At 38.3% G+C, this 144,179-nt stretch overlaps 2 protein-coding genes and 1 non-coding gene across 4 annotated transcripts; 2 read left to right on the top strand and 1 right to left on the bottom strand.

The window, feature by feature from the left end:
* Nucleotides 1-28,673: 28,673 nt before the first annotated feature.
* On the top strand, nt 28,674-110,523 carry ABCD3 (ATP binding cassette subfamily D member 3). The gene is made up of 23 exons (XM_029229259.1): nt 28,674-28,845; nt 52,887-52,923; nt 59,195-59,293; nt 63,159-63,247; nt 71,045-71,114; nt 72,511-72,608; nt 72,966-73,089; nt 75,280-75,336; nt 77,294-77,436; nt 80,119-80,188; nt 82,457-82,526; nt 82,611-82,708; nt 82,821-82,912; nt 84,494-84,585; nt 84,677-84,740; nt 84,869-84,932; nt 97,438-97,515; nt 97,621-97,686; nt 97,788-97,877; nt 98,356-98,475; nt 105,007-105,111; nt 108,071-108,127; nt 110,217-110,523. Exons 1-23 carry the CDS (start codon nt 28,736-28,738, stop codon nt 110,292-110,294), a joined length of 1,971 nt encoding a protein of 656 aa, XP_029085092.1. The 5' UTR covers nt 28,674-28,735; the 3' UTR covers nt 110,295-110,523.
* On the top strand, nt 56,779-56,885 carry LOC114900206. Its single transcript, XR_003794809.1, has one exon. It is a non-coding gene; the product is annotated as a U6 spliceosomal RNA (small nuclear RNA).
* A 14,060-nt stretch (nt 110,524-124,583) lies between the features above and the next one.
* On the bottom strand, nt 124,584-136,565 carry F3 (coagulation factor III, tissue factor). 2 transcript variants are annotated; one of them, XM_029231215.1, is made up of 8 exons: nt 136,416-136,565; nt 136,150-136,305; nt 135,710-135,904; nt 134,526-134,637; nt 130,445-130,635; nt 128,465-128,643; nt 127,441-127,600; nt 124,584-126,106 (listed from the first exon to the last, which is right to left on the bottom strand). In XM_029231215.1, the coding sequence occupies exons 3-8, from the start codon at nt 135,807-135,809 to the stop codon at nt 125,970-125,972; spliced, it is 879 nt and encodes a 292-aa protein (XP_029087048.1). In that variant the 5' UTR covers nt 135,810-135,904; nt 136,150-136,305; nt 136,416-136,565; the 3' UTR covers nt 124,584-125,969. The 2 variants fall into 2 exon arrangements, with proteins under 2 accessions (XP_029087048.1, XP_029087047.1); XM_029231214.1 differs by lacking the exons at nt 136,150-136,305; nt 136,416-136,565 and having other exon boundaries at nt 125,109-126,106; nt 135,710-135,950.
* Nucleotides 136,566-144,179: the final 7,614 nt, after the last annotated feature.

Below are 144,179 nucleotides of genomic sequence, written 5' to 3'. Positions count from 1 at the left end.
AATTACCTTAAATGTAAATGGATTAAATGTCCAACCAAAAGACATAGACTGGTTGAAGGGATACAAAAACAAGGCCCATTTATATGCTGTCTACAGGAGACCCACTTCAGACCTAGGGACACATACAGACTGAAAGTGAGGGGATGAAAAAAAGATATTCCATGCAAATGGAAATCAAAAGAAAGCTGCAGTAGCAATTCTCATATCAGACAAAATGGATTTTAAAGTAAAGATTATTACAAGAGACAAAGAAGGACACTACATAGTGATCAAGGGATGAATCCAAGAGGAAGATATAACAATTGTAAATATTTATGCACCCTACATAGGAGCACCTCAATACATAAGGCAAATGCCAACAGCCATAAAAGGGGAAATCGACAGTAACACAATAAGAGTAGGGGACTTTAACACCCCACTTCCACCAAAGGACAGATCAACCAAAATGAAAATAAATAAGGAAACACAAGATTTAAATGATACATTAAACAGATGGATATAATTGATATTTACAGGACGTTCCATCCAAAAACAACAGAATACAGTTTCTTCTCAAGTGCTCATGGAACATTCTCCAGGATAGATCGTATCTTGGGTCACAAATAAAGCCTTGGTAAATTTAAGAAAATTGAAAGCATACCAATTATCTTTTCTGACCACAACAGTATGAGACTACATATCAATTACAGGAAAAAAACTGTAAAAAATACAAACACATGGAGGCTAAACAATGCGCTACTATATAACCAAGAGATCACTGAAGAACTCAAAGAGGAAATCCAAAAATACCTAGAAAAATATCACAATGAAAACATGACAACCCAAAATCTATGGGATGCAGCAAAAGCAGTTCTAAAAGGGAAGTTTATAGCAATACAATCCTACCTCAAGAAACAAGAAAAATCTCAAATAAACCTAACCTAACACCTAAAGCAATTAGAGAAAGAAGACAAAAAAACCCAAAGTTAGCAGAAGGAAAGAAACCATAAAGATCAGATCAGAAATAAATGAAAAAGAAATAAAGGAAACAATAGCAAAGATCAATAAAACTAAAAGCTGGTTTTTTGAGAAGATAAACAAAATTGATAAACCATTAGCCAGACTCATCCAGAAAAAAAGGGAGAAGACTCAAATCAACAGAATTAGAAGTGAAAAAGGAGAAGTAACAACTGACACTGCAGAAATACAAAGGATCATGAGAGATTACTACAAGCAACTCTATGCCAATAAAGTGGACAACCTGGAAGAAATGGACAAATTCTTAGAGAAGCACAACCTTCTGAGACTGAATCAGGAATAAATAGGAAATATAAACAGACCAATCACAAGCACTGAAATGGAAACTGGGGTTAAAAATCTTCCAACAAACAAAAGCCCAGGACCAGATGGCTTCACAGGTCAATTCTATCAAACATTTACAGAAGAACTAACACTTATCCTTCTGAAACTCTTACAAAATATAGCAGAGGGAGGAACACTCCCAAACTCATTCTCTGAGGCCACCATCATCCTGATACCAAAACCAGACAAAGATGTCACAAATAAAGAAAACTACAGGCCAACATCACTGATGAATATAGATGCAAAAATCCTCAACAAAATACTAGCAAACAGAATCCAACAGCACATTAAAAGGATCATACACAATGATCAAGTGGGGTTTATCTCAGGAAGGCAAAGATTCTTCAATATAGGCAAATCAATCAATGTGATATACCATATTAACAAATTGAAGGAGAAAAACCATATGATCAGCTCAACAGACGCAGAAAAAGCTTGTGACAAAATTCGACACCTATTTATGAAAAAAACTCTCCAGAAAGCAGGCATAGAGGGAACATACCTCAACATAATAAAGGCCATATATGACAAACCCACAGCCAACATTGTTCTCAGTGGTGAAAAACTGAAACCATTTCCTCTAAGATCAGGAACAAGACAACGTTGTGCACTCTCACCACTATTAGTCAACATAGTTTTGGAAGTTTTAGCCACAGCAATCAGAGAAGAAAAAGAAATAAAAGGAATCCAAATCAGAAAAGAAGAAGTAAAGCTGTCACTGTTTGCAGATGACATGATACTATACACAGAGAAACCTAAAGATGTTACCAATAAACTACTAGAGCTAATCAATGAATTTTGTAAAGTAGCGGGATACAAAATTAATGCACAGAAATCTCTGGCATTCCTGTACACTAATGATGAAAAACCTGAAAGAGAAATTAAGGAAACACTCCCATTTACCACTGCAACAAAAAGACTAAAATACCTAGGAATAAACCTACCTAAGGAGACAAAAGAGCTGTATGCAGAAAACTATGACACTGATGAAAGATATTAAAGATAATACAAACAGATGGAGAGAAATACCATGTTCTTGGATTGGAAGGATCAACATTGTGAAAATGACTATACTACCTAAAGCAATCTACAGATTCAGTGCAATCCTTATTAAACTACCAATGTCATTTTTCACAGAACTAGAACAAAATATTTCACAATTTGTATGGAAACACAAAAGACCCCGAAGAGCTAAAGCAATCTTGAGAAAGAGAAACGGAGCTGGAGGAATCCCACTCCCTGACTTCAGACTATACTACAAAGCTACAGTAATGAAGCCAGTATGGTACTGGCACAAAAACAGAAATACAGATCAATGGAACAGGATAGAAAGCCCAGAGATAAACCCATGCACATATGGTCAACTAATCTATGACAAAGGAGGCAAGGATATACAAAGAAGAAAAGAGAGTCTCTTCAATAAGTGGTGCCGGGAAAACTGGACAGCTACATGTAAAAGAATGAAATTAGAACACTACCCATCACCATACACAAAAATAAACTCAAAATGGATTAAAGACCTAAATGTAAGGCCAGACACTATAAAACTCTTAGAGGAAAACCTAGGTAGAACACTCTATGACATAAATCACAGAAAGATCCTTTTTGACCCCCCTCCTAGAGAAATGGAAGTAAAAACAAAAATAAACAAATGCGATCAAATGAAATTTAAAAGCTTTTGCACAGCAAAGGAAACCATAAACAAGACCAAAAGACAACCCTCAGAATGGGAAATAATATTTGAAAATGAAGAAACTGACAAAGGATTCATCTCCAAAACACAGAAGCAGCTCATGCAGCTCAATATCAAAAAAACAAACAACCCAATCCAGAAATGGGCAGAAGGCCTAAATAGACATTTCTCCATATAAGATATACAGACTGCCAACAAACACATGAAAGGATGCTCAACATCACTAATCATTAGAGAAATGCAAATCAAAACTACAATGAGGTATCACTTCACACCAGTCAGAATGGCCATCATCAAAAAATCTACAAACAGTAAATGCTCAAGAGGATGTGGAGAAAAGGGAACCCTCCTACATTGTTGGTGGGAATGTAGATTGATGCAGCCACTATGCAGAACAGTACGGAGGTTCCTTAAAATACTGAAAATAGAACTACCATATGACCCAGCAATCCCACTGTTGGGCATATACTCTGAGAAAACCATAATTCAAAAAGAGTCATGTACCACAATGTTCACTACAGCACTATTTACAGTAGGCAGGACATGGAAGCAACCTAAGTGTCCATCGACAGATGAATGGACAAAGAAGATGTGGCACATATATACAGTGGAATATTACTCAGCCATAAAAAGAAATGAAATTGAGTTATTTGTAGTGAGGTGGATGGACCTTCACTCTCTATCTGTCACTCTGTATGACAGATAGAGAGTGAAGTAAGTCAGAAAGAGAAAAGCAAATACCATATGGTAACACATATATATGGAATCTAAAAAAGAAAATGTTTCTGAACAACCTAGGGGAAAGGCAGGAATAAAGAAGCAGATGTAGAGAATGGACTTAAGGACCAGGGGAGGGGGAAGGGTAAGCAGGGACGAAATGAGAGAGTGGCATGGACATATATACACTACCACATGTAAAATAGATAGCTAGTGGGAAGCAGCTGCATAGCACAGGGAGATCAGCTGAGTGCTTTGTGACCACCTAGAGGGGTGGGATAGGGAGGGAGGGAGGGAGACACAAGAGGGAGGGGATATGGGGATATAAGTACACATATTGCTGATTCACTTTGTTATACAGCAGAAAGTAACACAACAATGTAAAGCAATTATACTTCAATGAAGATGTTAAAAAAAAAGTTTCAGTATTCCTTCTTGACAAGCTTCCCATGTAATTCTGTATATAACATAATATTGATTAGTTTAACATTTTACAGGTGAGAGACAAATTCTTTAAGATTTTTGGCTCTCTGTATGAACCCAAAGTTAGTTCAAGGACAAGAAGACTTCGTTTAGAACCCAGCTTTCGCGAAATTGGTCAAAAACATCAAAAAGTTTTGGACACTTGACCAAACAGGACCATAGATCATTATGAAATGGTACTTAATTTATCTATTTGACGAAAGTAACAACAAAAGATTTCAAAGGCAAACACAAATAGCTTACATAGTTGTAGCAAAACTTAGCTCTTTGAATATTGAGAAGATTCAGTTTCCTTTAGTAATCAAACACCTGATTAAGACCACATGAAGGGTAGGAATTCCCTGGCAGTCCAGTGGTTAGGACTCTGTGCTTTCACTACTCAGGGCTGGGTTTCAATCCCTAGCTGGGGAACTAAGATCCCACAAGCCATAAGGCCCGGACAAAAGAAGAATACCACATGAAGGGCAAGAAATTATTTTCATAAAACACAAATCTTTGTTTTCTAAGCAGATTACTTAATAGGTAAAGAAAAATCCTTCACAATCTGTCATCAGGAGTGGACCAGTATAAAAGTATATTTCCTTCATAGTAAAATTTCCAATGTGGCACCAAAAAACCAATAAACCCAAATACCTTTAATTTCTTTGTAAAGAAAGCCAAAAGTTGATGAATCTATTTTCAGTAACGTTTCAGTATTTTAACTTATTTGGAAATGATCTAGATATTTCCATATATAGAGATCTAGACTACTCATCTAATTTAATCTTAGCAAGACTCCAAAGTTTCAAGTTACCAAAAAGGTTTCAGGAATTTACTTTTCAAGCACATATACCTCAAAACATAATTATTATACCAAAAACTCTTATTCTATTTTCCTCTACCTAAATCATTTGTTTCCAACAATTATGTTTAGATTATTCACAAAAAGTTTCACATGACATTCAAACAGCTAGCCATCTTAAGTTATTTTTCTGGCTGACAAATTTTGTAAAAAAAATAACATGAACTTCTCTGGTCAATACATCCAGATAGAATTAAAATTGTATGCCTGCAATTACTTTCGGATTTGGTAACTCCAAAGACATGCTTGTTTTTAATTAAACCAACAACTAAATTAAGTTTACTTGCCCAGGTGGTCAAAGTTTTTTGTTTGGTTTTTGTTTTTGTAGGCTGTAAGGATCCTTTTAGAGCTGTTTTTTGGAGTCAGTTTGTCTTTCAGAAGCTTCTGCCTAAAAATTAAGAAATAGATTCCATTGTCTCCTCTCTTTTAAGGATGTCCCTTAAGGTAGACTTATTTAAAACAAAGTTTCCCCCTTTTGAAAGGAATGGGTGACTTGCCAAAAGCCTTCAACAAACAGACTGACAGAAACAGAAAGCAAGTTTTCTCCTAGGAGTTTTGGAGTATATTTGCCTATTATAAAAAATCAAGGGTAATTGCTATTTTAATCTTTCCTTCTAGTTGTTTATTTGCTCCAGTTAACTTAGAAACAGAATTAGGGGTTGTGCATTTGGATTCTCAGAGGGTCCGATTTTAAGGTGTCAGGTTTTCACAGAGGAGGAGAGAGGAAGATGGCATGGGGGTAGAGTTTGAGCACAAGATGCCTTCTGGGGAAGACACACAAGATGTCACCTGAGACAAAGAGGTTGGGGAAGGGGATCACAAGAAGCATGAGGCTTTGAACACCATTTTGTTCTTCTCTAGGTTTTTAGATGTTTTGGCCAGTTTAGAAACAGTATCTTGCTGGCAGGTGTGAGAGCAGCAAACCACTTCCAGATACCACTCTGTCTTGGTGAAAGAGTTTCCAGTCACTATCCAACCAGCTTTTTTTTTTTTTTTTGCGGTATGCGGGCCTCTCACTGTTGTGGCCTCTCCCATTGCGAAGCACAGGCTCCGGACGCGCAGTCTCAGCGGCCATGGCTTACGGGCGCAGCCACTCCGTGGCATGTGGGATCTTCCCGGACCGGGGCATGAACCCGTGTCCCCTGCATCGGCAGGCAGACTCTCAACTACTGCGCCACCAGGGAAGCCCCCCAACCAGCTTTGACTCTGCCAAGTTCAAGGCCCTCACAGGATGGAGCCAGATGGAAGGTTGGCCCTAGAAAAGGAGAAAAACTGCTTCTGTAGGTGTGTGTGTGGTTACATGTGGTGGCTCCAATTCCACATCCTCTGTGAGGCTAAGATTTCTCTGTGTGTGTGTGTGTGTGTGTGTGTGTGTGTGTGTGTGTGAGTATGTGTGCGTGTGTATGGGAGAGAGAGAGAGAGAGAGAGAGAGAGAGAGAGAGAAAGGAGCATTTTTACGTCTCTATGTCCACTGACATTTCTTTGTTTGTGCCGGTGATAACCCAGCAACCTGGAAAATCCAGCAGCCATTAGAAGTGAATCTCAGGTATTTGAGGCAAATGCTAAACTCTCTCACATTATTCCTGTCCAGGCTTTCTTTCTGTTCTTTGTTTCTGTGTCTGCTCAGCTATTGACTCCTTTTGTGTTGTGGTTAAGAGCTCCAACTCTGAGGTCACATAAACCTAGGTTCCAGTTCTGGCTTCTCCAGTTACTGTGTGACCTTGGGCAAATTCCTTATTGTCTCCAAGCTTTAGTTTCCCTAAAAATAAATAAAATGAGATATGTTCCTATAAGTGGAGGCTCTAGTAATTACTCAGTCTTTCCCTTTTCACCCCTCAGACCAGACAACAAAATCTTGATAGTGAACTTTAACACTCTTCTTTACCAGGACACCGACTGCAGCTACTCTCAAGGGCTGTTTCACATACACACCTCATCCAACCTCATTCTCTAGGGCACCACAAGAAGTTTAGCCATGAAGTCAGTGCCCATCTTAGGGTAGCAGGCAGCTAATCCTCATCTCCCTTCCTCTCTCCTTTCCTTCTCACTCCATACACTGTTCCTAGTGTGGATAGAAGTTTGTTTGGTCGTTTCTTTCTACATTTATGGAACAATTTTATGTAAACTCTTCTTAATTTTAGATGCACATGAATATAATGTTACACATTTCTATCTCTAAAAAAAAACAACAACTAACAACTAAAATAGCATTAAATTGTTTTGTCCTAATGCTTATGTTTTTCTATGGGTCTATGCGTGTGGATGGGAATGAAACGGTCTCCCAGCCTGGGACTCAATGATCTCCTGAGGTTCTTTTAGAGATATGAAAAGCAAGCTTATGACAAAATAATGAGTTCTAGCCTTACATGATGTGCAAGGTATGTGCCCAGGCTTTGTTGATAAGTCCAAGATGTTGTCGGCTGGTATTCCAAGAAAAAAGAGTGTAGTCGTCTATATTTCTTTACATTTAACATTTTTTTAGGATTTTTTTAATGCTAGTTTCTTTCTTGATTTCTGGGTTCAACAGTAAGGCTCCTGATTAGACACATATATTTTGTATATCAACACTGAATGCATTTTATCATGACATTTTTCTGAACTTTAATTTTGAAACAATTTAGATTTACAAATGTTACAAAGATAACTTACATAGTGCAGAGATTAAGTTACAAAGATAGTACAGAGAATTCTTGCATATGTTTCACCCAGCTTCCCTTAATGTTATTACATTGCGTATTCTATTTATCAAAGCCTAATAAATCAACCTTGGTACAGCATTATTAACAAAATCACAAACTTCATTTGAATTTCACCAGTTTCCCCACTTCTGCTTTTTCCGCTCCAGGATTGAGTGGGATTCTATACTGCATTTAGTCATCATATCTCCTTAGTCTCCTCTAATCTCTGATGGGTTCTCAGTCTTTCCTTGTGTTTCATGAACTTGACGCTTTTGAAGAACACTGGCCAGATATTTTCCAGAATGTCCCTCAATTTGAGTTTGTCTAATGTTTTCTCATGATCCGACTGGGGTTGTGGAGTTTTTAGAATACCACAGAGATGAAGTGTCCTTCTCATTGCATCATATCAAGGATACGTGATATCACCATGTACTAATCAACTTATTACTGGTGATCACTTGGTTACAGTGGTGTCTGCCAGGTTTCTACACTGTAAAATTACTAATTTTTTTTCCATTTCCATACTGTATTCATTAGAAGTGACTTTCTAAGTCCAGTCAACACTCAAGATCTGGGGAAATAAATGACACCTTCTGGAGGGAGGAGTATTAAAGAATTTGTGGACATATGTTAAAACCACTAAAGCATTTAGTAAATATTTGGGGGGAGATACATTGAGGCTGTGCAACTATGCTGTTTCTCCTTAAAGTTTCACCCACTAATTTTAGCACACATCCTTGAATCTTGCCCACAGTAGTTATTACTCTGGTGTTCAAATAGTGATTTTTCTATTGCCCTCATTCCTTCTATATTTATTATTTGGAATTTTGGAATTTTTCTGTAAGGAAGAGTTTTCCCTTCTCCATTTATTTATTCAATGATTTATTTATATCAATATGAATTAATAGATACTTATTTTATTCTTTGAGTTATAATCCAATACTATTGTTATTAATTTTATTATTCCTCCAAGAATTTTAAATTCCTCCAAGTTTGGTCAATGAAGCTCTTTTTATTTCTGTATCATTTCTTTCTATCTATCTATCTATCTATCTATCTAACAACTATGCGAGTTTATGCTGATATCTTTGACTCATTCAACTCCACAGGGTTCATTCTAGCCTTTCCTCCTTTACTTATTTGTAATTTACTTTCTCTGACAATGAGAAACATGATTTCCATTATCTACGATTTACTTACTTTTGTTCAACCCTAGTACACTTGTAATGCAGTATCGGAATTGCGAAACTGTGCTCTTGTGTGACACGCATCTACCAAGTAAAATACATCAGTGTTTTCATCAGTTCTTTTTGTCTTTAGTCTTACAGTTTCCAGTAGAAACACTCTTCTCCCAGATGGGTCAGCTCTTCTCCCACCCGCATGCAGTTGTGTCATTTATTTTTCATACATTCTTTCCCCTGCTCTAACACCTTCTGGTAAAATAATAAACATTTTTAAGCAATAAAGAATATTAGGAATCAACTTGTCCAAACTTTTTCTATTTTATAATTTTTTTTGCATTTTTAAAATTTATAAAATACACACACATTTTTGTTTAATGGTAGAGAAAGGTATAATGTGAAAACAACTTTCCCTCGGTTGTTTGTGTGTGTGAATATGTAAGGGTTTGACTATTTCTGTAGTTCTTTTTATCTCCATTGGTATGTCCGTATCTGGCCTAGTAGTTAATAATGGTTCCAAGCCCCATTCTCAGAGTTAACTGGTATTGACTCTTTTATTTCACATATCAGAGATTAAGGTCACACAAGTTTTGTTATGACAAACCGAGCTGGATCTCAGACTCAAGACTACCAGATCATTGTTCTTTCTACTTCCTGGTGTTTTTATTCAAAGGCATGTATACTCAGATCAATCTGCAACCCAAATATAGATGAGTGTGAAATGGACAACTTGTAAAACACCCATGAGGTGGTAAGTAGACCGTTTTGACCTCAGCTGCGGTAGCTGTGGATAAAGGGGCAGTCATGTGTTGGGGGAGTATGATTTGTATCTTCCGTGTTATGTCATGCAGGTCTATAAAAAACCTTTCCACTCTGGCCACAGCAGGGGTTTAGTAGGGATTCATAGAGCAGCTCACAGACAGAAGGCACCAGCAAGGATTTTCTCGTGGAAGTCCCTGTTTTGCAAAGATTGGAGCAGTAGCAATTAGAAGCACAATATTCTAGAACGATAAAAGAACTATTGATAAAATCTGTGCCCTTGAAGCTGAACTTTGATGAACTGAAGAGATTGGGAAACTTCAGAATTTGTATCCTAGCTGTGATAATAGGAAATGAGCCCCTAGCTGCACCAGTGTGGCATTCTGGAACAAAAGAGGTCAAGGAGAGAAATCTCAGAGCCAGCCTGACCAAAGATGCAGAGCTGCCACAGGACTGGAATAGAGCATCACCCTAGTGCCTCTTGGATGAAGCCTACACCAGCATCTAGAGGAGAGGCGCTGCTGCAACTCTAAAGCTATGCTATGATTATAGCTGTGAGTACTTGAAATACGGCACAGATATTTAAACTAGCATTATTTCCATTGCACAATTTAGTTTTTGTGGACTAATCCTTTTATCATTTGAATAAAATGAACTCCTTCATGTACTGCTAAAGATAGATGCCTGAACTGGGTGGAACTCAGGTAACACATGTAGTTGCAGCCCTGGTTTGGGCCCAGTGTGAGCAAATCAGGAGAACATTCCCAGCACAGAATGGTGCCCAAACAGGCCCCAATTCTATAAAGACATGCCACTCCTTACATGTAAGAGAGAAAATAAAAAACTGTAGCAGCAAAATCTGGGCATCCTCACAAGCGTAGCAATATATGCATCTTTTGGGGTTAACAAACTGGTTAGTTATGTTTTGAAATTAACCATACATCCCACAGGACATTCTTAAATATTCTAAAGGTTGTTTGAGGGATGGTTAAGGTAAATTATTTCCCTTCCATGTTTTCAGATACCCTAGGTCTTCTTAAGATAAATTATTTCCCTTTGCTATTTTTAGAAACTCCAGATCTTTCTCAGGACATAATGGTCTTAACACTGGAACAAATTCCAGGGATGTTAACTTCTCTTTGAACCTGAATTTACCTTAAGTTATTGCCCTTAAAAAAGAATTAGCTTGTTTGTTTGTTTATTCATTCATTCATTTAGTTGGAGTTATAATTTGTAGACCATAAAAGACACAGATCTTAAGTGTTCAGTTTGATGTTTTGACATTTGTAAACACCCCTAAAACCCTGACCCCAAACAAAATATAGAACACTTTCATCACCCCGGAAAGTTCTGGTCGATTTTACCCCACTTCCAAATGCAACCATTTTCTGACTTCTATGATACGTTTATAGTATTTTGCCTGTTCTTGCACTTCATATTCATTGAATCAAGTAGCGTGTGTGTGCGTGTGTGCACATGTGCGTGTGCATGTATCTTCTTTCAGTTTCTGAGATTCATCCATGTTGCTGTATTTGTCAGTAGTTCTTCATTTTTGTTGTTGAGTAGTGTTTCATTGTATGGCTATATCACAGACTGTTTACTCATTCTCTTGTTGATGGACACGAGGGTTTCCAGTTTTAGGCTGTTATGAATAAGGCTGCTACGGATGTTCTTGAATGTCTTTAAATTTTCTCTCTCTCTTTTTTTTTTTTTTGCGGTACGCGGGCCTCTCACTGTTGTGGCCTCTCCCGTTGCGGAGCACAGGCTCCGGACGCGCAGGCTCAGCGGCCATGGCTCACGGGCCCAGCCGCTCCGCGGCATGTGGGATCTTCCCGGACCGGGGCACGAACCTGTGTCCCCCGCATCGGCAGGCGGACTCTCAACCACTGTGCCACCAGGGAAGCCCTAAATTTTCTCTTTTTAAAAAACTTCTTTTTAAAAAATAATTTCAAACTTACCAAAAGTAGGAAAAATTGAAGTTGCACAAAACACTCATATACCCTTTATCCAGATTTATCCATTGTAACTATTTAAACTTTGCTTTATCATTTGTGTGTGTGTGTTTTCCCTGAACAATTTGAAGGTCCTTTGCTCCAAAATTATGGCCTTTTACTCCTAAAAAGTTCGGTCTATACTTCCTTAGAATGTGCATATTCTCTAATATAGTCACAGTATAGTTACCAATTTCAGTGACTTTAACATCAGTGTAATACTCTAATCTATCAATTGTATTCCAGTTTTGTCAATTATTGACCCAATAATGTCCTTAACAAAGTCCCCTACTCTCCCCCAATAAAAAATCCAGTTTAGGATCAGCTATTGCTTTTAACTGTCACCTCTCTTTAGTCTCCTTTAATCTGGAATATTTCTAAAGCCTTTTTTTGTCTTTATAACATTACATTTTTGACAAATTGGTACCCCCCTCTCTTTAAAAAAAAAGTGTTACTCATTTCAGGTTGTTCTGATGTTTCCTCAGAATTAGATTTATATTATGCAGTCTAGACCAGAATACTGCATGGGAGATGCTCTTTCTCAGGGTAGCACAGTTAGAGGCATGAACTGTCCATCTGTCCCCCATTGGTGATGTTAATTTGGATTGCCCTGTCAAGATGCTGTCTAATTTATTCAGTGTAAAATTACTATTTTCCTCTCTGTTGTAAATCATAGGTGGACTATGCAGAGATAATTTAGAACTGAGAAAATATCCTATTCCTTATGAAAATTTCCTCCTAGATTTAGCATCATTGGTGATTCTTACCTGATACAATCTTTACTGTGATTGTTGCAAAATGATCATTTTCCAACTTGCTTACTCTTCCACATTTACCAGTTGGCCCTCAACATTCAACTGTAATCAAGAGCTCTTTCCTCTGCACTATTATTTATTTATTTATTATAGGTACGAACTCATTAATTTCTATTTTTTCAATGGCTTACAATTCATTACTCTATATATTTTGACACACAAATTATCCCAGATTTGGCTAAGAGAAGTCTCTTCAAGATGGCTGTTGTCTTCTTGTGACATTCTTTCCCCCATGATTTTTTAAATCACTTCCTTATTTTCTAGAATAACTAGATGTTTCAGGTTCATCTAACACCTGCTTTGCTCCATCCCTGGTATTAGCCATTTCTTTGAGGAGCCCTGGTTCGTCTTAGTGAAGAATGGTATTAAAGACCAAGATCTAAGTACTAGGTATGATCTTTGCTGCCAGTATCTTTGCTTCTTGGTCCTTTCAGTGGACAGAATTAAATACCTATACCTACATACTTACACACATGCACTGATATAGGCACACACACCCCATATGCATATTTTAGAAATCATAAATTCATACCTGAGATCTTCAGTTCCATTCCATGCCCTCAGGGTTCTTTTCTGTCTTCTTCTATTCCATATTTGTATGTCCTTTCTTCCTCTGTGAGATCTCCAGCTCCCAGGAACATCAATACATTTGTTCAATCCTGTAATATATTCTAAAATAGCTTCAGTATTTTCCCGTACTACTACAATAAACAAATCTCTAAAATGAGCTCAGGATTCACTTGTAATTCTTTCCTAGCCCTCACCCTGTCCAAGACTCAGGGTGTGTAGTCAAATATTTGTTCATAAGTGTCTAGGCTTCCTTCTTTCCTGGGCTCTTTCCTTCCTTTTTCTTCCCTCAGTGTGGTTATGGTATTCATTTGAAGTACAATTAGATTCATTTGTTTTATTTTGCTTTAAGTTTTTGATTTTCTCCCCATTCTTAGTGGTTGGATTTAATTTTTGAATATGTAGAACATAAACATGCTTTCAAGTATCAAAATTATGCAAATAGGTATCCTCAGAGAAGCGATACTCTCTTCACATTCCTTCCACCCTATTTCCTCCTATCCTTGTATGCCACCACTTTCACTGTTACCTAGTTTCTCCTTCTGTGTTTCTTTTTGTAAAGATAAGCAAAAATGGGCTTCCCTGGTGGCGCAGTGGTTGAGAATCTGCCTGCCAATGCAGGGGACACGGGTTCAATCCCTGGTCCGGGAAGATCTCACATGCCACGGAGCAACTAAGCCCCTGCGCCACAACTACTGAGCCCGCGTGCCACAACTACTGAAGCCCGCGCACCTAGAGCCCGTGCTCCGCAACAAGAGAAGCCACCGCAATGAGAAGCCTGCACACTACAACAAAGAGTAGCCCCCGCTCACCGCAGCTAGAGAAAGCCCGTGCACAGCAACGAAGACCCAACGCGGCCAAAAATAAATAAGTTAAATAAATAAATAAATTTAAGAAAAAAAAAGGTAAGCAAAAAAAGTATGTATCCTTGTTTTTCCTTTTTTTGTACATAAAAGATAATATCCTATGTAAGCCCTTCTGCTTTTTCTAAACTTAGTGGTACCTCTTAAAATTACTCCATTTCAATTCACAGAGATCTTCTCTATTATTATTTTTTTTAAGCTGCATAGAATTTCTTTGTGTACCTCTACCAAAGATTCTTCAATCAATGTCCTATGCCTGAATCCTCGGCTGGTTTCCATTATTTTGCAATTTCAAATAATGCTGCAAGAGAGAATTTTGTGCGCATGGATTTTTGTATTTCTGGAAGTGGATCCACTTCCTTGGGCATTTAAATTCCTAGAAGTAGGATTTCTGGGCAAGGGGTAAATGCATGTATAATTTTGTGCTTGTATTTCCCAACTTCCCTCTTTTTTTTTTTTCCATTCTCACGGTGATGTATGAGGGTGTCTGTTTTCCTCATATTATTGCCAGAGGGTAACTTGCTATTGGTAAGAAATTTACTTCCATTAATTTCTCTTATTAGACATCTTTCAATATGTTTAAAGGCCATTTTTTATATCTCTTTTTGTAAATTGTCTGTGTTTTGTCATTTGCCCATTTTTCTATAGGCTTTTTTTCTTACAGGTTTTGTACGTTATTTATAAATTAGGGATATTATCTCATTAACTGGAATGTAGGTTGCAAATACTTTCTTCTAGTTTATCATCTGTCTTTTGACTTTGCTTATGCTGTTTTTTGGACATATCAAAGTTTTAAAATTTTTAGTCCTTATATTTATCAATCTTTTTCTTTTACTGCATCTGGATTTTTAACTATAGTTAGAAAGACTTTTCTGATATCTGTGTTATAGAGGAATTCACTCATGTTTTCTTGCAGTACTTGTGTAATTTATTTTTTACATTTAGATATCTGATCCATTTGGAGTTTATTCTGGTGTATGGTGTGAGAAATGGACTTACATTTATCTTTTTTCAAATGGTTATCCAGTTGTCTCAACACCATTTATTAAAAAAAATAATTATATTTGCCCAGTGATGAGAGATACCACATTTATCATATGCTAGACTGTTATATGCAGTTGGCTTCATTTCTGGATTTTCTATACTATTCCATTGGTCTATCTATTCATGTATCAATACCACACTTTGAATTATAGAGGCATTATAGTATATTTTAATATCTGAAAGGGTTAAATGCTTTCTTGTCAGCTATTCTTGCATGTTTATTTTCCCATATGAACTTTGGGATTAACTTATCTACTTCCAAACAAAGCTCATTGGGATTTTTCTTGAAATTGCAGTGTTTACTAAGGGAGAACTCACATACCGATGATGTTGAAACATCCTAACCAAGAACGGGGATGTCTTTCTATTTGTTCAAAACTACTATTGTGTCTTTTGGGAATGTTTTATAATTTTCTTCATATTGGTTTCGAACATTTATTATTAGGTTTATTCTGAAATATTTTTTCTTTTTTGTTGCTATTGTAAACGGGGTTTTCTCATCCATTATATCTTCTAACTGGTTGTTATTTGTATATATGAATGTTATTGATTCTTGCATGGTAAATTTATATCTTGCTACCTTTTGTAATTCTTTCATTGTTTGAGGTAATTTTACCATTGATTCTCTAGGGCAGAAGTCAGCAAACATTTTATGTAAAGGACCAGAGAGTAAATATGTTAGACCTGATGGTCTAAAGGTCTCTGATGCAACTACTCAACCCTGCCATTGTAGTGCAAAAGCAGCCATAGACAAGTCAGAAATGAGTAGACATAGCTGTGTTCCACTAAAACTTTATTTAAAAAACAGATGAGGGGCTGAATTTCACCTGTGGTCCATAATTTGCTGACCCTTATTCTAGGGTTTTCCAGGTATATCACCATCTTATCTGCAAATAGATAGATTTACTTCTTATTTTCTTCTGCCTCATTGTTTCCAGTAGTCTAATTACACTGGGTAGTAACTCCAGAGAATGTTAAATAATAGTGGAGATAGCAGGCATCTGTTGTTCCTGACTTTAGTGAGAATGCTGCTAGAGTTTCCTCGTTTCGGAGCTGACTTTAGGAGTAAGTTTCATATATTTTGTCATGATGAAAAAATATCCATTCATTCTTTTTTTTTTTTTTGCTGTACACGGGCCTCTCGCTGTTGTGGCCTCTCCCGTTGCGGAGCACAGGCTCCGGACGCACAGGCTCAGCGGCCATGGCTCACGAGCCCAGCCGCTCCGCGACACGTGGGATCTTCCCGGACCGGGGCACGAACCCGTGTCTCCTGCATCGGCAGGCGGACTCTCAACCACTGCCACCAGGGAAGCCCTCCATTCATTCTTGTAGCACAAATGAAACTATGAACAAAGCTGCTCCAAGGTGCTATCAGGGATATTAGGGAGCAATTAATTGAGACCAAGAGAATAGAATAAATAGATCATAAGATGAAAATAAACAAAAAATTTAAACAAAACAATCAAAACCTTCTTAATGGTTACGGATTGGTAATCGAGACAACTTTCCTATGTACAGCTTTCTTTAAAAAGTTATATTTAATTGGCAATTTCTTAATTTGTTTAATGAATCTCATTATTTATTTTCTAATAATCCTGCTTTGATTATTAAAACCTCAAGTTAACAACTTTAAACAGAAATATTTGAATTCAAGTGGGTACCAACATTTATACACTACTCTGAATGGGTCTGTCTTCCTGTAACTATATTACAGAGGAAGGAACTGGGAAGAATATAGAAACAAAAAACAGAATAGGGAAGATTATACTGATTTTGTCACTAATTAGTCACAGAACATTGGCCAAGTCACTTCACCTCTCCTTAACTCAGTTTCTTCATCTGTAAATAAGGCCATGGGTCTAGATGTAAAGATCCATTTATCTGTCGATGGACATTTAGTTTGCTTCCATGTCTTGCTATTGTAAATAGTGATGCAGTGAACATTGGCGTGCTTTTTGAATTATGGTGTTCTCCGGATATATGCCCAGGAGTGGGATTGCTGGGTCATACGGTAGCTCTACTTTTAGTTTTTTAAAAACTAAATGCCCATTGACAGAGGAATGGATAAAGAAGATGTGGTATATATACACAATGGAATATTACTCAGCCATAAAAAGAATGAAATTATATAATTTGCAGCAACATGGATGGACCTAGAGATTATCATACTAGGTGAAGTAAGACAGACAGAGAAAGACAAATATCATATGATATCATTTATATGTGGACTCTAAAAGAAAGTTATACAAATGAACTTATATACAGAACAAATAGACCCACAGACATAGAAAACAAACTTATGGTTACCAAAGGGGAAAGAAAGGAGAGGGATAAATTAGGAGTTTGGGATTAACATACACATGCTAGTATATATAAAATAGGTAATCCACAAGGACCTACTGTATAGCACATGGAACTCTACTCAATATTCTGTAATAACCTATAAGGGAAAAGATTCTGAAAAAGAATAGATATAGATACATGTATAACTGAATCACTTGCTATACACCTGAAACTAGCACAAAATTGTAAATCAGCTATACTTCAATTTTAAAAAAGCATTAGCATCAAAAAAAAGGTCCATTGTAGCTTTACAATCTTCTGCTCATGCTTACCTTTTTATAGCTTTCCCCCTCGTAGTTATCATTATGATTTAAATAATCATCTTCTTGAACCTGTTTCACAAAGTAGGGCCCAAGTAAATATAGGAATAGACACGAAGGCATAAAGTAAATAAAGTAAACTAAGTCAGTTGAATAAAGTAAAATACCTACATGTTGGTGGTATTTTTCTTTTTAATCAGTGCTAATTTTTAGGCTTTAAAAATTGTTCCACACGATCAAGGATCATGAACACACAATCAAGGGTTATTAGACATCCAAGGAAAATCTCCTATGTGGAAGATAAAGGCATGATAGAAATAACAACTTAGGGACTTCCCTGGTGGCACAGTGGTTAAGAATCCGCCTGCCAAAGCAGGGGACATGGGTTCAAGCCCTGGCCCAGGAAGATCCCACGTGCCACGGAGCAACTAAGCCTGTGCGTCACAACTACTGAGCCTGCACTCTAGAGCCCGCGAGCCACAACTACTGTGCCTGCGTACCACAACTACTGAAGCCCACGTGCCTAGAGCCTGTGCTCCACAACAAGAGAAGCCACTGCAATGAGAACCCCGCACACCACAACGAAGAGTAGCCACTGCTTGCCACAACTAGAGAAAAGCCTGCACGAGCAACAAAGACCCCACGCAGCCAAAAATAAATAAATTAAATAAAAAAATTTTTTTAAAAAAGAAATAATAACTTGGAGAAAACAGAGTGTGCAGAGAGAAGACAACTTAAAAATAACTATCATTCATAGTCTCAGAGAGATAAGAAATGATACCACAACCATCATGTAAGAATAAGAGTCTATAAAAGGAACATTCAGAGAACAGAGAACTTTTCACCATGCTAATTCCATTCATATTATTCTGCTCCTTTTGGAAACTTCTAAGGCATTTTTGCCTATGCTCATTTTTACATTAAATAAGTCACCTTATAGTTTTAAATGTTTTATGTTTCAGTCCTTTTTCCCTAAAGATCCCTGATAGATCTTTGAAACATCGTATGAATAGGCAATTGAGACAACATAGGATGAATTAATTTAGATCTGCAATTTAATTATAAGCCAATTTACATTTTTCTTATCTCACAATTTATCACTACAATATACAGCCACACTGTTGACCGTTGAGCAATGTGGGAGTTAGGGGCACTGACCCCGCTGCCCAGCTGAAAATCAATGCTGCTTTCTCTGCCTCAAAAACAAAGGAATTGATCAATGACTCACCTGAGATGAAAGGTGAAACAGTTTGGATAGAATCAGGACTCAAACCCTACTTCTTCTGATTCCATATATTGTGACCCCTTATCGAAGACAAACTTTCCTCCAAACTTGTTAATTTAAAGACCTGCGAAATGAAAACACAGGTACTATATTTACCGAGAAAAATTTGTATGAAAGTGGACCCACTCAGTTCAAACCCATGTTGCTCAAGGGTCAACTATACTGGTAAAACAGTATGCATTTTCAGTTTTTTAAAAATTATATAAATGAAAATAGTAAAGACTTCATTGGCCTTTTTATAGCTTTTTAATTTCATATCTTTCTGGCTTTATTGTGGTTTTCCTGACACACCAAATTCTAGCAGCCTTTTAAATTTCCATTCTGGTGGATAGCACAGAGTGGTAGAGAATCCAGGAATCAGACAATGGCCAATAGTTATATAAAGGGACTGGGGAGCAGGACCCTAGGCTGGCCATGGAATTGTGCAAAGTTCTATTTCTGTGAAGGAGGCCTGAGAAGACTCAGCATAGCGTCCAGTCCCAGCCAGGGTCAGGGCAGCACAATAGTTCTAAAAGAGAGATGGTGGTATTCAGCTGAATAATGAATCAAACTTTGCTTTACGGAGGCCCAGGAGCTACGTCTGGTTGACTGGATCCCACATACAAGTGGATGACTGAGAATTTAGCCTGTCAGATAGGGCATCAATACTGTAACTACTATTTGAATCAGGATTTGCTTAAAAATGATTGGAACTGAGCATGCAAATGTGGGGCACAGTGGACCAGACAGAGAACTGAAGTGAATGTAAATGTAAAAGTAAATACAGAAATAAATGTTATCAGAAACTTGGCGCCTTATAACTCCCTAGCCTGTGTTTGTCCTTACATTGTTAATTTCAAGAGGGCGGGGACTATCTTCTTTGCTTTCAAATTTCTTGTAAGTAGGCTCCCAATACATGGGTAGCAGCATAATATCAGTTTATGTTTTCTCCCTATCGTTTCCCCTTTCCCTTTCCCATTCATGGAGCAAGCTCTATGCTTCATTGTTTCAGCTGGGCTTGGTAGGATGGCTTTATGACTTTTGATTGTCAAAGCTTAAACTGAGACTGGGGTTTGAAGAGAATAAAAAGATCTTGCCCGAGACAGGAGGAGAGAGGGGTTCTTTAGCTGCAGAGTATACCAGGTCAGCTAAATGCTAGGTTGGAAGATCCTAGCCTCATCCAAAATCTCCTGGCATGGAAGGAACTGTGCAGGCTGAGACAATGACGCTTCAGTCACAGATAGTACAGACAGAGAACTGATAAATGAAGGGGCCTCTACAATTCCTTAGTTATGTATGAGACCCCAAAACTTCTACACCCCCCAAAAGGAGGAAAGCCTGAAAAGACTAAGTTTATTTTTTTTATACTTAAATTTCATTTAAAAAATATAATAGGTTCAAAAATAGTTCTGGGATAACTGGATATCCACACAAAAAAGAAGAAAATTAGACAACTTCATACCATATGCAAAAATTAACTAAAAATGGATCAAAGGTCTAAATATAAGAGCTAAAACAATAAAACACTTAGAAGAAGATATAACAGATAAATCTTCATGACCTTGGATTTGGCAATAGATTCTTAGATATGTCACCGAAAGCATAAGCAACAAAAGAAAAAACGGATAAACTGGACTTGGTCAAAATTAAAAACTAATGTGCATTAAGGGACATGATCAAGAAAGTGAAAAGACAACCTAAAGAATGAGAGAAAGTACTTTCAAATCATATATCTGATAAAGATCTAGTATCCAGAATATATAAAGAACTCTTACAACTCAACAACGAAAACAATCCAATTTTAAAAAGGACAAAGGACTTAAACAGACATTTCTCCAAAGAGGATACACAAGGGCCAACAAGCACATGAATATGTACTCACCATCATTAGTCGCTAGGAAAATACAAATCATTACCACAATGAGTATTCAGACACACTAGGATGGCTATGATCAAAAACCCAAACAATAACAGGTGTTGGTGAGAATGGCAAGGAATTGGAACCCCCATTCATTGCTGGTGGAAACACAAAATGGTTCAGTTGCTGTGAAAAACAGTTTGGCGGCTCCTCAAAAAATTTAAGCATACAATTACTATATGTCTAGCAATTTTACTCCTAGGTGTACACCCAAAGGAATTGAAAACAGGTACTCAAGCAAATACTTGTACATGGATGTTCATAGCAGCACTATTCACAGTAGCCCAAAGGTAGAAAGAATCCAAATGTCCTTAGCTGACGAGTGGATAAATAAAATGTGGTCTATCCATACAATGTAACATTGTTCAGTCATAGAAAGGAAGGCTACAATGTGGATGAACCTGGGAAACATTATGCTATGTAAAGGAAGCCAGAACAAAATGTCACTTATTGTATGATTTCATTTATATGAAATATCCAGAATAGATAAATCCATAGAGAAAGAAGATTGGTGGTTGCCAGAGGCTGAGGGGAGGGGACAGTGGAGAGTAACTGCTTAATGGGTATGGGGTTTTCTTTTGAGGTGATGAAAATATTTTAGATGTAGATACAGGCGGCAGTTGTATAATATTGTGAATGTACTAAATGCCACTGAATTGTTGACTTCAAAATAGTTAATTTTATGTTATGTGAATTTCACCTCATTAAATTTTTTTCTGAAATGTAATAGATGATATATTCACAGGGTGAAAAATATAAAAGGTACAAATTTATTCAGTGCAAATATTTCTTCCTCCCTTTCACCACAATTTTACCCTTCCTGCAACTAGTCAATACGATCAACTTCATGAGTATCCTTCCAAAGATATTACATTCATCTATAAGCAAGTAAGTATATATTGCTCGCCTCTCCACTCCTTTTATGAATGGTTAACACATTTCACATACTATTCTGCTCCTGGTTTTTTTTTTTTCTGCTTAATATTATATTTTGATATCATTCCATAGTAGTACATACAGAATTGCTTCATTATTTTAATGCATGTACACTATTCCATTACATTTATTTAACCAGTTTTTCACTGATAGGAATTAAAGAATATTCCCAATTCCTTTCTTTTACAAAGATGCATTATATCTATGACATTTCACTTATCTGAGAGTACATCTACAGAATCAATTCCCTGAAGTGAATTACTAGGTCACAGGGTATGTGCATTTGTGGCTATTTTAAAGCTTTTGATCAATTATTTTATAGTTTGCTCTAATTTACCTGTCCCTCAGAAATATTAATTAAAAAATTTCATAGTATGTTTTAAAAAATTGGGGATCTTTGCCAATCTGGTAGATGAAAATTGTATTTTAGTGTAGTTTTATTTTGTATCACTTATCATGTGTGACAAAAAGCATCGTTTCGTATTAATTTTAATTTTTTATTCTATGAACTATATTTCATATTATTTACCCATTTTCTATTTAGCTATGGTCTTTTTCTTACTGATTTGATGTACTTTTAGGAAAATGAACCACTAGTCTATGAAATAAAGTGCACTTGTTTCCTACAGTTTTCTTTCTGCTCAGTTTATTGTGTTTTTTGTCATGAAGAAATTATTTTTAGTAGCCAAGCATCAATTATTTTCTTCTACAGTTTCTGGATTTTTTTTTTTTTTTTTTTTTTTTTTTTGCGGTACGCGGGCCTCTCACTGTCGTGGCCTCTCCCGTTGCGGAGCACAGGCTCCAGACGCGCAAGGATCAGCGGCCACGGCTCACAGGCCCAGCCGCTCCGCGGCATGTGGAATCTTCCCGGACCGGGGCACGAACCTGCGTCCCCTGCATCGGCAGGCAGACTGTCAACCACTGCGCCACCAGGGAAGCCCCAGTTTCTGGATTTTAATACTGGTAAAGGTCTTCCTTATGCCAAGGTTATAAGATAATTATTTCATGAAGAATTATTTTATGTTTCCTTCCAATAGTTTTATAGTTTCTTTAAATTTCTTTTTTCTTTTTATTCATTCTTTGATCAATTTGGAAATTATTCTCTTTATTTTGTTTGGAGTATGAGGTATGGATCCAATTCTTTTTATTGAGATGATGCAGGATTAAAGAAAAATAAGACTTGGTTTCTTCCCTTGTAATGGTCACTGCCATTTAAATAAATTAGCATTTTAGGAGCTGTGACAGAAATCAGAACAGTGTGCATTGGGGACACCAAAGAGAGGAAAAGAGAGTCCAGAAAAGGCTTCACAAAGGAATGTATCTCCAGTACTTACTGATCAGAATTAATGCTCCTATATCCTTCTGGAACTCTCTTTTATCTTGACTTCTCCGATTCTCATGTCTCTGCATTCCCATACTACCTTTTAAAGTATTCTCACTGTCCTGGCTCCTTTTCCTTCCTTTATCCTTAAAATGTAGGTGTTTCATGGGATTACACTCCACTTCTCAACTGCCCATTCTTCTTTTTAACTCTTATTCAGTTCCAAGGATTCATCTCTTTTGTATATGGAAGACCTCTAAATCCATGTATATTTTTTCTAAATGTGCTTTTGAAACTCTTATTATATTTGGAATTTTATATTTATTTGATTATTTGCTTAATATCTGTTCACCTATTAGACTGTTCTGGGTTAGGACTATTCTTTTTTTCTCACCTATGGCCTCAGTTCCTGGCACATAGTAAGTCATTAACAAATATTTTCATATGAATAAATGTTTAATACTGATCTTTTTTCCTATGAACTAGATCTTAATTTTCTGATTACGTACTGGGCATTTCCACTTGGCATTCCTCTTAACACTCCAAAATATTTGTTCAGGTTAACAAACATTTGCTGTGTGTCAACAGTATATAGGGCCTAAGGATATATCTATTCTAAAGAAACAAAAAGCACAATTGTGTGTGTGAATGCTTTTAATCAGTATGACCTGCTCCATCAGTTTGGGGTAATAGTCACATATCATTTCATATCATTTATTTTTCCAATTAATTGCTCAATTTAGGTCTTTATTAGGGAAACCTGTGTCTTAAACTTGAGGTTGCCTTTCTCACCTAATTCACCAAAAACCACAGGCAGTAATTTAGCCCAGAGAAGTTAAAAGTTGTCCGTCTCCAGGTAAGAGAGGGAACTACTGCCAAAACTCTTTGGGTACTAGCTGCTGTTGCCATTGCGAGTTGGCTCTCCTCAGCATCCTTGCTCCCCTGTCATGTTGTCCTGGGTGCACAGCTTGTAGAGTGGCTGAAGCATGGACTCCCAAAGTTTTTCTATGCTTGGATACTGTTCCCAAAGAACACGGTATTCCTAGATGGCTGAATTTGGATGGCCTTCATGACTTAGCCAAGTACTGTGCTGGAACCAGTTCTCCTTGTGGCCATAAGGCTGTTTTTGAACTAGTTCACCAGCCCAGGCTTCCTATTTTCCCTGGGGGTTTCTCTTTAGGATCCCGAGCTTATGAGACAGGACTATCTTAGTCTACCAGAAGGTTCTAATAATATGGAACCTCAAAAGGAAAGAGGTTGACATCTCAGTCTTTCTTCCCAGAAGGCAATCCTAGGCAAATTTTCACATTACCAATTTGGGCTAACTAGGGTTATTTGGAGGAATGGTCTTGTCCAGATGTCCTGTTACATACTTTCCCCAACCCAATGGGTACCAAACTCTCCTATAAACGTGTCAGTAAGAAGAGCTTCTCAAGTGCTTCTTTTCTAAGCAAAGATGAACTGTTCCTTGTGACTAGAGGTGTTTACCTTGTCAGAAAAATGATTGGCTGTTTCTCTTTAAAAAAGTTTTAAGATCTGCCTCCCTGACACCCTAGTTCTACATTAATAAAACTACATATGAACATAAGTAGTACAAAGCGGGGAGTAATTAACTTTGCAGGGAGTGGGGGTGGCAGTGGGGGGAAGTGGTCAGAAAACAGTTTGGGGTTGGAGACCATCAAAGCTTCATCTTAAAGGATGTTAGGGCAGAACGGGATTGGTATTTCAGGTAGAAGGAATAGCATACTCGAGGGAAAACCACAGAGGGGAATAGAAGTGTGTCCTGGGGCAGAGGTAGAATATACCTGTTGGAGGGGAAGAGTGCCAAGTTAGGAATTCAGAGAGGTAGGCAGAGCTTATATCATACCTGCCTTTCTGTAAGATGCTAAGGATCTTGGGGTTTATCTTGGTGATGAGGAGCCAGTGAGGAATTTATTCATCTGCACCTCAATATCTTTCCTGACAAGATGTGCCATTTGTGTGCCCCTGCTCTCTGGTAAATATTATCCTCTCAGGCACTCAACCAGGAAATTCTGGAGTTAATAAAAAAGTTTTCTTCCTACTAAGTAATGATCTCACCCATCCCCACCCAATTTGAATCCACAAAGCCCTTTCCTTCCTGTTTGCTCTGTGCTGCACTCTCTCAGATGCCCACAACATTTTACCTGGATTATTTCAAGAGTGTTCAAACTGGTTTCTCTACTTGATGCTTCACTCCTTCAATCTGTCCTACACACTGCCACTAGCATGGTCTTCCTTAAATGATAGCTGAGGTCACTACCCTTCCCCCAAACCTGCAATACTCCCTCTTACATGCAGAATAAAATCCCACCTGGTTAACTTAGTGTTTTAGATCTTCCATTAAACATTTCATCCTTTTCTCTCATTTCACACCCCTTCTTCATTTTTTTTTCTTTTTTTTTTTTTGCTGTACGCGGGCCTCTCACTGTTGTGGCCTCTCCCGTTGCGGAGCACAGGCTCCGGACGCGCAGGCTCAGCGGCCATGGCTCACGGGCCCAGCCGCTCCGCGGCATGTGGGATCTTCCCGGACCGGGGCACGAACCCGTGTCCCCTGCATCGGCAGGCGGACTCTCAACCACTGCGCCGCCAGGGAAGCCCTCACACCCCTTCTTGAACCTCCATCCACACCAGAGTTAATCATCTTCCTGAATCTGCTTTGTACCTGCTTTGTCTCTGTAGCTTTGCTCCTATTATATCTTCTCCTAAAGCCCTTTTCTTCCATCCATTTTTCAAGGCCTGGCCCAAATCACATCAGCTGCATAACATATTGCTCCAAAATTTAGTAGTTGAAAGCAACGACCAGCATTTATTATCTCCTACAGCTTGTGTGAGTCAGGAATTTAGGAGCGTCTTGGTTGAGTGTTCTGGCTTGGGATGGTTCACGAGGCTGCAGTCATCTGAGGCTTGACTGGGGATGGCAGATCTGCTTCCTAAGCTGGGAACCTGGTGCTGGCTCTTGGTAGGAGTCCTCAGTTCTTCCCTAGGGCTATTTGTTCTCTGCACAGCTGGCTTCCCCAGCAGCAGCAATCTGAGAGACCAAGGCGGGAACCACAATGCCTTTTATGATCTGGTTTCAGAAGTCACATACCATCACTTTTGCCATACTCTTTCGGTTACACAGACCAGTCCTAGCATGAGGGAGATTACACAAAGGCATAAATACCAGGAAGCAGGGATCATCTGGGACAGTGTTGGAGGCTGGCTGTCACAACATCTCTTCAAGAGGCTTTCTAGATTCCCTAGCTCCATATGCCCCTCTCCTCCCTATTCCCAATAGTTCAAATTCTTTAAAAATCAGAGCTCCTGAAGATCTCCCAATTAATTCACACTTAAAAAAATCATTTAGTATTATAAAGTATAAATCTGAAAAATTGCTTTGGTTAATTATCAAAGGACACAGTGCTAAGGAACCTTCTCTAAAATCCTAGGTTGACAGAAACTTCATTGTTTGGAACTCATATTAGTGAGAACAGAACATTCCTTTCTTGCCTGAGGGGTGTATACCCTCCAGGTCACTTTGATTTAGAGAATTGGCTTCAGTTTTCAGTGCGGGGGGGGGGGGGGGGTTTGGACACAATACTCTACGTTAATCTTAAATTTATCTTTCAAGAAAATAGAACCACTAGTCTGCTTCTCAAGCCAGGTCTGATATTAACCCCTTTACATACAGATCTGATTTGCTCTGAGCCTATTAAGTACTGTTTTATTTAGAATCTACCTAAATGCTTCCCTTCCCCTGATACCATAATGATCCCCATTTCCTCCCTGTTTTGGAGACACACCCACAATTCCTCTGCTTCCTCTGCTGTGTGGGGTTTCCTTTGCTGCAGTAAGTTAATAAACCTAACTTTGTTGGGTTACAGGTTTGTCCCTGGTGGTCTTTATATGATGGGCTTTATGAACAACTAAAATTATTTGAGCTCACTATTAACTAATTTCATTTTTTAAGAACCACTCATGCTCCTTGAACAAGGGTATCTTTTAGAATATCTTGCCCAATGAGTCATTCTTATCTTTCCTCTGAACTATAGTCTACTTCCTAAATATATCTTTTCTTTGAAATATAATCTATTTACTAATTAGACATGTTTTGGACTAACCTTGCATGCCCTTCCTTCAGTGCTACAAACTCCAAGATGATACAGTCACTTTCTCCCAAGGTCCCTAACACTTTCACAGTACTATGCAATTTATTAGTGAATTAGTAACTTTCCCTCTTGTCTTACTGAGTGACTCTTGTAATCTTTATTAGGCAACTACCAATTTATATTGAGAAAACACCTAGGAAACCACTGTTTTGTGGGCTACTTCAGAGTGGGCTACTTTAATATGTGTATTATGCAAGGTTTTATGTACTTATTTTCTGACTGACACACTTGCTTTTTTCTCGTTTCCTCAACTAAAGACAGGGACTCGCTAGTCACTGTACATACCCGAGTCTAAATGCTAAGGATAAGAAATTCTGTATCATCGGGCCTGACAGAAGAATGCTGTAATCTGTAACGCCCTTCTGATTCTGAGTAAGGCCAGCATTAATACAATGCACTCTTGTTATGTCTGAATGTCCCTCTGCAAAGAACAGTGTCTCTCAAACTTTTTGTTTGATCAGACCCACATTAAGAAATACATTTTTTTTTTTTTTTTTTGCGGTGCGCGGGCCTCTCCCTGTTGTGGCCTCTCCCGTTGCGGAGCACAGGCTCCGGACGCGCAGGCTCAGCGGCCATGGCTCACGGGCCCAGCCGCTCCGCGACCTGTGGGATCTTCCCGGACCGGGGCACGAACCCGTGTCCCCTGCATCGGCAGGCGGACTCTCAACCACTGTGCCACCAGGGAAGCCCAAGAAATACATTTTGTATCACTCCTCAGGACACATAGATATAAAAGACTGGTATAAAAATTTCTCAAAACAACTCCTTTACATGTAATGCACTCTCAGATTGTTCTATTGTGTTCTATTCTTCTAGATTTCATTAAAAAAAAAGAAGTGGTGGTCTCCATCTATCAAACCGATATCACAATCCCCTAGAGACTATAATCTATGGTTTAGAAGACACCGGCTTTGCAAAAGGTTTTTGATTTGTAGTCATTCTTTCCACATTTCCGTACACCTCGGAGAGTTCCCGACAGCTGTTTTCATCTAAAGGATTACTGAGCCCTCAGTTTTGTGTAAATGCTCTGCGACGGGGCCGTTTCCCTTCTTCCTGCCTCCTTTAAGAGGGTGGTAACGGCCCATCCTGGAGGTGGAGTGGCAGGTCCCACGAAGCCCCCGGCGCAGGCCAGGCCCGCTTTTCCAGTTCGTGTGAAAGCCTGCGCGTGTGTGCGCGCGGAGGTGGGGGGTAGGGGTGAGCCAGGGGCGACACACTGACCCAGCAGTAGCCAGGAGCAGCAGAGGGAGGCCCAGGGCCGTCTCCGAGCCCGCGTTCCCAGAGACCCTGCGAGGGTCCACGCGTGCTTAGAGCGCGTCCCGGGACCTTTCCGGCCTCTGTGGCGCCCGCGCGCGCTCCCCACGAGCCAAAGTCCGAGGTGGGCTCCGGCGCGCGGCCGGTGCGGCGGCGCGCGCCAGGGGGCGGTCCTGCGCGGCCGGCACTGCCCGCCCCCAGCGCGCTCCTCTCCTCCCAGTCTCCCCCGCGCTTCCTGCGCTACGGCAGTCGCCGCCGCGTCCCCGTGCCTGTCCCCGTCTCGCTAGCAAAGGCTGTGCCATGGCGGCCTTCAGCAAGTACCTGACCGTGCGAAACTCCTCGCTGGCGGGGGCCGCGTTCCTGCTGCTTTGCCTGCTCCACAAGCGGCGCCGCGCCCTCGGCCTGCACGGGTAAGAAGGCCCGTGGCCGCGCCGCCTTCCCGGGCCCGAACGTGAGCTCCCCGCGCTCTCTTCTTCGCCCGGCGGACGAGTGCCTTTGCCCCGCGGGGTCAAGCGGAGAGGGGGCCGGCTGCGGCCGCTGTCAGGCTCCAATGTCAGGATGTCCGGTGTCCCCGCGGCGCGGGCGTCCCCCGTGCTCCCTGCGCTCCGGCTGCTCACTCTGCCCCCGGGTGTGCGAATCTTTTTCCTGCGCTCGCTAGCAAACCCGTGCCTCTGCCCCGAGGCCGTCGCCCCGATGTCCTCCCCTTTCTTGCATCAGCACCACCACCTCCTTTTTGCATCAACTTTATGGGTGTATTCTTGTTTTGCCATCTCATCTCCTGACAGACCGTGGATTTGCTTTGTGGACGTGTATGTGTGATTTGAGGAAGGGGATTGGACTCACCAGACTGGAGGCTGTTGTCTAAGTCATTGGATGAGTGAGGTTTGGCACCATTCCTTAGCAGTTGCTGTTGAAAGTCGCGAGGATGGTTTGTGTGAACTATCTTGGGTCCATTTGGCAAAGTTGCTTTCTAAAGTGGTGTCCCCTTCGAGTTGGCCAGTGAACGCCCTAGCATTTCATCGGAAAAGCTGAATCGGTTCCGAGGTATTTGGAGGGCAAGGTTCGTTTCCCTGACTCGCAGGTGGAACGTGAAAGTGTGTTCTAGATAAGGGTCCAGATCCCTTTTGATTATATTCCGCTGCTTCTCCCTCGAGAATTTTAATGTTTAAATTTAACTTTGGGAGATTATAAGATTAGAGAAGGAAGAGAGAGAATTGAGTTACTGTTGTGGCGTTACAAGACATAATTTTTTATTTGCTGGGAGTCACTTTCCTTCAGCAAATGAATGAGAAAAGGCTACTTCCAACGCATTCTTGCTACTATTGGATATTTCATATTAAATCTTAGCATAGTGCTTTCATCCATTTTACTTCATTTCTTTGGGCAGGTACTGTTGCCTTCTGTTTTGACTTGCCTAATATATCTTAGTAGTAGTAGATTTTGGACTAAAACACTGACAAGTGGCCTTCCTTCCCATGAAGTTCTTACTAACCTTCCCCTGGCTTCTTTATCTTATTAGTCTGAAGCAGTGGTCTTTCTTTTCCTGCCTAAATCTGCTTAACAAAGTTGAAAATGCTTTGCTTCTTTGTCAGGACGGTACAGTACCTATTCACTTTTCCTCTCTTCAGTTTGCTTTTAAAATGATTTATTCTGGAAGATATAAACAAAATTTTCTGTTAGATTGTGTGCTTTCTGATCTCCCAGTTGCCAATGAATGGAAATTATTTGTTATCTGGGAATATGCCAATAGAAAATGCTGAATGCTATAAAATAACTTTGAATTACATTTTTATAGAGAAGTGTTTTAGTGCATAGAACAGGTGTTTTAGTATGGGAGAGGGGGATTTGAGGACAGCCCTAACAGCTCTGGCTTGCTTTTATGATTTTTTTAATTAAAAACTTTGTTTTATTGGAGTATTACATAGTTGTAGAAAAATAAACGTAAGTGTAGAGCTTGAAGAGTTTTCACAAATAGAACTCACTCATGTAATCATCACCGTCATCTGCACCCAGATAAAAATATTATCAGCAACCCAGAAGCTCTTTTCAAGTCCCTTCCAGTCACAGCTAAAGTAGTTACTGATTAATAAGGCCATAGATTATTGATCGAGGGAAATTTGAAACATAATCTAATGGGAAATAGTAGCAATGATAGCAAGATGGTATAATGCAATCAGTTTTATTAAATAATTTAAGTGTTTATTCATTATTATATAAAATGCTTTACAAACCTCTTCTTGAGAAACTTTGTAAACTTTTTGGGGGATTAAATTATGCAACAGTTAATTTACTGAACAAAAGGTTGTTGTTAATCTTTTGCACTGGCAGTAGTGAGGAAAATCTTTATTTTACACGTCAGTTTGTGGGAGGAGAGTGCAAATTATGAGCAGATAAGCATGATGTTTAAATTACTGAGGTAAAATGGTTGCATTACTATAAAACCATTAAGAATGGTGTCAAATCTATCTTTGTAGATAATATACTTCCATAATCATTTGGATATCTTTCAGTTGCTATCTTTGGCATCATAGTTTGAAGATGAGAAAATTCTAACTTTATATTTTACTGGCTTTTCGGGTGACTGTGGTAACAGGGCGAATTAATTTTACTATCTGGTGCCTAATGAAGGAACCTGTGAGTGCTTGACCTTTATTTGTCTATGCTATTGACAGTAGATTTGTCTTAGAAGATATTCCTTAGAACCAGATAGTTAATCAAGATAATAAAATCACTTTAAAAGTTACAGTGTCATTTTATTCCAGACATTGGGAGAATGAGTAATTTAATGTTCTGAATAATTTTTTAGTTACATATGATTTGACTGGGTCAAATTTACTTTTTATTATGGAAAATTTCACACATATTCAAAGTAAGCAGAATAGTATAATGGACCTCCTATACACTTCACACAAGAAGTACCATTAACATTTTACCATTCTTGTTTCTTATAGCTCCTTGCTCCCCACCCCTGATTTTTACAGATTTTTAGGTAAAATTTATATATATTGAGCTGTACACATCTTGTACATTTTTAAAATAAATGGATACAATAGTATAACACATCCCTTTCATAAATTAGAACATTTTCATCTCCCCAGAGAGTTCTCTTGTATTCATTCTACATGACCACCGTACTAACCTTTTTCAGCCTAGTTTTGCTTAATCATACATCTTATTTTGTTTGTTATTATATGGGGAATAGTGGAATCTTCTTACTCATGGATAAAGGAGACCACATATTTCAGTTCAAAGGAAGTATGTTTCAGAATGTTGTATTACTAGGTGCTATGGGATGGAGAGGTGTGTGTGTGTGTGCGTGTATGTGTTACACATACATTAAAAAAATATATGGCATCTTAAATGTCAATTAGTTAAAAATGTAAGGTGATGACAGTGCAGTGTACAGACAGTCATATATTAAAAATTCTGAGAAAGAAGAGATTAATGTGTTTGGGAAGAGTTAGGGAAGGTTTTATGAAGGATGTGAGCTAAGCCTAGAAAGAGGGTAGGAATGAATAATGAGATAAATTGAATGTCAGTAGCAGCCCTTATCAGATTTTTGTTGCATTTTATGGGAGGAAGAAGCTTGGTGGTACTCTTTCAGTCCAAACACAAATATAATCATGTTATTTCTTCATTAAAATCTTTCAGCTATTCTAAAATACAAAATTCTTAGCATGAGTGAATGATGTTCACGATCTGGTCCTTTGCTACTTCGACTCAGCCAGCCATATGGAACTAACACACTCTGGGTAGGACAGGCTCTGCCCATCCGTTACAGTCTTATTGTAATCACTGTCATCCCCACCACTTCTTCCCACCCTCTGATGTTTATTTTCCTTCAAGACTCAGTTCAGTTAGCACTTTCCTGTCTTTTCGTGATCTCCAAACTGATGTTGTTGTCCTCTGCTCTCAGGCTGCTCTAAGCATTCCCCTACTCTAGTTACCACTCTGTATGGTAGTTTATTTTCTTGGCTTCTACCTGCATCAGACTGTGAGTTTCTGGAGGACATGGACTGAGTCATCTTTAAATTCCTAGTCATAGGATAGACATTCAGTAAGTATTTATAGGGTGGACAAATGATGTAGGATAGTTGAAGAAATTTTTTTTTTTTTTTTTGCTGTACGCGGGCCTCTCACTGTTGTGGCCTCTCCCGTTGCGGAGCACAGGCTCCCAACGCGCAGGCTCAGCGGCCATGGCTCACGGGCCCAGCCGCTCCGCGGCATGTGGGATCTTCCCGGACCGGGGCATGAACCCCTGTCCCCTGCATCGGCAGGCAGACGCTCAACCACTGCGCCACCAGGGAAGCCCATCTGAAGAATTTTTAAGGGTAATTGTCTGACAGGCAGTTGGAGATGGGGTACTAGTTCAAACGTGAGTAAAGGCATTATCTTCAGAGAAGTGATAGTTGTGTACCTGAGATTATATAACAGGAACGGGGGGGTAGGGAGGGGTAGGAAATCAGTGGGCCAGTATTAGAAGGCAGTGAAGAGACCAGTCTACATTGCCAAACTATTTTATGATCTCAATAAAACCAAACAAAGAACAAAAACAGAACAAAGCAGTTTTCTTTCTCTTCCCATGAATGCTTGTCAAAGTTCAGATTTCTCTTCCTGGATTTCAGAACCTTCCTTTATCTGGTCTCACCTTACCTGGCTAATCTTTTATTCCATTGCCTGCCAGTGACTACTCTCTGTTCCAAATAGGCCAGTTTCTGCACTGTTTTCTGAACAGGCCACACTCATTCCTGGCTTTGGAGCCTTATTCATGATATTAGCCATACCTGGAATATCTCTTCCTGTATCCTCTGTTCTTCAACTCTTATCCTTTAAGGGTTACGTCAAGGTCACCTTTTCCATGAAGTAATTTTAAACAACCCCTTTTTAATCTTATGAACCATGTATTTAGGTGCTTTTCTTTTTTCATCTATTAATTGTTTGACTGGGTATGATCTAGTTGTTAGCCATCGGAGTGTAGCCATGTCCACCAGCTTATGGGGTCCTCCTTTGTCGTTTTTCAAATCCCCAATCTATAGATGGTAGGAATAACCAAATATTTTTGGAGAGTTTCAGGGAGCTTGTGTTTCTCTTAGTCATGCCTTACTTCTATGCTTCTGCTCTATTTTAGAACCCACTTGTATGTTGTCTCTTGAGCCTGTCATTTTGGTATCTGCCTTGATTCCTCCAAAGCATCAGTCACAAAGCAGTATTTGTAGTAGAGCTTTACTGAAAATTTGGGAGTAGTGGCAGGGATTATATTGCAACATAGGGGACAGCTTAAAATGGAGAAGTTCTTTTATTTACAAGTTTCTTGTACATTCCCACTGTTGGAAATTTGTTGTCTGTTTTCCCCTGAGCCTCAGCCCTGTGGCCTGTTGCTGGGTCTTTTCTGTACCCCTTGGATGTTTCCATATCTCTAGCTTCTACTCCCTGTACTCTGTCCCCACTAACCTCCCTACAGCTTTCCTGCATACTGAATTCAGCTTTCCTTCTTGAGATCTGCCCCTTTCATATCAAGCTTTAGAAGGGGCTGGCTTCACTTTTCTCAGTTTCACAGGCCCACTGAATGTTCTGCAAAGTACAGGCGTGTGTCAGGTGAGGGGCTGGAGTTGCATGAGACCCTTAGGTTGAACCATGAGTGGATGTTGTAGGGTTCATCGCCATATGGATCCTCAGAATAAAAAGGAGATGCTTAAGCAGCTATAGGTAAAGAAGGCCTTGAAGGATTTGCCAGGAAAAGCAGCTCTGTACAGAAACCAACTGATGCAGGTCATGTTCTCAGAACTGTGCAGCTGTCTGTGGTATGCTGGGGGTAACTGGGTACTGACTTTTTAATTATTATAATTAAACTTCTCAGCTTTGGGCACATTAGCATCATTGGCCAGGCATTCCATTTTAGGGCTTTTGCAGTTGCTATTCCCCTGCCTGGAATTCTCTTTCCCCATACATCCTCACTGTTTTCCCTCCCATTTTTCTTAGAGCTGTGGTTACTGTTTGTTTTAAATAACAATTTTTTTCTTGCTACACATGTAAATGTTGTCTCCTGAAGTATATTATGAGCTCTTTAGGAGCCGGGCCCCTTCTATATGCATGGGTAAAGCAAGTCTTAGAAATTTATAAAAATAGTATCATTATTTTATAACCTGCTTTTGACAGTTAACAATAGAGTAGAAACATTAAAGACAATTTTAAGAAATTAAAAATCATGTACTTTGGTGTACAACAGACACTAACACAGTATTGTGAAGCAGTTATACTCCAATAAAGATCTATTAAAAAATCATGCATAATGTCATCACCATAACACACATATTGTTTTATTTTTATTTCCTTTTATTATTTATATGCATATATTTTTACACAGTTATATACATGGTTTGCTATTTTCATTTAAAGCATAGACATCATTCCTGTGTTTCTACATGAACCTCATTACTATATTTTAAAAGAAATACATAAATACTCCTTTGTGTGACTATATCATAATTTATTTTACCCTTAAATATTTGGTATCTAGATTGCTTCTGTTATTTTTACAGATAATACTGTGTGTGTTTGTGAGTGAACATTTCTGTCTCTGCTGAATTATTTCCTTGGAATAAATTGCCAGAATTAGGATTAATGAATGAAGGTTATAAGCTTTCTTTAGTTTTTGTGGAAAAGGAAAACATAAACGTTCTGGAGCTACACAAATTCCACATATTACTTTTTAAGAATTGTGCCATAGAATGCTATGAATGAGTGCTAATATAATTCTCTAATCATCATTAAGGGATGTTTGAATTTTTTTGGAGGGGGAACTACTTTAGAGATGTAAAATAATGTTTCAGGATTATTTTAATTTCCAAGAATGCATATTTTTATATGCAGAAACCTGTCTTCATTATGGAGGCACTCAGCATAGTATAAAACATGGTCTTTGGTGTTAGATATGGGTTCAGGTTTTTATTCAGCCATCTGCTAGACCTGTGATCTTGGTCAATTTACTCAGCCTCTTTCAGCCTCAGTTTTCTCATCTGTAGAACAGGGATAATAGTATTTACTTAATCAGTAGTTGTGAGGATCAAATGAGAAAATGTCCTAACTCAGTAGCTGGAACAAAGCTCAGTAAATAGAAGATAGCTTTAGCTTTCCCTGTGCTTGCCAAAGGACAGCAAAACATCCCATTGTTATGTACTCAGTAACTATTGAGCCTTCATAAAAATTTCCTCAAATATGCCCACGAAAATCTCCCTAAAGAAACCTTTCAAATTGATAGACTTATTCAGAGTTGGAAAGTATTTAAGTTACTTTTATGTGACATGGTTTCAGTCCTCTGTGTTTTTTCAGTTGTTGCTTCCTGAATATGATACTCTATTTCTCCACCCCTTAAAGGGAGGTCTGAAACTGAATTCATTATTCTAAGTGTGGTCTGACTGACAGAATGGAGTGGGCTGTTACCTGCTTTGTAAATCCAAAACTTTTGTTAAAATAGGTGAGGTTACATTCATTTTTGTGACAGTCAGTATTCTTCACTCATATTTTAGCTTGCACAATTGTTTTCCCTTCCTTTCCCCTTCTTAGCTTGCTGTGTTTGATTTTTTTTTTTTTTTTAAACCTGGGTGTGGGTATTTACAACTTATCTTTGTTTGGGCACATCACTTTCTCCTAAATTTTTTTTCATCATGCACATTAAAAAAACAATTTATTGGAGTATAGTTGCTTTACAGTGTTGTGTTAGTTTCTACTGTATAGCAAAGCGAATCAGCTATACATATACATATATCCCCTCTTTTTTGGGTTTCCTTCCCATTTAGGTCACCTCAGACATTGAGTAGAGTTCCCTGTGCTATACAGTAGATCCTGCACATTTAATTAGTATTCTTTCTATATATTTTGTCAATAAGTTATCGGACAGGACTAAGTATAGAGCAATGTATTTAGGTCACTATAACCTTTCTTTTAAATGATACCTTTTGGGGGTTGTATTGGTTCTCATCTTTAACTTACCTGGTACCTTTTCACACCTTTCCTTCTGGTGATATTTGGCACTCTGACGGTAGGGCTAGGCATTTGATCCATACTGGGCCAGTCAGAATCCTTCCTCCTCTGTGATGTTTCTGCTGTGGAGTCAGTGGGAAATGGTCTTCCTTTTTAGGTCATGGATGATGAATATCACCACCTTCTAATCTGTTGCAATAAAATATAAACTGGAATTATTATTATTTTATTGGCCTTACCACGCAGCTTGCAGGATCTTAGTCCCCTGACCAGGGATTGAGCCCATGCCCACTGCAGTGGAAGCATGGAGTCAGTCCTAACCATTGGACTTCCAGGGAATTCCCTAAACTGGAGTTATGAAGAAGAAAGGCGCTCTTTATAATTTTCTTTGGAGTTATATATGGCAAATTAAATTTTATGCAAAATGGGTACTGTATTTCCCTATTGTTATTTTTTTTGGAGTGATTTTTTTTACAGAATGTTAGAGTTTTTATAAATGACATTTGTAGTCATTTCTACAAAAAATTAGACACAAGGCCCTTGCTTAAGAATATGGCTTTTGTCATAACATTCTTTTTATGAGGAAATAACTTTTGTTTTAGGCATCTCTTTTAAGAATATAGCCTTCCATAAGCATTAGGATAAAATGGTCTGGATAACTGATGGTTGCGCTCTTCATTGGGAACTATTATGCATATTAAGATAGTTTGAAGCCTTGTTAGATAAAACCAGTGAGTGTGGTAAAGGTGTTTTTTAAAAAAAAACATGCATTTGTTGTTTGGCTAATTAGCAGTCCTGAATGATTGCAATTAAATTAATAAAGTATAAAATTGAAAATAAAGCTCATCAAAGCATTCAGCTAATTTGGTATCTGTGAATAGACGTAACAATCTCACATACCACTGTAATGGTACCATAATAATAGACATAAACGTGGGTTGTATGATTTACTCTCTGCTTAAGAAGTTACTGGCATTAATTTAGTGCCAATAGTTATCTGTTGGCATTAAAAATAAATGTACTCTGCGGAATGAGGCAGCTTCTCTAGGTAAATCATAATTTGGTTATTTAATCAGCATACTGTGTCTGTAGGTCGCTGCATGTTGCTCTTTAAAACATTTACACTTTCATAAACCTATGAAGTAAGCAATGAGACACATAGTGTCTCCTCAGAAGGAAAAAGTATGGTCCTATAAATTTATCATACTTTAGTGAGTAGGACGTTCTTACATTTCAGCTTCTCTGAAATTAGGATGCAATTTACAGCCGACGCATCTTAGCTTTGATTAATATGGTATTGGCATATTGTTACATTTCCGTTTTACTGTGCATGTTTTTAATTTGCTTATAAAAATGCTTCTTGGTAATTTACATCAAACTCAATCTTCTGACTCCATATTCAGTGTTACTGTCATTCTTTCTTCATTATATCTTAGAGGTTAACTTAAGTTAACTTAAGTTGAGGTAGAATCAGATCTTTTCCTCATTCCAGAGCAAGGACTGGAGGAAGTAGGGTGGCATGGGAATCAATGAACCACTCAAAGAAAGGGACCCAAAGATCATGCACTAACTCACAAAACATCTCGTGCTTGCTACATGTCAGATGCTGTGTTTATAGAGATGAAAAAAAGGTCCTATTCTCGAGCGTTGGGGGGTATGATACAAGTCTGTACCTTCATTCAACATTTAGTGCTAGGTGCTGAGAACACACAGTAGTGAATGAGAGTAGGTCTGTTTCCTAGATGGATCCTGTAGTGAGAGAAGACAGAACCCATTTCATTTTAGTTTTGTATTGGGCACTTGGGAAGATTAAAAATTAAATAGGCAAGATTTTTGCTGTTAAGAAACCCACAGACTATTAAAAGAGGGAATCCTGTGTCTGGACGTTTCACACCAAATTTCTAGTTAAGAAAAGAAACTCCTGGTATATTTTATTTAAAATATTATTCTCCATTTACCTGTGGTACAATTTTGTTGCATCAGGAAATTAGATTTAAGGTGTTTTCAACTATGGTATTCATTTTCTTTTCCCTGCAGTAATGCCCAAGATGTGTTTAGTAAAACAGTGGAGGCACTGGGGGAGGCAAGTGTAGGACAGAATCAATGAAAGGATCCCATTTTTAACGTATCAGATAATTTCCAATTTAACTATTGATGAGTGAATACATTTCTCTCTGTATTTTATCACCGGCTCAACAAAATAGCTACTTCCCCTTACTTCAGTGAAGAAACTTTCAATGTGGAAGGAAATACAATGTTTATCCAGTACGTTCTATTGAATGCTTCTTGTATGTCTCTAAGCTAGGCATTGAGATACCAAATTGATGGACATTATTTCTAACCCCTGTCTTGTGGAAATACAAATATATAGAAAAGTCGTACAAGTCAGTATGACTAGACCTGTGGTCTAATAATAATTCTGTGGGAGGGAGCACTGAATTGGGAATGTTTGATTGTTTTGGTTGTTACCTGGGGAGGTTTCACTTTTGTGCCTGATCTTAAGAGATAAGGCGTAAAAGGCATTCTAGGTAGAGAAAGTAGCATGAGCAAAGGCATGGCGTTAGTGGAGTTACGATTTGAGAAGAAGGGACTGCAAAGACATGAAGCTGGTAACCTTACTATTAACTATTTATTGAGCACTTGCCATATTATAGGTTCTAAATATTTTGCATTTATTCCTGACAACAGTCGTTTGAGATAGTTGTTTTATTATCTTTATTTTATCGGTGAGTAATCAGAAAGGTAAAAATGGTACCTGATTATAAGAGTTCTTACGTTTGAATTAGCCATGTGGAGGGTAAAAGACAGAATAAAACATTTTTATAGACCCTTCAGATATACTTAGATTTGTAACCAAGCAAGGCCTCATGCGCCCCTGGACAGAAAGCCAAACTCTTGACAGCAGGTGTTTTCAGCAAAGTAAGGGTTTTTTGCACGGCGCCAAGCAAGAGAGAGAGACAAGCTTCAGATCCACTCCATCTTGGTCTTTGAGTTAGGGATTTTTTTTTTTTAAGGGGAAGAACGAAAGCTGGGGCTAATCATCATCTTGTGACATTTCTTCATCATAGTTTCGGGAGTCGGGATGTTCTGGTTTATGAGGCTCAGACCAGGTGGTCCATGGCTTGGGGTCCATTAGCTCATCTTGCCCTGGAGAAACAACCTGGGTTTGTGTGTTAATGATGATATATATAATAGCAATTTTAGTACATTAACGATGTTATCGACAGTAGCAGTCTTCGTCATCTGACTCTGGTTGATTAGTGTTCAGTTAGCACAGGATTGAGGTCAGAGGGGACAAAAAAGGGAATAAAGAATTGGATAGAGAGAGTAATCATAAACTCAGTAAGGGAACTCGGTTTCAGATTCAAAAGAACAGTCAAGAATCATTGAGGGGCTAAGAAAAAGTCTTATGTTAAATTCAAAGTTATGTTAATTGTTAGATTAACAATTTTATTGTAGTATATTAATTTTAAAATATAGTCATGGTGAAATACTCTTAAGATTTTTAAAACATTTTTATTGTATATCATACAGCAAATACAGAAAAGTGCATAAAACACGTATATAAATTAATGACTTTTTTTGTAACTGCCACCCAGGTCAAGAAATATCTTTGCCATCTACCCAGAAGCCACATGCCCCTTCCCAGTCGCAGCCCCTTCCCTGTACTGTCCTGACTTCTATAGTAATTACATTTTTGCATTTCTTTATAATTTTATCACCCAAAGGTGCGCTCCTAAGCACTATAATTCAGATGTGTTTGTGGGATTTTTTGTTCAAGTCTCTCTTAATCTATGAGTCTGCATGCCATTTCTCTTTCCCCTTTGTTATAGTTTATTTGTTGAAGCAACCAGGTGTTTTCACCTATACATATTCTGTAATTTGGATTATGCCAGTTGTATAATTTTTCTTCATTCTCTATTTCCTGTAAATTGCTAGTTGGATCTAAAGTTTAGATTTTGTTTTTATTTTTTGGACAAGAATGCTTCCTAGGTGTTGATGTGGTATAGTCTCTGTCACAAGGTGTATCATGTCTGGTGGTTTCTTTTTGTGATTTGAGCAGCCACTGATATTTGATACCTAGAATAATGAGTTTATTAGGTCTTACAAAATGGTGATATTTGAATTCGGTTATTACTTCATTTATAAGGTGGAATGCTTCTGTAAAAAGGAAGTTTTCTTCATCTATTTGGTTCCCCAGTGGTACAGTTCAGTTAGGAAAGGCAGGATGGATGTTTGCTTCTTTATTATACATCAGTTTCTTGTTATTCTCTGGAGGTGACCAATGAATTCTTCTTAAGTGTCATTATGAACCTAATGATTGACTACTTGTAAATAAGTAGTTAATGCTCTCTTATAGATGCTTTGGAGGAACCTTTATGAATGCAGTGAATCTTATAAAAATATGAAATGTGCCTCAGGTATCAACTCTTGCATTGGTTTTATTTCTATCTAAATTTTAGAATGAGCATGTTGGGATTTTGATGAGGATTTCATCTAATTTATAGGTTAATTTCTAAAATTGGTTATAGTGCCCTTTATTTTTTGATCAATCTTGCCATGAGTTTGTAACGTGTCAGTTTTTTTAAAAATCTGACTTTCAGTTTTGCTTTACCTCTGTTGAGTGTCTTTTATTTCATTTTTATTTGCTTTTATCTGTATTTTATTCTTTATACTTCAGTTAATTTTGTTCTTTTTCTAATGTTCACATAGATGATGAATTTTCCATCTTTTCTGATGTATTCGTTTAAGGTTATAAAGTTCTCTAAGCACTGTTCAGTTGCATCCCACAGTTTTTTTGATATGTAAACTCTTATGTTGTAAACATATAATTTGATATGTATATCATTCGTTTCAAATATTTTAAAAATTTCTTTGACCCATGACTTTTCACAAACCAAGGCGAATCTCTTTATTTATGTCAGTTACCTATTGTTGTATAACAAACCACCCCAACAGTTATTTTTCCCCCTTATTTCTATGGATGGCTGGGTTGTTCCTTTGCTTGTTTTGTTTGGGTTCCCTTATGAGGAACCCAGTAGAGGATTGGCTGCACTGGAAGGTTCATATCTGGTAGTTGGTGCTGGCTGGTGGCTGGGATGCCTTGATTTTCATCTAAGTGATTATATCATTCAGTAGGCTATACCAGTTCCTTACCTGGTGGTCTCAGGTCAGCATTCCAAGAAGCCAGGGTGAAAGCAGAAAGGCTTCCACCCATTCTGTTGGCTAGAGCAAGTCACAAGCCTGGCCCAGATTCAAGGGTGGGAAAAAAGATTCCTCCTTTTTAGGAATTTGTCTCAGTATTTAATATACCAGCATTTCAAAACATTTGGGAATTTTTCTTGTATTTTTCTTTTTGCTGTTAATTACCAGCATAATTGCTTTGTGGTTAGAGTATTGATTTTTTCCCTCATTTTATTTTTACCTCTTTTAGTTGTTTGGAAGTTATTCTCTATATAAATTTTTAAAAAAATTTTACTGGTTACCCTAGAAATTTTGCCATCTGTTTACCTTTTCAAGTCTAAATATTAATCAATAAGAAATACTTCGTAATTCTCCCAGGCAGTAAAAGGACTTCAGAGCAGTGACCCCATTAACTTTTCGTCCTTATTTAGATGCATTTGTTGTGGGGTTTTTTTTTTAGTACTATAAGACATTATTATTATTGTTTTATATAATATTTACTTAGAGTTATATATTTACCACATTCTTTGCTTTCCATTCCCTCTTGCAATCTATACCTTTCAACTGAGATCAACCCTCCTCTCCCCCATAATATGTCCTTTATAAATTTCTTTAGTACAAGTCTGCTGATGGTGAACCCTCTCCATATTGCCAGGGAATGTCTTTATTTGCCTTCATTCATGTAAGTGTCTTTTTTCCTGAATGTTTAATTCTAGATTGGCAGTAATTTTCTTTTTGTACATTGAAGATTTGATTCCACCATATTCTGGTTTCCATTATTAATGTTGAGAAGTCAACTGTTAGTTTGTAACTGTTGCTGCTTTGAAGGTAATCATTCTTTTTTGCTCCCCTAGAGGCTTTTAAGGATTTATGTTTGTCTTTGGTTTTCTGAAGCTCACTATGATTTGGTTAGGTGTGGATTTATTTTTTATCCGTCTTCCTTAGAATTCACTGGGCCTTTTAATTTTTGTGGATTGGTCTGTTTCTTCCATTTTGGAATATTCTCGGCCATTACCTATGCCTCGTTTTCTTTCTTTATTCTTCCTGGACACCAACTGAGATAGTCTTATTGTAACCACTGTCTCTTATTTCTTTGTTTGCTGTCTTTTTGTTTTCTCCTTGCTATACTCTGTATAGTCAATTCTGACTTAGCTGCTAGATTATTAATTTTCTCTTCAGCTGTGTGAAATCTATTAAACCTTTTGATTAAATATTTAATATTATTGTATTTTTATTTTTAAGAATTCCATTTGGTTTTCTTAAGTCTGTGTAGCTTTTTATTATTTTCTTATCTTGGTAGATATCTTTGTTTTATTTTATCTGTTTATTTCTTTAAATATAGTCTGCATTGTTTTATAAGGTATGTTTGGAAATTACAACATCTGAAATCTTTTTGGGTCTGCTCCTGTTTTCTGTCATTTCTACTGGTTCTTGGTTATGGAGTGTAGTTTCCTGTGTGCTTGGTTATTTTCGATTATGGTCTAGACATTTTATTTAAAATTACTTGTAGGAATAATTTTGAGGCTTATAGTAAACATACTTTCATTTTAAGAGGAAAGTTTACTTGTTAAAGTACCTGGGAGCAGTATCAGTCAGGGAACAACTTAAACCAAGTTTCTTAAGAGCACATACTAAAATTTTTAGTACAGTAGCTTAATAAACAGGTATAAGACTCACATTTCAGACTTCATATTTTTGTTTCCCAAAGGAGTTATATCATTGTATATTCACAGTATTGTCATGTTAATTCCTTTCAAATCAACATCTCCACTCTTGAACTTCAAATCTAAACTTAAAAAAAAATCTCCTGGACAATTCCATATAGTTATCTTATTGGAACCTGAAATTTAACATATTTATAATGAGTCCAATTATTATTTCCCTGAATGCCTCTACTGTTATTCTTTATTATGGTAAATGGACTGACTGTCCTCGGGTCGCTTCGGGTGCAAACTGTTTGTGAGACCTGAGGAAAAATGATCTTTGCCTTTCAGGGCATAAGTTTGGAGCAGAAGGTTTCTAATACCTCCTGTATCTTTACATAGTTCTTTAAGTCTTTGCTCTTCTCCTCTCATTTCCATATTCAGTTAGGTCTTAGCTCTTATCTATTCCCTCACCCTGTTATTTCTAGCAATTTTGTTTCATCTTTCCATTTCCATAGCCACCACCTTTGTTCAGGTCTTCATCATTTTTGGGCCCTGATTGACCTTGGTTGTGTGTGTGCACATGTGTGCCCACACACACAAACACACACACACACAGCTATATTTGATATGGCTAAGGACTTGAATTGGGGGACAATAGAAATGATAAGGAACCTACTTAGAAAGCAGGTGAGAAAATTGTTAGTTTACATGAGACATTTTGATAGCCTGAACTGAAGTAGTTGCAGTAGAGGAAAAGGAGAGCATCGAGAGAGATTGGATAGGGAGAGTATGAGAAAGGGAGAATATCTAAGAATAATTCCCAAGTTTGTGGCTTAGGTGATTGGATAGAAGAAGGTACATTCACTGAGTTAGGGCCCAGCTCAGAATGAGAAGGTGGAAGGGTAGATTTGGGGTGGAAAGGTAAGTTCAGACATACAATGCATGTTGAGTTTAAAATGATTTCAGTAGATCCAGGTACAGATACCTTATTTAAAAAAATAGATTATTCAAGTCAGGAGCTTAGGAAAGATGAGGGAGCTAGAGATTTGGGGAGTCGTTAGAGAATGGGTGATAGCTGATATCATGGTTTTGACCGAGGTGTTCTAATGTAGTATCTCTAGGACCTAGAGATGATGGATCTAATGATTCATTCTTCAGGGTCCTAAAGTTCTTTGAGAATTTTCTAACTTTGTGTTTTCATCTTGGTGATAAATTATAAATAAATTAGTATAAGCACATTCTGGATCATCTGAATGACTACCATAGTATTGCAGATTTTTGTGCCCGTATTTGTGTTTGAATTGTTGCTTAAGTGATCATCGAAAGAGACCACGTGTATGGTAGACAAATCTGCTGCATTAGAACCTACATCAGGCTGAAGTGTAGTAATGTAAAACTAAGAAAATCATCTTCAACCTTAGTATTCATACTGAATTACTTTGCTATTAAAATTTTCTTTTGTAGTGGTAATTATGGGTGAAAGGTGTTTCCATAGAATTTCTAAGTAACTGAAATCTTATAACGAAGCTTTGGTTTGAAATCATGAAAAAGACGTAGAGCAACTGAGTAGTGTATTACTTTGTCACAAACTGATAAAAGAACATAGGGCTGACATGTAGATTATGTGTTTACGCCAAGTGAAGGCCTTATAAGATGTCATGGTATACTCTGAATAAGGTATTTCATGGTAGCTTGAAGAGAGAAAAGTGATGGGAGAGCTGGCTGATCATGTGGCCCATTGTGGGTGTGTGTATGTATATATATTGTGGGTGGATATGTGTGTATATATGTATGTATGTATGTTTTATATATATATGCAAATTATATTTTTGTGAGCAGTTACATTGCATGGATCTCCATTTGTCTCTATAAATACCAATTTGTAACACTTATTATTAGTAGTATTATTAGTAGTAAGTTCTATGACATTTTCACTGAGTATTTTAATTTTTAGAATTTTGTTTTGGGGTATACTAATAAATTGATTATCCCATCAACATTAATGAAGCAGTGATTTAAAGCCAGTTCACTGTTTACAAAAGAAAAATAATGAAGATTATTTAAAAATCTTGGCTATTAACTGGAACATACAACACATAAATAATTCCTTCTACTCTTTTACCCCAGCACTGGTGATTAGTTGTAGCAATGTTATCTCACCTATCACTTTAAATGAATGTTGATTCCATTTTTATTGGCTTTAAAATTTTTGCTAGTTTTTAAGTGATAAATTTTATTTTGTGGTTGTAGAAGAGCTGTAAACAAAAGGAATGTATACAGTTGACCCTTGAACAACATGTTTTTGAACTGCGAGGGTCCACTTGTGTGGATATTTTTCACTAAATATGTACTTCCATACTATATGATCCATGGTTGGTTGAATCCAAGGATCTGGAGCCTCGGATACGAAGGCCTACTGTATAGTTATAGGTGAATTTTCAACTGCAGTGAGGGTCAGTGCTCCTAAGTCTTCACGTTTAAGGGTCAATTAACTTAATTTTATGCTTATACATTTTTAAAAAATTTATTTATTTATTTTTGGCTGTGTTGGGTCTTCGTTGCTGCGCGCGGGGCCCCCCCTAGTTGAGGCAAGCGGGGGCTACTCTCCGTTGCGGTGTGTGGGCTTCCCATTGCGGTGGCCTCTCCCGTTGTGGAGCACAGGCTCTAGGTGCATGGGCTTCAGTAGTTGTGGCGCCCGGGCTTCAGCAATTGTGTCTCGTGGTCTCTAGAGCGCAGGCTCAGTGGTGCATAGGCTTAGCTGCTCTGCGGCATGGGGGATCCTCCTGGACCAGGGCTTGAACCCGTGACTTCTGCATTGGCAGGCGGATTCCTAACCACTGCACCACCAAGGAAGCCCGCTTATACATATTTAAGGAAGCACCAAATTAAGTCAACGCTGGGGTCTGTAAGAATTTTTTTTTCTTTCAGGAGAGGTTCGTATATTATCTGAAGTCCAGGAAACACTGGCCTAGAAAAATGAACTAAGTGAGAAATTTTAGGGTCAGAATTATTGTTCTGGATAACAAAACTCTGATCAAAGTTTTCAGAATTGTTTTCCTTTTTTTTTTTTACTTAGTCTGAAAGTTATCTGAAAACTTCTCTTTTAATTTTTGTCAATTTCTTTTACCTAGTCTCATAGTTTGTTGGGGGAAGTTTCTGCTTATTAGTTTTACATATTTTGTTGGCATTATTAAGGAATAGTTAACTCCATCTCCTTCTCCCTCACCCCTCCAACAATAAAGAACAAAGAAAATGTACTTTTCTATTGTGTTCTTAGGAAAAAGTCCTCCCCTAGGTTTTGGTCATCTTTTTCTTTTATAGTTTTATTGAAGCTTTACTGATGTACAATAAACTGCTTATGTTTAAAATACACAACTTAATGAGTTTTGACATGTAAGCACCTGTGAAACCATCACACCCATCAAGATAGCAAACATTTCCATCACTCCAGAGATCCCTCATGCCCCTTTGTAGTCAGTCTTCTCCCTTGCACCAGCCTGAAGCGACCACTGACCTGCTTTCTATGACTGTAGATTAGATTTGACTGCTCTAGAATTTCATGTTAAGTGGGATCTACACTATGTACATTTTTGTCTAGCTACTTTTAGTCAGCATAATGATTTTGAGATTCATCCATGTTGTGTGCATCAATAGGTTTTTTTAAATTGTTGAGTACATTTTATGGAAATAACTACAATTTTTAAAATCCATTCACTTGTTGATGAACATTTGGATGTTTCCAGGTTTTGGCTATTAAAAATAAAGCAGCTATGAATATTTGTGTAAGGTTTATGTATGGAAATATGCTTTTATTTTCCTTGAGTAAATACTTAGTAGTGGAATGGCTGGCTTGTATGGTAGGTGTATGTTTAACTTTTTTTTTTTTTTTTTTTTTTGCGGTACGCGGGCCTCTCACTGTTGTGGCCTCTCCCGTTGCGGAGCACAGGCTCCAGACGCGCAGGCTCAGCGGCCATGGCTCACGGGCCCAGCCGCTCCGCGGCATGTGGGATCTTCCCAAACCGGGGCACGAACCCGTGTCCCCTTCATCGGCAAGCGGACTCTCAACAACTGCGCCACCAGGGAAGCCCTCTTTAACTTTTTAAGAAACTGTTTTCCAAAGTGATTGTACCATTTTATATTCCCATCAGCAGTATAAGAAAATTCCATTTGCTCCACATCCTTGATAACGCTTGCTATGACCAGTCTTTTTAATCTTAGCCATTCTAGTGGATGTGTGTAGTGGTTTCTCATTGTGGTTTTAATTTGAATTTCCCTAAGAACTAATGATTTGGAGCATGTTTCCTGTGTTTATTTTCCATCCATACATTTTCTTTGGCAAAGTGTCTGTTTAAATCTTTAAATGAATTGCCACCTTATTTGATTGTAAGGGTCTGTTATGTATTCTGAATACAAGTTTTTTCTTGGGTATGTATTTTGCATATATGTTCTCCCAGTTGGTGGCTTGTCTTAATTTTCTTAGTAGTATATTTTGAGAAACAAACATTTAGAATTTTGATGAATTCTAGTTTATTGATTTTTTTTTTTTTCTGTGTGTAGTTTGTATTTTGTTCTATTTAACAAGTCTTTAACTCAAGATTACTGAGATCTTCTGTTTTCTTCTAGAAATTTTGTAGTTTTAGCTCTTACATTTAGGTCTCTGTTTCACTACAGGTTAATTTTTGTATATGGTGTGCAATAACATCTGAGGTTCCTTTTGATTTTTTTTGCAAATGTCTGTCCAGTTGATCCAGTACCATTTGTTAAAAGATTATCCTTTCCTCATTGAGTTGCCATGGCACTTTTGTCTTATATCAATTGACCTTATATGTGTAGGTCTACTTTGGACTTTTCTGTTTCTTTGATCTCTGTTTATACTCCAGTATCAAACTCTTGATTAGTATAGCTTTATGATAAGCCTTGAAATTAGGTGCAATTCCTCCAACTTTGTTCTTCTTTGTAAAAATTTATTGATTGTTCTAGGTCCTTTGCATTTACGTACAGATTTTAGATTCAACTTGTTACTCTCTATAGAAAAGTCTGGTACGATTTTGATTGGGATTTCATTGTATTTCTAAATCAATTTGGAAAGAATTGACACTTTAATAATATTGAGTCTTCTGATCCATGACCATGATATATATCTATCTAGTCTTCTTTGAACATTTCTTTGCAATGTGTTGTAGTTTTCAGCATGCAAGTCTTGCACGTCTTTTTTTTTCTTTTTAATTTTAGCCCTAAGTATTTAATATTTTTGATGCTTTTATAAATGGTATGTTTAAAATTTCAGTTTCCAATTGTTCTTCACTCATATGTAGAAATACAATTGGTATTTATATATAGATGTTGTATCCTGGAAACCAGTTGAACTCACTTAGCTTTTTTGTAGATTCCTTTAGGCTTTTCTGTATAGTGTTTATGGAGTCTGCAATAAAGATAGTTTTACTTCTTCGTTTTCATTCTATGTGCCTTTTGTTTGTTCTGCTTACTTTATTGCACTGTGTCCTTCAGTAACAATATTGAATAAAAGTGGTGAGTGTTGGCATCTTTGCAGTGTCCCAGATCTTACAGAGACTCGGTCTTTTGTTAATTGGTATGATGATAGTTGTAGGTGTTTGATGATGTCCTTTATCAGACTGAGGAAGTTCCTTTTATTTCTAGTTTGATGAGAGTTCTTAGGATGAGTAAGTGTCAGGTTTTATAGGCCTTTTCTGTATCTATTGATATGATCATATGTTTATTCTTCTTTAGACTGTTAATATGATGAATTACCTTGTTTTCTCAAATGTTAACCTGACTTTACATTTCTTGGATAAAACCTTCCTATACTTTTTATAGCTGGTTACTGCTCTTGTCTTTTCTTTTTTGTAATGTCTTTGCCAAAGAAAAACGAGAAATTTGCAGAAGCACTTCTCGTAGCATATCAAATACAGAGGTTGTCTTGAGGGAAAGCACTGTGCAGTTGTTTGAGTTGTGAACTGAACTAGCCACTTTTTTTTTTTTTGTTTTTTTGGTGGAACATCATTTTTACTTGAAAGAAAGACTGAATAACTCTGGTTATTCAGCCTTGAATGTTGCAGACATTTTCTTGTAATGCCTTCAAGGAAAAACAACTGGCAATGTTTGTTGCTGATGTTACAGTTTAAGCTTTCAAGTGAAAATTAGAATTTGGAAATCTTGTCTGCTACCATGAGCTTGCTAGTTTCCCAGTGCTTAAGACCTTTCTGATGAGGTTGGTGGTAATATTAACAAATATAATTTAAAAAATATTGTATAATAAAATGTATTACATTTGGAAGGCCTACTATATAACTCAGTGAACCAGCATTTTCCAAATGACTAATGCATGATCTTAGAAAATTTCGAGTGGGTTAAAAGAGCCATTGAAAGTGTAATATAGGGGCTTCCCTGGTGGCACAGTAGTTGAGAATCCGCCTGCCAATTCAGGGGACACGGGTTCCATCTCTGGTCTGGCAAGATCCCACATGCTGCAGAGCAACTAAGCCCGCGAGCCACAACTACTGAGCCCATAAGCTGCCACTACTGAAACCCATGTGCCTAGAGCCCGTGCTCCGCAACCAGAGAAGCCACCACAATGAGAAGCCTGCACACTGGAACGAAGAGTAGCCCCTGCTCACCGCAATTAGAGAAAGCTCGTGCACAGCAACGAAGACCCAGCACAGCCAAAAATAAATAAATAAAATAAATTTATTTGTTTTTAAAGTGTAATATAATATAGACCAGTGAATTTTATTGTATCAGAGTACAAGTTCATTGATATAATTATCAGACTGCATTGCAGCATTATAGTATCACAGAAGAATATCCACAGTTATTAGAATACTGTTTTACAACTGCCTATCTGAATTGCAGTAGATAGAACGAATACAGACTCAGATATGAGAATCCATTTGTCGTCTATTGAGCCAGACATAAAGGAGATTTGCCAAAATGTAAAAACAATGCCACTTTTCTTACTAAATTATTTTGTTTGAGAAAATATAGCTATTTTTATAAAAATTTTATTTAACATGTAATGTATTTGTTGTCTTTAAATGAGTAAATAAGTATTTTTAAAATTTATGAGGTTGAAATTTCATATGATAAATATCCATGTAACACAAATATATAAAAGTTCTTGGGGATCCTGAGACCACGAGGTTTGAGAAATGCTGATCTAGAATAGTGTCTAGCATGTAGTAAGCAATTAGTAGACGTTTGAATGCTTCTTGACCATGTCACTTTTATAATTTACCTGTCTTTTCAGTACCACATGCACTTGATAATGTATCTTTTCTGTGTGCCTTTGTTTCATACTCTAGCAACCAAGTTGCTTTTATATATCTTATCCTGGTACTGCGATTCTCTTTTCCTTGCCTTTGCCCACGCCTGGATGTTGGGCAAGGCAATGAAAAGGATTGATGCAGGAGTGCCATCGTATTTTGGAAAGTGTGCTGATTTATTGAGTGAGAAGAAGATAGATGAGCAGCTCGTGACTGAACATGACATTGATATTGGTATAATAGACTGGTTTAAGGTCATCATTCACATAGTCACAAAATTAGATTTAAAAATAACTTCAGTTGGTTATACCCTGAAATGTGACAAGATAACTGATATTTAGTGATTGTTCTAGGTATTATAGATACCTCGCCATTTTGTGTGCATATTGATAATATATTTTGAACATGTTGAATACTTTTAATGGATTTAGCTCATAAATATAGTATACTGCTCTAATTTATCCTAAGTAATTTATATGTATTTATATAGCTGGTATCTTCAAAATTGAGGAAGCATTAAAGAATTCTTAAAAAGAGGAATTTAGAAAGCCTTATTTATAAAAGGGGCTCATAATTAACTGTGCATGCTTGAACATATATATAAAAGGCATTCTGTGAAACAGTTTTGCGGTCTCATGGAAATTTAAAAACAGATGAACAATCCTGCAGTATAATTGAAACTAGAAACAGTAATAAACCTAAGCACTTTAAAAATGATAGCATCTACCGAATTGTATCAATAGTTGTTTGCCTTTCTAGCGTTATTCAGTGACGTGGTATCCTATTACTGAAAATGTTCACTGATTGTTGTACAGATTGCTGTGGCTCAACTAGGTATTGAACATACAGGGTTGGGTAATATATGACCCCTGTAGTAGACAAGGAGATATGCTACCCAGATTCCCCTTCAAAGAAGGACTCACTATCCAGCTATGAGGAGTGCGGATTACCAGGTAGCCCCTTCTGCACACATCTCTAGGGTCTGCCTTACCTGCAGAGCTACCTCCCTCAAGGTCATGATCTCCCTGGAGCAGCATACATTTGCATGCTGAGCTAGAAAGAGGTTTAAAGACCTGACCATTTCATCCCATCACAGAGCACTATGATGGACAGTATTTGATTCAGGGCTTCCCACTTGGTTGGCTGAAATTTTGTTGGCCTATATCACAGTTTGAGTTCTGCCCAAACTTTCTTTCTTTGCCTTCCTTTCACAGATACTGATCTCTAATAAACATTTTGTACTCTGAACACCACCTCGCCTCTACTTTGGAGAAGCCAACCTGCAATAGCTCCTGATCTCATAGAACTAATATAGTGGGAGGAAATATATGTTAAACAAGAGATTTAATATGTGATTAATGTTATATAGAAGCATAGGGTGCTATGGTAGTGTGTATAAAAAGAAGCCAAGCCTGGTTATTATATTGTTTTGGGGTGCTAGATTAACTACTTTGAGTAGCGTGAACCTTGGGCATGGTACTGACTTTTCCAAGCCAGTTTTTTCTTTCTTTTTTTTTTTTTTTTTTTTTTAAATTTATTTATTTATTTATTTTTGGCTGCGTTGGGTCTTTCTCTAGTTGCGGTGAGCGGGGGCTACTCTTGGTTGCGGTGTGCGGGCTTCTCATTGCGGTGGCTTCTCTTGTTGCGGAGCACGGGCTCTAGGCACGTGGGCTTCAGTAATTGTGGTGAGCGGGCTCAGTAGTTATGGTGAGCGGGCTCTAGAGTGCAGGATCACGGGCTTAGTTGCTCCGCGGCATGTGGGATCTTCCCAGACCAGGGCTCGAACCCGTGTCCCTTGCATTGGCAGGCGGATTCTTAACCACTGTGCTGCCAGTGAAGTCCCCCAAGCCAGTTTTTTCATTTGTAACATGGAAATGACACGTGGTCTCCCATCCTTTAGGCAGCTAACCTGGGATTGCTCACATGGCTGGGAAAAGATTCCCAGCAGCAAGAGAGTGAGCCCAATGCACAAACGTTTTTCAAGGCCTTCCTTGTGTCAATTTGCTAATATCTTGGCCAAGCCTTGATTCAAGGATGGAAAAATAGACTCTGCATCTCCATGGGAGAATTTGTAAAATAAGTGTAGTTGTGTGTGTATGAAAAAATTACAACGTAATGCCTGATATATTATAGTAGTAGTTAACATTTATTGAGCACTTTTTGTGATTTATACTTAGTAAGAGGACTGTGGATTATACAATTGGACTATTGTATTTAATATATTCTATCTCAGTATGAAATGTAAAAGAAGAAATTCATTTGGAGAATTTGATATATTCTTTTGATATCTTAAAATAATATTTTATGATGGGAACAGTTTGCAAATAAAGCTGTCTTGCTCTTTTTTCTTTTTCTCTGCAGTAAGAAAAATGGAAAACCACCATTACGGAACAATGAGGTAAAATTTATGTTGTCTACTCTTTGGGATTTCGTGCATTTATTTCATTTGTTTCATTATATATTTTTGAATTAGGATAAAATCACGGAATTTAAGAATTAGAAGGGAACTTAAATATCATCTCTAATCCACTACATATTATAGGAATTCTTCCTAAAATAGGAATCCTTGGTAGGTGACTTTTCGTATTTACTTGAATCTGTTCATTTGATGGAAAGTACTACCTAGGAGATAGCCATAACTGTATTAGTTCAAGTCCATGATGGAATTAATCTTCCCTCTCTAAGCCTCTATTTTGTCATTTGTAGAAACACAGGACAAGTTTACTCTATTTTCTCTTAACAGACTCTCATATTGTTTGAAGATGGTTGTATTTTCTGAATCTTTTTCCCCCGCTAAGCAATCCTCATTCCTTCAAGTGTTTCTCAGGTGACATGGTTTCTAATTGTTCGTAAATTATGTATACATTCCTCTGGATCTATACTAGTTAGTTCCTCTAGACATTAAGTTTAGGATAGAATGTAGTCTGTGGTCTATAGAATGTAGTCTAATGTAGACGTGGTCTGACTAGTGTGGAATGCATCAGCACTACTACATTTCTTGATATGAACATCATGTTGCTGAAATTCAGCCTAAAGTTGCTTTTACTTCTTTAGCCATTACTTCTGTTTATATTAAGTGGAGTTTGTGATAAATTGTAAGCCTTCAGGTGTCTTTCTGATGAACAGCTCTTTTGACAGACGTCTGTATTCATCAGTTGATTTCTTTATTTCTTTTTTTAATGACAGTTTTATTGAGATGTAATTCATATACCATAAAATCCATCTATTTAAGTGTACAATTCAGTGGTTTTAGTATGTTCACAGAGTTGTACAGCCATCACCACTATCTAATTTTAGAAAATTTTCAATTCCCCAGAAGGAAATTCCATACACATTAGCAGTCATTCCTCATTACCCTCTCCTCCTGGCCTTTGGTAACCACTGATCTACTTTCTGGCTCTATTGATTTGCCTATTTTGGACATTTCATATAAATAGAATCATGTAATATGTGGCCTTTTGTGACTGGCTTCTTTCACTTAACATGATGTTTTCAAGGTTCATATGTATTGTTGAATGTATCGGTATTTCATTCTTTTTTATTGCTGAATAGTATTTCATTGTTTAGATATACCACATGTATTTATCCATCAGTTGAGGGAAATTTAAGTGGTTTCCCCCTTTTGATCATTATGAATAATGCCCAAATTATTGAACATTCATGTACAAGTTTTTGTGTGGACACATGTTTTCATTTCTCTTGGGTATATACTTAGGAGTAGAATTGCTAGGTCATATGGTAACTCAGTTGTTTCCCTGTAAATGTCAGCCTATAGGGTCTATACTATTAGTCTATTCTATAATATGTCTATTCTATTACTCTATTAATTTTCTTTTTTTTCTTTTTGGCCACACTGCACAGCTTGCGGGATCTCAGTTCCCTGACCAGGGATTGAACCCGGGACATGGCAGTGAAAGCCTGGAATCCTAACCACTAGGCCACCAGGGAACTCCCTAGTATAATTCTGAATATAATTCTAACATCTAGTGTGTTAAGTGGAAGGTATTATCTACAAACTTAATTTGTCTTCTCTATCTTCCTCACAATTGCTGATAGTATTGACTAGGTTAGGACCAGAAAATTCCTCTGTGGCATCTCTTAATCTTTGTTTTTTTGGTTATGGTTTATTCAGCTGTGACTATATCCAACTGCAGAAAAATCTGGTCTTTATTTCTCCATTAAGGCCACAATAGTTTTATAAGAAACGTCAAATTCCTTGATTAATTTGTTAATTCATTTATTAAGTCAGCCTGTCAAAAAATATTGATTGAGCCCCTCATATATGCCTGGCATTGTTCTTGGTTCTGCGTGTATAGCAGTTAACAGAAGTTCCTACCCTCATGGAGCTTAATGTTGTGCATGTCAGCTAATATACTAGCACAGTATCCTTAACAAAGAAGGAAATTAGAAGGCTTTGACATGACTTCTTCCTAGTAAACTTCTGCTGGCTTCTAGGGATTAGCGTCTCTTAGGTCTTCCTAAACCCTCAATATTAATGTCTATTCTCCGAATATCCTGGAGATGGACATCAAAATTGCTGTTCTCCAGTTTCCATAATCTTTGAAAAATGGGACAAGATATGCTTATCTCCAGTCATTTGGCAAATTTCCATCTTCATAATCTCTTATATCTAAATTATACCTGAGTAATCAAACCTTAGTTATCTTAGTTATAGCTACTATTTGTATACCACCGTATCTGAAAGTTCTAGGACATCGGTGAAACTATCCAGTACAGCAGTATTCATTCACTCATATTTTAATTCTTCCTATTTTTTTTGTACATTTAAATATATATATACACTTGTTTACTAGTCATATAGTGTAAGCAAAATAAATTTAGTTTAGATCAAATTGTTGGCCAAAAAAAAAGGTTTAAGGCAGTGTACATCCTGATACCACATTTGTGAAATCTATAGGAAGTGCACACACAGACATATGCTGAAATGAAATTTGGTAAGAGATATGCCAAATATTAACAGTTGATGTCTCTCAGTGGTAGCTATAGGCTCCTTATTTTTGCTCATCAGAATTTTCTAATTTTACGACAGTGAATGTGTGTCACTTATGAGGGGATGCAATTGAAAAGAATTTTTTCTTGAAATTTTTTATAATCTTTGGTGGGATGGGTTGAGGTGAGACAAGTTTCATAAGACATTAGATTTAAGGAGAAAAAAATTTAGATAGAGAATAGTATAAAGAGATAGTTGACTTGTTTTAAAATATTTATTCTTTTTGATGTAATACACAGGGTATAAAATTCAAAATATACAAAGGTAGCACTGTGCTGGGTTTGGTCTTCAGCATTCCCATGCATATTTTTGTACTTTTGGGGTGTGCATATATCTCCATAAACAATATAGGTAGAATTATTTTGCTTATTGAAAAATTTTATAAATTGAGTCATTGTACGCATCGTTCTCCTTTTTTTTCAGCATAATGTTTTTTTAAGATCCATCTATGTTGATAGCTATAGATCTAGTTAATTAACCACTCTATAGTATTCTCTTGTATGAATATGAGCTGCTTCCTTTTTTACAGTTGTGTAGAATCTTCATTGCATAAATTTACCATGATTTATGTAGTATCTCATAATTGCTGTACATTTAGGTTTTTAATTTTATAGTATTATAAAACAATGTGCAAGTTTTTTCATTTATGTGTTTAAGCATATGTTCAGGAATATCTCTAGGATAAGTTTCTAAAAGTAAATTTGCGGGATTGTTTTACATTTTGCAATGAGTGTATGTTTTATATTTTGATAGATGCAACATAATAGTTATGTTGATTTATACTTCCTCTAACAATATACAGAAATGCTTACACTTTTGTCAGCACAACATGACCTTTTATTTGCTATTTCAAACATCTGTCTTTTCTGGTAAGTTCTGGTTCATGTCACCTTTCTAAGTTGATTGACACATCAATAGGAACTTCTCGTTGCCCTTTGACCTTGTTGCCTCCTGAATGTTAGGTACATTTTTTTTTTTTCTGACTGCATTATCACTTTAGCTTCTTAAATGGTCTTTAATGGTTGTTTTTTTCCTATGATTTGCATGTTAGATTTATATCATAAAAGTATTTTTTATATTTTTAAAAAATTACTGGGAAGTTTAAAGATGGGGAAAGTTAATTGTGGTTAAAATGAATTCTTAGGAGAAGCTAGTAGTGTTTATGAGATGTACTGTCTCTGTAAGTATTTGCATTTAGATTGGTTTCAGGTATGACTTTTATTATGTATCAAGAATGGTACAGTGCTTGCTTCGGCAGCACATATACTAAAATTGGAATGATACAGAGAAGATTAGCATGGCCCGTGCGCAAGGATGACACGCAGATTCGTGAAGCGTTCCATGTTTTTTTTTTAAAAAAAGAATGGTACAGCATCTTGATTATTTCTTCAGCCTGAGTCAGCCCTCCAGCCCAGATGTTTGGTGTTTCCTGACTTTAGGAAGTATATCGTTCCCTTTATGGATTCAAATGTAATGAAAATAATAAAGTCAGCTTTCAGACAGCTTAAGAAATAGGAGCAGTGACAACAGGGACAGAAGAAAAAGAGGAGGAGAAATTAATACCAGGTAAACTGCTAATTATATACGACGTGCTTCGTTGTTACTTTCTTATAACTTTTTTTAAAACCTTCCTCATTGTTTGCCCTAGATCATTTCTTGAGAACAGCTGGAAATAGTTATCCTCTGTTTAAGTCAGAAGGTGGCCGTTTCACCTTGGAATTATTCTGTCTAAGGCTCAAGCTAGGGATGGAGAAGGTACTGACTACAGGTGGGATGAAGTGAGGTAGGGAGGCAGTGACAGGAGGGAAACGAGAGTAGAAGTCTAACTTTCTTTAAAGGTAGTTGATGTACATTGCTTTCTCTTTATTCTTTTCTTCCTATACTTTCTCAGTTTGGGGAGGTGAAAGGGGATATTTAGGTTGAAGTTGTAAGGTTTGGCTTGAGGAGAATAGCCTAGCTAGAGTAAATAGACTGTGAGTAGGGCATTTTGTGTTTCGTTCACTGGTGTGTCCCCATGGTTTAGAACAGTGCCTTGGGCCAAGTAAATATTGAATGAATGAATACATACATGTGTGAATGAAGTAGACTGGGCCTGTGACTCAGTGGGATGGGGTTTACAACCTTTGTACGGTTTGAAAGACCTGAACTCTGTTCCAGCAGTTACACGGTAGGTTGGTTCTTATCCAGTTCTTTCTGTCTTAGTCTTTCTGATCTAACTCTACACACCCAGTGCCTTCATCTCTTGTCTACAGTTCTGTACGACATGCAGTATCTATTTATTAGGATTACATATATAAAGCCCTTAGCACAGTGTGTGACATATGGATGGTAGCTTATTATTCTAATTCAGTACACAAACAGCTCACTTAAGGTTTATCAAGTTAGATATTAATTTAATTAAAGCATATTTACAGCAAAGTTTGTCTAACTAATAGAATTTACTATACCATGGGTATTTGTTTATCAAGAGCGTAGTAGTTAATACATAAGTGAGCTGTGATTATAGGAGTTGGGGAAAGGAGCTCAATTGGGGCTGGGGTCCTTCTGGAGAGTCTTGCCTATTGAGGAGTTTCTTCTGCCTGTTCTTCCAGACAGCCCAAGGGTAATGAAGTAAATAACGTCCACTATACCCAGTTCGTGTCACTCTTTCCTTATCCTTGCAAATGGTTTTATAGCTCTATTTTCTTGGGCCAGTGAAAATGAAGAAATATCTGAGGGTAATAAAATGATTTACCCCTCTTAATTATCGTCAGTGGTTTCCCTCTACACTGACAGTAAACTCTAAATCCTTCTATGGCTTCAGGGCTCTGTTTTTTATAGGTCCTGCGCATCTCTTCAGCTTCTCTCCTTTTGTCCCCTCTGCTCTAGCAGCACTGTCATCTTGCTCTTCAGTGTGCATACCAATTTGATTCCTGAACTGGGTTTTGTGCTTGGTGTTCCCTGTGCTTTACTACCCTCCCCCAAAGAGACCTTTCTTCTCATACTTCTCTGGATCATTCTTTTTCTCTTGACCCTGCCTAGTCTATCTGTAACGGTTTATTTATTGGTTTATTTTTATCTGGGTTTCCCCTGCTAGAATGTGAACTGTATGAGTGAGGGAACCTTGTCTGTCTTTGAATTTGTAAGGAAGAGTGCATATTAGAAATGTTAAATGATAAATCTAGGAATCCAAAAGTTTCCTGTAACTGATAGCAGGAAAGCTCCTGTTCAGGATTTATTTAAAATTCTGTTGTTAGTAAGGAAGTGGATGATGAACAAACAGTAATGAGGTGGATAATGGCCATTTCTTAGCTGTCCTCTGACCTCATCTTCTACTACTTTCTCTTGCTCACAGCTCCAGCCAGATTGGCCATTTTGTTATTAAACGAGCTTTTACCTTGGCATTTGTTGTTTCTTCTGTTTGCAGTGTTCTTTTTCCAGCTATTTCTGCAGCTTCACTTCTGAAAGGAAGTTCTCACTTCCTTATTCAGTTTTTGGTAACATCTTAGTTTCTTGAAAGCATGTTTGAATATGAAGAGCAGTACAAGACTATGTTTTTCAAATGCAGTATCCATCTTAGTAGTTGTTTATGTTGCCTTAGATGAAACATGGTTCTTTAATCTAATTTGTTATAACTATTTTAAGAGCTTTCTTTCTTTTTTTTTTTTTTTTAATGTAGAAAGAGGGGAAAAAAGAACGAGCTGTGGTGGACAAGGTGTTTTTTTCAAGGCTCACACGAATTCTGAAAATCATGGTCCCTAGAACATTTTGTAAAGAGGTAAGTCTTATGAAACGATAATATTAAGTGTTCAACTTTAAAGCTTATGTGAGATCAGAACAATAGAATTATAAAGGCTTTGTTCTACTGCAGGTCAAGTGTCTCCTCTGTAGGTAATGAAGACTAAATTTTTGTCTAAGTCATTGCCTGTCATGCAAGTACCCTTGTTGTTCAGCGCCAGTTTTTAAATGATTTTCTCTTGTTTATGAAATATTATTATATTTTATGTGAAATACTAGAGTACTTCAGTACGGCCAGCCTAAATGGTGTTGCTTTATTATAATATAATGCAAACGAGATTAAATTTAGAAAGACCTTTTTATTACATTACGATGTTAACAAGTAGCATTGATATGGAATATGTTTGAGAGTTGCTTCTTCATATTTGATTAAATATGTTTTTAAGATACCTGAATTCTTCAAGTATTTTCAGGAAGTGAACTGGTTGTAAGAATAAAGTTTTGTTATTCTTTCATTTACTCTTTTGTCAACATTATCTTTGTCATGATTTATTAAGTATTTTAATGATTAAAAATAACATAATGCTGTGTTCTCCATCTTTAATTACCTTAATATTCTCCTTTTGTACAACTAGAAATATTATCACTGTTGACTCTTTCTCCTCCCCATACCTACCTATCATCCTTTCAGTCACTGCTATCTGCTAATTTTTCTTTTTAAATATTCTTACCTAGATATTACAGTGTTCTTTAATTAGTCTCATTTCAAAGAATCTCTCCTTTTTATTTATTTATTTATTTATTTTGCGGTACGCGGGACTCTCACTGTTGTGGCCTCTCCCGTTGCGGAGCACAGGCTCCAGATGCGCAGGCTCAACGGCCATGGCTCACGGGCCCAGCCGCTCCGTGGCATGTGGGATCTTCCCGGACCTGGGCACGAACCCGTGTCCCCTGCATCGGCAGGCAGACTCTCAACCACTGCACCACCAGGGAAGCCCGAATCTCTCCTTTTTAAATCTTTTCTGTCAAGTTTGTCTTCTTCAAACATAATTGTTTCCCACTGTTCAAATTTTAAAAAGCTTTAGGCTTGTAATCTATCGATAGCAGGAAAAGGATAAGACATTCCAAAAGCACTATAATTCTCAAAGGAAAGGCACATTCCTCCATCACACTGGACTTGCTCTCCTTCCTCTCACTTCAGTGTCATGTCTTGTTGACTCTGCCCTTAAAAGAGACTCTAAAAAATAATTTAATAACATTTGTTTTTTTTCTAATTAGATAGAGATCCTATGTGTTTCTTGAAGAAAAATTGGAAAATGCACTTTTTAAATCTGCTTCGTCCCTTATGTTTTAAATGTTTTTTCCAAGCATCCTTGAGTTTCTCTTCGATTAGTCCCTTACTTTCCATTTGTACCGTTCTCACTTGCTTGGATTATTATAATCTCTTCTCCTTTTCTAACTAGTCTTCTTTCTAAAACCCGAATAAGAACATTTGGCTTCTTTTCTCCTATAGGGTTAATCACGTGACTTTGCTCTTCCTTTGCATACCATCTACTTGGAAGGTCCTTTGCTGTTTTGTAGCCAGGCCTTGTGCCCTCGTACTTTCATGGCACCATGTTTGTGACAACACCCCCAACAAAAACGAATATGTTTAAAAAACAGCTTAATGCTCTTTATCTTCTTTGTGAAGGCATCCCGTGACTCTCTGGATATAATTAATTGTTTTCTCATTCTACAATCTACCTGACTTTGAAGAATCTTTATTTAAAATACAAGCTTCTTCTCTGGAAAGATTTGTGTATTACCCCCCCCCCCCTTATCAGTTAACAGCTTAATGTTCATTTAACCTTTTAGCAGAGGTTTGCTGAATATGAAGTGAATGTGAGACATTGAATAGATCTCTGGGAGTTAGTAAGAAGGTAGATGGGCCTAACTTGGCCAACCTCCCAGTTCTGTCAAGGTGCATCCATGCCACAGAGCCATTTTACGAACCATCTTTGAGGGATATACAAATCCGGGCTTAACCCCAGTTCAAGAAAGTGAAATAAACTCCAGTAGAAATCACAGATAATAGGAGGTAGAGATAGAGAGATTAATTTAATCAATTTCTGAAATAAAAATGCTGCATATGAACATATGGAAGTTCATCTGTATCATAAGGTGAGGGACTGCCTAAATCAAGCCTATCTTTAGTTTCTGACATATTCTACGAACCCAGTAATGGAATTATGGTGATTCTGAGGACAGCCTTTGCATAAAAAGGCATTTCAGGACTGTCAATAATCAAAGTTCGGCAGATTTTGCTAAATGAGATAATAAACTTGATACTTATTTAAAGAAAAAATTAAGCAAAGTATATAAAATAAAGGAAAAAATAAACTATCTTTGTCTAATGTTACCTTTATTCCTCAAATGATTAATTTAGGATTGAGGCTGTACTTAAGGTCTGAATTAAAAGTTAGCATTACCGTTAAAGTGTCATCTACAAATAGGATTTATTAAAATCAGTAGGTTCTTCTGTTGTCAGTTTAATACCTAACTTCGAGATGGTGGGAGAGGGTAGGAAGATGGTATCTTCCTTGATGGACAACTCTGGCAAACGATGGGGGAGCAGCTGTCACAACTCAGTTGTGTAGACTTTCTTTGACATTGTCTTCTTTCTTATGGATTCATTTATTACTTCCGTGTTTATGACTCCCTGCCTTGTCTTTCACTTAAGGGCTGTATTTTCAGTACCTTCACCTTTTTTATAAAACAAGATTTGTTTTGCAAAAATTACAAAAGTCATAGATGCATTTGCCTCTCAATTCCATAACTTTGAAATCAAACACCTTATCCAACAAACATTGCCCCTGCCACACACCCTCTTCTCTGACTTTAGCTTCTATGCTGCTGTCATATTTTTCCCATTTAGAAAGTTTAAGGTCACCTTTGAATGGGTGTGTGTTGCAGTTGGAGGCTGGAGGGTAGATTTTCATCCCACACAAAGACAATTGACTCCTAGCCAGCCACTCAGCCTCTCACCTCTCCCCCACGATGATCCATCTTGCCCAGCATTGCTTAAGTAATGCTCTGTAAACACTTTTTAATATTCTGTTCTACCTAAAAGCTTGCAGTAGTTTTATAAGCTCTGCTGGATGTGCAATACTGTAATTCATATGGTTTTAATCTATTTTTTATTTTCCATTAAATCTTTCATCTTTTTTTTTTTTTTTACTCATAATCCTCATTTTCTCCTTTGTTTTACTTGGTTTATTTAATGTATTTCTAATGTCATAAGCCTTTTTTGCTACCTCAGACCTTTCGATCCTGCCACGTATCACGTGAAGTGATGCAAATATACTTACCTACACTGGTCTGTTTTCTTACATTTTATGTGTAAATCTTGCCTTAATAACTAAATTGAAAGCCCTGCAAGGGCAGGGACACTGTTAAGAGATTTTTCTAACAAACAGAACCAAATTTATTCTACTTAAGCAAAATTTTAGGCTTCAGTATTTGTTCTTAACTGTATATTGGTAGTTGTCATTTTTCTTTATTAGAGTTGTATATTAAAAACATAGGACAATCACAATACACTGTGATTTAGGTAGTCTAAGTTATACTGCTGGTTTCTGTCATTGACTAATTATATGAAGACAAGTCATTTGACCTGCCTGGGATTCACTTTTGAATCTGGATGAAAAATTAGATTAAATGATCTGTAAGGCCTTTTCCATTTACATTATATTTTAAACTTCTTTCAAAATTATATTTAAAAATAACCTGTAGGTAAAATGTCAGCCAACTACATTAAAGCTAGAATAAAGCTTTGAATTTAGAAACCAAAAATCTTTACCAAAGTAATGTTTCTTTTAACTTTCTAAAATGCATTTAATTAATTTACTGTACCTGGTTTATTTTAGACAGGTTACTTGATACTTATTGCTGTTATGCTGGTGTCTCGAACATACTGTGATGTTTGGATGATTCAGAACGGGACACTCATTGAAAGGTACTTTTCATCTTTGTCCTGTATGTATGAAATACTAATTTGTGTCATATTTAAGTGTTATTTTAAGCAAGAAATAGATTCTAAGTTAGGTATAAATACTTAAGTCAAATTATGTCTTTGTTCATTTACTTAGTAGGTATTTATTGTCTCCCTTGTGCCACAGGCAGTGATAGGGATGTACCCATGAGCGAACAGGAGAGACCCTGTACGAAGCCCTGCAGAGCTGGCCGTTTATAGAGGGTCAGAGACAAGTAAACAGAAAATTATGGGACTTCCCTGGCGGTCCAGTGGTTAAGACTCCACGCTTCTACTGTAGGGGGCACAGGTCCGATCCCTAGTTGGGGAACTAAGATATCGCATGCCCCCGGGGCACGGCCAAAAAGAAAGAAAGAAAGAAAGAAAATTAATATGCAGTATAATAAATGCTGTAGTTGGAACTTAAAAAGTCACCAAGCTGGATGTCTGAAATTAATGAGATAATTTGAGGAAAATATCAAAGCATTTCAGGGAATCATGTTGAGAATGTTTATTAAACAGAAAAAAATTCTTAGACATTTTCTTCAGTTTCTGAAGTTAGTGCTTTATATATTTTTTCATTATAGTCTTTGTACATGTATTAATCACTGCAATTGATGATTTGGAATTTAAAAACAAAAAAACAGTTGGGATATTAACATTTATCTGTTAATAAAGGATTTATTCCTCATGATACCGATTAGAATGTCAGTAAAAAATTTTTTCTTGGAATTTTGTTTCCTGGCATGCAGTATTTTATCAGAAAATTTCTTAAAGTACTTAGTATAACGTAACTGTTTGAATGACAGTACTTAAAATTTTTAAATGCTCCCAAATTTTGTAAGTTTTTTTCTGACATCCTTGATTTGTGTGTGGCTTAGAGGATTTGTAGGAGAGGCAGAATGCTTTATGCAGGTGTTTTCTGACTCATCTCTCTAGAAGAACAAAGAAGGTTATCTGCATAGGATTAAAGCCCCGACCACGTGCCTCTGAATATGTGTAAATGGTACAGACGCCAATATTCAATTCAGGGCGCCCTGAATCCTTCGGTCAGTCCCATGCCTTTTTATTTCAATCAAAGTAATATATGAAAAGCTTAAAAAGTAAAACATGAATATAGTTTAATATCAAATAGCCATACAGGACTTAATCACAAAAACATTAGTTCTGTGCCTCATTCCTCCCACCTGTAACTGTCATTCCTGGAGCCAGTTGTCTTCTGTTCTTTTTACTGTTTCATCTCTTATTTTGTCTCTGCATTTCATTGTAACACACTTATGTTACTGTCTCTAGATTTTTCAGTCTTAGAGACTATGCGTGTATTTATTTCTCTTTTGGAAGATGAGAATTAGCTCTTTTCCACTCCTACCCATGTCTGTGCTCATTCTCTCAATGTTATATCACAATTTTTTGTTAAATCAGAATTTATTGTTTACATGATTTTGACTTTGTTTACAGCTGAGCCAAATGCTCTTCTTTGGTAGTTTCTTTTATATACAACTTCTTTTCCCGGCATTTATAAATTGCAGGTTTTTGTGCACATTAATTTTTTGCCTACTTCTTACTAATTCAGCTCAAGCTTATTGACAACACTATAAAATCTCAGTATTTGGGGGCTTCCCTGGTGGCGCAGTGGTTGAGAGTCCGCCTGCCGATGCAGGGGACACGGGTTCGTGCCCTGGACCGGGAAGATCGCACATGCCGTGGAGCAGCTAGGCCCGTGAGCCATGGCCGCTGAGCCTGTGCGTCTGGAGCCTGTGCTCCGCGACGGGAGAGGCCACAACAGTGAGAGGCCCGTGTACCGCAAAAACAAAACAAAACAAAACAAAACTCAGTATTGTAATATGTCAAACACACTAGATAACTTACTGATTTTTATCTATTACCACCTCATACCTCTTGTTACTTTTCTGTCCTCCAGCTCTCATTAGGATTGATTGTGCTTTAGCTTCACTAAATAGCAGTCATGTTTGAATTTACTTTTATCGTGATCTTAGGAATTTTTTTCATCTTTCTTTCCTGCATTAAATAACTCCTATGTTCTGGATCTTTTGTTTTCCTCTTCCTCAGTTTACTCTCTCATTTTGGCAGATGCAGTCTTTTTCTGAGAAAAGGTTACAAGGGAAGTAAAATTTTGAGACCTTGTGGGTCTGATAAAGTCTTCTTCTCTCACACTTGATTGATAATTTAGCTGTATTTATTCATTCTAAATTGGAAATCAATTTTTTTCAGAATTTGGAAAGCATCACCCTGTTGTCTTCTGTAGGGCTCTGTGGTTCTCAACCTTGGCTGCAGTATAATTAGAATCATCTGGGGAATTTTGAGACCTACTAATGATTCAATCAATCATTACTTTTTGAAGCATCCCAGGTGATCCTAACCTTGATCCCAGCCAAGGTTAAAAACTACTGATCTAGCTTCCACATTTGGTGTTGAGTCCCATTCCTGTGCTGATTGCCCGCCCTTAGCAGCGGATCTTCTTTTACCTGCTTTGGAAGCTTTTATTATTTCTTTATTGTTGATGTTGTATTGCTGGTGTTATGGGAATTTCACTGAATGTTGGTGTGAATTTTTTTTCATTCCGTGTGTTTGTGCTAGGCACTAGGTGGGCTCTTTTCAATCTAGAAACTCATTCTTCATTCTGAAGAATTAAATTTTCTTGTGTTTTTAAAAAAGTTCTTCCTTTCCAGTGTTTTCTGTACTTTTTCTGGAATCTTAGTTGAGTGTTGGACTTCCTAGACTGATCTTCTGACTATAATTTCTCTACTGTTTACGTCTCTGACATTTTATATTATATTCTAGGAGATTTCTTTTAACTTTATCATCCAGTGAATTTTTATTTGTTTTAATTTTATTTCCAGGAGCTATCTTTTTGTATGAATGTTCATTTTTGTAGCAGTCATTCTTTCAAGTCTGTGACTTTCAGTGTCCTTTGTTGTTCTGATCTTTGTCATTCAGTTTAGAGCTTTCCTTAAGCAGTCACTCTGGCTGTGTATTCATATTTAACTTGCTAGAAGCCAAGTTGTGGGATTGTTGATTGTCTGGTTTCCCTGAAAGGAATTTGTAGGGGGAGTCTGGTCAGTTTTGTGTGTTTGTGCCCCAGTGAGGAATCCTCTAAGGAATTCTAAGAAGTTAAGCATGATTAATTGAAGTGTTTGTTCATTGCTGCTAGCACATCAGCTTTAGCAGGATCAGTTTTGTTAAGTTCTCTTTCTATGAGCTTTGTGTACAAGTAATTTGAGTCATTTGTATGATTAATATAGAGAAGACATGTAAGTCCTTTTACATGATTATAGAATTTTATATTTTTTTCCTTTGATGGCTTTACTTATTATTTAAATGCCGTATCTGTTAATAAAAATACAGGCTCCCCAACTGTAGTGTTATTAATTACCTGTGACAAAAATAACAGGTTACATCCACTGTGAATAACATTATATTAGATATCTGTGTACAGTCAGTCACATGATACATATAAAGAACCCTGTACAATCATGGTATAGTATAGAAGATTATCTTTTAAAGTTTTTTCCCTTTTATTCATATTTTGTGATTTCATGTTTTTGTAACCTAAAAGAATAATATTTAATTTTCTAAGCTAGGGATTTCCAACTTTAATTAAATAGGTGCTTATTTTAATTTTCTCAAAGACTGAATGCTCTAGAGAAAATCCATCACTAAGAGTATGTGGTGCATTAATTTAATTGGTAATGATGGATAAGAGGAAAGTTATTATGTAGCATGAGCCAACTTATAATTCTACTAGACTAATCAACTTGCTGGGTACTCAGCCTTAAAATTCAGTTATGAGATGTAGAAAAAAATTAAAAAAACAAAAATTTTAAGAGTTTTTAAGAAACATATTATTTTGACATAATTTAAACTTGCAGAAAAGCTGCAAGAATAGTACAGGGAGCTTCCTTGTACTCTTAACCCAAATTCACGATTCTGAAGCAGTCATTTTATTTATTTGTTTGTCTGTTTATTGGCTGCATTAGGTCTTCGTTGCTGCGCGTGGGCTTTCTCTAGTTGCGGCGAGCAGGGGCTACTCTTTGTTGTGGTGCGCGGGCTTCTCATTACGGTCGTTTCTCTTGTTGTGGAGCACAGGCTCTAGGTGTGTGGGCTTCAGTAGTTGCAGCAAGTGGGCTCAGTAGTTACAGCACGCAGGCCCTAGAGTGCATGGGCTTCAGTAGTTGCAGCACGTGGGCTCAACAGTTATAGCTCGCAGGCTCTAGAGCACAGGCTCAGTACTTGTGGCACACGAGCTTAGCTGCTCTGCGGCATGTGGCATCTTCCCGGACCAGGGATCGAACCCATGTCCCCTGCATTGGCAGGTGGATTCTCAACCACTGCACTACCAGGGAAATCCCTGAAGCAGTCATTTAAAAATTAATTGTTGAGGACTTCCTTGACAGTCCAGTGGTTAAGACTGTGCACTTCCATTGCGGGGGGCATGAGTTCAATCCCTGGTCAGGGAAGATCCCGCATACTGTGCAGTGTGGCCAAAATAAATAAATAAATAAAGTTAATTGTTGAGTTTGGGTTTTTTTTGAGCACGAGCCACCTGTTCTCCTTGCTTGGCCCTGCAATAAACCTTTCTCTGCTCCTCCCCCAAAAAAACAAAAGCAAAAGTTAATTGTTTATTTTCTCCTGAATAAAGATTTTTGAGCTTCTGCTGTGCATGAGATCTTTTGATATTTGGTCAAATTAAAAGTTTTAAAATATTGTGAATTCATAATATAGAACAGTTTTATTTGAAAAATTAACACATTTCTCTAACTTGCTACTAAAGCTACATCGTAAACTTTGTCTTTTCCATTTTGCCTCTTGCAAAGTATGTTTAGATTTATGTTCTTCTGCTAAAATAGAGTCACAAAGAGACTTGTTATGGTCCTTAATGTACTTAATTTTAATATCCGTTACATCTTTTAGGCTTACTTGTTAGCAGTGACTAATGACTTCGGAATGGGGCAGATTTTAATAGGGCAGACCCCTTCTTTAAGGTAGAAACTGGCAGTTCTATGATATGGAAGGTAATATTTCATATCTTGTTGCTGCTGCTGGGGAGGAAGAAATTCCCCTCTGCCCTTCTAGGTTCTTCTGGCTGGTCTAAGAATTAAATGGGTGTGAGACAGATTAACAGGAGAAAATCAAACAAAAGTTTAATAACATGTGTACATGGGAGAGGCCCAGGAGAACTTAGTAACTCGCCAGAATAGCCAAAGCCCTCATGTTGAATACCATCTTCAGCTAACAACAGAGAGGATGTTGGGGGTAGGGGTTTGGGACTTCACAGGGGAGGAAGGCAATTCACATGAAGATGGAAAAGCAAATGTTTGGTAAACAACTGTTTGCTGGGCTACGTGGAGACTCTGGGACACAGCGTGGACTCTGATCTCTAGGTCCTGCCTACTTTCCCCACACACGCTTAGCCCATATGCTTTGCAGATATCTCTGGTCATAGCTCTATTCTGGGAGCAGGCCCTTTTATCTAAATTCTTTAGGCAGCTAAGGGGGAGGCAAAAAGAAAGACTTCCTGAGGCTTCTGTTTCTTAAAAATAATCAGCCTAAAGTAATCCTTATGCCAAAGAAACACGTTTTGGGGTGGCAAAGTTTGTTCCCCTATACTGCCGTACGTAATCATAAATATATATTTTATTTTTAACCGCTTGGCTATAAGTAGCATTTTAAAATTACCAAACTATCTTAAGATTCCTGTATGTTTTAGAAGTAACTATGATTGGGACTACTCTAAAATTACTTTATTGATGATTATTTTTCTTTTGCAGCGGGATAATAAGCAGAAATAAAGCTTTATTCAAGAAACCATTTTTTAAATTTGTAGCTGCTACTCCAGTGGTAAACCATTGCTGAATGATGGCATGTGCTTTACCAAAGTTTGATAATCTTGTGTGTTTCACAGCTTGGGCAGCACTAAAGCACTTTGGTTTTATGTAAAGTTTGGTTCAAATAATTTTAATTTAAACCTCTAAACTTTTGTACTTAATTACTTTTTGTCTCTAATATTCTTATTGCTGTAAACAACATTTTTGTGTGGCTCTATTTTAACTTTTTTCTAGTTCAGCTTTAAAAAAAATTTTTTTTAACACTTTTTAGCAGCTATGTCAAAATTGGACTATTAATTTTTCTATCGGTCTAGAGTAACATTTCCCAAAGTATGTTCTTTGGAATCTTAGCAATGATGGAGGAAATGCTAGTGCTACAAAGCCCTCTCAGAGAGTTTTACAATGCATATTATACATTAGAGCTTTGAGAGGGCCTTTGGTAAAGACATTTGTTAGCGTTAACTCAGGTTTTTGGAAATTTATTTGACCATGGAACTTTTTTGCTCTAAAAGATCAGTTCATATTATTTGGCATTATTCATCTACTCCCTCATAAAAAGAAATTATTTATCAGTATGTATACCAGTCATTTTTTTGTGTAGAGCTAGGTTTGAATCATTTAGCGCATTGTTTTTCAAAATATGGTTAATTTACTTCTGGGAATATTAACATTATCTTTGCACTAGACCACAGACGTTTGGTAGTCAGAGATCCTTTACTTATAATGATATAATGGCTTTCTAGCTTTTTAAAAAAGTAGTGGAACCCTTTAAATAAGTTCTTAGTGGATATTTTAAAAACAGATAAATATTTAAAATAGATTAAAAATAGATAAAAGATCTGGCTTCATTGAAATCCCACTGCCATCTTTTTTGGTAAAATTTTCTTAGGACCACAGTCAATCTCATTCTTAGCTGTTTTAGCTATACAATAGCAGAATTGAGTAGTTGCAACAGAGACCTTATGGCCCACAAAGCTTAAAATGGTTGCTCTTGGCCCTTTATAGTAAGAATTTGCTCATCTGTCATTAGTCTGTCTCCTTGCCATTAGTTCATACAAATGACAGGATGTTAAAATATCTAAAGGCAAACAAAGAAATAGTACTTTGTTTTATCCACAGTAATCCATTCCTGGGTCTATAAAGTTGTTAATTGTTTCATCATATAAAACCCCTTTTGTGGGGGCTTCCCTGGTGGCGCAGTGGTTGGGAGTCCGCCTGCGGATGCAGGGGACGCGGGTTCGTGCCCCGGTCCGGGGGGATCCCACATGCCGCGGAGCGGCTGGGCCCGTGAGCCATGGCCGCTGAGCCTGCGCGTCCTGAGCCTGTGCTCCGCAGCGGGAGAGGCCACAGCAGTGAGAGGCACGCGTACAGAAAAAAAAAAAAAAAAAAACAAACCCTTTTGTGACTGCTTAAGTATAAGCCTGCTGGGTTTTTTTTGGTTTTTTTGTTTGTTTGTTTTGTTTTTGCGGTACACGGGCCTCTCACTGTTGCGGCCTCTCCCGTTGCGGAGCACAGGCTCCGGATGCGCAGGCCCAGTGGCCATGGCTCATGGGCCCAGCTGCTCTGCAGCATGTGGAATCCTCCCGGACCGGGGCACGAACCTGCGTCCTCTGCATTGGCAGGCGGACTCTCAACCACTGCGCCACCGGGGAAGCCCAAGCCTGCTGTTTAATTACCGTTTTTACGAAGGAAAGAACTAGCTATCATTCTTATTTAATTTTGCCGTTTGTAGAGTGATTTCCAAGCAAGCTGTTTAAAATGACAAAATTTCAAAAGTTAATGTTTTTGTAAGAAAATGTTTTTAGCATCTTTTTTCTTATTGATTCATTTGATTCAATGAAAATTTCCAAAAATAGCTTTAGAGATTTAGAGAAGTTTTTTTAGTGTTAAATATTGCTTCTTTTGCAACTAATGCATTGCATGTGGTGGTTTGCAGTGGTATCATTGGTCGTAGCAGAAAAGATTTCAAGAAATACTTATTCAACTTCATCGCTGCCATGCCTCTCGTAAGTGTTAATTCTTTAAAGATTTTTACATAGGGAAAAAATTGCATCTTACTGAAATCTTTTAGGATTTTTACTTATTAAGTTCTTTGAAGATTTATATACTAAGTTTTTTCAAGTTTAGTTTTGTAACTTATAGTGGAGTTTTTCAGTGCGCAAACCTTTACACTAGATAGAAAAATTTAAAGGAATTATGTTTGGATCAGTTTCTTTGCATACATATGTAGGTGTATACAAGTGTAGATGATTTTTTATTTGACCATTAGGCCAGGGTTTCTCAGATATTTAGTAACATCCCACTAGATGGAAATAGTACCCCTCCCCCAGTTGTGACAACAAAAAAAATGTCTTCAGTGTCTCCAGACATTGCCAAGTGGCCTGTGGGGGGCTAACGTGAGGTTGTGGGGCAGTGAGCTGAGGGCAGAAATCCTGGGTGAGAATCATTGCTGTAGGCCATAAACTGTTACAGTAACTTGAACCACTAACGTAATGTAATGTAATTTAATTGGAATTTATTGTCCGAATTTACTAAATATAAACGTTAAGTGGTCCAAATCATAAGTAGTTTTCTTAGCTTGAGTCTTACCTTTATTCTATTTTATCGGCACGATAAGAATTTTAGTATTGTATGTGTGGGAGTAAAAGGGAGGAGCTTAATTATAGAACTTAATTAATTAGAACATATGTCAGATTTAATAAAGCTTGAGGATAGACATACATGGAAGACCTTTTAAAATAGAAAATTGAGAAAAGCAGCATTGATGTCAATCAAAGATGGAGATTCAGCAGAAGACCAGTGTTTCCTTGAGAAAATTTTTATATAAATGTGACCTCAGAACTATGGAAGAATTAATTTTAATATAGTGGTGGAAAAGAGTAGTAAAGTTGACTCCAGAAATAATCTAGAAGATGGCATTAGTTGGTATAAAACTTGTAGTAATTTTTTTAACAAATGCAAATACAGTGGGTATAGAGTTCCGTTGTCTAGGGTTGTAGTGCTGGTAGCAGGAAAGAGAAGATATACTAAGCATAAATGTCAGTACTCCTAAAGTAAGTTCTTTACACTGGATAGAAAGGTGACAGATTTGCTCTTTGGCTTGTTTATATCTCCCTCCCCCCCCAAAAAATTAAAAAGGTAACAAGGTGCTTCTCATAATTAATAATATATTCTAAAATTAATTTCCAAGTAAAGGGTAGTATAGCTAATTGCATTTGATTTAGCATGTTCTCTTTGTGTCTTTGGAAATGTTTAGTAAAACAGAACTGAATTATATCAATTTGTACTATCAGTTATAAAAAATTTATAGGATTTGGAGACAAAATCAATGATAGGGAAATAAATTACAATTTAGTAAGTAGAAATGAAGCAAAACCAATAATATGTGTTTGTTTGTTTTAGATTTCTCTGGTTAATAACTTCTTGAAGTTTGGGTTAAATGAGCTCAAACTGTGCTTCCGAGTAAGACTAACTAAGTACCTCTATGAGGAGTATCTCCAGTAAGTAATAACCTATTTTTATATTAAAAATACTTAAACAATAATACTTATGATATTGAGATGTAGAAGTTTTTCTTTTTTATTTGATATGTTTTTCAAGAGGATTGCTCTTAGACCCAGAAGCATATAGAGAAAGACATCAGCTATTTGGAATCTAATCCTGGCTCTTCCATTAATTGGCCAGTGATCCTTCTCCAGACTTGCATCTGCATCTCTAAAACAAATTAGGACAATCTTTAGGGTCTTTTCCAGCTCCAGATTTTTCTGTTTCTATGAATTTGCACTACATAGTATAATGTGAATTTTTTTGTTTTTAAAATCATTTGTTTTAAAGTCATCTTCTTATTGTTATTTTAGAACTTTCACGTATTATAAAATGGGAAATCTGGACAACAGAATAGCTAATCCAGACCAGCTGCTTACACAAGATGTAGAAAAGTTTTGTAACAGTGTAGTTGATCTGTATTCAAATCTTAGTAAGGTAAGTTTTTCTATTTTTATTGTTGTTAATTTGCTTATCTTTGAATCTAAGCAAATTTATATGGAATTGATTTGATGCACATAACAGCAGCATATAAGTATTTAATGCTTTTATAAGAAAGTTATAGAGTTGTTATAATAGTTTTAACTACAGTTACTTAATTTTTTATATTATTGATGTGAGGTGCTTTGGCCAAGAACTGAGAATTTAGTGTCTTATAAAGATGTTATAAGAACTTTGCAGGCTGGTTTCAGTAAAACGACAGAAACTTGGATTTTTATCTCTTGACCTGTGTACTTCTGGCAGTTGTTAGAAATTCATGGTCAATTTATTTTTAGTTCTACATTCATAACCCTAGGCTAGGACATATTCTTGCCCAATTCTCTGCTTCAGTATCTCTAATAGATCATTTAAGTAATAGTCAAAAAATTTTCACAAGATACTAGTACATTTCTAATTTTTTCTAATTACTGTTTTTCCCCCCTTTCCAGAATATTGCCAAAGCTTTTGACTCTGACCTTAACTAGTTTTCTTCCTGCTGATTATGTCAGCTCTTACTTCCTCTTCTTATCTCACCACCCTTACAGTTTTTTGCTGTGGTCTTCTCATTAAGCCATCTTCTTTGCCATTACCTCCTGCGTTGGCTAGCACATGTAGAGGGCATCTATAAGACTGTCTGCCCAGCATTTCCCCCGCCACTCTTCATCTTAGATGCCCCATTTCCCATCCAGTCCACATGACTGCTCTTGGTTTGTGGTTGGAGCTTGTCTCAAATTGGACCATTTGTAGTATCTTGCCTCTGACCACAATTGATCCAAATATCCAGTCTTGAGACAAAAAACTATATACCACAAGGGGCTGGGTCACATTGTAAGAATAGGAATGCTCCCATTTCAACCATGTGGATGGAAGGAGGATAGGCAGTTCTAAGAAAAGCGATCTGTATCCCTCTTGATAGGCCCACTGCTAGGACACCTTTTCACTTCATGCCAAACTTTGTTCTTTATTTAGCTCTCTTTAAGTCTTTACTGATCCAAACTCTAGAAACTCAGACAGCTGCAAGTTGTTCAGTAATTCAGCTGCTTTTTTCCCTCCACCCATCACCACATTTTAGTTTGTTCTCTGTGTGTGTGTGTGTGTAGGGGGGAGGTGCTGTATATAATATTTTTCGTGTAATTTTGTAGACATCGTTGTGTATTCTTTATTACATCTTGGCACTTGAGTAAGTCCATAGCTCAGGACTTGTCACAGCTGTAGTAAAGAAAAATATTATCAAATTAATTGATTGTAGTGGTGCTATATACGACAGTATATTTAGTTTATAAAATATCTGATTGTTTGAACTCTGACTAAATTGAGTCATTATTTTTGTCAGTAACTTAAGTGTACTTGAATTTTATATATCTAAGTATATGTCTAAATATATCTAACTTCTTGATAATTCGTAAGACAAGAAAGAAAAGGTTCATCTTAGTACAAGCCAATTAATAAATGAAGCCACCTATCCTAATATAGTCAGAAAGGAGTGGCTATGGACTTAAAGTAAATGAACACAGTTTGGGTTTCTTGAAAAACAGTTCAAAATATGTACAGCTTTTGGTATGTCAGTTGAGTTGTCTCTGTGTGAGGAGCAGTACATTAATGTATTATTTTAGTTCTAGGAGCTTGAGTTTTAGGTCAGAAAATGAGATTCATAAGCTCACTCACCATATTTCAACATATAGATGTTGTGATAAAATCAGACAACGTTAAGAGCAGAAAGAGTCTCTCATTTTTCAGGTGAAGATATATAGAAACCAGAAAAGCTGTTAGTAGATTTGCGGTTAAAACTCAGGTCATTTTATTCAGTGTCTTTATACTACATTGAGAAATTGCTAAGTAAGTAATGGCTAATTATCACAGTAGAGCTACCTTAGTTGATGGAAAGTGGTAGATACTTTTCCCAGTTGATGGTCAGTAGACATTGGTCAGGCTCTCTCCATTTTGAGTTTCTTGAGAGTAAGAACTGTGTCTTTTATGTATTCATTGAGCTGCATACTGTTACAGTACATTATACATAGTGGGAACTCTGCATGTTGACAATTATGTGTTAAATGTCGAATAGCATTTTGTATTTAACATGTTTATTGGCTATCAGTCTAGGCAATCTAGTTCTTTTTAATTCTGAACCTTCTGATGTTTATTTTACAGCCATTTTTAGACATAGTTTTGTATATCTTCAAGTTAACAAGTGCAATAGGAGCTCAGGTAAGTTTACTTTCATTCTGTCTTTTAAATGGCTACAGTACTGTGCTGTGAATAGCTGGATGGTTTGTAAGAATTTTTATGTATCTCAAAGAATGTATTTTTTACAAGTGTAGCTAATAAAGTCTGGTTATAAAATAATACTGTACTAGAGATTTTTAAAGTTTTCTAATTTAGCTTTTTAATTTTGCTTAAGCCAGACACTTGGAAAATTTTTGTGGCTTCAACAACCAGAAGTGCTTAAACATTGAACATACATGTATTTATTGTTGCAAAGTAATGTCTAAAAAGAAATTTGGAGATAGCTATTTTACTATGAAATTTGAATGTTTAAATACTTTTAGAGTGGCCATAACAGTTTCAAGAATATTTTATAATAATATAAATGGTTGACTATCCCATGAGCCTTATTAGGTATTTCTCTGACATTTGTGATAGTAAGAATGACCTTTATATTCTGAGTATTCTCGTTGAAGTCTAACTTTAGTCATTTAATATGTAGTATTATTGTTATATATTTATAACAATCATATAATAGTGTGGTTGTTTTATGTGTATATGTACATGTGTATGTATATACTTTCTGTAGTTGATTAATAAATAATTTATGTAGTGATTTTTGTTCTGTTCCAAAACATTGGGGAAAGCAGTTTTTTATTTTAATTTTCTTGTCTATCTTCCTAACCTTTTGATATCCCGTAAGCCAGGTTTAATCATTCTTAAAACTTGTTTTTACTGTAAACAAGTGAATAGGCTTAATGCCTTTTTATCGGTATATTGTAGTACTTTGATGGTACTTATTACATGTTTATAATACTTAAGTATTATGTTTATATTTAAATATATCTCCATGTGTTCTTATTTTCTGATTTTGTATTTCTTAGGTAGAAACTATGTTTTAGTTATCTCTTTTGCCCATACTTCTAGTAATTGTTGAAATGCATTGAATCAATCATATTGAATTTGAAAATAATACATACTATATTCCATACACACTGTCTGAATAAAAAGATGAGTAAGACACAGTTCCTACTCAAGAGGGATTATGATCTGGTGAAAGGGTAGGTATTCAGACAATTGTAATAAGTGATAAGCCCAGTAATGGAAGTGTGGAAATGTATTTATTGTCCAGAAGAACTGGAGGTGATATTTGCACTGCTTTGAGGATGATGAGTAGGCCTCCATTAGACATGTCAGGCTTGCCAGACATAAGAACAACTTCATGGAAAGGCACGTTCAGGAAACAGTTATTTCAGTATGGCAGAACATAGGATATATATATGGGAATGAGGGAAGTACCTTCGATGAGCTTGGAAAGGCAAGCTTGAAGCTTCTCTCTTAGAAGGGTCAATGCATGATGAGGTACGTTACCACATTAGAAAGTACGGCAGCTAGAAGCAAGACACAGGAGAAGGGAAAGGCAGATTGAGCTCATTTGGGGGAATTGAGCTTGAGGTTCTACAGAGTAGTAAGCTTCAGATGTACAGCTAAGTATTTGGAAATAACATCTTGGATTCTTAAAGAGTGATGGGATTAGAGGTATAAATTTGGGAGGAGAAGGGAGTGAAAGAGGAAACCTCAGGGAGTATTAACATTCAAAGAGAAGGCAAAAAAAAGTTTTGCGAGTTGTTGTGGAATTAAGAGTGTCGAGAAGAGTTCCATCAGAAGAGTTTTAGGTGCTGTAAAAGAAAGAGTGAGGACTACAATTAGGAGTTTTTAAGTGAGCAAATTTGGGAGAGCTGGGGAAAGAGTTGTGGGAGGAGGAGTAGGTGAGTAGTAAAAACAAAGAAGACCCAGTGTGTAATTTCTCAGAAAAGAAACAATTAAGGGAAAAAATTAGTCAAAAGAGTAAATTTCTCTCAGAGTAACTGGAGTTAATTATAATAAATTGTGTGTGTTGCATTCAGTGAATTTATTATATCCTTGACCTTTGTATATCTTTCTCTCCCAATAATAACAGGGCCCAGCAAGCATGATGGCCTACTTGCTTGTTTCTGGGCTATTCCTAACTCGAATTAGAAGACCCATTGGTAAGATGACAATAACTGAGCAAAAGCTTGAAGGAGAGTATAGATACGTTAATTCTCGGCTCATCACAAACAGGTGTGTACAAATGTATTAAATGTATTTGGCTGTACTAAAAATTCCTTTGTATGGCTATTGAAGTCCTGTAAGCTGACTCCAAAAAGTCTAGTAACACTGAAATTATGTCTGTGTGTATTTACTTCTTTTGAAAATATACATTATGAAGGATATCGGTTTTATAAAGCAGTAGTCCTCTACGTTTCTAACCCTGTTTCTTGTTAACTGTTTAGTATCCCTGATTTACCTCTTCATGCCTTCTATTGACTAACTTTCTGTTGATTTCACTTTAAGCAAAGTCAAAAAACAATTTAAATTCAAATTTACTTCTTCAAAGAAAATTTTGTCTCAATTTATCCACAAATGTTTTTTGTTTGAGACTGTATTTGGAATACTCAAAGTTAATTCAGTCTCACTGCATGTGTCTCTACCTATTTTCCAGACAGTTTAAAAATCCAAAGGAGGAAGAAGTATTGGGCGTTAGAGCCAGCCTGACTAGTTTCAAAAGCTACCTTCTCCACTTATCAGTTATATATGACTTTTGGCAACTTATTTATAGCCTCACTTTTCTTGTTTATGCTAGGTAGATAATAGAGGGTTGTCATGAGGATTAAATATGAAATATATATAAAGCTTCCAGCACTGTTTTTAATATGTAGCAAGTGCTCAATACATTTTCTCGCATATTGATGATCTGTCAACCTTAAGTCATCTTGAGGGTCCTAATATTTATTTACTACCCTGTTGGCATTACAAAATTATTTAGGAAATTATTCTTTTAACAGTTCCCTCTTCCTTTATTTCCTTGGATTGCTAAAATAGTACCAGTTCTAAATAGGGTTTTTGTGCTGTAGGGAGACAGAAGAATAGAAGGTTGAGTAGAGAGGTGATCTGCCAAGTGAATGAAAGATGGTATCAGCTAGGATGCTTTCCATTGCAAGAAACAGAAAACCCTGACTCAGGTGGCTGCAACAATAAAGACATTTACTACTTCATATAAAAACTCTTAAAGATAGAGCAGTTCATGCGCAGCATGATCGGGGTGTCTGGGTCTTCTCTTGGCTCTGTCCTCCTCTGTATGTTACCCTTTTCCTCTGGCTAGTTCTCTTTGTGATCACAAGATGGCAAAAGCAGTTTTAGATCTCACCAGCCCTCTTCCCCTGCAAAAAGTCCAGAAACAAAAACAGACCATTTCTGCTGTCTCTTTAAGAGAGCAAGGAATCTTCGCCAGAAGCCCCACAACAGACTTTCTTTCACATCTCATTGGCCAGAATTATCACTAAAGCAGTTACAGCAAAGTGATTGGCTTAGACCATTGGGAACTCTTCTCCTGTGGATGGAGTTGAGGCCATTCCTCAACCATTTGGATGCATAGAAAAGGATAGAGAACTTTAAGAAAATTGGGGTTCTCTTAGGAAGGAGGACATGGCAGAGAATAAATGTTGGATAGGCAGTTGTCAGTATTCTGGGATGTTCTGTTCTTTCAGGTTTTAGGTTTAGGCTAAAATGTTCAGGAGAAGTAGAATTATCACCTCATCTTTCTCCACTGACTTAAATGTGCAGAGGAGGTAAAAGGAAGTAAGAAAACAAATTATAGGTATAGAATTGTGTTTAACTGGGATTCTGATACCCTGGGGCCCTGTATTATTGTGTAAGGGAAATTGTGAAAGGCAGGTCAAACACGAAGCAAGTTTATGGAAAGTTAATTTTACTTGAATGGGTTGAGGTAGGGGCTACCTTGTTTTTATGATGGAAAAAAATACAGGTACATTTTGGACTAGAATATAAAACTCACATAAATTTTTAAGGGAAAAAAGAGACTTTAAAGAAATATTGTGTGTTTATTAAGAGCTGTTTTAACTGTGCCTTCTAGATGCCTATGTAAATCTTTACTTTCCTCTGCTGTAAGAGGTACTTTGCTGGGAGAGTTTACATTATACTGAATAGAGTGGAAAACTAGACTTTAGTGTCAGATACGAGTTATAATTTCAGCTATTTGACCTGCCAGCTCCATGACTTCTGCAAATTTAGTTAACTATATTTAACCTTTCTTCATCCATAAAATGACCCTTTTTTCCTAGTTAAGATCCGTGTGGCCCCTGTGTACCCATTCAAATCAGCTCAAAGAAAGAGGAGTTGCGAGGCTATGCTGGGGTTCCGAGAATAAGAACAACTGTTCAGCTAGGCCTCCTGGGAGCTGGCACTGTGAGGCGGGCAGGACTTAGTTTGCTTTTCTGTCTTTTAAAGGCTGCATGTCATGGCATCACTACCTTATTTTTTTTCTAACTGTTGTTTTCTCCTCTCCCTTCTGGTTAGATCTGTACTCAGTTTGTAGTAATGGCTGCCCTAGTCCTGCCTTCCTATATGTCATGGCAATTTCCTTCTTACTTCTTATTTCTTATTATATTTCTTACTTCTTTATTCACATTTCTGAGAATTAACCCAGCATATCTTTTCCAGCCAGGCTATATGTGGCATATGCAACATATGTCGGTAGTGCAGTCTGTGATCCAGTCAGGTGCGTATCCCTGTGCTCTGATCAGTTGAGCTAGGTACAGATAGTGGCTTGAGATGTACCCAATAAGCTCATAGTCACAAAATGTCCAGTTATATACAAATATTCAGTCATTAAATACGGTATTTCAGTTATTTTTCAGGCTTAGGTAACATTAAAATTAATTGCTAAATTATTTTCTTTAATAGTGAAGAAATTGCCTTTTACAATGGAAATAAAAGAGAAAAGCAGACAATCCACTCAGTCTTCCGAAAACTGGTAAGATAACATGTATGGAGGCTCGTGTGTTTATGGAAGAAAAAATTGGGGGCCTTTGCCAAGATACATACATATACCTTTAATCTTTAAAATATTTATTTTTTAAATAACTAACTATGAAGAATTTTTATACTGTGTTTTCCTAAAAACTATCAAATCAATGTATTAAGCTGCCCAACTATAAAAATGGGTAGGTTTTATTAAAATAATTGTCTGTACTTGTAAAGCAGTTACTTAGGAGTCTTATTTAGTGATAAATTATTACAGAAGGAATTTGTTCCTGTAGCACTCATGGAAATACTGTGAGCACAGTTCAGCAAACATTTTCTGTAATGGGCAAGATAATACATGTATAGTTAAGGCTTTTCAGGCCATATGGTCTCTGCTGCAACTGTTCAACTCTGCCACTCAAGAGTAGCCATATTCTATATGTAAATGAATGGATGTGGCTATGTTCTAATAAAACTTTATTTACAAAAATAAGTGACAGGCTGGATTTGAACTGTGGGCCATAGCTTGCTGACCCTTGATTTAGAATATAAACGTTGTTTCTTATGAAAACTATACCTTGGTTTTTATTTACTTGCTGCTTGGAAGTTTTGAATTTAATTAATTGTATTGATTATTCATTCAAAAGATACGGAGCACCATCTAGGTGTCTGTGCTTGTCCAGGTGATTAGTGTGATAGCAGTGGTGTGTGTGATGGGCCACATCCTCCCTTTAAGGAGCTTACATTTTAGTGGAAGTTTTTGAAATTAAATACATATTTGAGGTGATTTTTAAAGGTTAAAGAAGTTATTTTAAATTATTTCAGAAATTGAATTTTTGCCTTTTTTATATTTAACATGACTGAACTTTGATAGTATTCACTGATAAAATGCATTTAAGGTAATGTTCTAGGGGACTGCTGTTAACTAGTTTGCTCTTCACATGGCTTGCCCATGCTTATCCTTTAGATTTCAGCCCAAAAGTTAACACCTTTTTGAGGCCTTGTCTTCTCTGATGGCCTCCACCAGTTATTTTCCCATTTTAATGATCTGTTTCCTTAAAAGCATACATTGTGATTTATAATTATTTTGTTTGTTTACTAGTTTGTCTCTTTCATGAGTATGTGAATTCCATGAGCTCAGGGACCTTGTCTGCTTTATTCATTGTTGTATCTCCAGCATTGAGCTTGGTATGTAACCTCTGTCATTCATTGAATACATGTTCCAGCCATTGTTCTTTTACAGAAGATATTAAGAGCAAGCTACCCTGTACTCAGGAAATCCACACTTTAGTGGGGGAGACAATAAACAAGTAAACAACTGGATCTTTTACAATATATGATTTCAGGTTGTAGTGAATTTTGTGACCAAAAATAAAATGGAATAAAGTGGTGGAGTATGATGGGGGCTGTTGCCTAGCTATTTTAGGTAGGGGATGGCAAGAAGGTCTTTCTTAAAGAGGTGGCATTTTATCAGAAACCCATGTGAATTAAGGGAGTTAGTCACAGAATATAAATATCTAGGAACACAGTAATCCTGGCAGAGGGAACAGCAGGAGGAAAGCCTTAAGGCAGAAGCATGTTTGAGGAACCAATATTTCTGGAGCTCAGTGAGAAAGAGCAAAGTAGAAGCAGATGAGGTTTAAGATAGAGACCAGTGCCGGATCATGCAGGACCTTGAGTAATATGATAGACGGAAAAGTCAAGAACATTAAAAATGCAGAATAAAATACATTTTTAGACTTGTAATTTTGAGATAATGCATGCTGAGATTAAAGCTGCAGACTCGGGCTGTGCAGTATCATTAGCGCTTGGTTCAAATTGAGTGTAATATAATTCTTAGAGAAAGCACAGACCAGAGGTTTCCAACTAAGGCAAAGCATTGAGTGCTATTTCCAGACAGCTGGTGTTTCACCTAAATTAGCTCATCTTTCTGTTCTTTTTCTTTTGATTATTGATCAGTTTTAACAAGTATGTATCTGACAATATTATGAATACAGTATCATTGTACTGTTACATGCAAGGGACACCACAATGATATTCTTTAAGTAGTTTCCATTCTGTTTGCATAAAAATGGTTTCATGAAGTATTTGTTTGGCACCTGTTCTGTGATCAGCATTGCGCTCAATGAAATGTGATGTATAATGTAATCACACATCATAGGCACTCAGTTAATACTTGTTGAATACAAAAATTATTTAGTTTCTTTTGTCCTCATGATAGATTCATTTTTTTAATATACAGAAAGTATATATATTTTTTGTTTTTGCTTTCTGCCAGGTGGAGCACCTACATAATTTCATTTTGTTTCGGTTTTCTATGGGCTTCATTGATAGCATAATTGCCAAATGTAAGTATGCTTTAAAAGAGGTAGTGGAATGGAATTTGTGGGAAAAGTGAAGTATTGTTGATGTTTTTAACTGTTTTGTTTCAGATTTTGCCACTGTGGTTGGTTACGTAGTTGTCAGTCGTCCTTTCCTAGATTTGTCTCATCCTCGACATCTCAAAAGCTCACATTCAGAACTTCTGGAGGTAAAGTGGTAGTAGTAGTCGTACTCAATTGAAATTTTAAATATAACAATAAAGAAAAGCTAGTTTTAATCTTAGAGATGTAAGTGAAAACTAATATTTATTTCTATGTCAGGATTACTATCAAAGTGGAAGAATGCTTTTGCGAATGTCTCAAGCTCTGGGTCGAATAGTTTTGGCTGGCCGTGAAATGACAAGATTGGCTGGGTAAGTTAAGATTAGTAATAATGAGCAATTGCAGAGAATAATTTTTTTCAAATATGTTATCCTTAATGATTGTGCCCAGTTGAGCTTGAGATAAGGGGCAGTGAAGCCCCGTATTTCTTGCTCTTGCAAGCTGGTTTTGATAGAAAATTAGGAAGATTTTTCTTTGATAGTGAACTTTCCATGTTTCCTTAAGATAGCTGTTTGGAGCCTTAAACTAGGTTAGTTGTTCTCAAGCTGTCTGTTCTGTGGACACTGGTATTCAGTAAGCTGGGAAATGTCGAATTGGGGCAGTCTTTCCTTGATTCACAGAAAATTAAGTTAGTGAATAGAATTTTCTCGTTTGAACTTTTTTGTCCCCTACCAGACTTCTTTTTCCTTAGGTCTTTGATACCTGGCAACTCAGCAAAAGATAAACAAGGATGAAGTTGATTTTAATGAAAAAAGTGAAAAGTTACCTTATGGTAGCTGTAGGTCCAGTTGTAAATATGGTCAGGGTGTCTAGTAAAATTGTTCTTAGACCATCAAATGGAGTTAAGTATTTCAAAATTTCGGGGTCTAATATAAAGGGCTTGGTATGGTGTCAAAAAAACTATAATGTTAAAAAAAAGCACCGTAAGTTTCAGGTCATCTGAAGAAATTAGATGTCTTTGGATCTTTCCCAGGCCTGTGATTAGTCTGCCTGTTTCCTCTGTTCCTTCTTCTCTACTCCTTTGGCAGTTAAGGTCTTCACGGCAAGATAGTTATAAGAAGTTATAAACTACTATGAGGAGTCTCTCTCTTGAGAATGCTGACATTCTCCCTACTTGTTAATAACTTTCTCATGCCTTTACAGCTCCTAGCATATGGGATGCTTCTGTTCCTTTAGGAAGTTTCTGCTTGTTATTCACAGAATGATCCTGTTTGCTTCTCTGGTTAGAGTGCTTTCTCTTCGACCATCATATCATTCTTCTCCTCCCCAACTTCTTGTCATTAGTTTTGATTTCTATCACCACAGTGATTTCTCTCTAATATTAAGAACACTTCCATCTTTTTTCCCTCTTCAGAGGAAGAAAGAGAGGAATCCTCCAAATTCTTCCATGTTTGCAGGGAAGTAGTGTGCATTTGGCATACTTAAAATAAATGATGTCCTCAGAGAGAAAAACCAACTTTATCCAAGGCTTTATAACTCGCTCCAGCAGGAACTCAGGGTCCATGCTTCCTAGACCTAAGGAATGCACTAGCATTAGTCCTTTTATAGTATTTACTAGAAAATTCCTTAAAATTCTAGTGGCAGAGAACCTTCTTGATTTGCCTATTAATGAAGTATCTGTTGAGGTGGGACCCTATGAGACCTCTTTTCTTAGCCGCGTGTTCCTGCTCTCCTATTGAAGCATAATAATAAAACGTGTACTAATACTTTATGTTGATGAGATGTCTTTTAAGTTATCTCATTTAAAGTAAATGATAAGTTTAGAAACTTCAGTTAGATTTGTATAAAGTAAAAAATATGAACTTAATGTTATGTCAATTATATTCAAATAAATAATAAAAATTAAATATATAGCCTTTGGAGTTTTGATTATGACTTCTCTTTTCCTTCAGCTTTACTGCTCGGATTACAGAATTAATGCAAGTACTAAAGGATTTAAATCAGGGCAAATATGAACGCACCATGGTCTCACAACAGGAAAAAGGTAAATATGAATGCACTAGGTCACATATTATAAGTTTTTGCTGACATGCCATGATGCTTTAATACTGATTTTTCCATTTAATGTATTGAAGGAGCACAAGGCATTCCCTTGATACCTGGTGTTGGAGAAATCATCAATGCAGATAACATTATAAAGTACGTACAGAAAAGGGTTCTTTAGCACCATAAATATCTGTTAAACTACACAGTAGCCTTTCTCTTTCAGCTACATCTGCTTAGTGTTTAATGTAAAATTATTCTCTTTTTATTAATTTCCTCTATAGATTTGATCATGTTCCTTTAGCAACGCCAAATGGAGATATCTTGATTCGAGACCTTAATTTTGAAGTAAGTTTTTACATGGTTATATAAAAGCTTAAATCATCTTCAAAATGTGAAATGAAGAACTGTTGTCTGAATATTTAACATAATTTTAAGGCTTCACTTAGTTTCTGAACCCACAAAATTGCTTTAAAAAGTAAGTCTTTATAAAGGAGGGCTGCCTTCGATTAAGGTAGTCATAAGGTACTGTACATTTCCAGTTATAAGATAAATAAGTACCAGGGATGTAATGTACAACATGACCAATATAAAAACACTGCTGTATGTCATATAGAAAAGTTGTTAAGAGAGTAAACCCTAGGAGTTCTCATCACACACACAAATTCTTTTTCTATTTCTCTAATTTTGTATCTGTATGAGATGATGGATGTTCACTAAACTTACTGTGATAATCATTTCATGGTGTATGGAAGTCAAATCATTATGCTGTACACCTTAAACTTAGACAGTGTTGCATGTCAATGATATCTCAATAAAACTGGAAGAAAAAAATAAAAAGTAAGTCTTTGAAATAGAAATTTATTTTTCTTATTTGACAGGACTTTAAAGTTTCAAATACTACTATCAAAAATCTTTTGCAAATAAAGTCCATCTGAAGAAAGCCATAGAAGATATAGATAATTGGAATCTCCGATGTAAGATGAATATTTAAACATGCAAATATAACATTAGTCTCTTTAAATTAAAATAATTTACCATTTGGTAGTATTTTGATGGTATAGGAGGATCTGTACCTATAAAAACAAAACACAGACTTTCATATTACTGATGAAAACAGTGGAAGAGCAGCACAATAGCGCTGCAGATTGCCACTCACCCAAGACACATAACATCTCGAGCCAAGTGAATTGTGGTGCTGATCAATATAGCCTGTTAACCAAATGGGAATATGGCAGGCCAAATGAAAAAGAAAAAGCAAAAGATGAGAATTATTGTTATTGTATGATTTTATAAGACTCTTGCAGACCTAAGGGTTACTATTTAGGTTATGTGTCTATTGTGACTTTACGAATAGTTCACATCTGAAAATCTTGGAGATTAGTAACAGATGGCTATCATGTGGGCTGTCTCTCCAGTTCCAGATACCGTTACTCTAGAATAACACTGTCCAATAGCACTTTCTGCCATGATGGAAATGTTCTATATCTGCATTGTCCAGTATAGTAGCCACATGTGGATATTGTATTCTTGAAATACGGCTAGTACAGTTGAGGAACTGAATTTTAGATTTTACTTAATTTTAATGAATTTGACCTTAAATAGCCATGTGACTAGTGGCTATTGTATTGGACAGCACAACTCTAGAATTCTCTACATGCTTATGTTTATGGTCCTCTGTAATTTGTGTTGTATATGGAGATTCTCTTCAACTGCTGTTATTGAAGGAATGTTGTCTGATAGTTCATAAAATAAGGAGTATAATTACTGGATTTGTTTTCAAAGTGTTATAATTATAGGTAAGTCTTCAGTTTTTCTACTCTTAGTCATGTATATTTATTATGTACGTCTCCACTTTCTTTTTAAGGAACTGTAAAAATGAAAAGTGTTGGTTATGCAAAGTACTTTGGACTTATTCAACAATGAGTGTTATATATTGTCATGTTTATTTTAAACCCAGGAAACAAAAAGGGAAGTACAGAAAATGTGAATATATTTGGTAAATATTTAATGGCACAAGTATTACAGAAGTGTTTTCTCATTTAGCTCCAGGTGCTGCAGTCAGAGCCACAGCTCTAGGTGCTGCTTTGCTCCCTTGGCAAAGTAGGTGGCCACCTACAGGGCTTGATTTCAGGAATAAAACAGCTCAAAACTCCATCTTTGATAGATTTCCAGTAACCCTTTTATTGTCACTACCCAAGAGTAAAAAGGGCCATGAGATTTCTCCATTGAAGAATCCTCGTAGCCCTTTCTCCTACTTTCCCTCACTTGTGTCTTTACACAGACATAGAATACGCCAACAATACAGATGCACACATGGTTTGAGCCTAGTGAGGAGAGATTTGGGATCTGTGTGTACAGCCACGTGGAATAAATAGATCATGATTATGGTCTGTGATATGCTCACTTTGTCATAGTGTTACCACACTAATGCTGTCCCTTTCATCTTAGTCCAAAGCCGCCCTTCCCTTTAAAGCGTCTATGTTTGAATTTTAGTATACTTCTGGCCAGTACTGATAACTTCACTTTTAGTCTCAGAAAGGACCTAAGTTTTTTGCTCTTATTTTGGTTTCATTTTGGAAAGTTTTATTTTAGTTATCAGTTACACCCCTGCTTGTTTAAGTTTTTTTACTCTGTGACCATGTTCCATATCACTGTTGTCTATTCTGTGATTCTTGTATTGTTTTCTCCTCCACTTGGAGCTGTTTCTTTGACTTCTGTACTTTTGGTCCACTGTTATAAATTCCTCTTCTGTCTCTTTCTGACTTAGGGTATTCTAAGTTAGACTTGGCTTTTTCTCATTTATTTTGTCTTTCTATCATTTTTTAACATTGTTTTATTTTGTTTTTTAATTCAACAAACATCCATCACTTCTTTGTAACATCTGATTGTTTTCTATCCATCTGGCTTACTTGAAAATAAAGATTCCTTTCTCCTGCAAAGAGGCATGATAAAACTGAGACTTGGCCATCACAAATTAATGTGTCCTACTTTATGATCAGTGTGCCTTTTGGGTTACCTAATAATCAAATAATGTAAGCTTCTTTGAGATAGGAGATTTTATATCTTATTCCTTTATAAACTCCCTCAGCAATGGCATATTTATATAGACTGGAGAAGCCCTAAGAAATAACTACTTGTAGGTTATAATGTGGGCATTAAAATAGTACTTTGTAACTTACTAAAATTTTTACCTTTTCAGTAAGCGAGCATATTTTAATGTTTAAAGAAGCCTAAGTAAATCTTCATAAACAGCATACTTTCATGTAATCTCTCTTTTATTTAAATCATATTTATGTGTAGAATATTTTGATGTTTTATTATAGTAAATTCATAGGAAGTAGGATTTATCAAGAAGTGATATTTCTGGGGGAATACTTTTATTGGTAATGATATGGTGGTTCAAAGCATTCGTTGCCCCAGTAAAGCAATCCAGGATCCTCAATAATAGAGTGTTGTTGGGACTTCCCTTGTGGTTCAGTGGTTAAGAATCCACCTGCCAGTGCAGGGGACACTGGTTCCAGCCCTGGTCCAGGAAGATCCCACATGCCGTGGAGCAGCTAAGCCCGTGCTCCACAGCTACTGAAGCCTGTCCCTAGAGCCCATGCTCTGCAACAAGAGAAGCCACCACAATGAGAAGCACACTGCAACAAAGAGTAGCCCCCGCTCACCACAACCAAAGAAAGCCTGTGCGCAGCAATGAAGACCCAACGTAACCAAAAATAAATAAATAAAATAAATTTATATTTAAAAAATTGAAAAATAGAGTGTTATTAAGAACTTAATAACTGGTTTTCAGTGAAAGGAACCCTTGGCTTTTAGTCTTAATTCAACCCAGAAAAAAAAAATACACGTTTTTACAAATCTTTAATTTGGAAAAATTATCACTGGCTTACCATGGCTGATGTCATAATTGGAAGTTTTGTCCAACATTATCAAAAGCCACGGAGTAAAGAAAAGTTAATGCTGAGTCTCAGACATTTGTGCATAGAAGAGTACCTAAGGATTTCAGTAACTCTAGTTACTATTTATACACATCATTACAAACTTGGTTTTGAGGTTTCCCGGCATGTTGCACCAAGTAATGTGGAGGGGTATTGGATATCAGTGAAAGCCCCAGTAAGCAGTTAGGTGCAGAGAGCAGTACATGTGGCTAACATTACCTAAATAAATCAGAGTGCTAGGGAACCATTTAATTAATCATTCTCTGGACTTGAAGGTGCTCCTAGGGAAACACTTTTATAGTAGAGTACAATTATTATGTATAATGTATTACTAGGAATATTCACTATATTCAATTTTATAGGAAAAAGAAATATGTATTTAGAAGAAGTCCATCAAAATAACTCTTTAAAATAATTTCTCAGAAAAAAAAGACAAATATCTGGAAAAGTCATTCAGAATAGCTCATTCTCTAATATACAACATAAAATTTACCATTTTAACTATTTTGAAGTATACAGTTCAGTGGCATTAAGTACATTTAGTGTGTTGTGCAACCATCACCTCTATCTTCAGAACTTTTTCATCACAGCAAAGAGAAACTCTGTACCCATTAAACAGTAACTCGTTTCTCCCCACCCCTTAGTCCCTGGTAACCTCTGTTCTACTTTCTGTCTCACTGAATTTGCCTATTCTGGGTACCTCATGTGAATGGAATCATAACATTTGTCCTTTTGTGTCTGGCATATCTCACTTAGCATCGTGTCTTCAGGTTCATTCACGTTGTGGCATGTAGCAGAATTTCATTCCTTTTAAGGCTGAATAATAATATTCCATTGTATGTATATGCCACATTTTGTTTATTCATTTATCCACTTGGGTTGCTTCCACTTTCGACTATTTTGAATAACGCAGAAGGCTCTGCATTCCATCAGAAAAAGTTCTTTCAGTGGCTTACAGCACCCTATAGTGTTTACCTGCCGTTACCCTGCCACCACCTCTGACCTCTCTGAGCTCATTTCCTACTACTCTTCCCTCCTGCTCATTCTTCTTCAGCAGAATCCTTTCTGGTTTTTGAATACGACGGGTACATTCCTGCTTCAGCCTTTGTAGCTACTTTTTGTGGGTAGGGTTGGGACTGCAACAGTCCCTCCAGATAAACTTCTGGTTTACTCTTTCTTTCACAGCTTTGCCCAGTTGTCATTTTCAGTGAGGCCTGGCCTGACCACCTTAAAAATGCAACCCACCCCCCCCCCACAGTTTTTTTTTACCTTTATCTATTTTTTCCCTGTAGCACTTATTTTCTAACATACTGTTTAATTTACTTATTTATTATGCATGTTCCTTATTGTATATCTCTCCCACTAGAATGTGTACTGGTAAGGGTAAGGATTTTGTTGTGTTTTTTTGTTGTTCTTTGGGTTTCTTTGGTCTCTTTTACTCACTAATGTAGCTGCATTGCCTCGAACAGAGCCAGACACTGAGTATTCAATACATATTCATTGAATTAAAAAATAGGAACCTAAGGCTCAACAGTTTAAAAAAGGCAGGTTCCACAGCCAGGGTAACTCATATCTCTCTGTTGTCTTTTTCTGCTGTGATACATTGCTGTGTGAGCTACAATTATGACTCAGGTTTTTTGATTCATCGCCAGGTTGATTAACTCAGATAAGACCATAAGCTTAGAAATCAACCACTGTTGACATTTTTCATTTAACTTTACGTTGTTGCAGAGCAATTTGGTGGCACTTACAAATATTTATAATACATATGTACTTTGATACAATACATAATTTCTAAGAATCTGATCTGTAGAAGTATTTCTCACCAGTGCATCAGTTTGCACTCTCAGAGCTTCATTGCAGTATTATTAAAAGAGCAAGCAAAATGCAGATGACCTAAATATTTAACAAAAGGAGAGTATTTAAATACGTTATGATACATCCTTACTATGGAATACACTGCAGGCATTAAGAGAGGAATGGGGAGAATCTGAATATACTGACCTGAAAGAATATCTCTGATATATTGTTTGTTTGTTTATTTATTTTAAATTTTATTTTATTTTTATACAGCAGGTTCTTATTAGTTATCTCTTTTATACATATTAGTGTATATATGTCAATCCCAATCTCCCATTTCATACCACCACCACCCTGCCCCCCACCCCTGCCCCCCACCTCCGTTTCCCTCACCTTGGTGTCCATACGTTTGTTCTCTTCATCTGTGTCTCTATTTCTGCCATGCAAACCAGTTCATCTGCACCATTTTTCTAGATTCCACATATATGCATTAATATACGATACTTGTTTTTCTCTTTCTGACTTACTTCACTCTGTATGACAGTCTCCAGGTCCATCCACGTCTCGACAAATGACCCAATTTCGTTCCTTTTTCTGGCTGAGTAATATTCCATTGTATATATGTACCACAGCTTCTTTATCCATTCGCCTGTTCATGGGCATTTAGGTTGCTTCCATGACCTTACTATTGTAAATAGTGCTGCAGTGAGCATTGTGGTGCATGTGTCTTTTTGAATTATGGTTTTCTCTGGCTATCTGCCCAGTAGTGGGATTGCTGGGTCATATGGTAATTCTATTTTTAATTTTTTAAGGATCATCCATGCTGTTCTCTATAGTGGCTGTATCAATTTACATTCCCACCAACAGTGCGAGAAGGTTCCCTTTTCTCCACACCCTCTCCAGCGTTTGTTGTTTGTGGATTTTCTGATGATGCCCATTCTAACTGGTGTGAGGTGATAACTCATTGTAGTTTTGATTTGCATTTCTCTAATAATTAGTAACGTTGAGCAGCTTTTCATGTGCCTCTTGGGCATCTGTATGTCTTCTTTGGAGAAATGTCTATTTAGGTCTTCTGCCCATTTTTTGATTGGGTTGTTTGTTCTTTTTAATACTGAGCTGCATGAGCTGTTTATGTAGTTTGGAGATTAATCCTTTGTCCATTGATTTATTTGCAAATATTTTCTCCCATTCTGAGGGTTGTCTTTTTGTCTTGTTTATAGTTTCCTTTGCTGTGCAAAAGCTTTGACGTTTCATTAGATCCCATTTCTTGATTTTTGTTTTTATTTCCATTACTCTAGGAGGTGGATAAAAAAAGATCTTGCTGTGATTTATTTCAAGAGTCTTCTTCCTGTGTTTTCCTCTAACAGTTTTATAGTGTCTGGTCTTAAATTTAGGTCTTTAATCCATTTTGAGTTTATTTTTTGTGTATCGTGTTAGGGAGTGTTCTAATTTCATTCTTTTACATGTAGCTGTCCAGTTTTCCCAGCACCAATTATTGAAGAGGTTGTCTTTTCTCTATTATATGTCCTTGCCTCCTTTGTCGTAGATTAGTTGACCATAGGTGCATGGGTTTATCTCTGGGCTTTCTATCCTGTTCCACTGATCTATATTCTGTTTCTGTGCTAATACTATATTGTCTTTATTTTATTTTATTTTTAATTTTTGGCTGTGTTGGGTCTCCATTGCTGTGCACGGGCTTTCTCTAGTTGCGGTGAGCCAGGGCTACTCTTCGTTACTGTGTGCGGGCTCCTCATTGTCGTGGCTTCTCTTGTTGCAGACGCGGGCTCTAGGCGCGCAGGTTTCAGTAGTTGTGGCACGTGGGCTCAGTAGTTGTGGCTTGCGGGCTCTCGAGCTCAGGCTCAGTAGTTGTGGCGCATGGGCTTCGTTGCTCCGCGGTATGTGAGATCTTCCTGGGCCAGACTCGAACCCGTGTCCCTTACATTGGCAGGCAGATTCTTAACCACTGTGCCACCAGGGAAGCCCCTACCATATTGTCTTGATTACTGTAGCTTTGTGATATAGTCTGAAGTCAGGGAGTGTGATTCCTCCAGCTCCATTTTTTTCCCTCAAGCTAGCTTTGGCTATTCAGGGTCTTTTGTGTCTCCATACAAATTTTAAGATTTTTTTGTTCTAGTCCTGTAAAAAATGCCATTGGTAATTTGGTAGGGATTGCATTGAATCTGTAGATTGCTTTGGGTATTATAGTCATTTTCACAATATTGATTCTTCCAATCCAAGAACATGGTATATCTCTCCATCTGTTTGTGTCATCTTTGATTTCTTTCATCAGTGTCTTATAGTTTTCTGAGTACAGGTCTTTTACCTCCTTAGGTAGGTTTATTCCTAGGTATTTTATTCTTTTCATTGCAATGGTAAATGATATTGTTTCCATAATTTCTCTTTCTGATCTTTCATTGTTAGTGTATAGGAATGCAAGAGATTTCTGTGCATTAATTTTGTATCCTGCAACTTTACCAAATTCATTGATTAGCTCTAGTAGTTGTCTGGTGGCATCTTTAGGATTCTCCGCGTATAGTATTGTGTCATCTGTAAAGAGTGACAGTTTTACTTCTTTTCCAATTTGATTCCTTTTATTTCTTTTTCTTTTCTGATTGCTGTGGCTAGGACTTCCAAAACTATGTTGAATAAAAGTGGTGAGAGTGGACATCCTTGTTTTGTTCCTGATCTTAGAGGAAATGCTTTCAGTTTTTCACCATTGAGAATGATGTTTGCTGTGGGTTTGTCATAGATGGCCTTTATTATGTTGAGGTAGGTTCCCTCTCTGCCCACTTTCTGGAGAGTTTTTATCATAAATGGGTGTTGAATTTTGTCAAAAGCTTTTTCTGCGTCTATTGAGATGATCATACGGTTTTTTTCTTCAATTTGTTAATATGGTGTATCGCATTGATTTGCATATATTGAAGAATCCGTGCATCCCTGGGATAAATCCCACTTGATCATGGTGTATGATCCTTTTAATGTGTTGTTGGATTCTGTTTGTTAGTATTTTGTTGAGGATTTTTGCATCTATGTTCATCAGTCTGTAATTTTCTTTTTTTTGTAGTATCTTTGTCTGGTTTGGGTATCAGGGTGATGGTGGCCTTGTAGAATGAGTTTGGGAGTTCTCCCTCTGCTATATTTTGGAAGAGTTTGAGAAGGATCGATGTTAGATCTCCTCTAAATGTTTGATAGAATTCACCTGTGAAACCATTTGGTCCTGGATTTTTGTTTGTTGGAAGATTTTTAATCACAGTTTCAATTTCATTACTTGTGATTGGTCTGTTTATATTTTCTCTTTCTTCCTGGTTCAGTCTCGGAAGGCTATGCTTTTCTAAGAATTTGTCCATTTCTTCCAGGTTGGCCATTTTATTGGCATAGAGTTGCTTATAGTAGTCTCTTATGATGCTTTGTATTTCTGTGGTGTCCATTGTAACTTCTTTTTCATTTCTAATTTTATTGATTTGAGTCCTCTCCCTCTTTTTCTTGATGAGTCTGGCTAAAGGTTTATCAATCCTGTTTATCTTCTCAGAGAAGTAGCTTTTAGTTTTATTGATCTTTGCTATTGTTTTCTTTGTTTCCATTGCATTTATTTCTGCTCTGATCTTTATGGTTTCTTTCCTTCTACTAACTTTGGGTTTTGTTTGTTCTCCTTTCTCTAGTTCCTTTAGGTGTAAGCTTAGATTGCTTATTTGAGATTTTTTTTGTTTCTTGAGGTAGGATTGTGTTGCTCTAAACTTCCCTCTTAGACCTGCTTTTGCTGCATCCCATAGCTTTTGGGTCATTGTGTTTTCATTGTCATTTGTCTCTAGGTATGATTTGATTTCCTCTATGATTTCTTCAGTGATCTCTTGGTTATTTATTAATGTATTGTTTAGCCTCCATGTGTTTGTGTTTTTCACATTTTTTTCCCTGTAATTGATTTCTAATCTCATAGTGTTGTGGTTGAAAAAGATGCTTGCTATGATTTCAGTGTTCTTAACTTACCGAGGATTTGTGACCCAAGGTCTGATCTACCCTGGAGAATGTTCCATATGCACTTGAAAGTGTAATCTGCTGTTTTTGGATGGAATGTCCTGTAAATATCAAGTAAATCTGTCTGGTCTGTTGTGTCATTTAAAGTTTGTGCTTCCTTATTAGTTTTCTGTCTGGATTATTGGTCCATTGGTGTAAGTGAGGTGTTAAAGTCCCCCTCTATTGTTGTGTTACCGTTGATTTCCTCTTTTATAGCTGTTAGCACTTGCCTTATGTATTGAGGTGCTCCTGTGTTACTGCATAAATATTTATAATTGTTATATCATCTTCTTGGATTGATCCCTTGATCATTATGTAGTGTCCTTCCTTGTCTCTTGTAACATTCTTTATTTTAAAGTCTATTTTATCTGATATGAGTTTTGCTACTCCAGCTTTCTTTTCATTTCCATTTGCATGGAATATCTTTTTCCATCCCCTCACTTTCAGTCTGCATGTGTCCCTAGGTCTGAAGTGGGTCTCTTGTAGACAGCATATTTATGGGTCTTGTTTTTGTATCCATTCAGCAAGCCTGTGTCTTTTGGTTGGAGCATTTAATCCATTCATGTTTAAGGTAATTATCAATATGTATGTTCCTATTACCATTTTCTGAATTGTTTGGGGTTTGGTTTTATATGTCCTTTTTTTCTCTTATGTTTCCCACCTAGAGAAGTTCCTTTAGCATTTGTTGTAGAGCTGGTTTGGTGGTGCTGAATTCGCTTAGCTTTTGCTTGTCTGTGAAGCTTTTGATTTCTCCACTGAATCTGAATGAAATCCTTGCCAGGGAAGTAATCTTAGTTGTACTTTAGATATATCATGCCACTCCCTTCTGGCTTGTAGAGTTTCTGCTGAGAAATCAGCTGTTAATCTTATGGGAGTTCTCTTGTATTTTTCATTTTTCCCTTGTTGCTTTTAATAATTTTTCTTTGTCTTTAATTTTTGCCAGTTTGATTATTATGTGTCTTGGCATGTTTCTCCTTGGGTTTATCCTGTGTGGGACTCTCTTCACTTCCTGGACTTGGGTGGCTATTTTCTTTCCCATGTTAAGGAAAGTTTTAGACTCTAATCTCTTCAGATATTTTCTCGGGTCCTTTCTCTCTCTCTTCTTCTTCTTCTTGGGACCCCTGTAATGTGAATGTTCATGTGTTTAATGTTGTCCCAGAGGTCTCTCAGTCTGTCTTCATTTCTGTTCATTCTGTTTTCTTTATTCTGTTCCACAGCAGTGAATCCCACCATTCTTTCTTCCATATTCTGTTCCACTGCAGTGAATTCCACCATTTCTTCCAGGTCACTTATCTGTTCTTCTGCCTCAGTTACTCTGCTATTGATTCCTTCTAGTGTACTTTTCATTTCAGTTATTGTGTTGTTCATCTCTGTTTGTTTGTTCTTAAATCTTCTGGGTGTTTGTTCTTTAATTGTTCTAGGTCGTTAATTGTTCTAGAAGATACATTTCTTGTATCTTCTCAATCTTTGACTCCTCCGTTCTTTTTCTGAGGTCCTGGATCATCTTTGCTATCATTATTCTGAATTATTTTTCTGGAAGGTTGCCTATCTCCACTTCATTTAGTTGTTTTTATGGGGTTTTATCTTGTTTCCTCATCTGGTACATAGTACTCTGCCTTTTCATTTTGTCTATCTTTGTGTGAATATGGTTTTTGTTCCACAGGCTGCAGGACTGTAGTTCTTGTTTCTGCTGTCTGCCTTCTGGTGGATGAGGCTATCTGAGAGTCTTGTGTAAGCTTCCTGTTGGGAGGGACTAGTGGTAGGTAGAGCTGGGTGTTGCTCTGATGGGCAGAACTCAGTAAAACTTTAATCCACTTGTCTGTTGATGTGCGGGGCTGAGTTCCCTCCCTGTTGGTTGTTTGGCCTGAGGTGACCCAACATTGGAACCTACCCGGCTCTTTGGTGGGGCTAATGGTGACTCTGGGAGTGCTCATGCCAAGGATTACTTCCCAGAACTTCTCCTGCCAGTGTCCTTGTCCCCAGGGTGAGCCACAGCCACCCCCCCCGCCTCTGCAGGAGACCCTCCCACACTAGCAGGTAGGTCTGGTTCAGTCTCCTGTGGGGTCACTGCTCCTTCCCCCTAGGTCGTGATGTGCACACTACTTTGTGTGTGCCCTCCAAGAGTGGAGTCTCTGTTTCCCCCAGTCCTGTTGAAGTCCTGCAGTCAAATCCTGCTAGCCTTCGAAGGCTGATTCTCTGGGAATTCTTCCTCCCGTTGCCAGACCCCTAGGTTGGGAAGCCTGACATGGGGCTCAGAACCTTCACTCCAGAGGGTGGACTTCTGTGGTATAATTGTTCTCCATTTTGTGTTCTCCCAGTGGTTATGGGATTTGATTTTATTGTGATTGTTCCCCTCCTACCGTCACATTGCGGCTCCACCTTTGTCTTTGGATGTGGGGTATCTTTTTTGGTGAGTTCCAGTGTTTTCCTGTTGATAAGATTGTTCAGCAGTTAGTTGTGATTCTGGTGCTCTTGCAAGAGGGAGGGCACGTCCTTCTATTCCACCATCTTGATCCCTTCCATGAAATTCATTTTGTTTACATCTGTATTTTGTACAAATCTTTATTTATACCTTTCCTGAGCTGTTTTATTATGGTATATTTCTTGTAAGCAATATATAACTAGATTTTTTTTAAGTACATTTTAAAAACCTCAAAAGCAAAGCAAAATAAAACATAATTCTTTGCTGACCTCCCCAACTAGGCAGGATGAGTCCATTCAGCACCCGATATATTGTTAAATAAGAACAAGTTGTAGAGCAGTATATATAGTACAATTCTATTTTTAAAACAAGACTGTGTTTACATACATAATTACTGTTTTCAAGAATTCAAGCTTTAGATATTTGTATTCTGATTGAGATTAAGTTGATATCAATCAGTAGTGATATTTAAGTGGGAAAAAAAGTGACTGAGTAAAAATTGAAAGTAAACAAAAATAAAAGGTCTCTTCATCCATACCCTCCACTGCTTCTACCTAATATCACATTTATAGACATAATAGAAAGCTTATCATTAGCGAAGAACTATTTGACTCTATGGAAATGTTCATTGAGGGTATATTCTATTTAATTAATTCATAGACTCATTTCCTTTCAGGTTCGATCTGGGGCAAACGTTCTAATTTGTGGTCCAAATGGCTGTGGAAAGAGTTCACTTTTCCGTGTTCTTGGTGAAGTAAGTAAAAATTGGCCTCAAGGTTTTGTAGTCTTATTTTGCTATATAATCTACCACATTGTGAAATTTACAGCTCTTCTTCCCCCTCCTCCTTTGCTTTTATAGTTATGGCCTCTTTTTGGAGGACGTCTAACTAAACCTGAGAGAGGAAAGTTATTTTACGTTCCCCAGGTAAGACCTTGTTTGAGTTATTTTATAATCTTTGATTTCAAGATCTTTTAACTTATTTTTTAAAAAATCACTTCTAATGATTTTTGCTCTGTTACTATCAGAGACCTTATATGACCCTTGGAACACTTCGAGACCAAGTGATATATCCAGATGGAAGAGAAGATCAGAGAAAGAAGGGGATTTCTGACCTCGTAAGGAAATGTTTATTTCCTAGACTTACTGAAAACACCACTTCAGAGTCTTTATCTTAATCAGTTAAGTATTTTAGATTTCAAGTAGTTTATCCTAACCTTTTGTAAAGGCTTCCACAGCCTAATCATTAATTATAACTTTCCAGGTTGAGGTAAGACGTTAACCATTTTGCTTAAATATGACTTGTTGAATGTTTAACCTTGTCTTTACACTATTGTTTGTTTTCTCATTGCCCTTGTCCTTTAATTATGTACAATAGTATTATTTTCTTTATGCCTCTGGATATATTTTGTCAAAATTAGTATAAATAGGAAGTAAAGAGTTTGTTTACCTTTGTGCCACATTCTTTTGTGAAATGTGCCTTTTTTAGTGATATTGACAATAGTATTATAGTCCTTCTAGTTTAAAAAATAAAGCAAGGTAGAGAATATTGGTTTATATGAAGCATGATTTCATCTTTAATCATTTTGCTGAAAGGTACTGAAGGAATACTTAGACAATGTCCAGCTGGGTCATATCCTTGAACGTGAAGGAGGCTGGGACAGTGTTCAGGATTGGATGGATGTACTCAGTGGTGGAGAAAAGCAAAGAATGGCAGTAAGTGTGCTCTGAAAACACTGCACAACAATGCAGCTGGTTGCATAAAGTCACTCTTAGAATCCAGCATTTTGATAATCAAGGCATACAGTTTTGTTTTAATCTTTTTATTTAGCAATTATTATAGTGTGGTTTAGTTTATATGATAAAAGAAGTATAGCTTGCATGTAAATTTGGAATTCTGAAAAATGCAAAAATATTCCTATGAAAGGAAAAGATGCAGATCCAATTATATACCATTAATCCGTTTTTCCAAAAGTTTGGGGAACTTTGTAGCACATAGGTCCTGGTTGGGTTATGAGATCCCTTTCAGTATTTTTTCCCTATAGACACCTCTCTGTCTTAGCCTGTTCTCTCTAAAGTAGCTGAAGGTATTAGAGATGTTAATTTTATTATCATTTTATTCTTTATTCTGTTCTTATCCTTTCCCACTATCATTATATTTATCCTTGTTTCAGGGCTCAGTATCTACTACCTAAAGTTATTTAGAATTTTAAAATTTTCCTAATATAAAGAAACATTTCAAAGCAATTATGATCAACTAAAGTTATCTCAATCAAACATGACTACAAAATGTGACATATTAAGAGTGATTCTTTGAGTACTCTGTAAAGGGGGATAACTTTTATTTTTTTATTTTATTTTTTGTAATTAATTAATTAATTTTTGGCTGCGTTGGGTCTTCATTGGTGCACGTGGGCTTTCTCTAGTTGTGGCGAGCAGGGGCTGCTCTTTGTTGTGGTGCGCAGGCTTCTCGTTGAATTGGCTTCTCTCATTGTGGAGCACGGGCTCTAGGCGTGTGGGCTTCAGTAGTTGTGGTGCACGGGCTTAGTTGCTCCACGGCATGTGGGAATCTTCCCAGACCAGGGATTGAACCCATGTCCCCTGCATTGGCAGGCGGATTCTTAACCACTGCGCCACCAGGGAAGTCGCAAGGGGGATAACTTTTAGGGAGTCATTTTCTAACTAGACATACCATAATTTGAGCAGATCCAGAGGAATTTTTTGGTGAGGGAGTGTTATAACCTTGTGGAAATTAGAGAAAACTGTAGCCAAGGAAAGATAGCAGAAGAATGGACTTATTTCAGAATTGCTTACTGTTTATCTTCAGGTTATATTCTACCTTTTGGTTACCTCCTATTCCATGATTGTTTTGCATGTTGTTTTTCTCCAGGTCATACCCATTCTATATGAACTTAATATCAACTTAATATTGTGATTTGTCTGGCTAGTGAGATTAATCTAGAGTGATGAATGAATCATAAACGAAAGAGGAGATATCAGCCATACTCAAAGTGGAAATTGGGCTGAAGGCATGAGAATTTAAAGTGATTGAGCATTTCTGGAATCAGTTTAGAAGATGCCTATAGAAATAACTGCAATTCAAGAAAACTAATTTACATTCCTATACCATGACTTCAAAGAAAATGGAAGGATAAGGCAAGATTCACAAGTGGACACAATGGAGACTCAGAAAGAAAAATAAATCTGCTTAAACTAAGGAATTCTATATGTTTGGTATAAATGTTACACAGAGGGTAGTTTTTATTAGAAGATACGAAATTTAAGGGTATGCCTAGAGGAGTGAGAGGTCATTTTGGAAGAATAGGGAGTGGGGGAAGGAACCCTGTAAAGCTAGATGAACCATGATAGAGCTGGGAAATGGGGAGAGCTCACCTGTAACATGGTTGCGTGGCCAAGCCCTTGACAGGGTGTGTTCTGTATAGGCCAATATTTGGAGAATTGAATGTGAAGTTTAAAAGAGAGCATATTGTTTTGCTACTTTAGAAGGGTTTGGAGGGAGATAGAAAAGGCTAATGCAATAAATATTAACATGGCTGAAGTTGGGTGGAGAATGTATGTGTATTCATTTTATTGTTCTTTCATTTTTTGGGTAGGATTAAGATTTTCAAAGTAAAAAGTTGATGGGAAGAGAAGACATAATTTTTATAAATTGTAAAAATCTATAATTTATAAATTATAAAAATTATAGTTTTTAGGAAGAACAGACTTGAGAGGTTTAACCAAAACAGTGAATCTATGAGTGAAGGTTGGTATAAAACAGATGAACCAAAGGAACTCTTAGGTAAGGAGAATCAGGATTTGAATTTGAGGGAATGGAATAAAACCACTGAATAAAGGGAGATCTGGTGAACACATTTCTAAAAGTCCCTTGAAAAATATCAACATAAATATAGGGGGAAATATTATTCCATTATTTTAACAGCAAAAAAATTAATTATGGTATGCTTGCCACAGAGTTTAGGATTAGCTAAGAATCTATTCTGTGCAAGGCACTTAGCTAGGTGCCTGCCTTTATAATCTAGTTAGGAGAGCCAGATATGCTCCTTTAATTGTGATACCAGGCAGGCAGTCTTCAGTGATAGTTACAAAGAAAATGCACTAGAATATTGATGAGGGAAAGATTGGTTTGGGATGGCAGGTCCCATTTAATTCTCTCAAGAGCCCCTGTGAAGTAAGGTAGAGATGAGGGAAAGACTTGGAGAACTTGCAGCTTACTGATACCAGATAGCTGCTGCATGGCAGAACTGAGATCCACGTGCAGGTGAGTCTGACCCCAGAACTCTTGCTCTTAACCAATACATTACAGTATACGGCCTTCAATATGCAGGTGAACTGTCTGACCAGTTCTCTTCTCTCACTGTGCCTTGAAGTCTCAAGTGACATGTCTTTTTCCCCCATTGTACCCATTTGTGTCCAGCCATCAGCTAGTCCAACCCTGGTCCAAACATCAGCCAGGGTTGCTCCACCTAATATCATAAATTGGGCTGTCTTATTTCTCTGACCCATAGTTTTCTTTTCTTCTCTTCTGTTCTTGCTCTTCCTCTTTAGTGATGGTTTCTTTATATTGAATTATGAAAAAGTATATATGATAGAAAAGTTGGAATGTTTATAAAAGTGTAAAGAAAGGCCCAAACCACCTTACCAGACATACCACTGTCATAAGATTTTGTGTTTTTTTAAATTCATTTTTGTAATTAATTCTTTTTCCTTTACCTAATTGGCAGCTGTCCCCATTCTTCAGACTCACTGAGGTCTCTCTAATATTTACCCATTCCTTCTCTATAATTGATCAGTTCCCTTCTGACTACCTTCTTTCCTGTCCAGCACAGACTTAACAATCCAGGGCCTAGAACATAGGAGGTACACAGGAGATATTTCTTAAAGGAATGAACAAATGATCCCTTCCCCTTAACTTCCTTTCCCACTTTCTGTTTTCTCATATTATTTAAACACCAATCCAAGAGCAGTTGTTTGCCTTGGCATCTCTGTACATTGGCTTCTGAGCACCGCTGGAAAAAAATCAGAGAATAAGATGGATTGGTGGCACTGCACTTCCATGGTTTCCAGTCTTACAGAGATTCACAGCATAGCTTGGCAATCCTATTACTGATTTTTGTCCCTCTGTCTCATTTTTCATGATAATCATTTGAAAACTACCAGTCTCAGGCTTTCTACCCCATTACCTACTCCACCACTCTCAGCAGAATAATTCCTCCTACTTCTTTTTTTTTTTTTTTTTTGGCGGTACGCGGGCCTCTCACTGTTGCGGCCTCTCCCGTTGCGGAGCACAGGCTCCGGACGCGCAGGCTTAGCGGCCACGGCTCACGGGCCTAGCCGCTCCGCGGCATGTGGGATCTTCCCGGACCGGGGCACGAACCCGTCTCCCCTGTGTCGATCGGCAGGCGGGCTCTCAACCACTGCGCCACCAGGGAAGCCCCCTCCTACTTCTTAAAGAAAAAAGAGATGCTGTTATTTCAGTTACATGACTGCTAATTTTTATTGAGTGCTAAATAGGCGATAGGCAGTATGCCAAGCACTTTACACAGGTTATCTCATTTCATTCTCGCCATAGTCCTGTGAGATGAGAGCTGTGAGTGTCCCATTTCACAGAGGAAATAGAATGTAGAACAGTTAAGTGGCTTGCCAGGCAAAGATATCTAGGAAATGTTAAAGCTGGTGGGGGGTGGGAGCGGCCTGTCATGCTCAGTCAGCAGTATGACTGCAGAGTTCATATACTCCAAAATCTCCTTGTATTGAGAAACCGAGTAGCTGACTGCATAGTGGGAGAGATAAAGACACATGATGAGAAAATTTCCATATAATGTGCTAAGTGTGGTGACGAAGGTATACAAAGCATTGCATGGGAACACAGAGGAGGGGCATTTGTGGAATGCCTTCAAATAATCACTCCTCTTAATAACTTTGCACTGGGCTGTCCTGACCTCCCTGCTCCCACTGTTAGTGGAGGATATGTCATCCTTCCTCTTGAGAAAGGCTAAATGTCTCCATCTATGTTTTTGGACCCTCCCTCCTCCAACTTTATCACATCCCTCTCCTTCAGTTATGCACCCCCTCCGACACCCCCCCCATATTTAATCTCTTCTAGTCCTCTTATAGAAAGATATTTTCAGGTCTCTGTGATCTAAAAAGCAAACTCTGCCTTAACCAAAGGTCCCATGTAGCCTATACCTTTCATTCTCTGCACAGCTGAACTTCTTGATGGTCTGTCCTTGCTGCTTCCCCTTCCTCACACCTCTCATAAATAAGATATAAACCCCAAGAAAGCTGTTTTTATGTTTTAGTCATTCATTTATCAAATATTTGAATGTTTCCTATACTATACAGGTGTTGGGTGTACAGTAGTGATTAAAACGGAGTCTCGGCTCTTGTGAATATTATAGCCTAAGGGGTAGACAAAGAAACAGACAACATACAATTTACAGTATGTGAAGAGCTGCAGAGATGTTACAGAAGGGACCTACTTGGATTGGGGAAAGGGATCAGGGTAGGTTTGTCTGAGAAGGTGACATTAAGCAGAAATTTGAAAGATGCAAGGAGCAGAGTAAGGCGTTTGAGACACAAGGAAAGTGACATGTGCTAAGCCTGTAAGACCTGTGACACATTGTGTCCTGGTAGTTGAGAGGAGAGAGGGTGGCTGGAATGTTGAAGTTAGAGAGTGAGTAGTAATAAGGTTGTGCGGGGCCTTGTAGACCATGGTAGAGAGTTTGAATTTTATTCTAAGTGAAATGGGAAGTTATTGAAGGGTTTTAAGCAGAAGAATGAAATTCTCTGTTACGTTTCTGGAAGATCCTCTCTGGTTACATGGAGAATGGGTTAAAGAGGTGCAAAAGAGGAAGCAGGAGGCTCTTTGTGGTCGTCCAGGCAGGAGAGGATTATGCTCTGGGCTAAGGACATGATTGTGAGCTGGGGGAAAGTGAGTAGGGTCCACAGGACTGACTTGAATGGACTAAAAATGGGGGGGGAGGGGAAGGGAGGAGGAGAAGGGAAAGATCAAGGAGGACTCACAGCTTTCTAGCTTGAGCAGCTGTTTGATAGCTTCATTTCTGAAATGGATGAATGGATTTAAGGGAAAAATCTAGAAAATCCGTTGAGTTTTAGATTTTTAAAGTCTGCGAGTCCTGTAAGATATCCAAATAGAAAGATCAAATAGGAATTTTTATGTATTAGTTTGGAAATCAGAAGAGAAGTATGGGTGAGGGAGATATATCGAGAGTTTACAAATGTAAATAATATTTGAAATCATGAGATTTGATGAGATCACTCAGAGAGGAACAACATAGGAAAAAGCGGAGAGGACCTAGGAATTAACCCTCAGGGACCCCAACATTTAATGGTCAAGTGAAAGAGAAAATGCTGGAAAAGAAACTGAGAAAACAGCATAAGAAATGGAAAGAAACTTAAAACCATGATTTCACTTTCTCAAGAAGGAGGGACTGGTCACCTGCGTTGAATGTTGCAGAGAAGATAAATTGGGCAAGGATAGAAAGTGTCCATTGGTCATGCAACATGGAGATCACAGTTAGGAGCAGATGACAATTTGGAATATCTGTTAGACAAAGGATCAAAATAAATAATTCCCAGAAAATAAGATACATATGGAAAATAAACAGCAAAATGTTCAGCATTCCTGCTAATCAAAGAGATGTAAGCTATAATAACCTTGATGTTAATTTTCACTTATAAAATTAGCACAGCCTTTTAAAAATGAGCATGCCCAATACTGACCACAGGGATATATACAACAGGTGCACTCAAACATTGTTGGTGGGAATATTAATTGGCAACATAATATTGACATTACTTTAGCAACAAAATGTTTAAAAATAGTCAGTTTTTGCATGAGTCATCTATAGTCTGAATTCTAAGATTTCATCAAAAAGTGTACCCTCTGACCTTTTTTAGAGAGCTTTCTTTAATACTAGTTTAAAACTCAACTTCATCTCCCATCAGTCTTAAAAGTTTTTGCTTTACTCTTAACAATATTTCCCATGTGTTACATTTTTCCCTCTGTTCGGGACGATAATAAAAACAATCAGGTTTCTTTATATTGTTTTTGCTTCTGAGAAGTAGATATTTGAGTTAGAATAATTTTCATCTTTGCTTTAGAAGACTGTAAATGAGTATTTAATTTAAAGTAAATCTACTTTTGCATATTAATTTTAGCTCTCTAAATGATTGTACAGAATATTTCTTTTTATGCTTCAGATGGCAAGATTATTTTATCATAAGCCCCAGTTTGCCATTCTGGATGAATGCACAAGTGCAGTTAGTGTGGATGTGGAAGACTACATTTACAGTCATTGTCGAAAGGTAAGTGTGATAAATTCTCAGTCCCCCCTTTCAGTTTACTCTGTGTCCAACCAAATATCTACCCAAAGAGAAGATTCCAAGTTATAAAGGGACAAAATTACTATCATAGGATGATATCTTGCTTTAATATTTTAAACTGATAATTAATAGATATGAGTAAAAATTATCAATGAGTTCTGAATATAATTCTTTTTAGCCGTGTATTAGATATAAAATAAGTGTTTACATTTATTTTCCTTTTAACTCATTCTCTATACTCAGAGTTAGTAAACTGATATTTTCTTAATTTGTTCCATCAACTTTACCTAAATATCATTTGTTTTTTTATAAAGAAAATTCAAAAAAAAAATTTAATTAAAAAAATTCGATAGTAATTATTTGGCAACTTTTAATTTATCCATTTTTTTCTCTGGCCTGGCCAGTATTTTACCAAGGCTTCTTTTAGTAGCCTTTTCTGAGGCTGTCTACATTGGTTCCATTCTTTAAGTAGTTATCCAGTAATCTCAGTTTTTTTGTTTGTTTTTTTTTCCTGTGAGGAATTGTCACCATCATCTATACTTGTGTTGGATTTTGAGAACAAGAGCAGTGTATCCTAACTGTTTTAGAGTTTCAGTGTAAGCAAATGAAGTACAGGAGTCTTTTAACATTTTGTAACTGCTCTTTGGGAGTTCACAATAAATATAAAAAGTCACGATGCGTATATACAGTATCAATTCCTTCTGCTCAAAGTGTGGTTGGTCATAGCTCAGCAGTGGCAGCATCGCTTCGGAGCTTGTTAGAAATGCAGTCTCAAGCCCTACTACTGAATCAGAGCCTGCATTTTAACAAAACCCCCAGATGATTCAAATGCACATTAAAGTTTGAGAAGAATTGGCATAATGAAGAAGGAATAAATTTGCTACGTTCATCTTTTAGGAAGATTTTATAGCTACTGATTTTATTTCTTTAATGGTTTTCTGTTCTTAATCAGTTTTAGTCATTTATAATTTTTTGTCCATTTGTCCATACGTATTTTCAGATTTATAGGCATTAGAGGTGTTTGTGGAATCTCTTACACATAAAACCACGTAGTCTCTACTTGATTAGTGATTTAGAGGCACTTTGCTGGTAATTTTGTCCATGCAGTTTCCTCTTATATCTAGCTGTAGGCTGCAAGTCCCCACAAAGGATGCAATTCTCCTATGTATAGATTCCACTTAAAAGAAAAAAATTCTTATGGAGCCCCCAGTTGATAAATTGTATTACTATAATGGCACTTGAATATGGATAAGCATGAAATGAAGTATGAACTTAAACTTAAAACTCATTTACAAAAGCTACAAAACCAATATAAACTTATAAATTAAGTACAGATAAAACTTTAAAACACAGTTTCAAAACTGCAGCGTTAGAGAGACCTATGGGATACTGTTTTGCTGAAACTAAACCACTGGTTTAGGTTTAATCTGAGGTCCAAAAATAATAGGAGGTCCAGATCTTATGTTTTGAATTTTGCTTAGGTATTTTGACTTAAGTAATTCTGTTATAAGAATGCCTTCATTCAGTTGAGATCTAATCCAGTTATTTTAGAGTTGTAAGAGAAATAATATCTGAAGTGAGCTTTCAAAAATCAGATATGTGTTGCACCATCGAAATATATGTTTTATTAATAACGGACCATATACTTGTCATGCAGTTCCTAACCTGTTTGAAAACCTTTCCCATGGCAGCCAAACTTATGATACATTAAAAGTTTTAAATGATACCACTTTAAGTCACCACTTGGTGCCAACAGAAGTGTAAACACAAGCTTGGGCACTTAAATCTCATGATAGAAGTGATAAGAAGAACATACTCAAAATTCTTTTTAATTATCAAAATGGATATAAAAATTGGAACTCATGGTGGAGATTTCCTGGCTACCCCAGCATGTATCTCAGCCTCGAGAGATCCATTTTGAGGAACACTGATCTAGAGCAAGGTTTCTCAGTCTCAGCACTGTTGACATTGTGGGTTGGATGACTCTTAGTTGTGGGAGGCTGTCCTCTGTTTGTAGGATGTTTGGCAGCATTTCTGACCTCTACTCATTAGACTTCTGTAAGCACTCTCAGTTGCAACAATCAAAAAAGACCTTGCCAAATGTCCCCTATGGGACAAAATCCCCTGCCTCCCCTCCCTGGTTGAGAATCACTGATCCAGAGCAACTAGCTATATCTCTTAGTGTTGTTTTGAAAATTTGAAGAACAATCTGTAAATCCTAATTCACAGTCTGAAATCCAGTAAGCTTGTAAAACCAAAAGATTTTTCATTATTTTGTAGCAAGCTCACTGGGTAGCCAGATCTGGCCTGAACTGACAGAAGACTTTTAAGCTCTTATTTATCTCACTGAATGTTCATGTCCATGTCCATATGTGTTTGTTGCAGAAACATTGATGTGTTTGATTTCAGAATTCTGCCTCAGAACCCTCTGGGGGTGGTAAATACTACTTTTCCAAAGTCTGAATTCTAAGACATTCCAAAATAAGGGTTTCCAATAAAAGATTATGACCCTGTATTTGAAAAACAAATTTACTGTAGGCAGTACTATATTGATTTAATTTTCCTGTTTTTGACTTTTTGCTACTTTTACCACCTTTATACTCTTTTCATATATTTTTCACAATAAAATATAAAATGTGCTAGGATATATATTTCCTGCCCAAAACAAAATAATACACTTAATTAAGCTAGTACCTATTAGTTTAGGTTTTTTTTTTTCTTTAAGATTCTATTGATACTTGTTAGTTTTTATTATGTGGTCAATGGCCTGTACTTTGCATTACCTTAAACATTTGGCATCGGTTATAGTTTTTTCTCTTTGGCATTGATTTTTAACTATAGCTACTGAAGACAGTCATCTTAACAGCTTAAATTATATAGACTAGTTTAATTTGTGACTTTGTGTTATTGATATAAACCTAGATCATTTTCCTTGTATTAGGTTGGCATTACCCTCTTCACTGTGTCACATAGAAAGTCTCTTTGGAAACACCATGAGGTTTGTATTTCTTATTGAATGGTATAGTGAGAGTTTATTTTCATATATGAATTCAGGTGATTATGGTTTTAGATTTCTTGGTGTATATTCCCTTATAAATATATAACTTAAGGGAAAAAGGTGATTCTAATTCATTTTTATAAAACAGGATTTTCATAAATATTATTGTAGTTGTTAATTTTGAAAGCTACAATATATGTAAACAGTCCCTTGTTATATGTGATAGATATTAGAGAACCAGTTAGTGGTTCTCCAGTTTTATAAATGACTGTTGTATAGTAACTGACTAAAATGTGCATAATCTTATCACAACTATGGCCAAACAAACTTTTTCTTACCATTCTGTATTGACAGAAGGAGAAAGTTTTAAGAAGGATCAGGTAGCAAAAAGTTTAGAGACAGTTTTAGTAGAGATCAGGACTACAAGGAGGAAACTGTATAATGTCAGCTATATTTGTCATCACACTGTAATAAACAGAATTCATTAGGTGGTCACTATAATTTACAAAGATATTACAGTGAGGTTTACATAGGTACAGGTGCTCCAGCAGTGCCATAGTGCCATTCTCAGTGTGGGAGTTCTCTTCAACTCTTAATGTAAAATAATCAAACCCTAAAAATAAACCCAGCTTAGTTCCTCTTCTCTTTTTTCTTTTCTTTTCTTTTCCCTTCCTTTCTCCCTCCCTCCCTCCCTCCCTCCCCCCCCCCCCTTCCTTCCTTCCATCCTTTCTTTCTTTCTCCCTTCCCTCTTCTCTTCTTTCCTTTTTTTCCCTTCCTAAATGATACAGAAAGGGTTGAGAGAAATTGGAACATGGTAAGGGTGTTTTGTCCCATAAAATACATACCTGATTGATTATCTTTTTAACCAGATACTGGGCTAAGTGTCATGAGGGATACAGAGTACTGTCCTTACACTCAAGAACCTTATGGTTTAGATTATAGTGTATAAATGGTTAAATGAAGAGCATGGGATTTGAAGTCAGAAAACCTGGGTTCAGGCATCACTGTTTCTGGCATTAATTGCTTCCTTCGTATAATAAAGTATTGTTCCTTGCCTAACTGTCTCATAGATTACCGTGAGGATCAAAGAGGTAGCCTGTATGAAAGTTCTTAATAAACCGTAATGAAGTTCTATATAGCTGTTGACTTTTAAAGATACTTTTATTATCTTAATGACATATTATAATTTGCCCATTTTCATGAATTGAATGAAAAACTAAATAACTAGAAATCAAAGCAGTTTAAAATATACCCAAGCCTTTGTGTTTTCTCAGAAGTTCATAAACATTACAGCCATAGGACAGTGAAAGGACTTGTGTTTCCCCTCTCCTCTTCTCCTGGAGATGTATAGACAGTTATCAAAATAACCATCAGGCCCAGTGATCATGTGAAGGAGGGGTAACACAAAGAACTGCAATGTTGAAGAGTCCAGGATAGCTTAAAAATAACAATATAGAAAATGGAAAAACAGAAGTCTTTTCTGTAAACAAAAAGCCACTAAATAAGACGGAAGGCTTTGTAACTGCTGTCCTAAGCATCTTCATAGGATGAAATATTTGAGCTCACGCTCTAGTTCTCATCCTCCTCTGCTAAGTCAAAGAACAGATGAACAAAAAGCCTTAAGTTAGAGGTTCTGAGCTGATCTGGGAAACCAGCTGAAATAAGTATTTTAGAGGCTGTCCTGTACGACAGGCTTGTGCTTAGTGCACTTGCACCTCTGTAGATCAGATTGTTGGTTGTGGAGTGGTAGAAGCTTTCTAATTTGTGGGATGCTTACAGATTTGGTTCCTTTAAAATAATAAGGAAAAAATAATAATGAAGTCTGGTGTTTTAGTTCTCTTAATGGAAAGTGCCATCTCCACTACAAGCAGTTGTATATTGTGGCTCCTTTTAAAGAGAGCGGACAGCGGACATCTTCTTTTAGTCTTTCCTTGGAAAATGGTATGCATTTCTGAGTATAAACTTTTGAAGATTTTAGTGGCTTAAAATAATTATTTTCAATCATTTTCTCGTATAATAAGCTCTACATAAACTCCTGACAAAAAGGAGATTCTCAGTTATTGATTTTTTTCCCCCTTCTTTCCCATAGTACTACCTGCATATGGATGGCAGAGGCAATTATGAATTCAAACAGATAACAGAAGATACAGTTGAGTTTGGCTCTTAGAATCCAGAGAACTGTATTGAACCAGCTTCAATGAAATAATTACACAATACAATTAGAAATACAAAGTACATTGTAAAATAAAGTTGAGCTTGTTTTTTTAAACAAAACAACAAATTAACTAGATATAAAATAATCACGAATAAGTTGTTGAAACATTTAATATTATATAGGATATTGCTAATTGTGTATATGTTGGTTTAATTATTAATATGTACTAAGAATGTCCTTATTCTTGTGGTTAAAAACCTGCCTAAATTAAATTGGGCTTAAATCAGTGTAACCTGATTCATCCTGGGATGTAAACCATTTGAAGTCAGCTACTTTGACTTTTATGGCTCTATCTTTTCCTTCAATGAAGAACCCTATTTAAAACTGGGGTCATCACTTGTCCTGTTCTAACAAGATAGTCTTGAGTTTCATTTTCTTGTGCCCCATGATAGTGGGAAACAAACAAATCATAGTGTATTATCAAAATGTACATCTTGGCGTAATGGCCTTTATTACCCTGTGGCAGATGTCTTTAGCTGCCACAGTTATACTCATTCCTTATGTCTTGGGGTACATTTGAATCCAGGAAAGCCATTTGGATTTTCTTTGGCTAAATAATAAATGTGCCACTCGCAATCTTCATTATTGAGTTGTTTTGAGGGTTATTTGTGGTGATGCAACAAAAGTATATGTGCAGTCTTTTTTTTTTTTTAACATCTTTATTGGTGTATAATTGCTTTACAATGGTGTGTTAGTTTCTGCTTTATAACCAAGTGAATCAGTTATACATATGTTCCCATATGTCTTCCCTCTTTATGTGCAGTCTTGCTTACAGGGGATGGTTACTGTGTTTCACACCTAATCTTCTCAGTGATGGGATATGAAAACACAAAGTCCTTACATGTCAAGCTCAAGGTCTTATAAGATTTTTAGAATTTTTAAAGAATTGGATGGATTTGTATATGTTAGGAGCCCATTCATTAGAAGTGTGGTGGTTACATGGCGTTAAACTCCAGATGAGCCATAGGAATGTACTACATGAAGTAAAGCACTGAGTATGCAATGTTATCACTGTCTTTGACTGTGATTTTATGTTTAAAAAATATGTTATAAAATTATGCACATGAATGAATTATGTTTCCTAAGGCACTGGTTTATCTCTGTGACTCTTTAATAACTTTTTTGTATTTGGGTCATTATGTTGAACTATATCCTAAGAGAAATCAATTTCATCTCACCAGACCACCATTAATGACTATGTGTATTATTTGCACAGGGAGAACTGAAATTGAGTATTATCAATAAGCTAGATATGAAATCAGTTTTATCAAACTGGGATTCAGAAAGGGGCTTTTTATATTCTTGTCTCTGCATAACTGGTTTGGGTGTTTTTTTTTGCAGAATTAACTATAAGAATCACTGACTACCAAAGTTAAAACTTGATGTACTGATTCCATAATACATAACATTCAATTTTTACCGCTCCTCTTTAGCAAACTTGTATACTTACTTATTTTCTGTTCAGATTAAAAAAGAATCAGATATCCTATACAACCTTTGCTTGTTCTTTTTATTCTGGTATATAAATCCTAGGTAGTTCATACAGAGTTATACAGTCTTGACTTGAAAAATACAAAAATAAACATTCAGAAAGCCCTTTTAGCATCCAGTATCTAATTTTAAAAAATTTTTGTCAAATGTGGTTTTAATGGAATGAATTTCTTCTTTAGAAAAGCCAGGAAAAAACCTTCAGTGTACTTCACAAATGCTACCAAATAGACAGGAAACCTTAAAAGATAGTATCAGTCCTGGGAAACATTTTATGGCATAGGGGAAGTTTCAGATTTTCAGATTTCTAGGTTATCCTAAGCCTACTAATAGAAGTATTTTCCTAGCTGCCTCCTTATTTCTCTGTAATGAATTCTTTTTTTTTTTTTTTTTTGCTGTATGCGGGCCTCTCACTGCTGTGGCCTCTCCCGTTGCGGAGCACAGGCTCCGGATGCGCAGGCTCAGCGGCCATGGCTCACGGGCCTAGCCTCTCCGCGGCATGTGGGATCTTCCCAGACCGGGGCACGAACCCGCATCCCATGCATCGGCAGGCGGACTCTCAACCACTGTGCCACCAGGGAAGCCCTGTAATGAATTCTTGCAATCAAGAAAATTTTTTTGTTTTTGTTTTCTTTATTTTTTCTTCCATTTTTAATTTAACAAATGTTAAAGTGCCTCACCATATGAGGTATAAAGAAAGATCCCTTTCCTGGAGAATCACAGTATACATTAACTTGTTGGTTCTAGGAAGGCTTGCAGTAAAGGAATCCAGTGTTTCCAGAACGTGATTGACCATGGAACATCTTTTCCCATATAATTCCTGTTAGTATCGTTCATAGACTGAACTAGGAAATGGCAGTTTAATCTGAAGAATAAACTGAAGATAAGGACTTTCATCCATGAGCAACACACTGCATATCAAGTGTATCATACCAAGCTTCTACTTTTTCTATGAGAAAATAGGGATGCACTAGTGCTATGCACTAATAGAATAAATGTATCTGGGGTTTGCCTCTATAAGGGAGGCAAAAGTTCTACCCTCTTTGGGTTTTTTGACTGGGCCTAAGAATTAAATTGACGTAAGACAGATTAACAGGACAAAAACATACACATTTATTTAATATAAGTTTTATGTGACACGGGAGCCCTCGTAAGGAAATAAAGCCCCAAAGAAGTGGCAAAACCTGAGGCTACAAAGCTGAACAAACAAGCAATTGTGGAAAATAACTATGTGGAGAGGCTAAAAGAAGGTAAGAATTATTTTAATAAGTTTTGTATAGAATTCTCTCAGCCTCAACATCCTGTCCTTGATAACAGTGTTATTCTCCTTCGGGTGTAGTGAAGACATATTCCATATGGGGGTTTTATCGCCTGTTTTTAGGAAGAAAAAGGGGAGAGTCAGAGTGCCCTTCCTGCACCTGCTGTTTAAGTGCCTGTAGCTCAAACTAGTCCTTATGCCAAAGTGGCATATTTTGGGATGACAAATCCTACCACCCTTCACCTCTTCCCCCTCCACCCCTTAATGATTAGCATTTGGCTTAAAACTGTGGTGATATTATAGCATTTATCATTTCCTTATATAATTTTTTAAATTTGGTGTTTAAAACCATAGTTTGCCTAAAAGCAGAGTGAGTTTTCTCCTATCAGATGGGACTTTAGCATTGTTAGTTGTAGGAAGCTGTTTACATTTTTACCTCCATCAGTAATTTTCCTTTTGTGAAGAGTTGAAATGCTCTGACCTATAAATGTATGCATACCACTTAAAAAAATCTAGTACCAGAAATTCATAAATAACAGTCCCTCCCCACACCCTAAGGGCAATCTCTCTCTCTCTGTCTCTCTTTTTTTGTTTTAAATTGGAGTATAATCGCTTTACAATGCTGAGGTCGTTTCTGCTGTTCAGTGGGGCAACCATTTTTTTTTTTTTGCGGCACGCAGGCCCCTCACTATTGTGGCCTCTCCCGTTGCAGAGCACAGGCTCTGGACGCGCAGGCCCAGCGGCCACGGCCCACAGGCCCAGCCGCTCCGCGGCACGCGGGACCCTCCCAGACCCGGGCACGAACCCGTGCCCCCTGCATCGGCAGGCGGACCCCCAACCACTGCGCCACCAGGGAAGCCCGGGGCAACCATTTGTAACCTGTAACTGTTTTGTGGTGGTTTTATTTATTATTTATTTATTTTTGCGGTACGTGGGCCTCTCACTGTTGTGGCTTCTCCCGTTGCTGAGCACAGGCTCAGCAGCCATGGCTCACGGGCCTAGCCGCTCCGCGGCATGTGGGATCTTCCCGGACCAGGGCACGAACCCGTGTCCCCAGCATTGGCAGGCGGACTCTCAGCCACTGCGCCACCGGGGAAGCCCTGGTGGTTTTATTTTTAAGCAGTGTATTATATAGCTACTTCTTACTTTTTCAGTTCTAGGCGTCCCCTGCTGCCCGTATTCCAGCCACAGCCAATATATTTATTGCGATATAATACATAAGCAGAAAGGCCCACAAATCTTACGCTCATTGGATTTTTAGAAAGTGTTCATGTGCATTACCACCCCCCAGATCAAGAAATAGGACGTTGTCACGCCTCCGGGCCTCCTTCATGTCTTCTTCTAATCGTTAGCCCATAAAAGCCACTTTATCCTGACTTATAAATTAGGTTGCCTGTTTGTGAACTTCATACGTAATTGGATACCCTTTGTGTACTCCCTTCAGAGTACAGGTCCTTTGCATCCTGAGGTAGGTTTATTTTTAGGTATTTTATTCTTTTTAATGCGATGGTAAATGGGAGTGTTTCCTTCATTTCTGTTTCTGATCTTTCATTGTTAATATATAGAAGTGCAACAGATTTCTGTGTATTCGTTTTGTATCCTGCAACTTTACCATCATTCATTGATGAGCTCTAGTAGTTTTCTGGTAACATCTTTAGGATTCTCTATGTATAGTATTATGTCATCTACAAACAGTGACAGTTTTACTTCTTTTTCAGTTTGTATTCCTTTTATTTATTTTTCTTCTCTGATTGTCATGGCTAGGACTTCCAAAACTATGTTGAATAAACGTGTCCTGTTCCTGATCTTGGAGGCAATGCTTTCAGCTTTTTACCATTGAGTATGATGTTAGCTGTGGGTTTGTCATAGGTGGCCTTTCTTATGTTGAGGTAGGTTCCCTCTTTGCCCGCTTTCTGGGGAGTTTGTATCATAAGTGGGTGTTGAATTTTGTCAAAGCTTTTTCTGCATGTATTGAGATGATCCTTTGGTTTTTGTTCTTCAGTGTGTTGATGTGCTGTATCACACTGATTGATTTGCAGATAATGAAAAGTCCTTGTATCCCTGGGATAAATCCCACTTGATCATGATGTATGAACCTTTTAATGTATTGTTGGATTCAGTTTGCTAGTATTTTGTTGAGAATTTTTGTGTCTATGCTCATTAATGATATTGGTTGTAATTTTCTTTTTTAGGCATATCTTTATCTGGTTTTGTTTTCAGGGTGATGGGGGCCTCGTGGAATGAGTTTGGGAGTGTTCCTTCCTCTGCAATTTTTTGGAAGAGTTTCAGAAGGGTAGGTGTTAACTTTCTTTAAATGTTAGATAGTGTTTGCCTGTGAAACTGTCTGGTCCTGGACTTTTTTGTTGGGAGTTTTTAAATCACAGTTTCAATTTCAGTACTTGTGATTGGCCTGTTCATATTTTCTGTTTCTTTATGGTTCAGTCTTGGAAGAATGTACCTTTCTAAGAATTTGTCCATTTCTTCTAGGTTATCCATTTTATTGGCATATAGTTGCTTGTACTAGTCTCTTATGATCCTTTGTATTTCTGTGGTGTCAGTTGTAACTTCTCCTTTTTCATTTCTAATTTTAGTGGTTTGAACCCTCTCCCTTTTTTTCTTGATGTGTCTGGCTAAATGTTTATCAATTTTGTTTGTCTTTTCAAAGACAAACTTTTAGTTTCATTTATCTTTTCTGTTGTTTTCTTCATCTCTAATTCATTTATTTCTGCTCTGATCTTTATGGTTTCTTTCCTTCTACTAACTTTGGGTTTTGTTTGTTCTTCTTTCTCTAGTTGTTGCAGGTGTAAGGCTAGGTTGTTTGAGATTTTTCTTGTTTCCTGAGATACGCTTGTATTGCTATATATTGAATACTTCCCTCTTAGAACTGCTTTTGCTGCGTCCCATAGGTTTTGGATCATCATATTTTCATTTGTCTCTAGGTATTTTTTTGATTTCCTCTGATTTCTTCAGTGATCCATTGGTTATTTGGTAGCATATGGTTTGGCCTCCACGTTTGTGTTCTTTACAGTTTTTTACTTGTAGTTGATTTCTCTTTTTTTTTTAAATTTATTATATTTTATTTTTGGCTGCGTTGAGTCTTTGTTACTGCGCATGGGCTTTCTCTAGTTGTGGCCAGTGGGGGCTACTCTTCGTTGCGGTGTGTGTGCTTCTCATTGCGGTGGCTTCTCTTTGTTGTGGAGCATGGGCTCTAGGCACACGGGCTTCAGTAGTTGTGGTGCACGGGCTTGGTTGCTCCATGGCGTGTGGGATCTTCCTGCATGAGAACTCGAAGTTGATTTCTAATCTCATAGTGTTGTGGTTGGAAAAGATGCTTGATATGATTTCAGTTTTCTTAAATTTACCAAGGCTTGCTTTGTGGCCCAGCATGTGATCTATTTTGGAGAATGTTCCATGTGCACTTGAGAAGAAAGTGTATTCTGCTGCTTTCGGGTGGAATGCTCTGTAAATATCAATTAAGTCCATCTGGTCTGATGTGTCATTTAAGGTCTGTGTTCCCTTATTGATTTTCTGTCTGGACGGTCTGTCCATTGATGTAAGTGCGTTGTTAAAATCCCCCACTACTATTGTGTTTCTGTTGATTTCTCCTTTTATGGCTGTTAACATTTGCCTTATATATTAACGTGCTCCTTTGTTGGGTGCATACATATTTACAGTTGTTATATCTTCTTGGATTGATCCCTTGATCATTATGTAGTGTCCTTCTTTGTCTCTTGTAACAGTCCTTATTTTAAAGTCTATTTTGTCTGATACGAGTGTTGCTACTCCAGCTTTCTTTTGATTTCCAATTGCATGGAATACCTTTTTCCATCCCCTCACTTTCAGTCTGTATGTGTCCCTTGATCTGAAGTGGGTCCTTGTAGATAACATGTATATGGGTCTTGTTTTTGTATCCATTCAGCCAGTCTGTCTTTTGGTTGGAGTATTTAATCCATTTACATTTAAGGTAATTATTGATATGTATGTTCTTATTGTCATGTTGTTAATTGTTTTGAATTTGGTTTTGTAGGTCTTTTTTCTTCTCTTCCTCTTTTGTTCTCTTGTGATTTGATGACCATTTTTAGTGTTGTGTTTGGGTTGCTTTTTCTTTTTTTTTTTTCTTTTTTTATATTTTTTTTATTTTTATTTTTTTGCTTCTTCTTTTTTGTGTGTATATGTATTGTAGAATTTTGGTTTGCAGTTACCATGAGGTGTTGATATAGCAGTCCATATACACACACACACACACACACACACACACACAAGATTGTTTTAAGTTGCTGGTCTCTTAATTTCAAATGCATTTCCAGTATCCTACATTTGTACTCTCCTCACGATTGCTGGTTTTGATATATTTGTGTGTGGATGATTCCTATCTTTACTATATGTTTGCCTTTACTGGTGAGCTTTCCTCTTTGTAATTTTCTTGTTTCTAGCTGTGGCCTTTTCTTTTCCACTTAGAGAAGTTCTTTTAGCATTTGTTGTAAAGCTGGTTTGGTGGTGCTGACTTATCTTTTGTTTGTCTGTAAAGCTTTTTGATTTCTCTGTTGAATCTGAATGAGAGTCTTGCTGGGTAGAGTATTCTTGATTGTAGGTTTTTCTCTTTCATCAGTTTATGTTGTGCCACTTCCTTCTGACGTGCAGAGTTTCTGTTGAAAAATCAGCTGACAGCCCTATGGGGATTCCCTTGTATGTTATTTGTTGCTTTTCCCTTGTTGCTTTTAATATTTTCTCTGTGCCTTTAATTTTTATCAGTTTGATTACTGTGTGTCTCAGCATGTTTCTCCTTGGGTTTATCCTGTATGGGACTCTGCACTTCCTGGACTTGGGTGACTGTTTCTTTGCCCATGTTAAGGAAGTTTTCAGCTATTATCTCAGGCCCTTTCAGATATTTTCTCAGGCCCTTTCTGTCTCTCTTCTCCTTCTGGGACCCCTATAATGTGAATGTCGGTGTGTTTAATGTCCCAGAAGTCTCTTAAACTGTCCTCAATTCTTTTTTCTTTATTCTGTTCCATGACAGTGAATTCCACCATCCTGTCTTCCAGGTCACTTATCTGTTCTTCTGCCTCATTCTGCTATTGATCCCTTTTAGTGTATTTTTCATTTCAGTTATTGTATTTGTTCAACTCTGTTCTTTATAACATCTAGCTCTTTGTTAAAGATTTCTTGTATCTTCCTGGTCTGTACCTCCATTCTTTTTCTGAGATCTTGTGTCATCTTTACTATCATTACTCTGAATTCTTTTTTTGAGTAGATTGCCTGTCTCCACTTCACTTAGTTATTCTTCTGGGGTTTTATCTGATTCCTTCAGCATATTCCTCTGCCATCTCATTTTGCGTAACTTTCCGTGTTTGTGATCTCCGTTCCACAGGCTGCAGGGTTGTAGGTCCTCTTGCTTCTGGTGTCTTCCCCCTGGTGGGTGAGGCTGGTCTAGAGACTTGTGCAGGCTTCCTAGTGGGAGGACTGTTGCCTGCCCAATGGTGGGTGGAGCTGGGTCTTGACCCTCTGGTGGGCAGGGCTACGTCAAGGGTTGTGTTTAGAGGTGGCTGTGGGCTCAGGAAGACTTTAGGCAGCCTGTCTGCTGATGGGTGGGGCTGTGTTGCCACCCTGTTGGTTGTTTGGCTTGAGGTGTCACAACACTGGAGCCTACAGGCTGTTGGGTGGGACCAGGTCTTGGTGTCAGAATGGCAGCCTCCAGGAGACCTTATGCCAATGAGTAATCCCCAGTACCTCTGCCACCAGTGTCCTTGTCCCCACAGTGGGCCACAGCCACCCCCCGCCTCCCAAGAGACTCTCCAAGAGCAGCAGGTAGGTCTGGCCCAGGCTCCTATGAAGTCACTGCTTTTTCCCTGGGTCCCAGTGCACATGAGACCTTGTGTGCACCCTCCACAAGTGGAGTTTTTGTTTTCCCCAGTCCTGTGGAGTTCCTGCCATCAAGCCCCGCTGGCCTTCAAAGCCAAAAGCTCTGGGGGCTCCTCCTCCTGATGCCAGATCCCCAGGCTGGGGAGCCGGACATGGGGCTCAGAACTCTCACTCCTGTGGGAGAACCTCTGTGATACAATTATTTTCCAGTTTGTGGGTCACCCACCCAGCAGGTATGGGATTTGATTATATCACACATACGCCCTCCTACTGTCTTGCTGTGGCTTCTTCTTTGTCTTTGGACATAGAATATCTTTTTCTGGTAGGTTCCAGTCTTTTTTGTTGATGGTTGTTCAGCAGATGGTTGTGATTTCGGTGTTTTCATGAGAGTAGGTGTGCTCAAGTCCTTCTACTCTATCATCTTGTGTCAGAATCCAAAGTAGACGTTTAAGATAATGAGCATTTCTAGAAATTAAAAAGGTCATTTCAGGATGATAAAAGGTTGATCCACCAGTAGTGGGGGAAAAAAAAACCCCACATAAATATTGAACACAATTACCCAACTTGACCTAATTAACATGTGTACCCAGCAACTGCAGAATTCACCCAACATGATAGATCCCTCTATTTATGTAAGACTTCTTGAATTTCTGTCAGTAATATTTTGTTGTTTTCTGTGTAGAGGTCTTGCACATCTTCATTGCTAGGCATTTGATGTTTGTTGATTCTAGTATGGTATATTTTATTTTCTACTTGTTAATTTTTGTAAATTGATCTTTGTGACAGATTGTATTTTCCAAGGATGCTCCCATCCCACATGCTCTTTACAGTGTGGTATGAACATCCTCCAAAGAGAAGTGAGGTTTATAATCCCATCCCTTGAACCTGTGAACTTCGTAACTTCTTGTGGTAAGTCAGGGGCTTGGGTGTTGATCAAGGAGGAGACAAGATAAACTTTAAACACATAAACTTTATTTGGATGGCAGTTGGACAGGATTGCATGAGAGAGGAAGTCCTTCAACACGTGAGAACTGACAGAACTTAAGAAAAAATTAGTTCCAGAGATGGTGGCGTGAGACCACCACCTATAAGTGGAACAGGACAAGGGGACTCCCAGGGGCAACAGGGAAATCAGAGAGGGGCTCATGTGTCTAGGTGATGTCCCTCAGCAGCAGTTGCTCTGAAGGACAAGCAGTGGTTTGGGGTCTTACAGCTATAGGATTGTCTTATCTATGGTCAGCAGATGTTCAATACAATTTCATGGGGTATGTAAAGTAGGTAGGCTCTAATCGGCTAAAATTATGGTTTGGGACAATATTTAATGCAGTCGATGTGTGAGGATTTGAGTTTGTCACAGGCGGGCTTTTAGCTAATGATCCTAGCCTGCTTTACAATGTTGTGTTAGTTTCTGCTATACAGCAAAGCGAGTTAGTTATACACATATCCGTTAGAAATTTAAATTTTAAACATAAATTAATCGGCCAAACTATTTAGCCAAAGATATTTTGCCAAATGGCTTTGAATTTGGGATGCTTAAGGCAATACAAAACTCCAAGCTTTTTCAAACACATACTTATTTTTGGCATCATCCTATGTCCAAGACATTGTTTTGTGATCAAGCCTTCCGTCTTCCTGGAACACTTCTCACACTTTCTCCTCTCCCTTTCCTCCATCTGCCTGGTTAACTGTGTCCTTCAGCTGAGGTTTTAGGTAGCCCTTCCAAGTTAGATGGCCCCACGTGAGTTTCCACAGCACCCTATACTTCCCCTATCATAATGATTACGTTCTATTATCATTACTTGTTTGACGTTTTACCCTGCAAATACATGAGCTCCGCAAGAGCTGAGATTATACCTGTGGTATTTTATCAAATCCAAAATGCCTGGCACATAGTAGGTGCTTAATATTAGAATAAATGAATGAATTCAAATGCATAAGCATGGTTCTTGCCAGAAAAATTACCATCTAGAAAGGGGCCATAACAGGTAAAGATCTGTACAATACTAAGGGTGGTAAGAAAGAATTGTGAGAATGCAGTAAGGAGGTAGGAAGAGTGCACTGGGAATATGGGAGAGGAAAGCTCCTGGGTGAGATCCAGGAATTATTATCCAGTCTTGAAGGATGGGTAGGTAGAAGCAGGGCACATGAATCAGTGAGATTGAGGCAGGAGAGCTTTTGGCCTTTAGAAAACTGTGGATGAAAGCAGAGGTCCTCAAAGTATTGTCTTAGTGAAATGTGTAGTATTTACAGTGTGATCATGGCTCTGCTTTTCCTTTTGGCATGGATTAATAACGTGCTAAAATTTAAGTTTAATAAATGGCAACTTCTTGTCAAGGCTGTGCAGTTCTATCCATTGGTGAGGTGTCTCTTCCCTTTCTCCACCTCACTTCCCCTACCCGGCCTTTGTGAAATCAGAAGAGTGGGCTAAATGATTGGGGAAAGCACAGAGCTTCTCATACTTCAATGTGCATATAAATCACCTGGAAAATGCAGATTCTGGTTCAGTAGGTCGGGGGTGGGGTCCGAGAATTTCCATCTCTAACTACCTCTCAAGTGATGCTCAAACGCTGTCCCGAGACCACACTTTAAGTAGCAGGATCTGGGGTGGAGCTCTAGCTGTGGACTAAAGAGACCATCACAGGTAGAGTTGCAGCAACTTGGAGAAGGTTCTCTGGTTCAGTGATTCTGGCCACCCCTCCCACCATGTTCCTTCATTCTTAATCATTTACAGGTGTTTTGGGTTTTATTTACTATTCCTTTGCTTTTGCAATCCAGTTCGTGAATTCTGGTTAAGTTGCGATGCTCCTCAGGAACTGAAGATGGCACCGCAATCTTAGTCATTAAAGGACACGTCCATCCTAAATGCTGTTATGCAAAGGAAAAGCATTTTCCTGCCCCTCTGTATGTTTCTTATTCTCTGGCCTGATACATGCTTAGAGAAGACAAGTTTCTTTGCAGATGGAGCATAGTTTTCCAGTGATTTTTGAAAATCAGGCTGGACTAAGATTATGTCAAAACCTTTTTTCTTAAAGCTTTTTTAGAACCCTGTTTTAAATGTTTATTAAATTTTGTATATTCAAGATGAATTGCAATTTCTGTTAAAAAATTCCTGGATTGTTTTGAAGTATTTTCATTTCTCCCAGAGAAAGTGTTGTCTTTCAGCTGCTAATTATTCATGCTCTATCTAGTGAATACATAATCATGGAATTTAGGCTAAAAGAGATTGAAGAGCTTTCAACCAATTAGCTCACTTGACAAAAGAGAAAACAGGCTCCCCAATTTTGCTGAAGTTCTCTTGAAAGAGTTTCGGTACGTTGCAACAGAAAAAATCCTAACAGACCCATATATGACAGACCTTCCAGTGCAGCTAAAGACAGAGGATCTTGTCTATGCTTTATGTATTCTTAATTTGATTTTGGCTTCACAGCAAGCTGCTTTCTGACCTCTCCCAGGGCTAAGAATGCCCCATTTGTGTCTAGAGCTACTTGTCGTCTCTCATTGCAGTAGATTATAGATTAAGCCAGTGGTTCTGAAACTTTACTGGGCATTAGAATCACTTGAAGGGCTTCTTGTTAAAATGCAGATTTCTAATTCAGTAAGTCTGAGGTCAGGGTTGTGAATTTGAATTTCTAACAAGCTCTCAGGTGATGCTAATTCTTATTCCATCACCTGAGATGCAGGACCACACTTTGAGAACCATCAGATTAAGCTAACATTGGGGCTACATGTTTCTTCATTATGTTCATCAAGAAAGAGAGCATCCCAACATTCCCACAAAGAGCGCTGAGATTCACCCTTCCTAGACCAAGTTAGGGCATGTGATTACCCCTAAACCAGTTTCTGCAGTCATGAGGAAGGAATGTGCTGAATGGCAAAGCCAGAATCACCTCTGTCTGCAGTTGAAAAGCAGGGCTGTGGGAAAGAAGAACTAGAGTCCACTATAAGTGTGTGGTATGAATGAAAGTCACCTTGTAACCATCACAAAGCTTCTCAGGCAACCACCGAAGAAAAATAACACATGCTAAATACACGTGTCTTAGAACAGGTCAAAACTGCATTTGGTAATGAGTTTATTTACTATTTGATAGAATTGTTCCTTTGTTTATTTGAGACAAGTCCTTAGGTTATTGGCTCTCAGCTGTAACTAAGGTAAAATGTCTTTGGATTTCACAAGTATTAGTCTCTTATATGTAAGTCGAACTTGGTTAATAATTTAAGATGGTAAAAATCTGTCTTCAAAGCATGAACGTTTAGTTTACTAACAATTAGCTTTATGGGATACTTTTAAAGACCAGGATAAATAGTGAAGTATAATTTGGCCCACTGGAGGGCAGTAGTTTCTGGATACCAGCCAACAATTTAGAGCATGGCTTTCTGCTCCAGTGCTAATTACGATGTTGATTTGAGCAGCAGCTCTAGTCTCAGCGATAAGGGCAGGGGTGGAAACCTGAGTCGTGGTTAAAATGTGCAATATTGAAGCTTCCCGATTCCCGATCATTGCAGTGCAGCCTTGTTTGGATCTGTAATGAATTCCTTCCCTGTGAACAGCCAGACACCTCATTACTACCCAGACCTGCTTTCACTCTGCCAGTACTTTCTTTAGTGGGACCATTCAAGTTCCTTAGATTATGAGGCCGTGGAATTGCATAACGCTGTACTTATTCCTAGCCGAGAATAGAGCAGCCTGATGGAACCACCCAGTCAGATACCCTCTCTGGGAGCTTGTTCTACCCCCATGCACTAAGCTCTTTGTCCTGGATAGCCCCATGTGAGCAGGAATTCAAGATAACAGCCAAAGCATACTTCTTTTGGGACATGCTCCCATGCCAACCTCTCTTTTGTTGACTCTGCTGCAAATGCACGCCCTCTTTCTCGGGCTTGAATGCCACTCCAGCATTGACACAGACTGGCAAACAACCCATCAGAACCAGCCAATAAACCAACCACTGGTCTGTTTCCCTTAATTTCTCCAAAATATATATATATATTTTTTTCAGGCTGCCATCTTTCTGAGGACCTGAAAGGTTGTTTGGCCCCATTCTTTCTAAGAATATGGTGTTATACCTAACATTTCATGTTTAGATTTTTATTGACAATGCTTTGAGCTCTTTGGAGCAAAGGAACAAAATGCACTTAATTCATGAACAGCTGGACAGTGAGCTGAGTCTTGGCTTTCAGTGCTTGCTAAGTGTCTCCTTGGCGGGACCATGTCCAAGCGGGGGTGGCCTCTGGAAGCCTTTCTCAGGCCGTACTGGCCCAGCCTTCCACAACAGGAGGCAAACACAGCTGGGCTCAACCAGGTGCCAGGAACCTCATTTTCATCTCTACTTAGAATCCTCTTTCAGTGCAGTTGTGAGATCAAGACTGTTCTGCTAGATTTTATTTGCATTTGAATGGAGAACTATTTCTACATTCTAGACGAAGTGAAGTAGTTCGACTCAGCCATGTCTAAGAGCCCACTGGCACGGTCACCCTCAAGGAGCAGCAGACGGTGACCCCATCCTGCCCACAAAGAGCTCTCAACCTAGTTTGCTTCTAATAACTCTAGAAACTCCACTTCTCTCTCTCCTTATCTTACATTGTCCTTTTATCAAATTTTCTTTCAATAATCTGAAGAATTTTTCTTCTGTTCTCCTCTCCAACCCTCATCTGCAACTCAAACTGATGCCCATGGGAAGATCTCGCTCCCGCTAAGCCTGCAGTAGATGGTATAAGATCCTCCCTTCCCTGGAAACCATACATCCCTGCCCATTGCTGTGTGACTCATGGTGCCTCCCGGCAGGCAGAGTGTTATCAGGCTTGGTCATATGTCTTGCTTAGGCCAGTGGCATGTGACCAGAAGTGACACTGAGCCACTCTGGAGTGGAAGTTTTAGGAGGAGGCTTAAACCTTGAAGACATGGCTGCCCGTTCTACTAGTTTTTTGCTTTTCCCTCTGCCCTGATCCAAATAGGGGCTTCACCTTTGGTTTTGGTCCTAGAATGAGAAGACATTAAGAAGAGCTGTAGTCAGTCCACAGCCACCAAACTGTAAGTGTAATGTAAAGATACCATTGTCATAAGGCACTGAGAATTCCAGGGTCATTTGTTACTGCAGCAGAGCCAACTAATATAAAGGCCAAACCATAAATAATAACTAAATAAGATAAATAAGATATAATAGTCACAATTCCCAGTTACCTTTATTTATATAAAAGTATATTAAATAAATAATCTCAATATATACAAACAGAACAATATTACCTCTATAAATAGAAAATCCCCATATATAAAACCTTTTTTCAAATTATATAAATATGTACAATGTTGATCATAAAGTGTGAAGTACCTTAAATCTTAAACTCTATGTAATTTGTTGGTATAGTAGTCTTATAAAAATACAGCTATCTGTCAAGTGTTTCATCAACAGCATTTAAGTCAGTTAAAGTGCTAAACTGTAATGCATGTTATGAATGTGCCCCAAATACAAGTCTTCTGCTTTTAACACATTCATATAAATGTTTGCTAATTGTTTCGAACCTCCAAAAGTACTCAAAAAAAAAAAAAACCCTAAACACCATATTACAAAAGGACAGACATACGTTAGAAAGTCCACCCAGTTTCCATTTTACTCTCCCACATGGTTTGAAGTCGGCCTCTCAAAAGTTCTCCAAAAATCCACCCAGGACTTTTTAGGGCATTTGTTCATTTGTTTTTCCTTAGATGATCTGGCTTCAACTTGAGTGTAGAAAATATACAGTCTAGAGCATGATATGTGCAAAAGGTGCTGTAGCATTAAAATAAATAGAAATTGAAAAAACTTGGAATTGGCTGTACCGCTCATTACGTCCCAACGTGTCTAATGCTGATGTTGAAACCAGAATGCTAATCGTGAGAATAGGTCAGATAAGAGCTTTCTTTGAGCCCAAGGGTCTCTAAGCTCCAAACACTCATTTGTGTTTCCATGTATTCTACTGCCTTAAATGTTCTTGGTCACAGTGCAACACGAGTTCTGCAGAGTTGGCAGATCCAAGAGCAGGATCTTTCATGCAACATTGAGGGGCAAGCTCTCCTTCCCACTTCGCCCTGCTCTCGCCTTCCTGCACTTATACAGAGACACAGACAGGACGATGATGAAGATGATGACAACAAGCATCACTGCTACAACGATGAAGGGCATTTCTGAAAAATAAAAGGTACCAAGTCAACTCAGAGAGAGAGCTTGAATCCCATTTATCAGTGGGCAGAACTGAAGGCATAACCCCAAATTACACCATCCTGCTTTTGCGTAACTTGAAATTTCTTTCCTGTACTCTTTCCACCACAACACATTTCGATTAGGAAAGAATCTGTCAAACCCTAGGTGTTTGCGGGCAATTGACAGTGGTGAAAACGATTTAATAAACTGGATAATGCTCACAGTCTAGAAAGATGCATGAAGACGAAAGCAAGAACGGCTGTTAGAAACAAGTGACTGAAAATGATGCTGACTTTGGTGGCAACGATTATAGAAGCTGAACTCTCAGTGCAAAGAGAGATACAGAGCACTACCAAGATTCAAGTAAAGAAGAGATGATAACTGGTTGGGGCTATAAGAAGGCTTCCTGGTGGAGGTGGCATTTGAAATGATTCTCAAAGGACCCAATTCAGCAGATAGAGAAGAGGCAGGGGAAGCAGCGATCTAGGTGTGCATGAAGTCAGAGAGCAGCGGAACTCAGGCTGGCTTTAGGAGGATGGACCTGAGGGCTGTGGGTATGAGGGCCCAGACGGTGCAGAACCAGAGGGAAAGAGAGCCCTTTCCTTCTGTCAGTGTCAATAAATGGGAGGGAATTTTAAAAGTGTTTTTAAAAGGCTTAAATTACATCTTAACAAGGCACTAGGTCATTATTGCTATCCTTTGACTTTTTGTTCCCAAAAGTACTCAGAGCACTACCCGCTCAAGCCTGGTGGGAGATTCCTGGGCTCTCACCCTCATGCACGTGTCTGAGCCTCCATGGCATCTCCGGATAAGATCCACTCCTCACTTGGTGTCAGGGCCCTGGTGTGGCACATAATGTACACACACACGTGCCGGCCAGGGACACACACATGCACGTGGTATACCTGATAGACTCAATCCCTTCCCTTCGTGGGTTAAAACCTTTGTGGCAACAGCCCACAGTAGGTGCTCATAAATGTGCATCAGGTGCTACTGCACCTGGCCCGGAAGCTGCCCCCAAGCTCCCCAAGTCAGAATTTAAGTAGAAGAAATGCTCAGAGAAATCTGCATTTGATGCTAAATCCTAAACATGTACCATGGGCCCAGGGCTCAGCAGAGAGCTTAGCGCATGGTACGTGCTCAGAAAAACACTTGCTAATACAAGGGAACAACATAGAAACATCTCTAAATGCCTAAAATTATGAGTACCCCCAAAACCACAAAAAACCAAGGCAGTTTTCCCCTGAAGAAAGTACATCCTCGTCCTGGAAGGCACCCCTCCCTCCCTCCCAGATGGATCAGGGGTAGAGCCACTCACCCGTGGACAGAACTTTCTCTTGGCTAGTACACTCGATGGGACTTTCTGGACTCTTCTGGTTGGCTCTTCGTGATGCAATCACTGCTTGAACATTGAAACAGTAGTTTTCTCCTTCATCCACATCAATCAGAAACTCATTAGTGTTCGTCGTGGCCTTTTTCTGTTAAAAGATAGAGTCCTTTATTCATCTGGGCTCAGAGTGAATTCTGCCCCCTTTACTAAGTCACTGTGGTAGTTAAAGCCTACATGGACACATCTGACATAAAGGATTGGAAGTGAGTTGGCTCATCAAGTTCCCCTGATAACTGCTAAGGATGTTTTTTTCCCAAGGATAAAGGTATCCAGTTTGGGCACATCCAACCCAGTTTTTAGCCCCTTTAGAAGATATCTGGGGCTTCCCTGGTGGCGCAGTGGTTGAGAATCTGCCTGCCAATGCAGGGGACGTGGGTTCGAGCCCTGGTCTGGGAAGATCCCACATGCTGCGGAGCAACTACGCCCGTGAGCCACAACTACTGAGCCTGCGCGTCTGGAGCCTGTGCTCCGCAACAAGAGAGGCCGCAATAGTGAGAGGCCGGCGCACCGCGATGAAGAGTGGCCCCTCCCTCGCCGCAACTAGAGAAAGCCCACGCACAGAAACGAAGACCCAACACAGCCAAAAATTAATTAATTAATTAATTAATTTTTTAAAAAGATATCTGCAGTAAAGGAAAATAGGAATGAAGTATTAATTGTTGAATGGAAAACAAATCTTGTCTCTGGGATCCTCCATAGAGGAAGAAATGCGGGAGCTGGTGGGAACCTTGGAGATGACCGGTCCAGCCCCTTGGCTGAGGAACCTGAGTATCCGAGGAGGCCCTGACCAAGGCAGCTGGAAGTCACAGGTAAAACCAGGACAGCGGCCCCTCCCACTCCGCCACCCTGTCCTCTCAACCACCCGCTCTGATATTTGAGTTGGAAAAGAAGTAGGCTGTAAAATCAAGGATCTGCAATTTAAAACGAGTCATAAAAACAAAAGAACGCTCACCTTTCCTGTACTTGAAGCTCTCCAATAATAAAGTATATAATTCAAGTCCTTGCCAAAAACATCGCGGAGGCTTAGGAATGTGCCGCTCACTCTGACTAAGGTACGTGCATCTTGTACAGTCACATTCAGTTCTGTCCCAACTTGTTCAAAACTCCGAATTGTTGGCTGTCCAAGGTTTGCTAAAACACAGAAAATGAGCTTTGTTGGAATCAAAGAATTCTAGACAAAGTAGAATCCCATTAATCACGGTTAATAACAACTTGGTCATCCCTCATGAAACAGCTCATAGAACCAACTCCCTAGCCCCAGAGCTGGGCCCCGAGACGTTCTACAGCAGTGCTGTCCAGTGGAAATGTAGTGGGAGCCACAGATGTCACCTTAAGTTTCCTTGGAGTCACACTAGAAAATGTAAAAAGGAACAGGTGAAGTTAATTTTAATAATATATTTCTTTTAACCCCATATGGCTAGAATATTATCATTTTAACATTTAATCAGTATAAAAACTTTAGGAGATCTTTCTCAAAATCCAGCGTGTATTTTACACTTAGGGCATTAGCCATATCTCAAGTGCTTAGCAGCCACATGTGGTTAACCAAACAGCTGCATAAGATTCCATATCTTAGATACAATAAATTAGAGGCTGTGGGAAAGCCCAAGAAATGTCTGTCCTTGGTACCTCAAGGAACCAGTTTTAACCACCAGGTCTCTTTGCTGGCTCAATTATCTCATGTGCTTTGGTTGAAGGACAGTAAAACAAATCCCGATAACTTAACAGGAACTATATGCAAGTATGTGTGTGTGTGAGCACATGCAAAAACATAAACTATTTTCCCTCTTGCACCGAAAAAGGATTTGCAGTGGCTGACAAAAACTCAAGAACTATAAAAAGGAATCATGAGGATGCTGCCAGTGGAGGGAGAATAAATGTCAATGACCCTGCAGTTACTGCAGGCGGCTGTGGGTAGGGTCGCTACTCTAGCTAAGTGCTGGGAGAGGCACACAGGTAGAAGCACTAGGGGAGTTTGAAGACGGGCTCTGGCACACGGGGGCTCAGGGCAGGCAGCCAGATTCACCTGGGGTGAGGCTGGCCCTATTTCCACCCTCAGAGTAGGTGCTAAGGGGAAAGGCGGCTGCCTGTCCCTCTGACCCCTTCTCTCCATCCCTGCTTTGAGAAACTCCCCTCTGGGTGTCAGAAGGGTAAATATAAAAGCACCAATAACACAACACTTTCATTCCAAGTCTTCTTGCTAGAGCAGCTGATTTCGCTCTTCTCAATGTGCTACATGTGTTTATTTAAAATACCTAGTTCAGAACCATAGCCGTGACAAAAAATGTACGTCTCCTACTTGGCAGGAATCCTCTGCTCTCCCTTAGTAGACGCTCAAGTCAGTTTCCTGGGCCAAAGGCTGAGGAGAAGAGCACTCTGCGTTTTCAAGACCAGCATGAAGGAAGCAGGATGGGAGCTGGCCCGGCAAGTGCCAGCACATCACAGGACTCAGATCATGGTCAAGTGATTAAAAAGGTCAGCAAGCCCAATGATGAGATTGGAGGGAGACGGAACTCTCCCCATGGACTCGTGACCACCTGTGAAAAACCCTCAACTGGGACTTCTGAAAATTCAGAAGGGAGGTATATAGAATCTCCTAAATATATATGGGGAAATAATACTGGAACCCCAGGCTTGGTGAATTTCCTACTCCATGCCCCTCATCCAGCCAGTTACTGGTAGGGTCTGGGGACAGACTGGTGGAGAAACCTACTTGATGACATTGTTATCAACTCCAAAGTTCACGTTCTGTCAACCTCCTGCCACATCCGGAATGAGCGAAGAGGCCTGTGGCACTTACCAGTTTCTGAGAAAGAAGATGTGTTTATGGATATTTTTTTATGTCATGGCTCCTAAGGGTCACAAGCTCACAAGAATATTCAGAAGTTTTTGAAAACAAGAATGAACGGTTACTACAAACCGAGCTACTTACTCTCTAGGTAAGGTGTGAACTCCAGGGAGTTGGTAAACGGAGGCTCCCCAGTAGAACCGATGGCATCCAATGGGTAGGAAAAGACCCGGGCCAAGTATGTCTCTTTCACGTTTTTCACGATCTCGTCGGTGACGTCACACTCTGTGTCTGTTGTGTAGAAGCATTTGTTTTTCCAATTTCCTAATCTAGAGCTGAAGGAAGAGAAATGGAACATTATGATTTGCATCCAACAAGACAAACTGTTTTCTGGCTGGGGTGCCTTGTTACAACAGCAGCTTCCCACAAGCAATCCCAAGGAGGCGTTTGGTATGCTGAGCACTTTAGATGAGTTTGAATCCTCACAGCAACCTGCGGGTGGCTCTGTAATTGTCTCTGTTCTTACTGATAAGGCAATGGAGGCAAAGGGAGACTGGGTGACCAGCTCCAAGTCACACAGCTGGATTTCGAGCCAGACAGCAATTTGACTACTGGGTCTGTGCTCTGAACCGTTTTGTTAAATATCTTCCTTAAAATGTAGATGATTTGTCATGACTATGAGGGATAAAGGGCAATTTTCCATCAAGACCCAATTATTTATTACAGTCCACTTGTTATGTTCTGTTTACCACATTCTATATTCTATGTAATATATTCTATCCTATTACATTCTATTGTGACCATTCTTGGTGTGGTTATTTAACAGCTATTGAATCTACTATAAGCCAGGCACTGTACTGGACCCTCAGCCATGTTACTTTGTTTGGTATAATCCTTCCAAGACGGTATTGGATCTTCCTTACATATGAGGACCCTGAAGCACAGAGCTGCTAGGTAACTTGTACAAGGTCTCACAGCTTATGCGGTGAGAGCTGGGTCTGTTCCTCTCATTATATGACATGCCTCCCTCACTTTCACAAGATGTGCTGTCAAAAACTATAGAGCAACAACACAGGTGGTTATCTGTCAAAGTCTGAGACTAAGAGACAGATCTGACGAAAGACAGAGCTTTCTTTTGTAAGATGTCATTGAAGAGGAAATGATTTAAAGTACTGCCAAAAATGAAAGTATCCTGAAGTGATATAAAGAGCTTCTAAAAATGAAATTATTCTACAGAACCAAGACAATTCCTAGACAAATGTCACTGCAGCTGGATCCACACACATCTGTCCCACATAAGTTGACAGCTACCCTGACCTTCCCCATCATCAACCACTAGCGTTCCCTACCCTTCATTCAAGGCCACGTTCCAATCCCACCTTCTGCAGGAATCTCCAGATCTCCTTGCTCAGAATTAATCTTTCCCTTCCCCATCCCCCAGCACTGACATCTCATTAAAGCACTTAAGGTGAGGGTGGTACCAGGGCTCCACGCTTGCGCTCCCCCATCACGCAGTGGGGCTTTAGGGCTTGCACATGGCCAGGCCTTGCTGGATATTAGATGGTTTACATTTCCAGGTTGAACCAGGGGAAAACAAGCTGCCATATGGATTCAGTTGTCTAAATCCAGGCATGAGAACCATAAATAAGTCTTTTTTTAAAAGTCTGAACTAAGTAATCGGGCTAAGAGGGTGTGAGTAAACACACTCTTGGTCCTTAAATTCACAAATAAAGATTGATACAGAAATATCAGTTTACATACTCTTAGATTTCTCTAATTTTCTGTGATAAAAGTAGAGATGCAGTCTTAATTCCAGAATGACCAGAATGCATTTTTTTAAATTACATCATTTCTATTTTAAAAAGTGAATGAGAACCTGATGGTTCTTCTCCACTGCTATGACAAACAAATGGTTCAGATAACAGGAGCAACACTGCTGGGTGCTGAGGCTACACTCTGTCTGAGAGATATAGCATTTGGTTCCTTCCAGCTCACAATAGCAACCACAGTCCTCTGACAAAATTTAGCACAAGCAACTAAATCATCAAAAGTAATAAAGCCATGAAGTGCTGTGAACAGGTTAGGAAGGGGCAATTCTGCAGTTCATTTCCTCTGAATGCTATAATCAGCATGAACAATATAAACGCCTCCAAGGTTCCTCTGGGTATTGCAAAATCTCCTGATTTGGAAATAATAAAAGTTCCGCCTGAACTTCTAAAAAATCCCAACAGAATCCAGACTCACCAATTAAGAAGCAAGTTGTTTTCTACAAGCTTGGGGAGTTCTGTTTTAGAATTCAGCACGTTTCATGGAATCAATACTACAAGGGATGGTCGGTGCTAAGGCTTGAGCCAGTAACACTTTGCAACCACCGGTGAACACTTTCCAAAGGGTAAAAAGGCAGTTGGCGCTCCAAGGAGGGGCTTCAGACACAGCAGCGGCACCCTGTGTTTGAGGACTGGCTGGTGGTGAGGTGGGTGGGTCAGGAGGAGCAGCAGGTCAAGACACTTTCTCTAGGGAAGGAAACCGGGAGGGAGGAAGGCGCACTGCGGAGGCCAGTGGGAATGACTTTCTTTCCTCCTCCCGGCTTTGGAGCCCCACATCACACCCGGGGGAGACCCACTGAGGGGTGGTGGTGCGCGTCGCTGGGTAGACCGTGGTACCTGACCCTGCTGGGCGAGCCCCATCAGCGCAGTCATGAATAAGTCCCTCACCTTCCCAGGGCCAGTTTCCTCTTCTATAAAATGATTGCTACGGTCCCTTCACCCAGGAATCCCATTTACCCGTGGGCTGGTCGCCGAAGAGTGCGGGTCTCCGGCAGGGGCGAGGGACTGCTGCTCACAAGTCCTCCAGCACAGGTGTGGAGACGGCCGGTGCGGCGGGAACCACCCCCAGCCCGGGTCCGCGGGCGCCCCCAAGAGGCAGCTCTGCACTAGGATGTTTGCACAAGGGGACTGCGTCCACTTAAGTAACAACAGCCTTGCAAAGTCCAAGAACTTTGAGTTGACAAAGGCTTATGTTTCAAAAGCTGGTAACTCAGAAATATGTTTCCTCGTGTTCACCAAACTTAATATATTTCGAAGGTAAGCATTCCTCCTAAAATCTTATTTTCACTACCCAGAAGGAAAGCATCTACTAAGGTAAACTTCAGCTCTGTATCAGTGGAATTACTAACTCTCAACCAGTAGAATCTGATTTGACAAGTTTGACCATAATAGTAATTATTACCTCGAGTTATGAAATTCCTTTAAATCTTTCTATGTATCTATACAAGCATGCATGCACACACAAATTCTCTTCCGTGTTGCCTTGGCAATGGTTGTCATGAAGTTGATTTTGGAAAAAAAAACAAAAAACAAAAAAACCACCTAAAAGCCCCACTCCATACTTAGCAGCTGCATTCCAAATGCTACAAAAGGCTTGGCACAAGCTAAACAAAATGGCAAAGCACCTTTAATTTTAGCCAGCGATACTTTTGTGCCTTTTACAAGCAGTGTTAATTTCCACAGCTGCTCTCCTCTACTTAATAAGAGCTCTACCAAGCTTCCTAGAACATTTCAGAAACCAAAAACTTGCTAAGAATATGGTGACAACCATCAAAAAGAGGACATTGAGACTGAATATGCTGAATTAGGGGCTCTTGGGGACAGCTGCCAATCAGGGATGGGGACGGATGAGCAGAGCAGCCCTGACAGCTCAGGGTGCAGACAGAGGAGTATTCCGTTCCCGCTCAGTGAGTCATGAATTTGACCCCCTCCAAGATCATGTATGCAACCGAATTTTGAATCATGAGTCCAAAGATTAATGAATCAAACACTGTTTAAAGGCAATGTATACATCCAAACTCCTCCCCACCTCTTCTCTAACATGTTAAATCCCGCTAGCAGTCTAGACAGCACGGAAAAAGAGCTGTGTACTTAGATGAGATGAATTATCAGCGATCATTGCCACCGTGGCTTGCTCAAGAAGGTTCTCCTATCCATAGCTTATACTCCACTTACAAATTTCCCCATCATCTCCAAAAACAATTAAAATGTTCTATCAGTTTAAGGTCTGGAAATGTTGCAGGCTTGATAGAGTATGGCTCTGGCCAGCAAATTACGATGAATGCCCTCTTCTTTGGTATCTGTTAAATAATCTCATCCATCAATCAGCTTTAAAGACATTTATATTCAGCACAGGAAACAGCAAAAATCTTATTTTTCTTTTTTGGTACCTAGCTTACCTTATCTGAACAGTGTAGACATGATTGATGGGTTTGGGTTCCCACTCCAAAATGGTCTTGAAATTAGTTGACTTCCAAGTTAAATTATATGCTACTACTACATCTGTAGTGCCTTTAAACAACAGAGAAACAGCTATTAATGTTTACATGAACTTCTCAGCACACGATTTCATGTTGATGGTATAAAACATCTTCCCACTCCCCAACACCATCATAAACCTCACATTAATATTTTTCCAACCACAAAAGCTTTAACTGAATTATCATAAGAAAAAATCTGCAATTTTTCCCTAATCCCAGAATTTCCTCATGGCAAGGTTGACCGGGTAATCTGAGGAAACACACAAGGATCTTGAAACCCTTGTTTGAAATTATTCATGGGGGAAGCCCTGTGATAATGACCTGGAAGCACAGTCCAGGAGCCATCAGTGGCCCAGGGTGTCCACCGCCCAACTCGGGAAGGGCAGGACGCCAGGTTCAACTTAGCAGGGAAAGCCGGCTAGGAAGGGTTTTCCATAAATTACGTTAAAGGACAAAGCCCACATGTGTAAGAAGAGTTAGGACTGCATCCAATAAAAAACCCAAACCTTGACTTTTTTCATTTGTATCTAAAATGTCTCTATACCGAAACTTCCACAGACAACCATCCAACACCGTCGGATGTATTCGGTTAGGATGCCTTAGTGTTAAGGTCTGCCTGGCCAGTTCTCAGCAGATCAGCCTCTGCCCTGCCCGCACACAGAACAGGCATACAGGGCATGCACAATGTGGTGGTGCCTGCTCCAGTGCAAGCGACATTTTGCAATGACTGCCTCTAACGCAGTCTAAAACACAGACGATCAAGATAAGACCGAGAGCCGCTTTTTATTATGGAAAGTGCATATATAATGAAGTATAACATTCAAACATTGCACGCCGACCCGTGCAGGTGAGGAGCCACGTCCCACCATCTTCAAGGTGTCGGCTCCCTGGGAAGCTCTTTTCCTAAACTTCAAGCGAGAGCCTCGAACGCACTTAGGCAACGCTGGACGCCACGAGCAAGCATCTCTAGCAGAAGGGGCGGCGGGTCCCGGGCGGGTGGCACCTCAGGGCGGCAGGGCGAGCCTGCTGCCAGCCAGGACTGTCCTCCCTCTTCCCGGTGGCGGGCCCCAGGGCTCGGGGGGCGGGGGGCGGGTGCTACTCACCTGTGGCTCCGGCCACCCGGACCAGGACCCAGCCGAATAGGAGCGCCCGAGCGACGGCGGCCTCGTAGCAGGGTACCCGGGGCCCGGTGGGGGTCGCCATGTTCACGAGCTGACGGCGAGGTCGGGAGGATTCCTTGCGCCCCGGAGGCTGGGGAGACGGGGAGGCTGCGGAGGTTGGACTGGAGGCGCCTGGGGCTGCGGGATGGAGCAGGAGGGGCGCGAGGAACCCCGAGTCTGTGGGAGCCCGTGCCCGGCGCGCTTTAAAGAGCCCCTCGCACGCCCGCGCCTCCGCAGGCCCTACGACCGCCCCCGCCCCTCCTCCCGACTCCCCGCCCCCAGCCAGGCTCCAGCAGCCTCCCTGGGCTGCTCCCGGCGAATCCACACCCCGGCCCCGCCTCCTCCCAGTAGGAAACTCCGAAACCCTGCAGGGGCTGATTCACCCGTGATTCAATCGGCCGTCAAGCGCGAGTGTCCTTCGGCCACTGGCGGCTCCTGGTGCTGAGGGGAACCAGGGTCCCAGCCGCCCAGACCCCCTGATTCCCAGCTCTGGCCCTCAGGCCACCGACCCAGATGTCCCGCCTGAATGGGCGGCAGGTCTGTTGGGAAGGAAAAGGTGGCGGTTGGAAGGAGTTCGAGGTGGAGGAGAGGGAACCCTCCCTTCCACTTGGCGATGCAGTGTCCCCGCCAGCGGGAGCGCAATACTTACCGAGTTCAATAGAAAGTACTGGCTCCGGGCTCCTCTCCGGCCCCCAGGGCATTTCCCGGGCGCTTTGCGCGCGTCAGGCTGAGCCTTGGAATCTGCAGTCAAGTAACAGCGTGATGAGGAGCAGAGCCCTCTCCTAGCTGTGATTTCGGCTTTCGCCCCGAAGGCAATGATACCTGGCTCGCCCGGGGAGCATCCTATGAGATGGTGCCAATGCAGGTGTTTCTACGGGTCCGAAGTTCAGTCAGCTCAGGCACAACCCAGCCCACCTCGGGTTAGTGACCGAGGAAGAACTGCCCCAAATCTAGCACTTTGCCTCTGGGAGAATTCCAAGGTGACATCTGCCGCCGTTGAAGAAGACGTTTGCGGGACTGAGTTCTGCTCAAGTATAAAGAAGCCAAAAATGAAATTTAAAAATATAGTCAGACTTAAACTTTGGTTTTTCTGAATTTTCTGGCTTCCTCTTCTGGGCTTTGCTGTAAAGTTGTCAGGCAGGAGAATGTTAACTCTCATTCTACTGAGCGGCTCTGTAGGCGTTCTTGTCAAAGTATTGCCGTCATTTTTTACTGTACTCTGTAGTTGCCTCCTCGACAGACTGGAGAGTTTTTAGGAGAGTGGAGTCTGTTTTCTCTCTCTTTCTCTCCCAGTTTTCTTCTAGGGAAATTAGCCTTGCATTTTAGTGCACACTCTATACACATTTCCATATAGCCTGCTGAGCCATAGCATTACACTTATTTTAAAAGAAATGAAACTTGGCAAAATTAAATTTTCCCCCTTTCCTTGAACTGAAATAGCACATCCAGGTTTAGCTCTTGTAGTCCTTCCTTCCTGGAGGCTGAAAGCTGCACTTGCTGGTTTCCTCTTTGAGTTCTCCTCCAACTCTAAAACAAAATTTATATTTGCAAAACTAAGCCATGCAATCCTCCTTTTTGCAGTCTCTGGCCTGAGTCATTTTTCCTAACAGATCTTTAGCCCCACATGGGTTGTGATTCTTTGTGCTCTGGAGTTGAAGGTAGCTGGGAGAAAATGTTACACTTCAATCAAGTGCCTTACAAGACCCAAGGAAGTGTTGCTCTGTCTGCAGAGTAATTGATTGTATTTGGAGCCACTGACTGTCCTGAAATCATAAAGGGCTTTAAACAATCAGCATTGTTTAAATTGTCAAGATCAGCAGTTTGATAAGAAAAATATGTTTAACATTATATTGTGATACCAAAGGTGCCATAAATGTTGACAAAGTAGAAGAATATTTATTTTGCATATTCACTAAAGTTATCAGGCAGGAAAGAGAAGAATTTGTCGGGTGTTAACATAGGTTTTTGAGTGAATATAGAATGACATTCTTTAAGATTTGAAAAATGCACAATAGCCAGGACATGGAAGCAACCTGAGTGTCCATCGACAGATGAATGGATAAAGAAGATGTGACACATATATACAATGGAATATTACTCAGCCATAAGAAGAAACGAAATTGAGTTATTTGCAGTGAGGTGGATGGACCTAGAGACTGTCATACAGAGTGAAGTAAGTCAGAAAGATAAAAACAAATACTGTATGCTAACACATATATATGGAATCTAAAAAAAAATTAAAAATGGTTCTGAAGAACCTAGGGGCAGGACAGGAATAAAGACGCAGACTAGAGAATGGACTTGAGGACACGGGGAGGGGGAAGGGTAAGCTGGGACGAAGTGAGAGAGTGGCATGGACATATATACACTACCAAATGTAAAATAGATAGCTAGTGGGAAGCGGCCGCATAGCACAGGGAGATCAGCTTGGTGCTTTGTGTCCACCTAGAGGGGTGGGATAGGGAGGGTGGGAGGGAGACGCAAGAGGGAGGAGAAATGGGGATAAATGTATATGTATAGCTGATTCACTTTCTTATACAGCGGAAACGAACACACCATCGTAAAGCAATTATATTCCAATAAAGATGTTAAAAATAAATAAATAAAAAATAAATTTAAAAAAAGAGTTAAATGTAGACAAATCTAAAACACATGTACAATATAGGAGTTAGTAATACCTTTTTAATTAAAACTGCAAACCCCAAAGCTATGCAAGAATGTGAAGGCATATTTGAATATGCGAAAATTAAAGTTTTTGTGTATACAAAAAACTCCACAAATAAAGTCAATTATCAAAGGTAAAAAAAAATAAAAGATTTGAAAAATGCTAAAAAAGAATTACCACTTTCAAGAAGAGGAAGAAAACTGGCTATGGTAAGTAACATTTCATAGTAAAGTTTTTTTCCTTGTTGATCAGACTGTGGCCAAATGCTTTCTAGTGCTGCTCTGCACGGTTAAAATTTCACTATTGATAATTTTTTGCACAGAAACAGATTGATTATTAAAACAGTTTTTTTTAACCCCCTTCAATAAAGTGGAGCTCAGCAGTTACCAGAGTTTCCTCCTATATGATACACCTTGGAGATTCAGATGTTTGAAATGGTCCTAAACTATAATGATAATCAGGCTGGCCTGACCAATCCCCTTATGATTAAATCTTAGAATGTCACATGACTGGGGGGACTTGACAGACATGCCTTCACAGATGACGATCCTGTGTTCAGCTGGCCTGAGTGAACACCGCTTGCCTAATCTCACAATACACATCTGGTTTTCTGACCCCAGGAGATTTCTTTGCACGACCATGCTTTCTTCTCCCAATGCATGGAAGTAAGATTAGGTCGTAAACCCAAGCTCACTTTAATTAGTTTATTCAACCGTAGGTGCTCAACAACGCTCTGCAATTGGTGTAGAAAATATTTGCAGTTTGGAGACCTCACTGTTCTCCCGCAGAAATATTCTGATGGTTTCTCCTTCAAACATGCATGCATGGAGTCATGTAGCAGGGTTGCATTTCCTTTGCATAACCAGTGATGAAATGTGGTTGGTGAAGAGTCTGAAGGTGACTGGGGCAATGTTGCAGCGCTTCCTCTGTACTTTTATAGCACTCCCCACCTGTTTCACAGACTTGACCTCATTGAATACTTTACTTGATTTCAACTGTGTGTTTGTCGTCTGTCTTTCCCACTAGAGCTCCTTCGGGGAATAAGACCTGGGTTTTTTTCTTCACATTTCTCACACAATTACAAGCACCTGGTAGGCTTTAATACATTTTGAATCAATAAACACTTTGAAACCATGCATGCAGCCAGATATTTTCACTGGCATTCGAGAGATGAAATTTGTCATCGAAATTCTTCTGCTAGTGGCCAGCAGCGAATGTTCCCTAAAAGCTCAACTTGGTAAGAAAATACAAATCCACCATGTGTTACAAGGTCTCACTTGACAGTGAGCCCCAGCTGTCTAATGATTAATGATCCTTGCTCCAGCCAGAAAATCTAATCAGGAGAAGTGGCTGAAGAGCAGAAAACAAATGTCAAAGTTTGGGAAATGGTTAGCATTTTCCTAAAAGACTCGATATTAGAGTGATTCAGCAGATTTTCAGTCATCTGATGAGCTGTTGCTAGCTTTCCTTGCTTAGAAAGGCTTAATAACTTTTCAGAATAAATTGCACAAAATGTATCTCTCCCAAGGAAAGGGATAGGTTAAGCTTTATGATAGAAGGTGAAATTGAGAGTAATTTATATGAAACTATTATATTCATATGAAATAGTAAAAAGAGCAATAAAACCATTTACCCAAAATTCAGGTAAAAGGCAAAGTATGAAAAAAGACCAGAGGGAATAAGTGTGGGAACACAGAGTCCGGCGGAAAAAAAAATGTGACTTAGCAGAACCTAAAAAACATCTGGCAGGGTATAGTTAGTCATGGAAAAGTTGACAGTCATGATTATGCATTTTGTGAAAATTATTATACACTAGTCTAACAGTTAACCTTTAGACCAAAATTAAATAGTTGAGAGTCCATAAAATGAAATCTGTTGTCCTGGTCATTCAAAATACTTCTACTAGCTGTCTAGAAGAGTTTACAAGAAACTTTGCCAAATGTTATCCCATAGCACCAGTATTCTGAAAAGTATAATTTTAGAGAAAAAGCTTCCAGTTCAAATCTTAGACTGGATTATTATTTTCAGCACACAACTATCTTTATAAGCTTAAGACTTACCAGACTTCCTGCCAAATTTCATTTTGATGAACAGTAAATATTCATCATACATTATCTACATACAATGTTGACAAAATAAATAAATCATAAATGTAAATTGTGGACATTGTTTTAGTAAGAAGAAGTCATTTAAAATTAAAGCCTTTAACATATGTTCTTAGTAATATAACACATATGATTTAAAAGTTTTTATATGGTATCATGTTATGAAAACATCCCTTAATTCCCCATTTCCATATCTCCTTATACCTGACTGTTGGGCTGAACCCCACAGGCCTGCAAGCCTTGCAGTTGCCCAGCCTGGAGACAGCGACAGAGACATTAATGGTTTAATAGATGGGGGAATCTCACCCAAAGTGTCCTGGAGCAACACCTCACCATGTGCAGCAGACAGTGAGCAGGAAATGGCAGCAGTCTTTACTACTTAGGGAAGAAGGAGGCTACCATTTATAGATGGAATTGACATCAGGTTGTCTCATCACTTACCAGGGACAAATTAAGCCCTATAAGTAAGGACTGGATAGTCATGTGAGTGAAGCAGGCACTGGTCAAGTAGGGGATGTACCGAGAGCAAGAGACCAGCCGTCTTGAGTGGCCTGGACTTACCCTGACATATGCACTAATTTGATGAACAGAAATCTATTCATTCAATAAATGCATGAGTATCTTGCCTGATGCTGAGTTCTCTGCTAGACTTTGGATATTAAACAAAAAGAATCCTTCCTATGTACATACATTACATCCTATGTAATGATTTGTACGATTTTCTGCCAGCATTTTAGTTTGGATATGAACAATCTTAACAATGTTATTTATTAATAAATTTTGTTCCATGCAAATTAAAATAAATAACCTTTAGGTATGTCATGGTCAGTCCGTCAAACAGGTGTCTTTAACTCAGAAAATTATCTGTGGGCTTGAAGTATATATACTTTAACAAGTTGGATGTATCGATGAACTCTCAAAGTTTTGTACATGGAAAAAAATGAATTCCATTATAGAAAGACAACCCTATTAAAAGGCAAGTCTAATAGGAAAAGATAATTGGGTGTGGAATTCCTCAGATGAAAAATTTTAAAAAATAATGAAATAACCACCTCAGATGAAAAATTAAAAAAAAAATGATATAACCAGTTTAAAACCATTTGCATAGGAGGATTCATTCTTTTTTAGATAATTCATTTGCTGACATTTTATAAAATAGCATAGGTCACAAATGCTCCCAAATTTTAGCCCATCACTCACGTGCTGCCTTTAGTGAATGATGCTCTGTCCTATGACACCAATTACTCTTGAAAACAGAGCTTTCAAGCCTGTAAGTAATTCCTGAATAAGCCAAGTTATTTCCACAGTGGAAGCATGTTTATAATGTTTGGCTAGTTGTAATTGCTGTCCTAAACTATCACCCTTTAAGTTACTATATTGTAGCAACTCACAGTTCTAAATCAGCTACAAACAAACCATGAAACGACTCCTATTCCCTGTGGTCAGGGGAGTTAACAGGACATATACTCTAGAGGGTGCTTGTGGTACCAAGGCAGTAGTTTTCAGAATTTGGTAAATTTTATACACAGCTGTTAAAATGACCAAACTGAAAGGATTAGTTTTAAGCCTGGACCTTAATTTTAAGAATAGTATTTGTTAAAAAAAAAAAAAAAAAAAAGAATGAAATAATGCTATTTGCAGCAACATGGATGGACCCAGAGATTATCATGCTAAATGAAGTAAGTCAGAAAGCGAAAGACAAATACCATCTGATATCACTTATATGTGAAATCTAAGATATGACACAAATGAACCTACGTGTGAAACACAGACTCATAGACATAGAGAACAGACTTGTGGTTGCCAAGGCGGGGGGGATGGTAGGAGAGGGCTGGGTTGGGAGTTTGGGATTAGCAGATGCAAACTCATATTTAGAATGGATAAACAACAAGGTCCTCCTGTGTAGCACAGGGAACTATATTCAATATCCTATGATAAACCATAATGGAAAAGAATATGAAAAAGAGTGTGTGCGTGCAGAAATTAACACAACATTGTAAATCAACTATACTTCAATAAAATTAATTTTTAAAAAGAATAGTGTTCTTTTACATCTCTTATCCTTTATGGATTTTTTAACCTAGACGCTGCTTTATATAGGTTAGTATTTATTGAGGAATTCCTATGTGTAGGGCCGTGTGCCAGGAACTATACTATGGGTCCCTTCTCTAAAATGTCTTTCAAGCTAATCAGGGGAGTGAGACTAATATGGAAGCTTCCACAGGAGGAGGCGGTATAAGTGAAGCGGGATGTGTCGCCATATCTCTTGCTAGCCCATTGACGGCTCGGTGCCTGCAGAGACTGCGTTATCCTTAAGTCAGGTCCCCGGGGCCTGGCACGTAATAGTTCCTCCATAGCCATAAAACTTTGTTTAAAGACCTAAAATGTATTTGGGACCTTTGAGGAGAGAGTTCACTTTTCCGGGGGAAGAGAGAAGGTTCCCTGGAGGAAAGCAATACCTGAGCTGGACCGCAGAGGAATGGCAGGGCGGAGGAGGGGTGAGCAAGGGCTGAGGCCTGCGTGGGCAGAGTGCTATGTGCGATGGGTTTGGGGCGCAGGGGTCCTGTAGGTGAGGAGTGTGGCCAGAAGCTAGGACGATGGCTGGCGGGCAGCTTTGTGGGCTCCACTAAGAAGCCTGGACTTGATTCAGCAGAGAGAACCTCAAGAAGCTTATTCCTCTGATCATGCGGTGCCAGAAGAATTGAGTTAGGGGCCACGTCAAGAAGCTAAGCCCCTAACCCACGTGGTGGTCAAAGAATAGAAAAGAAGGGCAGCCGTGGGAAACAGTGCGAAGGAGGAAGCTGCAGGACTTAGCGCCTGATTGTGGGTGGCGGCAGGAAGAAGAGAGAGGAGGAAGGCCTCGAGGGAGAGAAACGAGGCACCACAGTTCAAGGTAGAGCATGGAGAAGGTCAGCAGCTCAGCAGCGAAGAGCCTTACACAAGTTGAAGTTGAGGGGGGCAGTGGCCATCCAGGAACAGTGCCCTGCATGGAACGCTGGAACCGGGACACAGGCTTGTGGAGAGACTGAGGTTAACGATAGAAATTGGGAGACATTTGCTTAGAAGTCTGGTCAAAGCTGTAAAAGTGGACAAGGCCCCCAAGGAGGGTTAGGGTGGCAGCAAATCCCTCTGCAGACAGCAGCACTCCAGTCTGCCCAGCTCAGTTAAAGGAGAAGGCACGGGTTTACGTGTCTGGGAAGCTCACAGCCCAGTGCAAGGGCTAGAGAAACCAGAGCCCTCTGAGGCTGGGTTTCGCTCACGCTCTCTCTCTCTCTCTCTTTTTTTTTTTTAATGTATGTGGTCATATTTATTTATTTATTTACTTTTGGCCTCGTGCCTATGGCATGCAGGATCCTAGTTCCCTGACCAGGGATCGAACCCGTGCCCTCTGCGTTGGAAGCTTGGTGTCTCAACCACTGGACCACCAGGGAAGTCCCAGAGACTGGGTCTCTCTCTCATTCTTGTCTGCTCTCTCTCCCATCTCCCATTTCAGCTGGCCTCCACTTGTCTCTGCAGGGAGACTCCACGTGGTATGGCCTGGTTGATGCCAACAGCCCCAGGGCCACATCCTGTCAGCTTCATCACCCCAGGGTGCAGGCGTCATGCCAGGGAAGGACTTTGACTGTCCCTGCTTGAGGCTCAT

The sequence above is a fragment of the Monodon monoceros genome, unplaced genomic scaffold (genome assembly GCF_005190385.1).
Source record: "Monodon monoceros isolate NGI ecotype Baffin Bay Population unplaced genomic scaffold, NGI_Narwhal_1 Super_Scaffold_18, whole genome shotgun sequence".
Classification (NCBI taxonomy): Eukaryota; Metazoa; Chordata; class Mammalia; order Artiodactyla; family Monodontidae; genus Monodon; species Monodon monoceros.
Note: the sequence above shows the minus strand (reverse complement) of the source record. Positions and strands in the feature narration are given on the sequence as shown.

Coding starts and splice junctions, on each gene's coding strand:
- ABCD3 (XM_029229259.1), top strand. CDS start 28,736: ATGGCGGCCTTCAGCAAGTACCTGACCGTGCGAAACTCCTCGCTGGCG. Junction 82,527..82,610: donor TGATAGCATAATTGCCAAAT/GTAAGTATGCTT, acceptor GTTTTGTTTCAG/ATTTTGCCACTGTGGTTGGT. Junction 97,878..98,355: donor AGAAGGGGATTTCTGACCTC/GTAAGGAAATGT, acceptor TTTTGCTGAAAG/GTACTGAAGGAATACTTAGA.
- F3 (XM_029231215.1), bottom strand. CDS start 135,809: ATGGCGACCCCCACCGGGCCCCGGGTACCCTGCTACGAGGCCGCCGTC. Junction 134,638..135,709: donor CCGGGTGGCCGGAGCCACAG/GTGAGTAGCACC, acceptor TGTTGTTTAAAG/GCACTACAGATGTAGTAGTA. Junction 127,601..128,464: donor GAGCTTCAAGTACAGGAAAG/GTGAGCGTTCTT, acceptor ATCTTTTAACAG/AAAAAGGCCACGACGAACAC.